We start from the raw sequence: 136,534 nt of genomic DNA, 5'->3' as shown, positions 1-136,534 counted from the left end.
TAACTGTAGTCAGTGATAATATCCTTTTTAACTCAAGAGGTCACAGCCCAGTCTAGTATGTGGAGCTTGGTGACACTTGAAGGCAACAATTGAACGACCAAATACACATGTATACACATAAAGGATATTTACAGTTCTCACCATAGCTAGGAGCTGTGGAAATCTCTAGTCTGCAGCAGCATGTGGGGGCCTTGTCTACAAATGCTTAGGCACTCAGGGCTTGGGAGAAAATTGAAGATCAGGCTTTAATTCGTTTTGATGCAATGGAGTTCTATTGCTGTGAATGGTTGGGGCTTTATGTCATTGGCTAGCATGTTCATTTCCAGGTAAGGGCCAAGCCCAGAGAGAGAAGCTGAGGAAGTCTCTCAGGGGAGGGAATCTGAGTTGATGCCCATAAGCCTGAGGTCCAAGTCTTGGGGGCCCTTATTTTTGTGTTCCCCTCTGAATCCAAGTCTGGTCTGATGTGTAGAGGAATTTCCCAGAGGGATGTTTGGCCATGAGATATATGAGATGCCCCATTTTCTGACAAGCGTAATCCCAATAGCAACATATGCAATTTGCGCAATTCACAAACAACACAAAAGAATTTACAGGAAGAAAAAAAAGGATTCTCCACTCCGACACTCTGACCACTGGTTCTTCCCAAGAGAAGCCACTGTTATTGACTTGTCTGTCCTTCCAGCTCTTATGTATACACGATCTTTTTAAAAGCACAGCGGTAGCTCTCACTATACATGCTGCCCTGTCCTTGGGTTGTTTCCTAAGTACTGCCCAAGACAATTATCCTTGGCAGATGTATTGACTAAGAAAGGGATGTTCAGACCCGGGAGACTCAGCCTGGATGAAACTGAAGCTAACCTTGTGCCACCTGGCACACAGAAGGGCTGCTGTAGCCTGGATTCTAGATCCTGACCTACAGCTAATGGGTTGGCAACTTTGAAAACAACCAGCTAACTTGGCTGTGCCATCATTCCCAGCACCCTCTTCCTCCCTGGGGAGCAGTGCCATTCGGGGGAAATAATCAAGGCACTGACCATGACTTTGGGCCTTCCACTATTTTCTGGAGTCAGGGGAAATTGGAAGTGCCTCTTGAAAATTTTAACTGTTCCGTCTAGTAGCTATAAAAGCTGTGCTCGGGTCATTAGCCCACCCTGGGTGTCCACCTCCAATCCCATTTCCTCAGCCCTCTTTGGAGCTCAATGGGGTGGCCGAGTCTGGCCCCGACCCAGGCGTGGGCAGAGGCTGGAGGGCACAAGGGGGGCCTAGGCCTGTGCCCCCAGACCTTGGACCCCACAGTGTCCGCCAGGAGATGTCGGAGGAAACGCCTTTACCACCTGGGCGACCTTGACTGCAGCCGATTAAAGTTTAATCCGAGGTGTGTGCTCAGCCTTGCCATGTTATTTAAACACATCAAAGGTCATAAAAAGATTCCAGTGGCGTGAGCCACTCCGACGCGGGACCGCAGGGAGCCAGCATTTGATTCTGGTGGATTTCCAGAGCCAGGATTTGGAGTGCAGGGAGAGGCGGGGAGCGAAAGAAAGAAAAGGGTTCACTTTCACAACGGAACGCCAGACTTCAAAAAGTGGCGGGGGAAACCGAGTCTCGGGCACCAGGAGCAGAGACAGCGCCCTTCAATTCCGATTAACTGGGAAGACATCTAGTGGGAAGAGGTCGCAACTGCAACGGAATCCTGCGAGCATCTTCTGCCACAGCCCATCGCGACTGCAACAACGGTTGTAGTGGGTCGGGGTGGGAGGCCAGAAAGAGAAGCCCCTCTCTCCCTGGCCGCCCCTTCGACAGTCCAAGACTGCAGAGCCGGGGCCGGGCTCCTACTCAGGGCCGAAGTGCCATTTCCACCTTGAAAGGAAAGGTCCTTGTCTCCAGGTTGGGGTCCCCGCAGTGGGCTGAATGTGCGCGGCCCAGGATCCCCGGGTTCCCGTCCAATCCCTCCTGGAGCTTCTGATCTCGAAGTGGGCGGAGCCTCGGAGCGCCCATACGTGGGTTCTCCTGAAAGGTCCCGAGTGGCTCTGGCGACCAATAGATCGCTGCAGAAGCGAGTTGAGGCCAGAGGCCCGAATGTAAATCTCGCGAGCTGCAGACCAGCGCCAGGCGCTTTCGTGGAGCGCAGGAGCCTGGCTGCCCAGGAGGCCCAGGCCGTATTTTTGCCCCATCTGCGTCGTGGAGCCTTCGGGCTAGACCTGATCCCTGCGGTCTCCTCACACCCAGCCTGTAATTTCCGTGGAGAACTGGGCTCTCTCACGACCCTGCGAAAATGAGCCCCACATATGGACAGCTGTCTCTTCTCTTAGCTGTCCCAGCCCCGCCAACGCGGAACGATGAGGACCGTGTGTGGGCCTCTTCTGTGTGCCTCAGAGATGCTGATGGCAGCTTCCCTCTTGGCTGGCTTCACTTGCTTCAAGTGAGGGGAGGCCTGACTGACCACCTTGGCTGGGTCTAAGTTCGCCCCTCCCTCTCAGTCTATGTGCTGTGGCATTATATCATCCTAGAACTGTCAGAAGAGTAGCATTAGGATGTCTCTTTTCCAAATTATGCAGAACGGCAAGGGACAGTGTCCCATATTTCAAGGTATGAATCCCAGGACATGGTGGAGCCCCTGCGGGGGGGGGGTGCTGCCGCTTCATGGACAGAGTTTCCAGGCCCACTGCAGGAGGACTCCCTCCCCTGGTGTGCTCAAATCACAAGGACTAGCACTGGCCAAGGCTGTGGAAAGTGTCTTCCTCCCTCCCCATTTTGCCCATCAAGATGCCTACCCATACTCCTCCAGTGCTTGGACTCTCCCTGATTCTCAAATGAAGCTCAGGGGATCCTGTTCTTTGGCTTTGTTACATCCACCCCCCCCACCCAGAAAAGGAAAATCACTGAAAATAACTGGAAATGGTGGATTAGACCATTCTAGGCAAATGTCTTGAAGTCCTTCACTGAGACATGAGCCAGCCCTTGTCACACACCCAAGTGCATCCCCAAAGAGGTACAAGGTCTATGGCTTCTTCTGCCCCACTCCCAATAACACTTAGTGGCCTTATCCCTTCAGGTAGGAAGGCTCCCTTAAGTTTTGTTTAAGCAGGTACAGACTGTTGAAGCAGCTGCGGGTGAGGTGTGGGGGAAAGACTGCAGCTGGGTTAACCAGACTTAACTTCAGAGAATGAAAAACTGAGACCTGGATCCTGTCACAAATGAACCTGGGATCCAAGGGCCTGTTTAGTCCAGGTCCCATACCAGATCAGATGGGCCGGTGTGTGTGCTTGGCACAGCGCTGAGCGCTCACTCCTCCACACACACATTCTCTCTCTCTCTCTCTCTCTCTCTCTCTCTCTCACACACACACACACACACACACACACACACACACACACACACACGGACCAGTAAAGCCCCCGCAGCCCAGCAGGCTAGACCCACACTGTACCCTTGGCTGGATCCCGAAACCCTAGCCAACACGACTCTGTTCTGCTCCCAACACAGGCCTCAGGGACTTCTATTTCTTAGGGTGACAAACGAGTCTGCTTGCTCTTGGTGACATCAAATTACTTTGCACCAACGGAGGGTCCCATGACCTGACATAACCTCACATTAGATCCTAGAAATGTAAAGAAATATGGCCTTTTTAAGAGTGGCTGAGAGCGCATAATTGCTAGCAGGCTTGAGAGGTTGTCCCGAGCTGGGCTCCTGACTCATGCCTCCGAAGCTGATACCAGTAGGAATTCACGTGTTTGGGCTCTCTATGGGCAGAAGTTCCAGCCTACATTTAACTCTGGACAACAATCCAGGTCTGCAAAGGCCAGGTTATTTTTGTGCCGTTACAGAAATCACAGGGAGGCTTGCAGCCGAACCTGTGAACGAGACTCACCAGCTTGGGAGGGGGAGTTGGGCAGACAGGCTTCAGCAAAGAACAGACTTCGGCAGAGAATGGGCTTCTGCTGAGCTTTAAAAACAGGCCTTCTTTGGGCTAATGTGGCTTAAATTTTTGTTGGGAATTATAGTTTTGTTACTTCATATTCTTCTCCCTCCCATGTCTGCCTTCTTCTTTGTCTCCCAGCTTGTCTGTGGCTTCTCTCTTCCCTTCTCCCACTTCCTCCGAATCTTCTTGTTTCGGCAGTCCTCACACTGACCCTGAACGGACCCCTCAACCCTGTGATGAACTCATTCTAGGATCAGGAGACTTGGGACCCCTGAACCAGCCATTCTGCCTGAGGCCTGAGTAGGGGTCGATTTTGCTTATACCCTACAGACAGCGGGCAGGGACTCCCGGCCGACATTTCCTGGACTTCCACAGCAGTTGCAGTTGGTAGAGATTGATATAAAATATATATGCATAAATTTCTTCCTATTTACACAACTTATGACTTTGGTCAGGTAGCTTTTCTCTAACGTCATGAGTGGCTATATGCCTAGTGTAAAAGCATCCCAGGTATTCAACAATTATTCTCCAAAAATTAATTAAGGAACCATAAACAACCCAAATGCAAAATAACTCAACATTCCGCCATAGAAAAGAGGACCAGTATCCATTCAGACAAGAGGGGTTAGAATTTATTAGGCAGCTGGGTGGTGTAGGATTTGTCAAATTCAATTTTTTGCTGTTTTTGCCTTTTTACTTTGTTATGTTGCCAAAGCTTTCAGTTAAATCACTTTCAGAGTTTGCTGGGGAGGATCATGCTCATTGTCATTTAGACCACTGAATTAAAACAAAAGAAACCACAATGCCTTTATTAATTCTCTTTCAAAATGTCCTATTGCTGGAGGGATGTTTTTTTAATACACAGAATTGCATTTTTTTCCCTTGAAAATTGGTTGTTGTGATGAAATATCAATCCAGTACAAACTTCCCTAGCTTAGTCACTAGGAATCTATTTTGGGTTACTATAGGGGAGGTGTTGTGTTGAAATGGTCATTTGCCCACTAATAAGTGAATATATGTCAAGTGAATATGTGTCAGTTAGGACATACTAAGGACTGAGGCACAGTTTTCATGTCCCCCCAAAATTCTGAACACCACCACAAATCTTAGATTAAAGGGTTACTCACTCATAGAAAAGGGTAACATAAATCTCATACACATGTATTTTTTATAAAGAGGAGACAGAAAATTTTAGGCAAGATGGAACCACAACCACTCTCCAAATCCTTTTTCGGTCCAGATTCCTCCTGGGTGAACCTTCAAGTTTTTTCTAGATTGTAATTGCAATAACAGGAGTTTAAGTCATTTTGCTTAATCTTGAAATATATCCTCAAGATCCTATGTTAGGAGTAGAAGGGTGAGATGTCATATTTACTTTAAAATGCTCAAAAAAAGAGAAGTAGATAATAAAACGTGACAGATGAAATTATAATAGGGTTTGAAGCTAGGAGTTGGGTTTATAGGGGTTTGTTATGCTTGTGTGTGTGTGGAAAATTTTATGATAAAAAGATTTTTTTAAAAAAATTGTGTTAGGCAAAGGTAGAAAAATTATCCCTGCGAAAGGGCTAAAAAAAAAAAAAAAAGTGATCCATTGGTTAGCACCTGTAGTTGCCCATTCAATCTTCGGTTTCCAAGAACAGAAAACGACCTTGCTCCCTTTTCATTTCTCTGCAACCAGCGGGCCATCCCTGGTGGTTTCTTTCCGGCAAGATTTCTCTCCCAACCCATAAACTCAGTATGCAAACCCGAGGTTGGGGGCTGATTAATGGAGCTTCCGCACTCAGCTCCCCTCACCAGAGTGTAAATACCCATAAAAACTAATATCACATTTTTTTATTGAGCTGCTTCGTTTCTCTGAGCGTTGAGCCGAGCGAGGCTGGAGCTGCCGGACAAAGGAACGGTGGCTGCTCCAAGAGCAGCGCTGGGCGCTCCAGACCGGCTCAGCGAGAGTGCCCAGAACCAGCCAGAGGTCCTGGAGAGGACATCTGAAGTAGGTAAATGCCAATCCAGGCCTCACCTTCTACTGAGGACAGGTGTATTTGCAAAGTCACAAGAGAAGGAATGATGAGTGGTTGGGGAAAATCGGAATGAGTAGTGAAATGCTGCAGCGAAGTATGTCACCAGGCTGGTCCGACAGAGTGAAGTTTTTTTTCCTTTGGGTTTGGTATGATACCTATATTTCACCCACATGATATTGAATGTGCACATTCACTATGTGTGTGTATGTGCACGCTTCATGTGTGAATCTGTGTGTATATCAAGGTGCACACATCGTTGTGATTACAGCATATAACGTGCCTGTAAAAGTCTGATCACACCTCAGTGTGTGCTTCAAGGGGTCTCGAGTTCCCCTTCCTCGCAGCTGCGCTGGTGAGTTTCCTTCCCTCAGTTGTTTTGTACCTTAAGAAGTTGCTTTGTGCAGCCCGGAACTGGGGCGTGGGGGTTCTTAGGGTGCAGGAGAGAGACGGACTCCGCGGGCCCAGGCCGCCAGGCTGCCTGCACTGGTTTTTCCGCGAGAAGCCGGAGCCCGGCGGGCTCAGGCTTACGTGCAAACCCCCCACTTCCTTCGAACGTTCGAATGTCTTCAGTGTATTTGTTGACTTAAAGAATTCGCAGCCCAGCTCTGGTTTCCTGTTTTGTTGCGGGAGTGAGCATCAAGCTAGGGTGGGGGTGGGGGCCGGCGGGTAGTTCTTTCGGGCAGTTGCGAGGACAGACAGCGTCGAGTACTGAGACCTCGTCCTTTTCACGTAGCAGTCGCACGGAATTCTCGGGATCATCCCGCGCTCCCCCAGCGCCCTGGCCGTGTGACGGGCAGCTCACTCCCTGGCTGGCGTGGGCCCCCGCGGTCCCCAGGACGGTGCCCCCGCCGCCGGCCACGTACTGCGAGAAGGCGGTTCCTCCTTCCGGCCGAGCCCTTCCCCGAGTTCTCTCTGCTTCTAACTCACGCTCAGGTCCTTTCCGCGAAGGCTGTTTCCAGGTCGAGTGAAGAGCTGAGCGGTGGCACTTATAGGTGCAGGGAGCTCTCCCACCACCGCCATCGCCACCGCCACCGCCACCGCCGGCTTCGGAAACACTCGAGTCTACCAGAGCCGGGTCTTGGAGGCCAGAGCGCGACCCTCGCTCCAAGTTTGCGCCAACCCTAGAGAGTCCCGGCGCCGCTGGCCCGCGCCGTGCAGGGGGATGCCCCTCACGGGAGCCTGAGACCTGGGTCTGGTTCTAAAACGGGAGGAGGCATTTATCTCCTTTCTCCCGGGCTCTCTGGGGGAAACAGAGCAGGGCTGCACTGGAACTGGGGTCCTCTCTGGGTTTCTGAGGTCCTGCACTAGTGGCTTTTTTGGTACCGGAAGAACCCCGGCAGGCAGCAAAAGAGCTGTTCTTCCAAAATCTTGCTGTCCTCAAAATCCACCTCATGAGGGGATCTTAAAGGCAAAGGTGAGAGTCTGTGTGCGTCTTTTCGGACCTTGCACTTCCACTTTCACCATGTTAGCATTTGGTCACCACGGTGCCAAGTGACTTCGTGCAGCGTTCAAAACTATTCCCACAGCCTTGAGCCTTTCACTGCCTCATTATTGCTTCACATTCACAAAAAAAATCTAGAATGAAAGATTGACTCAGGATGCACCATTTCCCTGCCCACTGGCCAGCTTTGGCCCAGGTTTTGGGACCTACCCTTTCTCAGGAAGAAAAAGAGTATAGCTTCCACCCCAGTGGGGACAGTCAAAAAGCCTAACATGAACAGACCAGTCCCCCACTCGTTCCTTTCCCAAAAGGTCTGCTCAAGTGTAGAATCAGAGGCTCTACCCTGTTTGACTATTTCTTCTTTTCTCTTTCTCCCTCCTCAGCCTTTCAGCCTGTTTCCTCCACTGGCTCTTTCTTCCTATACCATTATCTCTGCACCCCCAGCCCGCCTGGGGTGGGAGGGAGAGGGTTAAGATATTCTGCAAATGTAGCTTGTAAAGCTGCTTGGATACATTAGAAACACATGAATATCCTGAAATATAAAGTTGTCTTTAGAACCAACCAAGGAATGTTTATCTTAATGCTGGACGGATGCAAAGAAATAGTGCCAGGGAACAGTGCTGACAGCCTCCATCCAGTTAAAGTGAGAGCAGGTAAATTTCATTTGCTAATGAAAATCAAACTCAATTAAAACCTGGTTTCCCTTTGTCCTTTTCTCTTCCAACCCTGGGAGCCCAGGGCCCCATGAGCCAGGCTGGCATTGAGTCCCCCACCCAGAAAAACCCAGCCAAGAGCTCTTTCTTCAGTGGAAGGCTTCAGGGCAGCCAAGCTCTGCAGGATGCCCTGGTCCACCCCAGGAGGTAAGAAGCTTTGTTAGCCAGGGCGTTTTGGAGCACAAAAAGGCTCTGGCAACTCCTTGAACAAAGGCTGTGCTGCAGCCGCCGCCCTGCAGTCCTGCCAGTGCTGCCCTCTCAGGGGTCCTCCGGGGAAATGTGGGCACACCCGACAGAGCCAGGAAAGTGACTGCAGCCTCTTCCACCTCCAAACTCTCTGCTTGGCTCTCTTGCTCAAGGGGCCACTGCTACTCGCAGATCCCAGTGGATCCCCTGACTTCCCCAACCTAACCCACAACGAGTCTGAGGATAAATTGTCAAGTTGATGGTGTCTCCCTGCAATCCTATAGGAATTCTGAGTCTGGAGGACAAAAAATTAGAGGGACAGACAGCTATGAAGGTCAGGCCCCACTAGCTTGCCAGGCAAGCAAATCTTGACCTTGCCATTGGGAAAAGAAGTAAAATGCTGGGATCTGTGCTTGCTTCTGAGAGCACACTCCAGTCTTCATTGCCCTCCGACCTTTCTTTTTCCACAGCAAGCCAGTTTGATGGCTGCCTGGCAGGGAAAGTAACCGTACTGGGAACTATTAATAAATGTCTTATCTCCCTCAGCAGAATATGGGGAGGAGGATTATTTTTGCTTCAAGGTGAGCAGAAATTCTCGGAAATCAGACCCAATATTATTCACGGAGCTCATTCTGCTTCTATAAACCATACCCACTGATGGGCGGCTACAACTCAGTATCTAATAGGATGTGCAGACATTTAAAAACAGTGGAGGCATGGGACGACGCCACTGACATGCCTGGTAGGAAAATCACATCATATACGTTGAGATCCAAGACAAGAAAGGAACAAACAGGGTGCCTTCCTCTAAGTGACCATGACTTGAAAGTTTTAAAAAATGGATAGGGATACATGGAGAACTAAGAAAATATCCAGATAATCTGATCACTCAAGGTGCAACATATATCTCAATAATTCAAGCCCCAAGCCCTTCCTTGGCGGGGGCACCATGTTTTGGGAGCCAATCTTAATTCAAGATGCAATCCAAAGCTCTTCACTCACCCCCACACCCCGCATTGTCCCTCACAGACAAACCTGCTTGTGGCTCCTCAGCGGACAAGATGAAATCTCATCTCACCATTTTTGGTGAGGAGGGACCCAGTCGACTTTGGCAGTGGAGCTGAGGCCCTTCCTCTGCGCGCAGGGTTCGGGGCTCCAGTGAAGTGGGAGGGGGAAGGAAGAATGTGGAGCTGGCCTTGGCCGCTGTGTGCACCCGCAGCTGCGCCATGGCTAGAGATGAGCTGGCACAAGCGCCGGCTAGTGGGGGCTCCCCAAACTGTGTTTTCGTTTTTTCCGGGTCTGGCTGGAAAACAGAAGAGGCTCAAAGCCCCAGCCAAAAGCAGGGCGGAAACAGAGAAGAAGAGTCGGTAAACATCGCCCCCAAAACTCCACGAAAGCAGCAAAAAATGCTGGGGTAGCCAAACAGACCCAGAAACGAGAATTCCAAAGGAAAAGGGAATTAAGAGTGCGGAGAGGTTGGCCGTGGGCCTTTGCAGCCGCCTGGGTCTCCAGGCTTGCATGGCAATTCTCACACTGGCTAGACTGCAACTTTCAACTTGACCTTGGCCTCTAGCCATGTCTGACCCGTATGTAAAACTGCCTTCAAGTCCCCAGGAACTGGGGCCTCGAACCCTAGGCTGTCTCTTTGTCACTGTGAGTTTTACAATGCCACTTGGGGGGAAGAAGGGGGAGCAAAAGGGCCAGAAAGTAACACAAAAATCAAGTCCCTACAGAGCCCAGTGCCTTAGTCTGCAAAATGGCCAGAGAGAAGGTAAACCGGGGGCAAATCAATATTTACCCAAAATAAAGTGCTAAAAAGTCAAGAAGGAAAGGGCACATTGGGTGGGTTGGGGGGCTGGGAGGTCATAGAAGGTTTTATTGGGCGACACTTACATTGGTCAGGGCAAACCTGGGATCAGGGCAGATAAAAGCCTGAGCCCAGCCACACTGGTCTGGACCCTGCAGGAGGCCCAAGGGCCTTAGAGAGTATATGGGAGGGAGGCGTGATATGCTCAGTGCCTTGAGCTTACTGAGTCTGCAAGCTGGGACCAGAGGGCAGGTCCAAGCCTGGCTGCTCACCAGTCCGCCTGGGGTAGAAGGGAATCCAGCACTTCCCAGCTCTGATGTTTCCGTAATGCACCCACTTTCACTTTGAACGCTTGTTCCCCTTCTGGGCATCGGACCAGCTCACAATAGCAAAATCAGAAGAGGGAGTGTGTCGCCCCAAAGCAGGAAGACCCCCAGAATCCCTCACCAAAACATGGCCACTGCAAGAGGGGGTCACTGCTTGGCTCTTCCAGCACCAACACTCCACCATGCTCCCAAAAAAGGATCGCATTTCCTAGGCACAGAGGAGAGGCTTCTTGGGCAAAGGAGGACTGGCCACCCTCTGCAAGCTGGAGATCTTACTTGGGGGAAAAGCAGGAAGTAGCCCCAAAGAGTCCCTTTCTCTTGTCCCAAAACGGAGTAAAACAGTGGGTTCCCAGGTGCGTTGAGAGTCAGATCCCGTCCATGCTCTATGAAGCCGAGGGTACTAGGCCCCAGAAGAGGGGCTCCAGTCCTAGCCAGCAGCCCAGCTGGAGCCTGCTCCTCTCAAGCCCCTTCCAGGATGAGCCAGCCAGACTGTCGATGTGGGAGCATGAGTGAATGGTGCGCAAAGATCGCTGTCTCCATCTCAAAGTCTCTGGAGGAGGAAGAGTTGTTACCGGGTCAGAGCGAGGAACAGGCTTGTATACATAAGTTTGTGACTGTGAGTGAGTGCACCAGTGTACACTCAGTGTGTGTGATTATGGGATGTGATAAGTCGTTCTGAGTCTATGGGCCTAAATACAAGTATATGAAATTGCCCACTAACACTGCTGGACAGGGAAGGGAAGGAGACTCGTAAATACAGTCCAGGCTTTCCATTGGAATGTCCTGGGTCCCATGAGCCAGGCGTATCCGCAGAAAGCCACAACCAGCAAACGCCCTGCCACTGTTCGCCTGGAAAGAGAGCCAAATCGCGATGCTGTTGAATCCGAAAGCGCCAATGTCCGTCCTAGGGTCTGGCTGCAGAAAGACGCGTGGATTCCTGGAAAGAAAACAGCCCCAGAGGCCCCAATGAACACTCGTCCTGAGCTAGGCTGGTCCCGTCCTCGCCACTTTCCCATCTCTGGCGGCCAGCAGATTTCCCTGACCTGTCCCCGCCGCCTCAGGTCGCAACCCAACCGCGCACCCATCTCCCCTCCCCGCCTCGTTGCGCTGGTCTGGGCTCCGCCGGAATAAGGTAAAGAAAGGGGGGGCTGAGCGGGGGCCCGCCCTTCCCTCCGTGCCCCACCCGCACGATGCTCTGCCCCCACCCTCCCCCGTCCCCCTCCTCTCCCCTGGGTGAATAGTGCGCGGCCGCGCTGCTGGCGCTAGCGGTGGGGACAGCGCGGGCCGCGGCGGGGACCGCGGGTGCACAGCGCAGAGCCAGGGTTGGAACCGCCCGCTTTGCATACGCCATGGGCGGAGCAGGGGGGGCGGGCCAATGGGCGGCCGCCTGGCGCGACCCCGCGGGGCGCGATCCGCCCCCCTCGCTCGGGCCCCGGCCCCGCGCCGCGCGCTCTTCACTTCTTGGGGGCTTTTTAAAACAGCGCCACTGGGGTCTTCTCCATGCGGCTCGGGCTATGACAGCCTCCGTGCTCCTCCACCCCCGCTGGATCGAGCCCACCGTCATGTTTCTCTACGACAACGGCGGCGGCCTGGTGGCCGACGAGCTCAACAAGAACATGGAAGGGGCGGCGGCGGCGGCGGCAGCGGCGGCAGCGGCGGCAGCGGCCGGGGCTGGGGGCGGGGGCTTCCCCCACCCGGCGGCCGCGGCGGCAGGGGGCAACTTTTCGGTGGCGGCGGCGGCCGCTGCGGCGGCGGCAGCCGCGGCCAACCAGTGCCGCAACCTGATGGCGCACCCGGCGCCCCTGGCGCCCGGCGCCGCGGCCGCCTACAGCAGCGCGCCGGGGGAGGCGCCCCCGTCGGCCGCCGCCGCTGCTGCCGCCGCCGCCGCCGCCGCCGCCGCCGCCGCTGCCGCGTCGTCCTCGGGAGGGCCCGGCCCGGCTGGCCCGGCGGGCGCTGAGGCCGCCAAGCAATGCAGCCCGTGCTCGGCAGCGGCGCAGAGCTCGTCGGGGCCCGCAGCGCTCCCCTATGGCTATTTTGGCAGCGGCTACTACCCGTGCGCTCGCATGGGCCCGCACCCCAACGCCATCAAGTCGTGCGCGCAGCCCGCCTCGGCCGCCGCCGCCGCCTTCGCAGACAAGTACATGGATACCGCCGGGCCAGCGGCCGAGGAGTTCAGCTCCCGCGCTAAGGAGTTCGCCTTCTACCAGGGCTACGCAACCGGGCCTTACCACCACCATCAGCCCGTGCCTGGCTACCTGGATATGCCGGTGGTGCCGGGCCTCGGGGGCCCCGGCGAGTCGCGCCACGAGCCCCTGGGTCTTCCCATGGAAAGCTACCAGCCCTGGGCGCTGCCCAATGGCTGGAACGGCCAAATGTACTGCCCCAAAGAGCAGGCGCAGCCTCCCCACCTCTGGAAGTCCACTTTGCCCGGTAAATGGCGCCTTCTTCCCAGCCCTGGTCTTCCGGCTCTGCTCCAGCTTCTCCTCCGCTCGCACCCGGGATCACCCGGGTGCCCCTCTGCTCTCTTCCTGGTCTTCCTTAGCGGCGCTGCACCGCTGGGAGCCCGATCTCGGCTGGCCTGAGTTGAGCTGGCCCCTGGCCCTCCCTGGGTGAAGGGTGGCTGGGAGGGAGCTTGTGGGGACCCCCAACTAGCTTCCTTTTCCCTCTGCGCCCCGCCCTCCCTAGCTCTTGACACCGACTTGAAGATGAGAAATTGACCTGAAAACGGCTCCCCAAATTGGCCCACCCTATTCATTCTCTCAAAAATGGCTTCAGTGTTGAGGCCTCGAGTGTTGGGGCTGGGGCACACGGAAAGGAGCCAGATATGGAAGTGGTATACCTTGAGCCAGGCGCTAAGGTGTGGGCAGCTTGTCGCACGAAGCCAGCGCGCTGTTCGTGCTGAATGGCCCGGTTAGGGTAGTCACTGGAACCCTGGGCGATTTCATTTCAGTGCAGAACTAACCACCTTTCCCCTGACCCTCCAGACTTTGGCAGAAGGCCGGATTGTACAGTGCGTGGCAAAGAGCAGCCGGGCCCTGCAAGGCGGGTGGCTCAGATTGAGCTGTCGCCTATGTCCTGGCCGGGGTTGGATCCCTGAGTAACTTGCCTTCTCCCCTATCTTCCAGACGTGGTCTCCCATCCTTCAGACGCCAGCTCCTATAGGAGGGGGAGAAAGAAGCGCGTGCCTTACACCAAGGTGCAATTAAAAGAACTGGAACGGGAATACGCCACGAACAAATTCATTACCAAGGACAAACGGAGGAGGATATCAGCCACCACGAACCTCTCCGAGCGGCAGGTCACAATCTGGTTCCAAAACAGGAGGGTTAAAGAGAAAAAAGTCATCAACAAACTGAAGACCACTAGTTAATGGATTAAAAAATGGAGCAAGAAGGCAACTTGAAGAAATGCTTCAGAACTCGTTGCTTTGCTCAGATTATGAAAATAATGTTAAATAATAATCGAAGAATGGGAAAGATAAAGAGAGATACTGACATTTTGCTCTCCTAGGGGAGAACTCTTTCTCTTTAGTGGAATCTACAACTGTTTTAAAACTTTGTGAAACGATAAAGACTGCCAACTCTCCCGCCAACCCCACCAGCCCGTTAAGTGACAAATTCTAGTCAAACGTCAACCCCCAAATACGCAATTTCAGATAAGTTACGCAGTTACTGAAATCTTGTAAGTATTTATGTGACTGTTATATTTTAGGACACTGTGTTAGGTGGTAATAACCTAAAAGTTGGTTACAAAAGCAAGAGGCGGTTGTAAACATCTGCTTGTCCTTAGGTTGCCATTCCCTTTGCATGTTAAGTGCCTGCTCAGGTAAATCTTAGTGAAATTTCTACTATTGTTGTATGTCCTGCAAAATGTTCTATGTATAGATTTAGAAGGGAAAAGAGAAGGTACTGCAATAATGATTTTGGACTATTTGCTATGAAGGAAGAAAGGGAGAGAAAGCTCTTCCGAGGATCATTTGTCTTGGTAGTAAAAACAAACATCTGAACCTTTGAGGCTACAAGGGAAACGGGGGTTGTTAATGTCCTTCTGAGAATAATTTTTAATTGCTTATAACAAGCATATTTTGTGGCATTTGGACTATATTTACTGCCCCTTATCAGTTATTTTCCAAAGGATTTGGTATCTTTTTTATAAATGTTTAAATCATCACATGATCCACAGGATTCACATTATGTCAGATCTCCCAGGGGGTCCCACCTCAACGTGGACTTTGGTTTAAACACAATTTTTTTTTCATTTAAATTGGCATTTCCCAACACTTGCTAACCAATTTTACTGGAGAAATCATTTTCCTTTCTTATTTTTTATAAAACTCCATGAACATCTATTCCGTCAAAACATTTAGTTATCGACATTCTTTATTTTGATCTATTAAGGCATTAGTATTTTTCCTTGTTTATTGTGTTATCAGACTGCATTAGAAAGATTAGGGATTCACTTCTCAGCACATTTTTAATCAAGCAGTTATTTCAACCAGCACATTCGTTTTGTTCCTATTCACTATAAAATGATATCTTGTAAATAAAGACATTCAGCACACTGTGAAAATGTATTTGTGCACCTACTTTTAAAATATTTCTACTAAAAATGAAAAAAACTTAAACCTGTAGATAGTGATATTGGTATTAATTCTGTTAATAAAATAGTCACAGCTATTAAAATCTGAAGGAAATACTTATTACTTTCCTATGCTAAACATGCACTGCACAGAAAGAAAAGGAGCAGGTTTGTCTTATATAAACCAAGGACCATTCTTTTCTATTACAGCTTTTTTTTTTTTTGGGTACAAAAATTTTAATTAAAGGGAGAAATCCCTCATAACTGAAATCCTTTAAATGATAAGGGCTTCAAGGAGATTAAAGTGTCAGACATTCTGAAAGGGAGAAAAAAGAAAGGAGGAAGAGATAGTATAAATTCCCAGGCTCCCTGTGGAAAATGAAAACCAGTTGTTTTGTATCAGCAATGCCTAGGCTGCCGTATTTTAAAATCTGCTGTTGGGTCTGCATGGGTCTGAGAGGGCAGATTTTGATATTTGTTGAAATGACAGGACTACGAAAGGCCTTAAACCTTGACCTTGACGAAAAAAGACAATTTGTGACCTTGACTTTTGACAGCTCATGAATTGGCCTGGGCTGGATTAGTAGATCAAGGGCGCCACCTCGCGTTGACAAGCCTCGTTGTAATTCTTCAACTTCATGGGAATCAAGAGCTCTTACCTCCTTGACTCATTTTACAGATTTAATACTAATTTCTTTGGCTACAGATAGAGCAAATTTGAATATATGTAAATTATATATGTGCCTGTATATATGTGAATATATATCATATTTGTATACATGTATACATTTGCATATTAGTGCTTGTGTGTGCTTGTATATATATTTGTAGAATCTGTACAGATATACCATTAATGGCTGATGACCCAAGATATTGTAATTTAAGGTGATTTCTAGAGTTGAGGTACAAAATGTACTTTACATGATGAAGCTTTGCTCCTTTCCTTTAGTGGCCAAGTTTGATTTGTGTTCACAGTGGCTTACTCTGCATCAGATTTCTACAGATCTGCTTTAAAACTGTACATTTTTGTTACAGTCTACAGTCTTCTTAAATAACCATTCTTTCCTAGCCTTCACCCTCCAAGGTGGTCTAACACCCTAATTAGAGCTATCGGGGAGTCTTTACAGCAAATAAAAAGTTTCAGAACCTTGCTAACTCTAGAGTTCTAGAGTTACATTTCAGAAATTCAAAGAAACTCACCTCTTTAGAGGTCAGTAAGGAGAACTTAAATATCTGCTATCTACAAAATGACCATAATATAGATGCAGAGGAGAGTTATCCTGGAGAGCTCAGAGCTGAGGGCTACTCCAGGGTGGTGTGCAATCTTATGTTGATGATTGTGAATCTGCCATTTGATTTGTGGGAGAAATAAATGTTTAATATTAACAGCCACCATAAAACTATAATAATATTATATCTACTGTTGACCCCTAATAACATATTGGTGCTGTATACAGACTCATAAAGAGTACATATGTTTATATATTTAATATACACATAGGGTAATGTGTTTTTGTCAAATCCCTTGCTATACACAGATGTATTAAAATGTTGGCAGAACCAGTATCCTTCGGATGCAGAATTTTGAGGTGCAGGCTACCTTTATGTTGGAGGAAAGTAATAGTGAATGGAAGAACCAGATCCATCATTTTATGGAAAACAATATTGGTTGGTTACAAATCTGGCTGACGGAACCTCATCTGAAGACTTAGAGCTTCTTTATAGATGGAGAATTATGGAAAGAATCTCTAAAGCTGTCTCAAAAACAGGCTGGTCTTGAAACACATATGTTGAATGGTCTTGTGAAATGCAATCACATTTTGTTGCCCTGAGGATTTTTCGATCCACTTGTGGAAACAAATGAAAAATGCTGCTTCAGACCCACCTCCCCACATCTTGTTCCACGGCTCTCCATTTCTAAATAAGCTGCCATCAAGCCAAAGTAACAACTTTCTCCCAAAATGTTTAAAGTGGTGGAAAACCCCCTCAAAGCTGGATCAAACTGTGTGTTTAAGAACAGCTCCAAAGGGGACTCTTCTGTTGACGGGGGATATTTTTCTTTAGATGTAAGAAATATTCTGAGCCTCAGGCCTAGGAAGGAGGCCAACAGCAGCTCTGCCGGAATACCACCCCTTTTGCAAGCCATCACCACTGCAGGAACCCTGGGTAAAGTAGTAACCTTCTTTCTTTCTCTCTCCGGTTTTTGAAACTGTAATGACAAGATATTTCAGGATTGCTTTTTTTTTTCTTCCTCCAGTTCTAAAATAGTTGTTGATAGTGTCAATCTTGGCTAAACTCTTTCTTATTTAAAATGTCCCTGAATCTACCAGATAACTTGAGGTGGGCATGGATTATGATGGCTCCCTAATGCCCAGATAGCAATCAGTCTAAAACCTTTCGAAAAGAGATATCCAGGACACCAGCCACCTCTTGAAAAATAGGAATATTTTTCAATCAGACATTGTATCCATGGATAGTGTTGTTGAAAACCTGAGTCAAGTATTTCTCTTTCCACAAAGGAAACTTGCTGAATAAAAAATTGTAAATATGGGACTTCAAAAAACAAACAAACAAACAAACAAAAACCCCCTACTTCTCCCATCTGCTGTTGGTACTGTCAAATTTATTAAGTTATTTTAAGTGGATGATTGTAAAACGTCACTGTACATTTCGCTACCATTTATGCCTGATATAGAGCTGATACCACCCATTTAAATTCTTCTATTTTTATTTTATTTTTTTACAGAAAAAGAAAGGAAAAAAAATTTAAAGAAAAGGGGGAAATATTCACTTGAAAAATCCAGACTAATTGCAATGTTTTCTTAAAAATTCACCACAAGGCAGCTGAGGGTATTTGTGTGCGGGCAGTTAACGGCACAGATTTTGGTGTATAATATATAAATGTGAAGATTGCACTTTGCTGCTTGTATTTAGAGGGTTTAATGAAGATGCGCGGCCGTGTTTCCCTTCTGGAAATTTCCGAGTTTAGGAGCGGAGACCGAGGTTGCCCGGGACTGCTAATCCCCAGACCCGGTGGGTTGAGAGGCGCCCTTCTGGATTTGCGGACCTCTACTGAGATGACGCTAGGAGCTTGCTGATTTATGCGCATTCCTTTAAACTTGATTGAATGGGTGTCAGCAGACCAGACCTGGAGAATCAGAGAAACGTGCAGCGAGTTGCTCGCATCCCATTTTTCATAAGCAAAGATGTAGCATTATCCGAAAGGCCCGGGGAAATTTATGTCTAGATTTTAGGACAGGCACCCTAATAATGCTAATTAAGTTTTCATCTGCTCCGCCGCCGGGTAAATAACAACCGGCTTCATTCTTTATGAAAATACCCACTCAACCCTGCGCATCTACCTAGCTCCGATGAATGCCTGAGAGGCGCTTGTTATTTTTTTAAATTTTATTTTAAAGGGAAGCAAAAAAGACAGTGGCGCAGAAAATTTCCTTCATGAAAGCAGCCAAGGCCTTGCCACAGTTGATTTCATTTCTGCCCGGCTTTGGCGCCGCTGATGAGCTGGATCTCCCCTGCAGAAATAATCACGACGGCGTCTCAAGAGATTTTCAAACCTTTTCGAGCGCTTCCGAGGCAGCGCGGGGCCTCCTCCAGGTGCGGGGCTGTGGATGAGTGGGAGAAGCGCGGCTGTGGACTCAGGGAGCCGGCTGATGTCGCGGCCCTCGGGGACAGAGGCGCGGCCCCAAATCCTGCACGCTTCTACAGGAACCCCCCTACTCAAAATGGAGGCTCAAACCCTTACAGAGCCGGCCTGGCTCCAGTGGTTCGTGGGCCGGTGGGGGGCCTGTGGCAGGACCGTAGGCGGAGGTTAAAGCAGCAGAACCCCGAGGGCCAGGCCGGGGACCTTGCGGGCGAGTTTCCCCGCAGCAGGCCAACGTCACCACAGGCCGAGCGGGCCTTCGCGGGGCTCTCTATTTGATGAGAAGAAGCCGATTCAAGCAAATGTTTTGTGCGGGTGCCCCCTTCTCCGCCCCGCCCCTCCCTCCCCAAGAGAATAATCGGGTATTTAATCTCTCCCGGTCTTAATTCTTGGCAGCGTGGAAGGTGGTTTGCAACGGGAAATAAAACTTGACAGGAGCATTTTCTCTAAAAGGGGTTTTGAGACGGGCTGAAAAGAAATCGTGTTTTTCTCTACCAAATACTTCCGCTTTCTGAGCTCGGAGCTGCGGGCTGGGATGAGATCGCGACGCAAGCTGGGCACACAGGGCCACGTTGTGGATCCGAGAAGCCAGATCCGGGCGCTCCGGCCAGCAGCGTCCTCTGCCCGGGCGGGGAGGCAGCCTTGGCCTCGCTGCGCCCCGCGCCTGTGCGACACTCGGCTCGGCCCGGCCGTAGGCCCAGCGCCGCCCGCAGCCCGCGGCCAGGACCCCGCGCGCGGGGACTTGGCACCGGCAGGTGCCAAGAGTAGTACCCAGAGTAGTACCCAGGCGCTGGCTGAGGGCAGCTGGGGTCAGGCGAGAGAAGGGCTCTGGAGAGGGCCTTAGACTGCTTGGCTTTAGCTCTGAGCCTTCTGACCTGCGGGGAATGGGGACAGGAGCTCGCAAAAAAAGGTGGTGAGAGCAGTGCTGGGGGCTTTGTTTCCCGCCGCGGGTCTGCGGACACTGCACAAAATGGAGGGGGGAATGGGGGTGAGCGGCGCAGCATGCGTGGGTTGTCCCGGCTGCTATTGGGTGGAAGAGGCTGGAGAGAGCAGCGTCCCCCTCCCTGCGGCTCAGAGAGCGCCCTCCTCTTGCGCAGTAAAGGTCAAGTCCTCCGCTCCACAGCAGCCTCCATGGTCAGGGCCGGTCGCGGCACAGCCGCGGCCGCAGGAAGGCGCAGGAGGCACAGTTGGCTGGGTCGTCACTCCTGCCGCAATCCGGTTCTGGTAGCCCGGGCTCCTGCACTGGAGGCAGGGCTTCTTTCTTGTTTTCCAACTCTCCCACCCCCAGCCTTGTTGGAAAGGAATCCCCGAAGCCAGGGGTGACCCAGGCTATGTCCCGGTCCCAGAAGAGCGGGGTCCGCCCCAGCCCAGGAGACTTCGGAGCCCGCGGAGGCCTAGCCGGGGCGAGAGGGAGCGCCTGCAAGCCCAGGGGAGAGGACGTGGCTGGATCGGAGTTCTCGGTCCTGGTAGGAACAAGAGGCCGGGCAGGGTTGGCCTGGCTGGGAATAGGATAGAGGAGCCAAGACGCTACTGGGGAGCCTCTCCTGAGGTACCCGAGTCCCAGCCCTCCTTCAGTGCATGGCAGGCCTTTGATGCTCTTCTCTAGCCTAAAATTAGGCACTGAGAAGTGAGGTGCATTCTGCCAAAACCCCTGGGCCCCAAGAATTCTCACTGTGCTCCACGGGGAGGGAGCCCCCTATCCTCCGTCCACAGCCTGCCTTGACAAGTAGGTCCGAGCATCAGGCCCCGCCGTAAACAGATAGCTTAAGCCTGATCTGCCACTGAGCCTCTCTCTCCAGGTGAACCAAGAAGGACCTGCAAATGACTTATTTTCATGGAAGGCAGAAAATCTGGGTTTTATGCCTAGAGCTGCATGGGTGGGCTGGACGATGGGGGCAGATATCTAGATGGATTGTCTGTAAATGGCTACCATTGCAGAACTGCCTGGCAAGGCAAGTAGGAGAGGCTCCTTGGGGAGGGCTGGATGGGGTGGGAGCTTTTCTCAAGTCTTGAATGTGACCCACCAGTGGCCCTGAGTGGAAATGGAGCTGCCTGCCCTAGGAAGGAGTTGGAGTTTGAGGTATGAGGGCAGGACTCCTCTGAGCCACAGCTGTGGGGACTGAGACCCAAGGACCAGAGCCAATCTTCTGGTTGAGCCACGCTCTTTTGTGCTCTTTATTTCAGGCACGCTATGCTGGGGAAACCCATTTGGGCCAAAGCTGCAGGGGGAATGGAAGGTGGATACTGAGAACCAGGGCTTCACCCTTCAAAGATCCCCCCAAGCCATTTGTTCGCATTCTGTAGGAAAAAATAAAATCTGCAGTGAGTCCGCATCAATAAAAGTAAAAATAGTTCTCCTCAAAGCAAGGAAACATCTTTTCTCCCATGTTTGGAATCCACTACTAATGGGCACTTGAGACCCTCAGCTGAGTCCTATGTCCCCCCCCCATCCCTGGGGAAAAGATATGGACTTCTTCAGATGTTTAGGGGCATTATAGGATGATTGAACCTGCTAGTCAGACCAAGTACTAACCATGAGGTCAAGTTCAAGGTATTACCTGTTCCTGTGCATTAAGGAAGTGTAGGGGAGCTTAGGGGTGGGAGGGTGCCTTGACAAAGGGACAAATTAACTCTTGTGTCCACCTGGTAGCAATATAGGTGATCTCTTGATATTTTATGGAAGACTCAGTGCTGCCTCTAGGTAGCACCTGCAAATGTGATGGATTGGGCATGATCTGCCGGTAAACTATTCCCTGAGAACAAATACTGGGATATCTCCTGGGCCGTCTGAGACAATCCACCTCCCCAGCTCACCATGGAGGACAGATGTACCCCCCAGGAAACCTCCTATTTAGGAGGGGTGAGTCCCCAAATGCAGGCCTGGCCTCCAACACCAGGAAGGACTGTGGGTGTTTTCACCCAGGGCCTCCCAGCCAACTCTTGCACCTGTGTGCAATATGGTCACCAGGGTTGAAATAGTCTTGTATGTAGCATTCTAGAAACAGTATGACAGTTGTGGACAGAGGAAAATAAGGGTTCAGGCAAGCAAGAAGAGGCAAAATATTGATGGTGCCCTAAGCAATGCACTGAGAAACTCTTGATGTCTGGGAATGAGATTCGGTCTGTAGGTGGGCCCAAATCCTCTCAGACCAGCTACCATCAGGATTTCCCAGCCTAGAAAAGCAGGAGCTGGGTCCCCAGAAGAGGAGTAAGTGTTGGGAAGGGAGGGAGAAAGGGAGGGAGAGAAGCCGGACATGGTGGGGCCTTGAGATGGAGTATTCCAAAGGAGGTGGGAGACCCAGTTCAGGCTCTGGTGGAGGCCCAAATTGGGGGAAGAGTCAAAAACCTAACATTCTTCCTCTGTGCCTGAGTATTGGGTGCCCTCCAGTGGCACCTCTGTTCTTGCTCAGCCTAAGGAGGCATCAGATGAGACAGGAGGCCACAGAAGGTGACACTAGCTGGAAGGAGGCAGGGCAGGAGACAGGGGAGCAGGAGGCTGCAGGGGCACAGGACTGGCTTGGAAAGGAACTGTGGCAGGTGGGAGCAGCTTGGCATTGGCATTCACACTATGGACCACCGCTGAGCATTCAAAGGACTGCAAGTGCAAACACTAGGGACTTCGAATTCCCAGATTTGAGGGAAAAGGAGCTGCTGCCTCCCAAGCCAGTCCCAAGGAGAAAAGAGGGAAGCCTAGCAGCTTCTCCAGTTGGGGCTTGGACACCTGGAGTCTGGAGATGCTCCCTGCCACCCAGCTCTATACTTCCTTGGAGCGATAGGGTGTTAGGCTGCCTATCAAGTGACTATCCTTGCAGCTCATGCCCTTTGAATGACTGCTGGAAACTCCCCGGGTGCAACAACCGCGGTGACCAGGCCCCACATCACCCGAGGTGCACTGACCGGGCTCAGGCCACCCTGCCAGGGCACCGCCCGCCGGCGCCCTCCCGCTGCTGCCCCCGACCCCTCCTCCGGCTGCAAGAAGAAGCGGACGCGGCAAAGGCGCCTGGACACACTTTATTCCAATATTCCGCCTAGTAAAGCGGATGGAGCGCAAGACTCACGGATCATCGTCCCCGCCTGGGCGTACTCAACCGGCCGAGGGGGGTCCAGGAGGTGCTGCACAACCCTCCCCCCAACCTTTAGGGCCAAGTCAGACGAAGCCTCGGAAAGGCTTGGTCTGTTTTGCTAACCAAATCTCCTTGTTAGCCGTTTCCGCCTGACAAGGCTGGCGCGGGCGCCGGCCCTCTCCTCTCCGGGTGGCCACCTCCAAACGCTGCGCGGGGAGCGACGGGGCCGGCCCTGCGGAGGGCTGCCTGGACCTTGAAGTTAGGAAAAACAAGAAGAGATTGAACCGGCTCCCTCCCTTCTCTCCCTTCTCCACAGACACACACGCACCGTCAGGCCGCCGCCACTTCCTGCCTTTGTTTTTCTTCCTCCAAACATTTTTGGCCTCTTGTATTAGCCGCCGTGGGGCTCCGGGTTGACGATAAAAGGAAATACACGCTGAAGACAGTTTTCTGGAGATGGCCCCCGCTCTGTGGAGCTCCTGAGAAAGAACAGCTCATGGGAAACCAGTGGCCAGGGCCAATGTCACAGCCTTGCCTGCTGCGGCCTCTTCAAGAAATGGAACTCGGACTTGGCCTTCCGGGGCGGCCTTAACCCCGGCCGCGTCTTTCCCAGAGCACGGTGGGCTCAGCGTGGCTGTTGGACCTCCTGCAAAGCGGAACAGTCGATTATAGGCTCAGAGCAAAGTCAAACCAAGGACCCGAAGCTCTGCCTCACCTTCTTCCCCAAGGTTTGGTCTGATCCTCAGAGCTGAGCCCATCCCTTACCCCGGCCGCCTGCCTGGAGAAATATTTACACCGCCAGTATATTCCGCACAAGAGAGGCAGGAGCGGGCAAAGCTGGGAACATTGCGCAGCCTTGGGCATCTGAGCACCCCCGGCTGTTCCTGCTGGGGAACTAAAAGCTTTCAGCCGCTCCACGCTTTTCCCCTTCTACTGATATCAAAAGGCTTTTTCCTCATCCATCTTCACGTCAGCGCCCCCACACGCCCCTTTCCAGGCTGCAAGTCCTTCCAGGCACCCCGCTTCCCTGCAGCCTGCGGAGTCGCCCTGCCAGCCGTTCCCGGAGCGCCTTTCTCCGCTCCCTCCTTTCCTCGGGAATTCGCCTTTGTCTCCCACAGACACCCAAGGGATCCAGACCTGCCGGCACCCTCTCGATTTGACCTGGAGGAGGACATGGAAGGCAATGGTTATGCAGAACAACGCACACACTCATACCGACCTTTCTGCGGGGACCCGTTCTCCCTGGCACCAGGGGAAACCGATCTAATTAAGAGACGGGCTGCGTGTAGCCGGGGGAGGCGGCCTGGCGTCCCCCGCTGGCGGGCCACCACGGCCCAGTCTGCTCAGCCACAAGCTGAAGTTGATTGCCAAAACTGCTATAAAACCGCAGGTCTGTCTAGAACTGTTTTCGGTTTTCCTAGACGCCCCCGGGTTCAATTATGGTCTTAAAAGCCCTAATACAAGTGCAAGAATTTGTTTGCCTTCACCCAGGGGCGGGGCAAGCCCTGCAATGGTGGCGCCTTTGTTATGGCAAAGTCACTGAAACCCCTCATGCATTCCTTTTGTTCAAGGGTAGGGGTGGCGAGGACTGGGTGGGCTGCTGGGAGACAGTTTGGGATAGCCAAAACCAAGCCAGGGAATGGCTCAGATACTGCTGTTTGAAACCTCTCCTCCCTTTTATATTCTGTCTCCAAGAAAGAGATGCTGTGGAGAAACAAATATTTTGCCTTGTTGGTCACTGCTGGAAACAGAAGCTTTTTCACTGCAGGGCAATCCTGTAATTGTGCTTCCTAGTTTTAGGAGGTCTCATGCTACCCTTCCCCAACAACCTTCCTTCCCACTAGACCTTCTCACTTGGCACCACTGCTGCCCTCTGCATGAGCCACAGTGGACAAATATGTCAAAGCTGAAGATGCACGAATAATTTCAAGTTCAGCTCTCAGGGATTCAAGGGGCATGAAAGTTCTTGCAGCAAATCTTGAATAAAGAGTTCATTAAACCAGTGTGTCCAAGTAGCTTGATTTGTGATAAGCAGTCCTTGTAAAGGGGGGTGGGGTGGGGAGCCACATAAACATTAATGCTAATAAATTAGTTTACTCCACTACAGAGTAATTACTTGATATTATTGATATTTACAGCAGGTATTCAAATGCAATGGTAGGCCATTATTTGCAGAAAATACATAATGAGAATATTTCTTTTCCAGTGCAATACATGATTAGATTTGCTATTGAGTCAGTTACAGTCAGCTCAGCAATAAATAAATAAATCGATGTTGACACTTAAATACCAAAGATCTTAGAGTTTATACTCTAAATCTCCCCAAGATATGTAAATACCTTCAGCTGTTCCCTGGATGGGGAAAGGGAAAAGGTTATCTTTTTTCATTTTTCAACTTTCCTTCAGCAACATCCCAGCTCCTTCCAAGAAGACAGTTGTGGGGAGGCCGCAGGTCTGAGTCCCCTCTCAGCTCCTGGCCCTCTCTGGCTGCTGTGTGTTCTCTCCCTTCTTTCACTTCCTTCCAAACATTGCTCCTTTAATCCTACAGGATGGTGAGCATATTTTGCCTTAATTTCGTTCTTTCCTCTTCCCAAGAAAGCTAGACTCATACTATCCGCTGTGGCTTCTGTCTATCCTTAGCGCAAACCTAGCCTTTTCAAGGCATTCTTGGGTCCCAAGGTGCGGGGAGTTCGGGAAGCACCTCTCTTTTCTTTGGCATTGTATTCCTTCTGTGGAGTGAGTAGTAGGAAAGGCACAGAGCTTTTTGAGTTTCTGCCCTGCATATCTCTCGCTTTCACTCTCTCCTATTGCAAGGAAGGAGAGGAGGCGGGATACTCCTTTCTCAGCCCGCTCCTTGACCCTCACCCCTCTTTGCCTCCCCCATTCTCCCCACAGCCCTGGACTTCCACAAGCACCCTGGTGGCCCCCCACAAAGGTGCAGCATACCCAGGGGAAGGCTCCTCGGATGTCAGCGCCTCTAAAGCAGCCCAAGTCTTGCCCTAGTTGCATGGTTTCCTGAGTCCTCAGCTCCAGAAGACCAGGCAGGCGGGCGGACCGGTGAGCAGCGGCGCAGCCCCCGTGCCTCTGTCTCTGTCCAGTCACTCCGAACCCCGGCAGGCAGCGAGGAGGAAGGGGTTTATCCAAGGGCTGGGGGGTGGGGTGAGGAGGCAGGCAGGGAAGACGAAGGGAGAAGTGGATCCCGGGTAAGACGAAGGCCCTTCCGGGCCCTGCGGATCATTGACAAACCGCGGGGAGAAGCCGCCCTGGCTGTTGGCGGTTTAGGGACGGAAGGCACTAAAGCGCTTCGGAAGTGACCATGAATGCGAGCGTGTAATCAAGTCACCGTGCAAATCGGACAAGCCATGAGGCCGGCACATCCACGGCTGCGAACCCTGGCCCCGAAGGGGGTCCGGCCATGGTCGGAGGTGGAGGTGTGACCCAGAGCGAGCCTGTGGGAGGGGGGGCTGAGAAAAAATGGGTGCAAACGTGAGCCTCCTGGAGAGCCAACTCCGCGATCACAGGACACACAGCGCCGGGCTCCCACCTGGCCATCCCCAGCCTAGGGCATCCCTCACCCACCCGGGGAGTAGGGGCAGAGGGGGGGGGGAGTTGAGCTCTCACAGCCCTCACTTAAGGACCAGGACTGTGCAATTGAGCACAAGTGTGCGGCATGGGGGCGCACCCCAGCCTCCGCGGCGCGCCGGGAGGCCCCCCAGCCAACATGAGTTACACCGGCGATTACGTGCTTTCGGTGAGAACACCGAGTGACGATCTGTTGCTTCCCCTGAGGTGGCTACAAAGAAAGGAAGCCGGGGAGGGAGGGGAGGGGAAAAAAAGGAAAGGGGGAAAAAAAGGCCCGGACTAGCTCCCAGCTTGTCAATTTCAACATCGGGTCACATGACCAGCACCTCCCTGCTAAGGATGGGGATAGATTTCCACGTCAGCTTACGTCTCCAAATTTCTACTTCACGGATCCGCTTCAAAGAGGCAGCTGCAGTGGAGAATCATGTTAAGCTCGGCTACTGCGGAGAGCCCAAGGTAGCCCAATGATGGATTTTGATGAGCGTGGTCCCTGCTCCTCTAACATGTATTTGCCAAGTTGTACTTACTACGTCTCGGGTCCAGATTTCTCCAGCCTCCCTTCTTTTCTGCCCCAGACCCCGTCTTCGCGCCCAATGACATACTCCTACTCCTCCAACCTGCCCCAGGTCCAACCCGTGCGCGAAGTGACCTTCAGAGAGTACGCCATTGAGCCCGCCACTAAATGGCACCCCCGCGGCAATCTGGCCCACTGCTACTCCGCGGAGGAGCTCGTGCACAGAGACTGCCTGCAGGCGCCCAGCGCAGCCGGCGTGCCTGGCGACGTGCTGGCCAAGAGCTCGGCCAACGTCTACCACCACCCCACCCCCGCCGTCTCGTCCAATTTCTATAGCACGGTGGGCAGGAACGGCGTCCTGCCACAGGCTTTCGACCAGTTTTTCGAGACGGCTTACGGCACCCCGGAAAACCTCGCCTCCTCCGACTACCCCGGGGACAAGAGCGCCGAGAAGGGGCCCCCGGCGGCCACGGCGACCTCCGCGGCGGCGGCGGCGGCTGCGGCGGCCACGGGCGCGCCGGCAACTTCAAGTTCGGATAGCGGCGGCGGCGGCTGCCGGGAGGCGGCGGCGGCGGCGGAGGAGAAAGAGCGGCGGCGGCGCCCGGAGAGCAGCAGCAGCCCCGAGTCGTCTTCCGGCCACACTGAGGACAAGGCCGGCGGCTCCAGTACGTATAAAGGCAGCGCCGTGCGCTTTATGAAAGGGGAGTTGGAAATCTAGCGCAGCACCGCTGTTAAATTTTTATATGCTGTTTTATAAGCATATAAGGTTTATGAAGGGCCTTTAGGTTTCCCCCAACAAAACTTTGTTATAAAAGGCGGGATCACGTGGCGAGTGCTGAAATTGGCCGTGAAATACCCACCGGCCAAGGCATGCCTGCAAAAAAAACAACTCCCCTTTTCCCTTTTTTCCCTTCTCAGCTCCCAAGCCCGGCAGCTCGACCCCGCTCGGGGCCAGCTCCGGGCTGGGGAGCTGGAGGTGGGCGCCTGTAAATTCCCCCTGCAAGGGCTCCGGGAGCCTTTGATAGCGAGGTAATCCGGAGATTTTTATAAAAGCCATGTGTTGCGCCGGGACTCCAGTCCCGGCTGGGATTCAAAGGCGTCGCTGTTTAACGATGGCGCTAGGAGAGCGTTTAACAGATAAAGTAGCCCGCTTAGCTCTAGCAATATATTAAAAGAAACAAATTAACCCAAAGTTGGCCTTTTTGTCCAAAGGAAGCCATTTTCCTCTGGCGTGGTGGCAATTACGTGCTGCCTTCTGTCCCACGGCATGTTTTTCACAATTGTTATTCAATCTGTCAAAAGTGAGCTTTTTTTTTGTCTTGTGTAGTATTTTTTTTTTAAAGGGGGCAAGTAGAGCCTGCCCGCAGCTTTGGGAAGCCCCTCTTCCCTCTACCCTTCCTAAATTAGAACCCTTGCCCTGCCGAGGGAACAGGGTGGCTGCGTAGCGGTGGTGCCCAGCGAAGACCCAGGGTAGGGGATTTCCGCTCCTCCACCTCGGGGGAGCCAGGAGGCGGCCGGGGAGGTAGGAGCTGGTGGCCTGGACTTAGGCTGACAAAGACCCAGCAGCCACCCCAGATGTTAACGACGGCCGAGTCACGGCCGCAACCGGGAAAGACTGGGGCTGGGGCCGCTTTTACTGCCTCGGAACGGGCAGCCCAGGTGCTGGAAGGTGAAATGTCCGCAGGAGGCTGTTTGTTTAGTCTGGCGGGGCGGGAGGCAGCCGGTAACCGCCATTCGGCTGCTTTCAAAGAGGCTTACGCGGCGCAAACTCGCCTGTTGCTGTGAGAAGCCCTCCTTTCTGCTCTAGGGGCAGCGAGAGCAGTTTCCCCGGGGGCCTATCTAGGGAGCTGGCTTTTATCTGGGGCTGAACCTCCCACTGCAGCCGTCCCCAGCCCACAGTGGGAGCCTGAGGGTAGAGGCCTGGGGAGACTTTGAGAGCCCTTGGGCTGCACCTCCCTGTGGCCAGCCCCTCTCAACTAGGGGCTTTGAGGTGGATTGCAGCCCCCATGCCTGGCTCACCCCCTCCTTTGTACCTCCACAGGTGGCCAACGCACCCGCAAAAAGCGCTGCCCCTATACCAAGTACCAGATCCGAGAGCTGGAGCGGGAGTTCTTCTTCAGTGTCTATATCAACAAAGAGAAGCGCCTGCAACTGTCCCGCATGCTCAACCTCACCGACCGTCAAGTCAAAATCTGGTTTCAGAACAGAAGAATGAAGGAAAAAAAAATTAACAGAGACCGTTTACAGTACTATTCAGCTAATCCACTCCTCTAAGGCTCCAGCCGGTTGGAATTGGGTGGGGGGCTTCATACACCAGATAATATGCAGATTTTGCCCTTGACAAGGTCAAGCCACATGGTGACTTTTGAAAAAAGGTGTGCAAGAGAGGGGAGGCTACACGGAGATAGCCCCTCAGGAGGCGGCCTGGAACTCTCTTGGTTAAGATCTCAGTGGTTGTTTCCTAATATAATTGGATTCTGAGAGTTGTGCATCAACTAGAATGAAAGGTTTGGGACCCCTGGTGGTTCACTCTTGGAGCCTGCAGAGCTTCACGCTGGGTGTGGTCTCCACCCTGAACTGGGCCCCCTGCCAGGCCCCCTGGAGGCCAGCCCCCCCCCCAAAGGGAGCCTGCCCACACCCAGGACCCCTGAGTCAAGAAGCTGTGCATTCTCCAAGCCCAGTTCAGCTTGGGGACAGGGGCAGGAGGAAGGGGGAGGATTCCTAGATGCCCAGAATGAGGCTGCTTTCCAAAGCCAATGTGAAAGGCGGCTGGACTAAGAGGTGGCTATGAGGTGGGAGAGGGCTGCAAATCCTTCTGGGAAAAGAAATCTGTTCCAGGTGGCCGTTAGTGTCCTTCCACTCCTCCTAGCCACCCACCACACAATCCCAGGCCTCAGTTCCTAGTTGCTGACTCCTGCAGCCCACCTGGCTTTTCTTTCTACCAAATGGTAGGGGAGTCTGTCTTCATCCCAGCCTGCCACTCAGGCCCAAAGCCTGGTCAAAGAGTGGACTGTTCCTTAGGGTGGAAGACATCGAAAAGCCAAGAGGCTGCGCCCAGGCCGCTGGGCCCTGGGATCTCTGCAGGAAATGCCTGTGGAGTGCGGCATTTTGGCAAAATCTCCACCACACTTAATGAAGCTTGTATTTGCTCGGTGTCTGGCATTGGAACAGCGGGCCTGGCCAGCGGATCCCCAGCTATGGCTATGAGGGGCTTGAGTTCCTCAAAACACCCGGTTCCAGTGCCATACTCTGCCCCCATTTGCTCCAGAACTGAACTTGGAAGCTTCCGGCGACCTTCCAAGAGCCTGAGAGTGATGTGGAATTATTTTAAAAGAGAAATATTATATTATATATATATTTCCCTGAAGGAACCAAAGCGAATTTTAAAAGATGCAATGTAGAGGGGAAAAAAGATGATGAAAATATTTAAAGGCTCTATCTGTTTACAGTGTTCCATGGTTAAACTCGCTCACTGCTAAGAATATTTGAATGTATGCTTCATACAGGGATGGTGTTCAAAAGACTTGTAAATAAAGTAACCATAACCAACTTTGTTTGATTACCTTTTTTTTTTTTTTTTGCCATTAGTTGATTTCCTCTGGAGTGCTGGAGGGGGTGGGAAGGGTATTGGGAATGATCTTGTTAATCTCTGGCAACATTTGGAAACTGTTAGGGAAATGCTTGGAGGCAGTTTGGCCTGCCAGAGCCTGGGGACCTCATCTGTGAAACCTAGGCACCCTTCCATTGAATCTCCTTTGCCTCCCTGTGTTAAGAAATGTCTGGTGACTCCGTATGGAATGGCAGTCAGTGGTAGTCTGTCCTCGGTCCTTACCTACAGTGTATGTCGAAGCATGTGTACAGGCAACAGGGCATAAGGAAAATAAAGGCAGTGGAAACTTGAATATCAGGTCCTGGTGTGACCTTTCTCTCCCTGCTAGCCTTTTACTGTCAAATGTCTGCCCCCAACACTCCCTTACTAGTAAAGAGGCAAGTTATCAAGCAGGTCCCTGAGGGGTGAGACAATGACTAAGTCAGGAATTAACTACACTATAAACCAGGCTTAGGAAGTCAAGGTGGCTGGTCATGTCCTTGTGGGAAGTGGGGACCTAAGGATGGGGCACCTCAGGACCTAGACTTCATCCCCTCACACTGACCTGAGCCCTGGAGATGGTCCTGGGACCTGAGGTGGCCAGTGGGTCTGACCCCAAGCTAGCCCTGCTGGTGTCAGGACGGGGAACCCTCAGGGAAAACCACTCTGGGGCACCCTGTGGATCCCTTCAGCAAGAGGGACACTGGTCTGGGTACCAAGGCGGAACAGACTCTCGGGATCCTCTCAGGGTGCTTTCTCCACAGCTCCCAGCTGAGGCCGCCTTTTCCCTTTGGGAAAAAAGGATGCCGGTTTCCTCTTTGTTTGCTGCCTTTGAACTTCTGCCTTAAATTTGGACATCACCCATAACCTTGAGGGGAAGGGCTGAAAGGACAGAGCCTTTTGTTGCCCACCCCATCCTCTCTGCAGCCACCCAGGCAGGGCCAGAGCAGCAGAGAGGCTTGCATTTGGAGAGAGGCCCCAGGCCCCAGACCCTACTCTGTTTGTTTGTGTGTTTGTCTAACTGGCGCGACTGGGGAAATCGAGCTGAAAGAGGAGTGGGACAGACCTGAGATGAATGTCTAGGTTGATAGACAGACACACAGAGACGAACAAGGGCCTTCCTAGGGGGAAGGGAGGGGGCGGGCTGGGAAGCCCGGGTTTAGGGAAAGACTTCCTTTGGGATGGTTAAAGATTAACCAAAGTCTCTCAAGTTGCTAGAGAGAGTCTAGCCAGGAGGACTGCTCGCGGGCGGGCGGCGGGCGGGCGCGGGTTTGATTTCTGAGCCCTATAAAAGCCCATCCTCCGATGGCTGTGACAATGTAGTCGTAAACCCGTCCGAGGCCGGCCAATTTGCATATTTGGAATGCGCCGCTATAAACCCGGCTGGGGTTTTGCAGCGATTTCTTAGATGTAAAAATGAGATCTCAATAGCAGCCGGCTGGGCACATCCTCTTCTGCTCTGGTTCTCTCTCTGCCCGGAGCCTGTTTCCCTTTCTCGGCTCCGGGCTGGAGCTCGGACTGGGCCTAGGCGCTTAGCCGCCACGAGGTGGCGCACTTCCGATCAATGTCAAAGCCGCCGGGGAGCCGGGAACCCCAGCGTGATTCTTGGCCTTTGTTCGCTTCTGATACGAAGAGCAGCACGGTACATTATTTCACTTGTCCCGCTCTTCTTCGTATCAAAAAAGGGGGCTCACCCTCAAGAAGTGGTTGGTGTTGTAATTTAAAGCACCGCGCATTCGCTAGGCCTCGCGGGCGTCGTGGCGTGGAGAAGCCGGCTGGCCCCTTGGCAGTGATTTCGGAAATGTGTCAAGGTAAGAGGCCAAAGTTTAGCCATTTCGGTGTGGCTGGGGCGGGATTGGGGAGGTGGCTGATGCCTGAACAGGACTTGGGAACATGGCTGGGTTTGTGGGGTGACACGGTGGGCGTTTGGCCACCCCTTCTCCCCTTGCTCTCTAAGGTTGGAAAGCAAGGGGAGGCCTACGTGGAAAAGTTGGGGATTTCGGCTCCCTGTGTCAGCATTTAACCCAAGGCGATTTTTTGATTTTGTAGAAATATTCAGAATAGAATGAGCTGGGGATGGGAGGCAACCGGGCGAAAGCTCTGCTGGAATAGGAGGGTGGTGGAAGGAGGGCAAAAGAAAAAGAAAGAAAAAGGGGGGGGGGGAAGGAGGTGGTGGGGCTGGGAAAAACGGAAAGTTTCTACTTTAAACAATGGGGTGGTCAAAGTCTGTGGGCTGCTGGGGCAGGCTTATTCCCGGGGGCAGACATTCTGGAGGTTGCTGGTTCCCTACTAGGTAGGTTTCCAGGCCGGCCCAGCAGCCTGGGGAGAAACCTTTGTTCCGAAAAAGGCCAACTCAGAGAACACCGCATTTGATTTTTGAGGATGCCGGAGAAGAAGTCTCTGTATTGCATATTTAGAACTTGCTGCTTATAAACTGGGCTGGGATTTTGCAGCAGTTTCTCTTAGATGTGCAAATGAGATATTTTGGATATTTTGCAAATATGCACAAATGTGTGGGTAAATATCTACACATTTTTTTTAAAAGCTGGAACCGAGGATAAACTCTGATCAAGCACCTCCATCAGTGTTGTCATAAAACAAGTTTTAAATGATCATAATACAGTTAATATTTTGGAGGCCAGGTTCAAATGCCCTCTTTCTCCCCTGTCTAAATTTTTATTTCAACATTTTTCATTAGTTTCTTGAAATAGTTTTCCTTTCCCAAATACATGGTGCATGAGTGAGTACGGGGAATCCCAGAGAAAGCAGGTACTGCCTGTGTGTGTGTAAATTTTGCCTATCAAAGTTACAAGTCTTTGTTGAGCATGGGCCCCCAAACTATGCCAGAACAAGGCAACCACAGGAAGGAATGAGCGCCCACACGGGGAGCTGCTCTCTGCCGTCCGAGCCCTCTGCACAATCATCCCAGAGCCACCTTCAGTTTCAAGGCCAGAGGTAGTTTCTTACTGACAAAACTAAGAACATTGCAATTCAAGGGGTGTGTGAAAAGGCTCCAACACTCCCTGAATGGAGGAAAGGGTCAGCTCAGTGGTTAGATTTAGAAAAATTTTAAAAGTGTGCTGTTCAGGGATAGATTGCACCTGATCGATTCAAAGCAGACACATCAAATATTGGTGGAAATGCTGACATTCTTAAAGATGAATGGCAAAAGAACATCGTTGCTTATGGGAAAAATCTCTATGCAAAAATTCATGAATCAGAGAAGCTCTGAATTTTTGTTAAAGCCGGATTGGAAAAAGTGGAAGCAGCATTTATTTTTCCTCTGGGCTGTAGCCCAACTCCCCAGTCCACTGGATACTTCGGAGCCCTGAAAGCACTGAGGGTGACCTCCAGACACAAATTGTTTACTGACTACCTCAATCTTAGGATCTCTTAGTTTCTTTTTTTTAAAGAACTTGATTTTTTGTGTAACAAGTTTATTTCTCCTCACTTGAAGGGCCTACTCAGGAGGAGGAATCCACTGTCTAGTAAACTGCAGCGTAATCCTTAACAAAGGGCCCCTCCATGGGCCTGGCCTTTACTTTGGCTTAGTGGGGCAAGCAGTTATCACCCAGGTAGAAACGGGCAACATTTATTTACTCCCTTAAACCATAGACTCTGGCAGCAGCTGTGTACACTGTACAAGGCCCGGTTGAGGCAAGCAGGCACGGAGGGCTTTAGGTCAAAGGCATCCTGAGGGAGAGGAGAAAATTCAGCAGCCGGGAGGAATGGTGAAAGGGAAAGAAGGCAAGAGAGCAAGAGCGAGAGCGGAGTGGCCAGAAGCCGACCCACGCTGCAACTCAATCACTTTTTCTAATCTCTCCTCCGAGGTGGGGAACCTCGGGAAAGCCGAGACAATCAATAAATGGAATATTTTATTGAGGAAGCTAATACCTTAGTGTTACCGTCTAGGGAGTATGGGAACATTGGAGTTGTTTGGGGATGCTTGGGGATCCAAGACCAACTGAGGCACTGCGACGCATTTAACTTGAGCTTCTGCTGCGTTGATATCCTGCCGTTTGAGCCGGCGGCAGCGGGCCAGTCCGCGGCCGGAGCGCACCACAGTCTCTCTCTGCAGCCCTTTTCTGCAAGCCGGTGGGAGTTGGATGGTGATCCCGGGCCAGAGAGGGGCTCCCATATGGGCTTATACACTTTCTTTTTTTTAAGCAAGAAAGCTCAAATCCAACATCCTGTTTGGTTTATTACAAGAGGGAAAAAGTCACGCTACAGAAACACATCTGGCTCTCCACAAAGGTCACTGAAGACCCAAGTGCCAGTGCCTCAGTCTGCAAGGCTCATAGCAGGCTGTTCAGCTCCTCCACTCCTCAGCCTTTTGTAGCAGATGCAGTACCAAGCTGACTTTTGTAACCTTGCACGCTCCTGGATCCTATCCAGCCTAGAAGCCCATTTGGCTGCCCTACAGGGCCCTGACCGGACAGGCCCGAGCTGCCTGCAACAGGGCACCAGGCTTGCCTTACTAGCCAAATTGGCAGGGTCCCTGAGTCCCAGGAGAGTCCTGGAAGACTCTAGAGGACCCAAGGAAAAGCCTTTGAGGGGTCTGTGAACTCCTTGAAAATGATGGGTCCAATTGTGGGAATGCACAGTTATGCATTTTTCACAGAATGAGTCAGAACTTGCCTTACATTATCCAAAAAGGGTCCTGACTCCCTAAAAGGTCAAGAAACACAGGTCGAGATCGTTGTCTTTAACTTTATTTCTATAGCCCCCACCATCTCAAATACATTCTCCAGTGGCTACTGGCCCATCCCAGAAAAGTCTGGGAAGTTGCTTTCTGCAGTTAGCTTGGAGAGGCAGGGCTCTAGGCCCAAGTCCTAGCCCACTGACCTGCTGGAGCTTGTTCTCCTCAAGGAATCGTTGATGCTCTTGGCACCTACTTCCCATGTGACAGAGCTTTCCTGAGAGGCATGAACAGTGCTGAAGAGCAAAGCCTCCTTCCTAAGCAGTCCCCAGCTTTGTGGCATCAGCAGTCCCGGCCAGTTCCACTTGTGTGGTAAACTGGGTAAGGATCAGGCAGAACCCGGAAGCTAAAGATAGGGCCATAGGCTGCAGTGCTCTGAAGCTTTTCTGTATTCAGATTCATTGGCCTCATGGACTCAGCTGGGGGAAAATTTGCCTTGGCCTTGGGCACCAGAGCAACTCAAAGAGAAGAGAGTTAATGATTTCTCTGCACATACCCCTGTCTTGAATCTGTTACACCCTGCTGCAGCTTTGAGACCCCGTCAAGCTGGAGAAACCCGGCTAGCTCTCTCATGCTCTTTCCCCTTCTCTCTCCCCCTCTTGTCTCTCCCCTGAACTTCTCTCCTTCTATCCCTCTCCCTCTTTCTCTATCTTCCTCCCCTGCACAGTGATGCTTAGTCGGAACAGCCAGTAACCACAGGGTGCCGAGGTAGAAGTGGCTGGAGCGCCAGAGTTAGCGGTGTCTCAGCTTCCTGGGCGCGGCGCTAAGAGCAGCCATATCCCGCAGCTCCTTGAATGTTAGAAGCCAGAGACAGGGCTCTACCTAGCCGGTTCTCCGTGTGCTCTCAGCCTCCTCTCAGGCTTATCTTCTCCAGCTAGGTTCATACTGGGAGGAATGAGGCCAAATGTATGGCATATCACCTGGGATGCAAGTCTTTCCCCGCCACAGGCAAAGGCCTGAGTGTCTACTTCCTGGGATCCCAGCGTTCAGCCACTCCAGCTACAACTGGAGCTGGCAGGGCAGGCAGGCCTGGGGCATCCTGGAGACCTGTAGTCTGCAGGCCAGGGGCAAGGCAGCAACCTCCCAGTCTCCACTGGATCTGGCCAGAAAATGTTGAATTTCCTGAGACTTGTATGAGGCCCATACTTGGGGGCTAGCACCCCAGGCTAGCCATTTCCAGTTGGTTAAGAGAGCGACCCTGAAGAAGGCCCAGTGTCCGCTGAGCGAAGGGCCTGGCCTCTGAACACTCTTATAACAGGGCCATGAGCCCAGTCTGGCCTGTCAGGGAACAGATTTTCTCACCCAGGGCCTCGTTAAAATGTGCACACTGTTGGAGCAAGGACTGCCCCAGCTGTGGGTATGGAAGGGAGGGGGAAGAGGGGAGGGAACAGAGAGGCAGGAATATAGTGACACTGGTTCTTGCTATAACCTCCAGGAGCTTATGAATGCCAAGGCTAACAGAGCAGGAGAATAATATGGCAGAGGTCTCTGCTGAGCATACCCCTGCAAGTTTCCCCCTCCAGGTCATCTCCCCCTCAGGCAGGCCAAGGACCCCAGAGCCAATGTCTCACTCCCCGAAATGACATGTGAGCTTGGAGTCCCTTCAGGGTGATTGAGTGGGGTGCCTGTACCTGGCTCTGACCTTGGGAGTGGGAGTGGGGCAGTCTTTCTGCCAAGGCTGCCAGTCGCTTCCCCCTCTCACTCATGCCAAGCTACGAAGGTCCACTGACAGGAGTTATAGAGAAGGCAAGCCAGGTGAGCACACCAGAGAAGATCCTAACTGGATCCACCGACTGTGGGAGGAAAGCGTTGGGAACTTAGGGGCCAGGGAATAGCCATTGCATTTTGGGGGAAAAAATCTGTAGGATGACGGAAGTAGAGGCAACAGTCAGCTTCCAGTTCACTCTGGGTCCCAGACACTCTGAGCGTCCTAGCGGCGTTACGCCCAGGTCCGCCACTTTTGGGAGCCGACTCAGAGAAGGAGCCAGTTTCAGGTCCAGAGCTGAATGGGAAGAGCCTGAGTCCCAGACACGGCCCGCTTAAGTGGTCAGAAAGCGCGGGGGACTAGTGGCCGCTTCTGCAACAGGGATAGTGAGCACCCAAGGAGGGCCGGGCGCGCACCATAAACACCCCACTTGTTAACTACACGGGGCCCAAGGGCGCTTCAAACAGACCCTCGTACGGGGCTCACGTCCGGGTAGGGGCGGGGCGAACCCAGTGGCCAGGCCCCCCACCAGCCACGTTGGGCAGCCCCCACAGCTCCTGGCCTTCGGCGGAGGTGTCAGGTGTGCGTCTCCTGGCCCATCAATACAGATTACATATTTATATCAATCGCGGGCTCCGAGGGCGCCCTCGGAGAGCGGCCCCGCGCCTACGAAACCAAACTGGGAGTGGTCGCGCGGAAACTCTGGCTCAGGATTGGCTGCGGGCGTCCGCCGCGGTGCGGGGGGATTGCTAATCGTATTCAGCATGTTTTGCACAAGAAATGTCAGCCAGAAAGGGCTATCTGCTCCCTTCGCCAAATTATCCCACAACAATGTCATGCTCGGAGAGCCCTGCCGCGAACTCTTTTTTGGTCGACTCGCTCATCAGCTCCGGCAGAGGCGAGGCGGGCGGCGGTGGTGGTGGCGCTGGGGGCGGCGGCGGCGGCGGTTACTACGCCCACGGCGGGGTCTACCTGCCGCCCGCTGCTGACCTGCCCTATGGGCTGCAGAGCTGCGGGCTCTTCCCCGCGCTGGGCGGCAAGCGCAATGAGGCGGCGTCGCCGGGAGGTGGTGGCGGTAGCGGGACCCTAGGTCCCGGGGCGCACGGCTATGGGCCCGCGCCCATAGACCTGTGGCTAGACGCGCCCCGGTCGTGTCGGATGGAGCAGCCTGAGGGGCCTCCGCCTCAACCCCAGCCGCCACCCCCGCCACAACCACCCCAGCCCCCGCCGCAGGCCACCTCGTGCTCTTTCGCTCAGAACATCAAAGAAGAGAGCTCTTACTGCCTCTACGACTCCGCGGACAAATGCCCCAAAGGCTCGGCCGCCGCTGCCGAATTGGCTCCCTTCCCTCGGGGCCCGCCACCCGACGGCTGCGCCCTGGGCGCCTCCAGCGGGGTGCCAGTGCCCGGCTACTTCCGCCTCTCGCAGGCCTACGGCACGGCCAAGGGCTACGGCGGCGGCAGTGGCGGCGGCGGCACGCAGCAGCTCGGCGCCAGCCCGTTCCCGGCGCAGCCCCCGGGGCGCAGCTTCGACCCTCCGCCTGCGCTCGCCTCCGGCCCGGCGGATGCGGCCCGGAAGGAGCGAGCCCTCGATTCGCCGCCGCCTCCCACGCTGGCTTGCGGCGGCGGCGGCGGGGGCTCGCAAGGCGACGAGGAGGCGCACGCGTCGTCCTCGGCCGCGGAGGAGCTCTCCCCGGCCCCTTCCGAGAGCAGCAAAGCCTCGCCGGAGAAGGACTCCCTGGGTAAGCAGGGCCCGCCGAAGGGCTTCAGTCAGGCGGGCAGACAGACAAGCAGACCCAGGGAAAGGAAGGCGCAGAGAACCAGGAGCCCGCGCAGCAGCCGGCCCGCCTTGGCCCAAGCTGCAGGCAGGCTGACCTTGTGAACTTGCTTTTTAATATTGGGCGTGGGGACGCAGTAAAATTCACGTCCGGCTTAGCGCCCCACACCGAGATGTCCTCGGCGCTGGCCTCGGCTCCCCCAGACTCAGGGCAAGGACACCAGCGAGAAGGCCCCCTCCTGTGCATGCTCTTTCCTGTGGCCCGGAGCACCCCAAGCCCTGGTCCCGGCCCAGCTGCGCAGCGCGGCCCACGCGGGGGGAGGAGGAGGGAGGGAAAGTAGCTCGCCCGCAGATAGCGCGGATGTTTGTAAGGCATCCAAAATAAGCAGCCGCCAGCGCCAATAAATAAGCCCATTAACCGGCGAAGTTCGAGTTTACGATCCCCCATGCTTTTTTCAAAGTTGCTGGAGGGGCGGGAATCCTTATTGCGGGGAGAAGAAAAGACAAATCCGGCCTAGACGCCGGGACTCTGAGCTGAGAGCCAGAAAGGGGCCATTTCGCTTCCCCTGGAACTCGGAATCGCCCAGCTGCAACCCCTGGCTTCTAGAGAGACGTGCCGGAGGGCCCTTGACCCCCGCATTGGTTTTTCGTTCCTTCTCGGTTAGCTCAACTATGCCCTTCTCCCTCCCCTCATCCGGCTTTGGACAATCCGGAGCCTGGGGTGAGACCGACAAGCTGTCGGCCCACCTTCCAAGTAAGCACCCCGAGCTCCCAGCCTGGGGGCTGCAGGAAATGCTTGTCTGCAATACGGTGGCCAGAAGCACAGAAAGGCTTTAAGGTCAAGATGTACAGCCTGGCCTCCCAGGCCCTTCGTTCTAGGAGCACCTACAGCTTTGTGCTAAAACAGGTGTTTGGAAAAAAGTGTAGGAAAATTTAAATTGGGAGGTTGGTGTGGATTGGAGGCCCACTCAATTTTGTCATGACTTTTGGAGGAACTGCTTGTTCTCCATAAGCCAAAGGGGGACATAACACTCTTCTCGTGACTTAGGACCTCTCTCTTATGGAAGAAACGTTGGGAATTCACCCCCAGCGTGCAGCCCGAGTGGCCTTAACCTTCCCTTCTTCATTCTCTTGTATGCCAGGCAATTCCAAAGGCGAAAACGCAGCCAACTGGCTTACAGCAAAGAGCGGTAGGAAGAAGCGCTGCCCCTACACGAAGCACCAAACACTGGAGCTGGAGAAGGAGTTTCTGTTCAACATGTACCTTACTCGAGAGCGGCGCCTAGAGATCAGCCGCAGCGTCCACCTCACGGACAGACAAGTGAAAATCTGGTTTCAGAACCGCAGGATGAAACTGAAGAAAATGAACCGAGAAAACCGGATCCGGGAGCTCACAGCCAACTTTAATTTTTCCTGATGAAGCTCCAGGCGACGCCTTTTATTTTTATTTTTATTTTTTTTTATTTTTGCTTCCAGAGCGCTGGTTCCCTCCCTCTGTCTTCAGCCTCTGCCCAGGAACTCGCACCTGTGCCGGAGCCCTATTCCTCCCTCCCACACTCGCCATCTCCTGGGCCATTACATCTGTGCAGGGCTGGTTTGTTCTGACTTTTTGTTTCTTTGTTTGCTTGGTGCTGGTTTATTTGTTGTTTTCTGGGGGAAAAAGCCATATCATGGTAAAATTCTATAGAGATAGATATTGTCCTAAGTGTCAAGTCGTAACTGGGCTGAGTTTGCTGTTTTGGGATCCCACTGCTTGAAATGGCCCCAGTTCTCCGCCGAGCTGGTTTCCTGCCCATCCAGGGGTAAACCTAGCCGGAAAGCCGAGGTTCCATTGTCGGCGCTGAGGTGTCTGGCCTGAGGTCAATGGTGCAAGGAGCCGCCACTGGGCACGCCAGCCTGGAGTGCTGGGCTGTGTTTAATCAGGGGATACAGGCCCCTGGGTGTCTTTTTTTCTCTCTTCCTTTCTTCCTTGGCCAAGAGAAGGGCTTACAGGCATGGGCATGCTGGTTGGCAAAAGGGCTTGACTTTGTCTGACTGAAAAAGCGAGAAAGAGTCAGTAAGGTTAAATTTTCCTTCCTCTGTAAGATATCTCAACTTTAAAAGAAAAAAAGAATGACCAAGAGAAGGAAAGTTCTCTTTTAGTTTGTGTAAGGTCTTGCATTGCCTGACTAAAATGTTTCATTTATCCCTGAATTTCCATATCCTTCTGGCTGTAGATAAATAATGTAGTTTTGTTTATACATGTGGAATTAGTGGATTTTTTGTCATTAAAATCGTTACCAGTGGTAACATGCGACAAGCACACCACAATTCTCCCTATCTTGTGGAGTTGGTTTTTCTTAATCACCTTTAATTTTTTTTTCTTTCTGAAATTCACAGAAGCCTATGAGGGCTGGGGCAAGCGGAATAAACTAGAGAAGGGAGACATTGTTTGGATTTCCTTTATACTGTGAAGTTACATGCATAAAAGGGTCAAACCTGTAGGTGCAGAAAAAGAAAAAACTATAAATACAAATCTGTATAAATGTCTATTATTATGAAGAATTGCCAATCTTGTTTTAAGCAAATGCATTCTATCATTATTATAAATGTTAGTTCTAGCTCTATTTACTTCTAATCTTAAATCAGAATAAATTAATATTGTATTGCTGCTGTGCGTGGAAAAAAGACGATGTTTATGTTCTTATAGAATAAAAGCTGTGGAATGAAGCTTTTTAATTTTACCTCTTTTTTGACTTCTTATCTTCACCTTCCACTTTATCCCGTCCACCACTTTTACAACAGGAGGACTAACCCGAGCCCCCTGCAATTACTTTAGGCATCTATTTAAATATTACCTAGACGGTCGTAATTTGTCTGGGCCCTATAGCCCTGGTGCCGTAAGGTTTGTCGGCTTTTGTTCAGTTTTATGACTTGCTAGTATATCTGGATTGTGACTGTCTTGGACCAGTGGTTTCAGTTGAGAGGAGAGCTGCATAGACAGAGGAAGCCAAACAGGATTTCTTTCGGGAGCCCCAGGGAGGCTTGCAGAGGCCGGTTATTTTGCGGGTGCCGGGTCTAAGATGACCCCCAGCTTAAATCCGGGGAGCAAGCCGTGCCCACAGGGCATCACTAGCGCCGGCGGCAGCGGTTAGGTGGACCCGAGCCCGGCCGCCTGGGGCTGCCCCCTCCCCCAGCACGGCCTCCCCCACCTGGCAGCCCTCCGCAGGGCCACGCGTTTCCTGCTCGCCAGATTGGGGGGGGCGACGTTAGGGGGAGGGGGCGCGGGAGCGCGCGCCCCGGCGGGCAGGCGGCTAGGAGGGAGAGGGGGTTGAGCGAGCGGCGGGGAGCGAGCGGCAGGAGGCCGAGGCCAGACAGGGAGCCAGGCTGGGTACAGTCCCTGGCGCTTTCGAGTCTTCCACGGCTGCCGCCGCTTGGCGCCGGCTCGCTGAGCTGCAAGATTTGGGAAATCAGCACGCACACTGCTCCTCCGCTCTCTTCTCGCCTACTCCCCTCCTTTCTTCCTCTCTCTCTCCCTCCCTTTTTCTCCCTCCCAGCCTTACCTTACTGGGGTCGGTGGCTTCACCTTCCGTGATGCATTTGCGGCAGCCTGGGGTATCAGTTGCAGCGGCGGGCGCAGGTTGCCGAGGGGCTGGGCCGGGAGCGATCGCAGGGTTCTCTCCTTGGCGGCGGCGGCAGTGGCGGAAGCGGCGGCGGCGGCGGCGGCGGCGGGCGAGGCAGCGCCGCGCCGGCAGCACCAGAACTGGTCGGTGATTTAGGTAGTTTCCTGTTGTTGGGATCCACCTTTCTCTCGACAGCACGACACTGCCTTCATTACTTCAGTTGAAATCGTCTCCAGGTACCTGTGCGCGCGGGGGCCCGGCCGGGCGGGGCATCAAGGCCCTGGTCGTGCCAGGCCTGCGGTGGCAACATCAGCTTTCCCTGCGCAGAAGTCTCGAGTCTTCCTCCTTAGCGCTCTGTCAGCCAGCCGGCTTTCCCCTTCCCCCCACATACCTCCACCTGGCCCAGAGCAGGTACAGTCAGGTTAGCAGCTCCTTCTAGAACGCCCGGGGGGCGTGGTAGGAATTCTGGGCCTTGGGCCATTCAAGGTCAGGGGCACCCACGCTTCCATCCTGAGCCTCCCCCACTCTAGTCCTGCACCTGGCCAGGGACCCCGCCATTCTCTTGCAAGGCTGGAAAACACACACACACACCCCTCCTAAATCCAGGGTGTGAGCCCTGGAAAGATCCCTTTACCGGTGAAGACTCAAATCAATGTAGAAGGAACAGGGCAGACAGGGGCTGGGACCTGGCCTTGTCCCTTACCCTTCTCTCTGTAAGCATGGCCTCTGCTCCTTAGGAGTCGCCTCTGTCTCTCTTTTGTTCCTTCTTTTTTCCACTCTGCTTCCTTCCTCTTTTGTCCCTTCTTTTTTCTTCTTTGCTCCTTCCTTCTTTCTTTTCTTCTCTTCATTTTTCTTTCATCTTTCGTCTTTCTGTGTCTCTATCTTGCCTTCTCTTCTTTCCAAATCATGCTTCAGGAGGGGCTGACTTAAAGAGAGGCTGGGGGGGGGGGGTCTCATTTTTCTCTACGCGCTCAAGGACAGATTGAGGATCCTGCAGAGGAAGGGCCCGCGTGGGGCGATTGTGCGGCGCCGTGGGTTTTGGCCTGGGGTGCCGCTGCTCAGACAAGGCCTCGGTTACGATCACGACCGGTTGGCGGCGGCCTTGCGTTCCTTCTCTGCCTGTCGCTAACGGCTGACTGGGAGACTAGATTAGGGGGCATTCGGGGCGTCATTATGTGCCCACAACGAGGGTAGGGAAGCCTTCGCCAGTCTCACTGGGGACCTGAGCTAAGGCCAAACCAGGCTCCGTGGAGTCTGGCAACTTAGGGAGCTGCGCTAGGAAGCTCCTTGTCGGCTTTTCCAGGCCTGTGGGTGCTAGCTCAGGCTTTGACTGCGATAAGGGAGCCCCGCTAGGATAAAGCTTGACTGCTTGCTTGCCGGAGGCTTCTACCAGGTACAGGATATGTTAGATAAGGCACCCTTGTGCAGCTGGGTGCTGGAGAAAGGGACCCTTCCAAGAGCCAGTATGTTTTAGATAGATGAAAGGAATCCCAAATTCCAGAACCACTGGGATACAGACTTGAATCCTTGTTCCAAGTTGTAGTCTACCAGTGGAAGCCAGTGTGACCGTTCTCAGTACCGGGAACTGAAAACAAACCATCCCTCCCTAATCTCCAACACACACACCTCTTTAGAATCATGCCCACAGAGCTGTGCTTCCCTTCCCAGCCTGGGCTGGAAGCTCAGGAACTGTTTTCATTGCTCAGCCCACAGATTTGCTATCTGAAAGGGCGGCACACCCGGTTCTCTTCAACTCCTCCCTGCCATTTTCCAGACCAGGGTACTGGATTTATTTCAGCCATCTAGGTTTTATAAGAACTCTCAGTCGAGAAGGGGTGGTTTGTAATTACATTCATTTATTATTTCTTTATGCACATGAAATCCCTTTCACTTCCAAAATAAAAGCAGACCCCAAAGTCCAATATTCTGGCCCCAAACCTCAGGGCTGAAGGGGGACAATATTTGGTTTTGATTTTTTCCCCCTCTTCTAGGCATCAGTAATGACTGCTTAACACGCTATGCCTTCTAATTATTTAGTAATGGTCCTATTTGGGGACTAAGGCTATTTAAAGGAACAGCCTTTTATTTTAAAGAAATTACTAATAATAATCTGTGTCTTCTCTGGGTACAAAAAGCGGAAAAAGCAGTCGGCATACCCAGCCCGTTTGCAGACAATTACAATTAGGAGCGAAGGTTTCCTCTAGGATTAATTTTTTAAATGAAAATCTCTGAGGTCTTGTGCACTGCGGAATATTTAGGACACCTTGGACTGCTGTGGGGGTGGGTATGACTCAGAGGAATTTACAGGGCAAACAAAATATTAGGGGGGAGGGGGCTGAGGCGGACAGGATGGCCACGTCGGAGTTCATTGTGTTGGCCACTTCCCTCTTCCAGGCGCCCGGGCGAAGGAAGGGGCACCGCGCTTCGCACGCAGTCTCGCTTCGGGAAAGCCTGGTATTTGGGGGGTCCCCGCCCTGGTGTGTATCAGGGTGTATAGGGAAGATTACTGGAACTCCTGGTGAGAATGAACGCAAAAGAGAGAGAGATGGAAGCGTCCGAGGCCTCCAGCTTCGCCGCCAGGGAAGTGGGCTAATGAAAAACACACTCTTACAGGCAACAGTATTCACACGTGAATTTGATTACCCCGTTTCTAGGAGTCGCTGCTTTCTGTTAGGAATTGGGGTGGGTTTTTTCCTTCTAATTAACAGTGGCTTCGGCCTTTTAATTTACGCCCCCACCCCCAGCAAAAGGGATGAGAAATAAACTTCCCCAATTTGGCCAGGCCAAGGAAAGGGATTCAAGTCAATGTCTCATGCTCCTCCCCATTTTAATTTCTAGCCCTGGACTTTGAGCTGCAAACGCCTCATTTTGGGCCTTGTGCCTTTCTGCTAAGTGGTCCGGGCCCGTGGGTAACCAAGGGTGGGCCTGGAACAGGAGTAATGGCTGGAAAGGGAGGAAGGAAAGAACCCTGAAAGGCTCACGGAGCCCCAGAACAGGCCACGCTGGTGTGGGCCATTGGAGCCGCGTGGTCTCTTAGGCGGGGTTGCCTTTTCCCAAGTTGAACTCGCCTTCCATTGACGCCACTTGGAGTTTTTTTCCTCTGCTTCGGTTTGGGGAGTGCGACGAAGCTTGCAAAGCTCAGCGTTAGGGCCTTCAAAGATGGAACCACAGAGCTGGTCGCCAGCCGCCTGAGCCCAGGGATTGTGACGAGGAGCTGGGCCCGTGTGTGCGCGGGATCGAGGCCAGGGGCTGAGTATGCAGCACAACCAGGCCCTCAAACCTTTGCCTTGGGGAGGCTGGCCGCTCCCTCGCTGGAGGAGCAACGGCGAATTTGGGGGCCGCCCGGGCTCCCTGTGCTCCATGCAGGCAGGCTTGGGGGCCCACAACAGGCAGCAACCTCTCTGCTGCCGGTCCTTGCCCCGCGCGCTCTGGCAGGGGCCGTGGCGACTCTGGGACAGATACTGTGTTGAATTTGACTTTTCGCGGCCGGCGTGGGGTAAACTCGCCTCTCCCGGGGACCGCAGGGATTATTTACAGGGACCTCGCCAACCAAACACAACAGTCTAGTTTAACCTTTCCAAGTCCTCATAAATTTTTACAGCTGGGAGCCACGGCAAGGCAAACGAATCTGTTGGTTGTTCCCGACTTCGACTTCCCACCAGCCTGTGTGGCTTCTGAAACAATAACTCCTTATGAAATATCATAAATATAGATTTAAATACAGTAGAGCGAGAATGCGATTTGGCTGCTTTTTTATGGCTTCAATTATTGTCTAATTTTATGTGAGGGGCTCTGCCGGCCGCACTCGCACGCCGGGCCCGCGCCTTCCTGATGGCGTGATTAATTGTGATATAAAATAGTCCGCTTAAGAAGGGGGGGGAGAGAGTACAGAGGCAAGGCCAGATTTGATCTTTTAATCTTCGTTGGCCACAATTAAAACAAACCCGATCGTGGAGCGGCGCGATCCCTTTGCTTAAAAACATATGGCTTTTGCTATAAAAATTATGACTGCAAAACACCGGGCCATTAATAGCGTGCGGAGTGATTTACGCGTTATTGTTCTGCCGGGCGGGCACGTGACGCGCGCGGCCAATGGGGGCGCGGGCGCCGGCAACTTATTAGGTGACTGTACTTCCCCCCCCCTTGGTGCCACCAAGTTGTTACATGAAATCTGCAGTTTCATAATTTCCGTGGGTCGGGCCGGGCTGGCCAGGCGCTGGGCACAGCAATGGCCACCACTGGGGCCCTAGGCAACTACTACGTGGACTCGTTCCTGCTGGGCGCCGATGCCTCGGACGAGCTGAGCGCTGGCCGCTACGCGCCCGGGGCCCTGGGCCAGCCCCCTAGGCAGGCGGCGGCGCTGGCCGAGCACCCCGACTTCAGCCCCTGCAGCTTCCAGTCCAAGGCGGCGGTGTTCGGCGCCTCGTGGAACCCGGTGCACGCGGCGGGGGCCAACGCTGTGCCCGCTGCGGTGTATCACCACCATCACCACCACCCCTACGTGCACCCCCAGGCGCCCGTGGCGGCGGCAGCGCCAGACGGCAGGTACATGCGCTCCTGGCTGGAGCCCACGCCCGGTGCGCTCTCCTTCGCGGGCTTGCCCTCCAGCCGGCCTTATGGCATTAAACCTGAACCGCTGTCGGCCAGAAGGGGTGACTGTCCCACGCTTGACACTCACACTTTGTCCCTGACTGACTATGCTTGTGGTTCTCCTCCAGTTGATAGAGAAAAACAACCCAGCGAAGGCGCCTTCTCTGAAAACAATGCTGAGAATGACAGCGGCGGAGACAAGCCCCCCATCGATCCCAGTAAGTGTCTCCTCCATTCAAACTCGCCGCCGCCTCCATGCCGGCCACCCGGATCTGCTGGCCCGCCAGCTTTCTCTCGAGCCTGCCTTCGCCTCGCTGGGAGCCTCCTCAATAGGGGCTGAGAGCCAGAAGCTGGTGTTTGGGACGCCTCGGATGGGGCCCCAAGTTCGGAAAGCAGTGATGAGCGGGCCCGCAGGGCTGGGGGGAGAGAGAAGGAAGCTGCCGCAGCGAGAGGGGCGGGGCGGGCACTTCGGGCCCAGGCAAGACCCGCCACCCCTCTCCTTGGCTGCACCGGCCCGGGACAGAGATAGTTTGGGCTGTTCTTCGAAAGCAGCGCAGCGGAGAGAGTCTTTTGTGCTACTAGCTTGTCCTCGAGCATCGGCGGCAAGGCAGCCGGGCAGCTTGACCCCGGACTCTGGGGGAGACGGCCGATTCCCTCTACTTCTTGCCTTCAGCGGGTGGCGGCGTAAATCCTGCCCAATATGAGGCTGCGGGCGACGGGGCCACGAGGGCCCCCAAGCCAGATTATTCAAATAAACTGGAGACGTGATCAACAGCTTTGGGGTGCCCTGCCGGCCTGCCCAGCTCCTATGGCCTTCCAGAAAGGTCAAATAAGAAGTGGGGAGAGTAGAAGGAAAGGTGGGGAAGGGAAAACACAGAGTCAGTGAGAGAGAGAAAAGTATTAATCTTGCTACACCAACACAGGGCGGCATGGTTTTCCTCTGCGTGGCAAGGAGATGTTTCCAAACTTCACTCTACACAATGTGCAGAGAGTGGGACGAAGGAGAGAAGGGGACAGGAGGACAGAGTAGAAGAAAGGAGGGCTGCAGAGGGGAGGAGGGAGTTTTACTGCGTGCAATTGTAAGTGACCGTCCGTGCGTCTGTCTGCCAGGGTTCCATTGTGTCTGAGGCTAGGCAGCCTTCCCTAACCAATTCAGCGGTGTCCTGCACTTCGGGCGGCCCAGAGACCCCAGGAGGCTTCCTCGCCCACAGCTGGAGCGTGTGGGGGGGGTGCTTCTCCTCCTTCTAAACCCAGTGTCTCTCTCCCCTCCACCCCCACAGATAACCCGGCGGCCAACTGGCTTCACGCACGCTCCACGCGGAAGAAGCGCTGCCCCTATACAAAACACCAGACGCTGGAACTGGAAAAAGAGTTTCTGTTCAACATGTACCTCACCAGGGACCGCAGGTACGAAGTGGCCCGGCTGCTCAACCTCACGGAGAGGCAGGTCAAGATCTGGTTCCAGAACCGCAGGATGAAAATGAAGAAAATCAACAAGGACCGAGCAAAAGACGAGTGATGCCATTCGGGTTTATTTAGAAAACAGAGCGAGGTAGAGAGAGAAAGAACTGTGCGTCCCCTTCTCCCTTCTCTCACCCCCACCCTAGCCTCCACCATCCGGGCACAAAGCGGCTCTAAACCCCAGGCCACATCTCTCCCCAGGCAAACCCTGCTCAGGCTGGCTGGCAGGCCTGCCGCTTTGATGGAGGAGGTATTGTAAGCTTTCCATTTTCTAAAAGACAAAAAATTTAAAAGGGGGGGGGCATTAGCGGTGATAGCTGTGTGTGCTAGCTTGTATATATATTTTTTAAAAATCTACCTGTTCCTGACTTAAAACAAAAGGAAAAAAAACTACCTTTTTATAATGCACAATGTTGACGGCAGGCTGTATAGTTTTTAGTCTGTGTAGTTAATTTAATTTGCTCTTTGTGTGGCAGATTGCTCTGCCAAGATACTTGAATACTGTGTTTTATTGTGGTAATTATGTTTTGTGACTCAAACTTCTGTGTACTGGGTGACGCACCCGTTGTGATTGTGGAAGCTAGAATTCAATTTGAACTCAGGTTGTTTATGAGGGGGAAAAACAGTTGCATAGAGTATAGCTCTGTAGTGGAATACGTCTTCTGTATAACTAGGCTGTTAAGCTATGATTGTAAACTAGCTGTAAGGATTTCCCAGTGAAATAAAATTTTTAAAAAAGTGTTCTCGGGGATGCATAGATTCATGGTTTTCTTCACTTTTGAAATGTGGGCATTTTAGTCTCTACATGATCTAAAGTCCTGTCTTGTCCATTGTATATATAATCTATATGTTAAAGAAAAAATACATAATCAGACAAGTTTGAATATTGTTTTTGCACCAAACAGTGAGGAAATTCGGAGCTATACGTATGTGCAGAAGGTTACTACCTATGGTTTATGCTTAATTTTAATCGGGGGAAAAAATGAATGCTATTGTAACGGAATTAATTTTATTGCTAATAAATTATACACTATGAAACCGCCATTGGGCTACCGTAGCTTTGTATCCTTGGTGAATCTGGGGTTTCCATTGGGCTGAACATAACACTGTATATTTTGCAATAATTACCTGAAGGCCTACTGACCAAATTGTTATGTTGAGTTGATATTTAACTTTTTGCCAAATAAAAATATATGGATTCTTTTTTTCTTTTCCTTCCTTCCTTCCTTCCTTCCTTCCTTCCTTCCTTCCTTCCTTCCTTCCTTCCTTCCTTCCTTCATTTCTTTCTTTCTTTCTTTCTTTTCTCTCTCTCTCTCTCTCTCTCTCTCTTTCTTTCTTTTTTCGGGTCTGATTTTTACACCTTTTCCAGGGCACAGGAGTTGAGTCTCTGGGTGGGGATGCTGGGTGGGTAGGGTGAAAGAGCCCCACTTTTGCCTCTGGCTGGCTTTTAGGAGCCAGGATCTAACACAGTCCGTCCAGCGGTCCTAAGCCTCCCTAGCAGGCCAGCTGCCTGGCGGCGAGCAGCGGAGGCAGGCTGGGAAACACGGGTGGTGAGGCCTGGCTCCCCGCCTTGCCACTATTTGCCGGTCGGCGGGGAAGCCCCAGAGAAGTTGGGCTAGGGTACCGGGTGTCACTAGCCAGTAGCGGGGTGGAAAGGCCACTCTTTCATCTTGGTGCCCCCAAGAAATTTCCCAAACCCACAGAGGTGCCTGAGGCCTTCTCTGGCAGGGTGGGGGAAAGGGGGGCGGCGGGACACAGAGCTGAGCGCCCGCCTCCTAAGGAGGCTCTGAGCAGGGAAGCAGGAGCCCGACTGGCCCAACAGTGGCCGCCGGCGCAAACATTTGGGGGCTTGCAGAGGACCGAAGACCTGCACTCCTGCGTCCTGCCCGCCTGGCCCGGGACAATCTGGATCCTGCACCATAAGCCCCTCCCGAGCACAAGTCCTGGCAGAGGCAGGGCGGAGGCGACTGACGAGCCCTGAAGCGCCATAAAAGAAAATGAGGGCTGTTACTGTTTATGGGGTGTAAAGGGCTGCGGGGAACGGCCACACTTCGGGCTGAGCACCTTCCAGATGTGGCCGGAGGATTCTCGGCCTTGCTACCCTCCTTTTCTTCTCTCACCTTCCTCCCCCCCCCCATCGACTTCTGCAAAGTTGGCTGTGTTCTAACGCGTAAAAGGGGAGCTGGGGCGCGGGTGGATATAAAGTTCCGTCACCCCCACCCCTGCCCCCGCCTCACCCCACCCCCACACCGCCGCTAGGTTGGGATGCCCTCTGTTGTGGCAGACAGAAGGAACTTCAAAGAATGGGCAGTAAGGGTGTGCCATAAAGGCCGGGTCTGCGAACTGTCTGGAATTCGGCCCTTAATGAGTTTACAACTGTCCAGCCCCAATTAGGATATTCCACCCAAAGCCCTTTCATTTGTTCATTTGCTCTGTCCGCCGCCGATAAAGTGGCTGCGGAAACAGCTCTTTTATGGGTATTGCCCACTCCGCAGCATAGATTCCGGGCTCCACGCGGACTCCCCAGGGACTAGGCCCTCGCCCCTCCTTTGAGAATGGGGCGCTGTGCCGGCGGCGGCCGCTGCCAAAATTCAGGACAGAGGACAGCCGAGGCTGCTGTGCCGCGGAGTGGCCAGCAGATGGCAATGTGGCTCCATGCAAGAGGCGTCGGCTCCGCCATCTCCCGCTGCCACGACCATGGGAAATTCCTAAGATGTCGACGACGCGAGCCTTTCTGGAATAGGAGCCCCAGATTTTAGTGAACAGCAATCCTATATTTTCGGTTCTGCTCACGCTGGGTTGGAAGCCTCGCTGAGAAACAAGCAAGGCACGGGGGCTTGCCAGACCCTCCACCGCTCTCGCCTCTCCCGCCCCATCCCCAAGGCACCAGCGCTGCGGGGCTGCAGTTCCATGCGCCGGTGCGGCTCCAGGGTCGCCGTCCTCAGCCTGGGACAGGCCTCAGGGCAGCAAGGATCGCGGGAACCCCAGATGACCGGTGATGGACGCGGGCACGAACACCTACAGCCCTCGGACCTGATGATCATTCACAGGGTGTGCAAAGGGCGTACAGAGGGTGCACACCGTGGCCACGGGTCCCGCTGCGGCCCCGGAGGCCCCCGAAACCTGCGACTGGTTCAGGGCCTGGCGAGCCAGCACCCAAGAGAGAGCCAGGACCCCGTGACTCGACTGGCTTGAATATTAGACAAAATTAGGCGGGTAAAAATTGGGCGTAAAGGCATTCTTGGCCACTGTCTAGTGGAGGTCTGCTGGCCAAGTTGGCTGGGATGGGGAGTCTGGGGAACAGATCAGGAACTGCTTTGGTTGTTACCCCCAAAAGTGCTTAAATATAATTAGCACACCCTAGCTCCAGAGTTGGCTCTTATGGCATTAAGGCCGCCTTTACTTTCTCTGGCCGCTACAGCTATTTTGTCTGCTGTAGAGGTATCGAGGCTACTCTTGCGTCCCCCGCTCAGAAGGGCAGGCGGGAGGGACCCCCAATTCAGGCCCAGGCTATCCCCGACCCTAGGCGGGGAACAAACTCCGGAGCTTCTGCAGAGGTAGTCCCAAACCCGGGTGCGAGGATCAGCCAAGGGTGCAGAATGGTTTCAGAGGGAAAATGCAAAAGCAAACAGAATCCTTCCAAACACCCCGGAGCCCTGTGAACACACCGCACAGTTCATTTATATGGGTCTTAATAGTCTCTGCCAACCCCACAAAATGTTTACGACCCGCATCTCGGCGCTGTGCACGCTGTAAAACTGGGGACTGGATTTTGGCTGACATCTCTCCCTGGTGGGGGTGTGTGTGTGCGCGTGTGTTTCTCTCTCATACATATGTTAGTATTTTAGGCACACGCTTTCATTATATTTCTGTATTTAATACAATATTTCAGAGCATCTGATTGTAACAAAGGGTTTTATAGGTTCCCGGAAAGTCACCCATGACCGTGTATCCAAGCGGAAGATAGAAAGCTCAATTACATAACTACAAATAAACGGTTAAGTTGCAGATCGGTGGACGCTGAGAGAAAGCTCGATTTATATAACTACAAATAAATGAAGTCGCAGATTGGTGGCGACCGAGTCTCTCCACCGATCACGGAGGCCCCAGGTAGGTGCAGTCCGCCCAGGGTCTCAGAGGCCTCATAGACTGCCCGGTCTGGCCTCCCTTGCCCTTGGCAGGCTGGTGGCTGGGAGGCTGCTTTTCCTCTCGGCAGCCTGGAAGCGGCTTCCCGGCAGCGGCCCTTCACCCAGGCAAGATCCCACGCTGGCCCGAGCTCATTTGCACGCGGGCATGGGTTTGTCCCTGCGGCCAGGCCAGGGAATGCTCACTGAGTGGAGAACCGACGCGTACTCCGCGCGAGGGCCGCGGGTTGAAACAGAGGGAAGCAAATCGCCAGCCGGCAGACTCTCTGGCAGGCGCTGTACGTCACCTGGAGTTGGGTTTACATTCTTAATTGGATTTAAATATTGAGCACTATTTGGTAATCAGAGAAGCACTCTCTGCCTGTAGGTAGGAAGCTAGCTCCGGAGGGCATTGGAAAATATCTATATAAATAAACATAGCTTCGCTGATTAGAAACCTGCCTACGTGCGCCTGCTCCAGACCAAGCCTCAATGAGTTTTTCTGTGAATAATGTCACATATCCTAGTGCATTTGTGACTTTTCAGTCAAATAAATAGGAAACCATTGGCATGAGAACACGCAATTAAAGAAGCCTTATTGAAAGCCTGATTTTTGTCAGTCCTTTTCGTTTTAAAGTCGGACCACAGAAGGCAGGAGGCAAGAGACAAGCCCAGAAACGAAAGGGAGGTGTTGGTGCCTGCGGGACTCGGCCCAGTTGACTGACTTGGGTCCAGAAGGGCCGAGGCCTTGCGGGCAGTATCCAGGTCCTCCTTGGCCGGAGCAGAGGGACAGTGCGTCTGGCCAGAACCGCTTGGACACGCGCCGGGTAAAACTTGGGCAGGGAAGAGCCAGCGGCAAGGGCACCCAGCCCTCCCTGGCGGAGAAGTGAGTTCCTTCCGCGCTCCCCGAAATCGCTCACCCACTTGGGCTGTTGGGTTGCCTGGCTCAGGGCAGGTTCTACATTAAACGCCATCGCTGTCGGCCACTCTAGCCGCCTGAGTCTAGACAGACGGCGGCGGCGGCAGCGGCGGGGCCATAGTCTTTTCTCTTTGCGTCTTGCTCTGTGTCACCCGAGGAACAATTTATTAGTCTAAAGCGGTCTAATTCCGCCTCTTTGATCTAGCCTTCTAGTTTGCTTCGTCTTCCTTCAACTTTCTTAGGTTTTAATTTTCTGACAGAAGGCGATGCTATTTGGATTATTTGTGGGTTTTTTTTTCTTCCCATCTTACCTCTCCATTCCCCATCCAAGACACAGTATTATCCTGCTCCCTCATAAAGGGCATCCCCGGATATTGTCCCCCCACCAAGGTCCCTATATGGAGGGGGGAGACTGTCCAGCACCCACCTGCCCCAGCAGCCCCTGCCTCCCCATGCAAGCCCTGGCGGTTCACTGTGCCAGAGCTGGGGCTCCATAGCATCCCAATTTCAACCCTTCCTCTACCTTTTGTGTTCTTAGGACCCCCTGAGAAGGTGCGGTAAGTGGGGGTAGCCTGAACCCTCTGAAAGTGATGGGAAGTGCTTTGTACACAAGGAACCAAACTCTATAATGTAGAGGAGAATTTCCGGGGCAATTCCATTGTGAGGTCGGGTTTATGGTGTGCAATCTAGCTGGGCAGTAAAAGGTGGCTGGGCTTCCAGTGAGGCCTGGGCAGTTTATGAGGCGATTAGGGGAAGCATTCTCCCCACCATCCTCCACAGCGCAGTGGGCGGCAGAGGCTTCAGCAGGTCCAACATTGTGGAGGGGTCCCAGGCCTAGGAAGGTAGGAGTTGTAGGCCTGGATGGGAGGGAGTGAGACTACTGTGCACTCAGCTCTCTCTGAGCCCATACTTGGATAGGTGAAGGCTCCAGAGCCGGGCGGCCTTTGGGGAGGAGTCCACCTATTTGTTTTTGTGTCTACAAAAGAAATGAGGGTCTACAGTGGGCACCAGGGCGCCCCTCTCGTCTTGAAACTGTCTCCAAAGCACGTATTTTCCTAGGCACCCAGCCCCATGAGGTGGAGGCCTAGGGGTAGCTGGGGTGAAGGGTACCAAAAACCTCATGGTGTTGGGAGTGCCTGGAAAGCTGCAGCCAGAGGTTCCTCCAAGTTGGGGGAAAGAGACCTGGCTCCCAGTGAGCTAGGGGAAACCAGGGTTGTGGGGAGGACAAAGGAGTCTTCAGCCATTTATCCAGCTGCCAGAGGCCAGCCAGGTGCCCAGGAGCCAACGCACACAGCCTTCAGCTCCGCAGTGTCCAGGAGGAGGGAGGGAAACCCCACGTTAATAAATCTGTTGGCAAATGAGGCTCATTAACAGATAAATATTTCACTGCTTCCTTTAGGGCGAATAAACAGTGTGCCACCGATTAAGGAAAGGAAGCTGGGAGACGTTGACTTTATTTAAACCACATGGTTCCAGTTTGCGGTGGCATTCTCGCTGCAGCTGCAAGCGACGCTGCGCCTGCCCCGTCTGGATCAGAGTCTAAGTCCGGCCTGTCGCCCACTGGACCTGGGTGAGGGGGGCCGTAGGCGAAGAGTCCATTTGCCCATAGCTGAGATCTGCCCACAAGGCCATCGTGGGGTATGCGGGTGTGCAGGGTGCAGAGATCCTTCCAGGGGCTGGGCAAGAGGACAGGAGAGGGATAGGGATAGTCTACAAGCTTGGTCCGGGGTTCACTTAACAGGCATAAGGCGGCCGCTCCAAGCCGGCTACGCTCCGCGGCCACAGGCCCCAGCGCCCGGGTTCACGGCCGGCTGGTCGCTCCTGTGAAGCCTCCGGTCCTTTTCCGCAGGGCGCCCCAGCCCCGCCGGGGGCGGGCAGATTCATCGGCCGCATATTTGAGCCTCTTCCCCTTCCATTCTAGGCGGCCGCGGGCCCCGCGGAGCGAGACCACCTGTGATGGCTGCTGAGATTGGCGGAGGCGGTCATGTGGGCGGTCACGTGCTGCGGCGAGCTCCGTCCAAAAGAAAATGGGGTTTGGTGTAAATCTGGGGGTGTAATGTTATCATATATCACGCTACCTCGTAAAACCGACACTGAAAGCTGCCGGACAACAAATCACAGGTCAAAATTATGAGTTCTTCGTATTATGTGAACGCGCTTTTTAGCAAATATACGGCGGGGGCTTCTCTGTTCCAAAATGCCGAGCCGACTTCTTGCTCCTTTGCGCCCAACTCGCAGAGAAGCGGCTACGGGGCGGGCGCCGGCGCCTTCGCCTCGACCGTACCGGGCTTGTACAATGTCAACAGCCCCCTTTATCAGAGCCCCTTTGCGTCTGGCTATGGCCTGGGCGCCGACGCCTACAGCAACCTGCCCTGCGCCTCCTACGACCAAAACATCCCTGGGCTTTGCAGTGACCTCGCCAAAGGCGCCTGCGACAAGGCGGACGAGGGCACGCTACACGGCCCGGCCGAGGCCAATTTCCGCATCTACCCCTGGATGCGGTCTTCAGGTAGGCGCTTCCGCTAGGCGGGCCGGGCGGGCTTGCGGGCCGGGAGCGGGGAGCGGCAGCGCTTGGGGGCGCGGAGCGCCGGGCCAGGGAAAGCGGAGCCGGGCGGCTGGGAGCCGGCAGTCCCTGTGACTCCCGGCGGTGCAGCCTTTCTGGTTTTAATTAGAGCTGAGGCGCCATTGCGTGGAGCTCAGAGCATTGTATGTAAATGAGGCTCATAAAACTTTTTATGGCCCAATTAATGGGTTCGATCCTCGTAAATTTATTTAACTTCATTTGCCTTAGAATTTTAACATTAAGTTTGCTCTCTCTCTCTCTCTCTCTCCCCATTTCCCTGTCTCCCTCCTCTGTCTCCCTCCCTCCTCTCCCTCCCTCCCTTTCTGCTCTCTCTTCTCTTTTTTCTTTTTGCCCAGTTTTTCTTTCTCAAAATCTGGGGGAACCAAGCCCTCCAGGGCCCCTCAGCTGCCCCTGTGCCAGGGGTCATTTCAAGACGGGGACTGGGAGGGAACAGGGACAGAGGGTCTGAGTGCCCTAGGAAGGTACTGGGAACCGAGGCGCAGGCTGCTGGGAAGGGTCGCCCACTTGCTTAGCAAGGCGGGGAAACAGCGGGGCTCGCCTTTGAATGGTAAAGTGTAGCATCTCCCACTTGCCCACACTCTATATTTACAATTTCCCTTTGTCAGGGGGAAGCAGGACATTGTGGCAGCTTAGCCGGCTGGAAAGGGCGATTGTAAAGTTGGGATTCTGCGCCTTTGCTCATTACGGAGCTGTTTGTGCGTCTGGCACCATGGTTGGGGTCTTCCGCTAACACACCTCCTCCTCCCCCAGCTCAGATCCAGGGCGCCGGGCAGAGGACGAGTGCCTGGGACTAGGTCGGGAGGAAGGTTCGCGCTCTGGAACAGCAGCCTTGGCTAATGCCCTGTCCTGTCTGCTTGTCTCTCCGTGTGTCCATGTGCTCGCATGTCTCTTCTCAGGACCTGACAGGAAGCGGGGCCGCCAGACCTACACGCGCTACCAGACGCTGGAGCTGGAGAAGGAGTTCCACTTCAACCGCTACCTGACGCGGCGCCGCCGCATCGAGATCGCCCACGCGCTCTGCCTCACCGAGCGCCAGATCAAGATCTGGTTCCAGAACCGCCGCATGAAGTGGAAGAAAGAGCATAAGGAAGAGGGTTCAGCAGCCCCCGAGGGTGCCGTGCCCTCTACCGCTGCCGCTGCTGCCGACAAGGCTGACGATGAGGACAACGACGAAGAGGAGGACGACGAGGAGGAAGAATGAGGGGCCTAGCCCAGGGCCCTCACTGCACCGGACAGTCAGAAAAGTCGTCTTTAAGAGACTTAATGGTTTTATTTGCAAACATGGGAAAAATAAAAAGAAAATGTGAAAAAAAAAAAACACCCCAGTTATCAACCTGCACTCCACCCAATTCCAGTTCCCAATTTTTCTGGGCTGAGCGGCCACTGAGACTGAGTCGCCCTGGGGATCCCCTCTGCTTCCCAGGACCCCAACAGACATCCCCAACCCTAGGCTAGCCAGCCCCTCGCTGGCATGGCCAAAATACTACCTAGCACAGGCCTCGGCGAGAGGCACCCCAAACTACCTATGGGCTAAGCCCCCGAGGGCCTCCACTCCCAGGAAGCCTGGACATGTCCCAACACTGGCAGACACCCAGCACCACCCTGAATACCCTGAAGAACATGACTCTCAGTACTACCTACTCCCCCCAAACTACCTATTTTGTGCTGGCTGGCTTGCCTACTACCTAGTACCAGCCCCTCCCAGGCCAGGCTCCTGCTGCTTACAGCAGACAGCCTTTGGGGTCCTTGAGGCTGCTCTGAGAATGCGCTTGGGTCCAGGGACCAGGGCATTGGCTTCTATTTAAATTGAAAAATAATATATTTATTCCAAAGCATTCTTAGTGCTGCAACCTAGAATCCCTCCTTCTCTGGCTTGGCACCTGAAGTTCAGGCCCATCATCCTCCACTTCTGGAGGGGAGCAGTCCTGAGCTGGCTGCAGACCTCTGGGTTAGCTTCTGCTTAATAGGATTGTGGAGATGCTCCCAGCTTCACTGTCGTCTACTCTGCCCCCAGTGTCCTACTGTTCAGCTATATCAAATGTGTACACCTTGACGTTTCCTATAATAGCAAATACTGTATATTTGAACAAGATTTTTTTTTTGTCATTTCTATAGTCTTGGAGTTCATTTGTAAGGCAATGTCTTGACTCAGAAGGATGTGTTAATGGGGTGATTTTGTAGCATGGTGTGTTGTCTTGAGCTAACTCTGTAGTGGGTGGGAAGGTCTAATGCCCTCCTCAATGCCCTTCATCTCCTGTGTTGTCTTGTATATCCCTCAGCTCCAGCCTGGGGATCAGGGAAGATATGCTTCCCCGCCCAGCTAACCATGTTTTATGTAACAGAAAAATAAAGATGCTTGGTGACAAAGAAAAGCATGAACTGCTTTATCTGGAGGGGCCTGGGACAGAGGAGGTGAGCACGGCTAGAGGGTAAGCCCTGGCTGTGTCTATATGCACAAAGGGGCAGTCAGGAAGCAAAAGTGGAGTGACTATCCTTGGGTCCAAATGTTGGGTACCCATACACTGGCGTATATGTGCCATGTCTTTTTATGTCTTATGTGTGGATTCGTATGGGTGTGTGCATATTTTTTGTATGTACATATTTCTGCATGTGGGTTTTTATGTAATTCTATAATTGTGCATGTTTCTGCGTCCATAATTGGGTACATGTGTTCCTACATGTCCATAATTGTGTATGAGTTTTTCTCTGTGTAGATACTTTCGTCTGGTGTTTGTGTGTGCACAAGCATTTTCTAGATCCCTTGAAAATGGAATCTTCAGTGGAAACATTATATTCTACGAACCTCCCTAAAAACTTCCATAAATGCCATGAGAAAATTCCAAATCCACCCTTTCCTCTAGGCTGTGGAGCTGGGCTTGCTACTGATTCTGGATTCTGCATACGCCCTGAACCCGGCTCCAGGCTAGGGAATGGGATTCAGGGCCTCTGCCGCAGCCCCCCAACCCCGCCTTCAGGCGAGTAGAGGGAGATCCAGGGCCCAGCACTGCGGCAGAGGGGTGCCGGGAGGGGCAGGGCGGCAGACCCCGGGTGGGTTGCACAGCCTCGGCAGGGGTATCTGGGTGCGGGAAGGGGCGAGGGGCTAGAGGCAGTGGGGAGCGGCGCAGAGCATCCTGAGCTCCGCCGGCAAGACCTCTACTCCAGTTTCCTGCCTGGGTTGGGCCCACTTCTTATGGCTCTTTTAGTAAAAATCAGGCCAAAATGGTCTGTAAAACCTGCGGCCCCAAGTCGGGGCGGCCTCCGTGGTAAGATGGCGCCGGTGTAAGAGCTGCCTCCTCTCAGTGATGGGGAAAGGGTCATAAATCCGTTGTTGTTTATGAAAATTTACAACTTTGCAATACAACTTTATGAGTTGTTCGGCCCTTCCATTGGCCGCTGTCGGTCATGTGGATGGGAACCGTGAACATGAACTTTTTTATAATTTCCCTTGCGAGAATAGAGCCGCATTCTTTTGCTCCGCTCCGTCCTGCCTGCTTCGGAGCTCTGCCTTCCAGCCCGGCTCAGCTGCGCTTTGTCCGGCGATGGCGAGCGAGGGGAAGCCCCGGCCAGGCCAGGCCTGGCGGCTCGCGCTGGAGGTGGGGCGCGCCCAGTTCCCGGCGCCCCGGCGGCAGCTTTGCAACTGGCAACCTGGCTAATTTCCTGCGTCCTCTGGCACCAGGAAGGAGGACAATTCGTCTCCAGGCTGCCCAAGCGACAGCTGTCAGAGGAGCAGGAGCTTCTGGGAGCCGCCATCTGAAGGTGAGACATGTGGGGAAGAGACAAGAGCAAAGGTGGTGAGGTGACAGCCGGCGGCGGTAGCGGTGGGAGAGGGTACCCACGGTAGCTTTGAATAGGGGCATACTCATCCTCATCCATACTCGCTCCTTCACACTCGCCCCCATCACACGCTATAGCCCAAGTACAGGTCACACCCACCACACACACACATACACACACACACACACACACACACACACACACACACACACACCACTCCCTCTCTCTCCCTTTCCTGGCGGACCATAGCAGTAAGCGCCAGCCTTCCCTCCGTGGCACAGCGCGCTGGCACCGGGGCAGCACCACTTGGGTCTTCTTTCCCTCTTCCCAGCGACCCTGGGAAGCCCAAAAGGAAGTGACCCCGCACTGTGGCTTCCCCACCAGTCTCTTGGACTTGGATTTTCATTTTTTCATTCATGGTCCAATTAGTTTGAATTCCCCAACAGGAGACAAATCCTGACCTTGGAAGGTGGGAAGAGGCGAGGGTAAAGTGCATCAATCCACAGGCATTTTATTAGCATCAGCACAATACCTCTATGCAGTGGGAATTGGTTTACTGGGGGGGGGGGCGGGGGCAGACAAAAACTTACTAATTCAGCCAGAGGTTTCTGCTGATTGCCGGCTTCCCTTCGCAGAGTTTTCTGATGAGAGAGGTGTCTGAAGCGCTGGGAGAGGGACTAGGTGCGTGGGTGGAATTCTGCATTGGAGGAGAGGATGGGGTTAATTGGCTGGGTGTTACTTGGCGGGAAGTTTCCGTGCAGTGGACGTTGTGGTGCTAGCGCGAGTGGCAGGGGCCCGCAGCTAAGCTTAAAGAAAGGACTCACACCGAGTCTGGGCGATAGGGGGACCCCCCCCAAAACACCTCGGAATATCAGGCCGGCGGACCGTATTCTCCACCTCCCGCGAGCGGGAAGAGGACTGTGGAGCTACCTGGGAGAAGGCGTGGAGGGTGCCGCTGGTGGTGGCTTTGCGTAGCGCGGTGGCACGAACTGTGTAGCTCGGCCTAGGTGCGCATCAGGCCAGATTTGCCCTGGAAACTCTTAGGACAGCGACAAGAAAGGATCCCCAGGTTCTGGGGTCGAGTTCTGTTTGTGTTTTGTTTTGTTTTGTTTTGTTTTGTTTCGATTGTTTCCCATCTTGAGATAATATGTTGGTATGCGTTAGATATTTAAGAAGGGATTGTGGATGTTTTGGGACTTTCATCCGCGCCCTGCGTGCGCTCCGGGCGGATAAAGCAGCACATTTGCATCCTAGGGCCGCTGGCTTGCCGACTGCGGCTGCAGCGAGCAGATTATTTATTGCGACCGTGCTGGGCGCTCGCTGCTGCCACGCTGTGGCCATTGCGGGGACCGGCGCCAGCCGCAGCTCGCCTCTTGCAGTCTGGCGAGACTGCTGTACCGGCCCCTCAGAGATTTCCCAGCAGGCAGGGGAGAGGGGGACAAAAGGGGACCCGGGGGGCGGTCTCCTAGGGCCCATTTGGCCGGGAATCTCCCCGTCTCGGCCACTCCTGACAGGAGCTGGAAGCCGGAATAGACACGGGTCCTCCCCCTACCCCCACCCCAGCACCATGGAGACTGGTTGCACAGGCCGCCTGGCACGTCATGGCTGCTTCTGTCCAAACTGCGCGTCCCAAGGCTCTTTGGGGGCACACGCTAATTCAGGGAACGATCTGGCTTTGGGATTCTGAAATCGGAGAGACCACTGGTAGTCCCGAGGCCTGCAGGCCTGGCTGGCCCTAAGGAGTACTGGCTATGGCAAGGAAGGCGTGCTTTGGCTCCAGTAGAGGGCCTGTGACGGGCAGAGGCCGCACCTGTGTGCTTCGGGCTCTGGCCTGGACTAGCGATCTGGCCGGACCGCGGTGGCCTTTGAGGTCCCACACCCACATACCTACAAGCCTTTTTCTAGGCTGGCGGAAGTCGAGGAGCTCAATGGGCAGTCCAGGGCAAGGGCAGACTGTGGGGCCCTGCTCGCCATTCAGCCTCCCTTGGAGAGAAGCTGAAAGGTAAGTTGGCTTTCTGTGTGGCTTTGACAGAGGAGAGCCCTGGGGTGGCCAGTCTCACCATCCCAGAGAAGCTCTCTGGAGGGTCTGGGGCTCCTACTCTTGCCTGAATGTGTCTCTCCCCTGCCCTCCATATACATAGCTGGTTGGAGAAATAAATTGGTAGGCTGCCAATATGATATGCACCAGCTTGGCTAACATGTAAAGATTTCAGTTCAACGTAATTTTTTTCCATCTTAGTGCCTACAGAAGCTAGAAGTAAAATGTTTTCTGGCTTTTAAGCTGAGAAATCAAATTCTCTCATTGGCTGGGACAATTATTTGATTGAAAATCCAGGTCAAAGCATAACAAATAATAATAGTAAAGTGACACCAACCCCAACGCTGTGTGGGACATGGAAGAATGAAAGAAAAATATAAATGTAAACATTTATCAACACCTCCAAACCAGTTATTTTCATTTTAATTAATAACTAGTTGAAAATCAGCCCCCAAAATAACTCAGACATGATATTCTTCAGTTTTTAAAAATTCCCTTTTTATTTTGTGACTCTTGAGTTTTCATTTTCACCTCTTGAAACCTTTCCCTGAAGAAATGTAAGGGAAATGTCAAATTCTATCCTCTCCTTCCAGGCCCTTCTTTATAAGCAAAGGAAAAACTTTCCTGGCTGGATTGACTGGGGATCAGGCACAAAGCTTCCAGGTGCAGCCCCCATCTGCAGGCAAGCAGCCACCTTCCAGGGTGCCCTCTTTGGTGGAAGTCAACCTTAGGCTAGTCCTTTCCCAATTTTTTCCCTTTGGGAGAAAGGAGGTCAGGAAAAAATAATCGAAAAGCGAGGAAGAGATTAGTCCTTACCAGATTCCTAAGGGATCTCTGTCAATTGCCACCTCCCCCCTAAAGTCCTGAACAGCCTGTGTTGGCCAGGGTTTTACAGATCTTATAAACAGTCTCCAGAAATCCAACTAAATCACGTAAATAGTCTTTCTTCAATCTCCACAGAATTGAGGATTTTAAAGCTAATTCAAGGGATTTTACAAGCCCAACAAACACAGTCGTAAAAATGCCATTGGGCCGATATCACATTTTACAAAACGAGATTGATCCGTGTGCTGTAAAAGTCAGCTATCTGGAAGGCACACCTCTCAGACAAGAGAGAGCAGCCCAGGACAGGCTTTTCATGTCCTATCTGGGGATGGCCAGGCCTGGCCGGTGGTAAAATAATTCAGGATTTCTGGAGCCAGTGAGACAACTGCTCCCGGTTCTGGAGCAACTGCGGATGGTAGCCCTCGGAGCAATCCCAGGAAGGGCAGGAAAAGGGCCGCGCCCCAGGACAGTGCTGGCTGTCGGGCGCCCCAGAAACCAAGCCCATCAATTATCCCCCTGGCCTTGGGCCCCGCCGTGCTGCCCTCTGTGCTGTGCTCGGCCAGGGGCCCTGTTTCTCCTGCACCTCTGGAATGAGGGCAGAGAGATTCCAAGGCTGGATTTTTATCTGTATCAGCTCTGAGCCGTTTGAGCTGAGGATGGCGAGTCCCAGGGTGCTCGGTAAGGGGAGTAGGTCCCAAAGCTGGCTTCGGAGCCCAGTCTCACAGCTGCTCTTGTCAGTCCTTTCTCCTTGAAATTAGTGGTTTCTGGCCTCTTGATTCCGAGTTCAAGGGCAGGATGAGGGTGCCCAGCTGGAGAGGGTGCTTTGAGGATGGGCAGGCACAGGTCATTGCAGGAGTGCCCATGGGGACTCAAACAAAACGTTGTATGTGGGAGAAGGATACTGGCGGGATAAGCCTATGTTTGGCTTAGTCCTGGTGAGCTTGAGGTGAGCTTCAGCTCTTGACTGCAATGCCCAAGCCCCTGGCGAAAGTGGGGAATGAGAGAATAAGGGGGTTCACTGACTCCTAAGGAGCAGGATGAAGGGCAAGGAGTGAAGGCTTGGTTTCTTGGAGCCCCTTCACCAGCTCAGGACACCGCACCCACGAGTAGGGGAGCACAAGGGGAGAGGCAACTCAGGACTATGCCTGGAGTGCAGGCCGGCAGGGAGTAAAGCCACCCTTGTCACCTACCCTCCTGGCACGGGACTGTCAGGTTTCCTGTTTGGAGGAAAAAAATAGCAAAATTCAACAAGGCAAAAAGGGGTAGAGCAAAGAGCGGGCCTGGCAGGGTCTTGGTGGCGTCCCGGGCACTAATGCCTCTACCTCGGCTTGATCTGTGCGCCCCTGCACGGGCCATGCCCGCCGCTGGCGTTCGGGAGGAGAGCCGGGCCGGCTGGCTGTGCGCGCCCATTAATCTGCCGGGCGGGCGGCGGGCGGCGGGCTGGGGGCTGTTTGTAACTTTGCTGCCTCGGTCGCCGCGGTCCCCGGGGAGCGGGCTCCGGCGCTCGCTCCCATTGGCCGCCGCCGCGTCAGCTGGTGCGATTTGCTGCTGTCGCTTTTGGCGTTCGGCCATCCAGAAACAAACCAGTTCGATGACTACTAATAGTTATAGCCAGATGTACTAATACACAACAAATCACAGTCCTGCAGAGGGGCGCGCAAATGAGTTCCTATTTTGTGAATCCCACTTTCCCCGGGAGCCTGCCCAGCGGCCAGGACTCCTTCTTGGGCCAGCTGCCCCTCTACCAGGCCGGCTATGACGCGCTAAGGCCCTTCCCGGCCTCGTATGGGGCGTCGAGCCTCCCGGACAAGACGTACACCTCACCTTGTTTCTACCAACAGTCCAACTCGGTTCTGGCCTGCAACCGGGCGTCCTACGAATACGGGACCTCATGTTTCTATTCTGATAAGGACCTCAGTGGCGCCTCGCCCTCGGGCACTGGCAAGCAGAGGGGCCCCGGGGACTACCTGCACTTTTCTCCCGAGCAGCAGTACAAACCCGACAGCAGCAGCGTGCAGGGCAAAGCCCTCCATGACGAAGGCGCCGACCGGAAGTACACAAGCCCCGTTTACCCTTGGATGCAGCGGATGAACTCCTGCGCGGGTAAGGCATCTCCCTGCACTCCTCCCCCACCAAGACAGTGAAGGGAGAGGGAAGGAAGGAAGGAGGAAACAGAGGAAATAAGAGAAAGTAGAAAGAGGAATAGAGAGAAAGGAGGAAATAATAAGCAAAGTTTCCTTGGTTTTTAAAAAGATTAAAAAACAAACAAACAACCCGTTCCCAATGGGGCAGTCAGGCCAGGCCAGAGGAGAGACAGGGCACTCATGTCTATGTAAGGTCACACCTTAGGGGAGGGTAGGGGAATCACTGCCTCGAAATGTGAGATCCATAACAGGGGCAACCTGAAGAGAGAGGGAGGCTGGCTGGGAGGGAGAGCCTGCCCATGCTGCACCCTGGTAACACCCTGCTCAGATTCCAAAGCCAGAGGGCCTTCTGCACACATCATTGATAACTCCCCTTTACCTCTCAGCCCTCTCTCCTTTCTGCAACCATACAGAAAGAGATCCCCCATTTGGCCTGTTCCAGTGTCTCCCCAAAGCCTCAGAGGGCCACATTCCCAGTCTCAGTATTTTTTCTCTTTCCTCCCTCCCCTCCTCCTACTTCCCCTCAATTGCTCATTCTTAGCCAACTTCTGTCTTCTTCTGAGCCCTTTCCTGAGCCTTACACACTGTCTGGGGGTGGGGAGAGGACATCACCCATGGGCCCCTTTGACACCAGATGGGACAGCCCAAAACAGTCCTGTATTGCCAGAAAGCCCAGACTGCCCATAGCTCCATCTCTTTCCCCAGGTTTCCAAAGACTCCACAGGGAATCCCCCTTTTCCTTGGAACAGGACAGAGCCTAATGCATATCTTAAAACTGATAGTGTTTTGAATTAAATCCACTTTTCATGTGTGTGTGTGGGGTTGCTGCATTTCTCAGAAGGGTCACAAAATTTGGGGGAATATGTAAAGATTAGAATGGGCTGACCATTTTTAACTTTCCAAAAAAATATCTTGAGTTCTGACATGGCTGGCCATAGTAGCATCCTCTCAGAGATCAGTGTGTGAATTCAGAGTGTCTACACTACTTACAGGGTTCCACACCACCCACCCCCAGACACTCATACTAAGCCCCCATAAAAGGAGCACTTTGCTGTCCCAAATTAAGAATGCCCTTTCTATTATTTCCCCTGTAATAGTTTTCTTATGAGGCAGATTTTTCAAAAACAGTAACTTCCCACCCCAAGTCGTTTTAGGTGGAAAACCTCTCTCTTGGTATGAAATAATCTTCTCTCAGCCAGTCCGCTTTTGGCCCCAGACGTAGTGTGAGAGGCTGCAGTGAAGGTCCCTGGCGGGAGGCACGGGGCTGATTGGGTCGGTGGTCCACACGCGGGCTTACCGGCGCCCGGCCATTTCTGCCTGCAGGTGCTGTGTACGGGAGCCATGGGCGCCGAGGCCGCCAGACCTACACGCGCTACCAGACGCTGGAGCTGGAGAAGGAGTTCCACTTCAACCGCTACCTGACGCGGCGCCGCCGCATCGAGATCGCCAACGCGCTCTGCCTCACCGAGCGCCAGATCAAGATCTGGTTCCAGAACCGCCGCATGAAGTGGAAAAAGGAAAATAAACTCATCAACTCCACGCAGCCCAGCGGGGAGGACTCTGAGGCAAAGGCGGGCGAGTAGACTCCTGGGCAGGGACCAGGCCAGCGCAGCAACCTTCTTAGGCTTTGCCTGTAGCGCTCGTCTGCTCCCCAACTTTTCTCCCCGCCTGCCCCCATCGGGGGCTTCCGCAGCTTCAGGAGAGCCCGGCGCGCCTGAGCATTTATTTCTTACAAACAAAAAACAAAACAAAAACCACACACACAGCCAATACCAGCAGTGGAGCGGGGCCCACTGTACACGCACAGTCCCGCTGCACAAGGCTGCCCAAACCGGCCCGGGGTTCCGGGATGCGCCCCAAATTCGCCCTGGGCTCCTGTGTTAGTGCTTCAGCACTCCCCGAGCTCGGGACGCAGGGTAGCTGGGGACGCGGGATTGCTGGGCCGAGCCCCGTTTCCTGTCTGGACGTCTCCGCCTCACTCCCTCGCCAGTAAGTCCTGAAGGGCATCACCAAATCCTCTCTGGCCACTGGAAAGAGGGGGTCTAAGGGCTGAGGCTCCAGCCTTGTCGCGGCCTCCAGGACGCCCCCAAACACGAAAAAGCTCATGAAACAAAGGGGGCCCCGACAGAGCCAAGTCTCTCGCCCAGAGCTCAACAGTCGGTGGAAGAGACGCAGCCTCAGCCGAGTGGAGCTAACTTGGGCGCGGGTGGAACATTACAGCCAACGGGAGCGACTGGGCTCCCTCAGGCTCCGGGCTCCCGATTCCAGTTCCCTGCCTCCGACTGCGCCCGCGTCACCACCATAGCAGCTTTCAGGACCCAACAAGGGGGTCCACCGCCATGGGAGCGGCAAGAATCCTGGCTTCCAAACGTGCCAGGAGCGCCTGCGACGCTGGGCCTCCAGCGGGGAGACTCCCCTTGCCTCTCAGATATATTTGTGATTTACTTTCGTCTTTCGGAGCCCAGGAAAATAACTACAGAGATGCTAGGCACTGCCACGAAATGCTTCCATTAGCGCCCTCATTTTACTCCTGGAGGTCTAAGCAAGCCCCCAATAACTTGGCCCACGGATCCCCAGACCCCAAGCAACCTCTGTGGCCGCGGGGAGTCTGGGCCCACTCGTTGGGTTCAACGAGAACCCTCCGACTTGGGGCCTGGCTGGCTCGAGGAACGGGACCCTGTGGTGAAGATTTTCCAGGCTGGATACGTAAGCAAATCAAATAGCAAACTAATGACACGAAAACCATATTTACATGAAAGAAAAATCGACTACGGTTATAAAAGTGTATGGAATTTGACCTTGCCTCGGAGAAACACTACACAAAAGCTATCTTTAATAGACGCCTGTCATTTAAGAGCGGCAGGGACACTGTCCCTCATGCGCGCTCGCAAAAACAGAGCTGTAATTGTAGCTGCTGCTGCGGGCAGGATTTATTTCTCCAATTGGCTAAATGGCTTCCCCCCCGCCTTTCCCGAAGGTGAGATCTGTATTTTCAAAATTCAGAACTGCCGTAAGGAAGAGCAGAACCGACCCCAGCCTCGACACAAAAATAAGATGGGCTGCAAAGCAGAGGGGAGAGGCGGGAATAAAGTTGTTGTAAATAAAATGCAAGTCACCACCTCCCCCTCAATCCTCTGCATCCTCGCCCGGCGCGCGATCGGCAGCTGACGGCCTAACAATTGGTACATCCTAATGGAACTGCGAGGGAAATGCAATAATTTTGCCATAATGGGCTGTAACCTCAATTCGACCCCGGCCCTTGAAGCCCTGGGTCGGAAGCGGGGCGATGAGCCATTCTTCCAGCGGGTGGCGCTCGAGTCCGACTGAACGGCGGCGGCGGGCGGCGGGCACGCGCCCGGGGCGCGCGCGCCACCCTTCTCGCCTCCACCCAACTCCCCCATTAGTGCACGAGTTTACCTCTAGAGGTCATCAGGCAGGATTTACGACTGGACAACAAAAGCACGTGATTCGAAGTCGTACCCCATATTTGGGTGCCTACGTAGGAGGGAACCAAGTACATGTCCCAGTCATTTCCATAATTCATCATAAATTGTGCAAGGGTGCTATAGACGCACAAACGACCGCGAGCCACAAATCAAGCACACATATCAAAAAACAAATGAGCTCTTATTTTGTAAACTCATTTTGCGGTCGCTATCCAAATGGCCCGGACTACCAGTTGCATAATTATGGAGATCATAGTTCCGTGAGCGAGCAATTCAGGGACTCGGCGAGCATGCACTCCGGCAGGTACGGCTACGGCTACAATGGCATGGATCTCAGCGTCGGCCGCTCGGGCTCCGGCCACTTTGGCTCCGGAGAGCGCGCCCGCAGCTACGCGGCCGGCGCCACCACGGCACCCGCCGAGCCCAGGTACAGCCAGCCGGCCACGTCCACGCACTCGCCTCCGCCCGACCCGCTGCCCTGCTCCGCCGTGGCCCCCTCGCCCGGCAGCGACAGCCACCACGGCGGGAAAAACTCCCTGGGCAACTCCAGCGGCGCCTCGGCCAACGCCGGCAGCACCCACATCAGCAGCAGAGAGGGGGTTGGCACGGCGTCCGGAGCAGAGGAGGACGCCCCTGCCAGCAGCGAGCAGGCGAGTGCGCAGAGCGAGCCGAGCCCGGCGCCGCCCGCCCAACCCCAGATCTACCCCTGGATGCGCAAGCTGCACATAAGTCATGGTAAAGCCAGCCTTTTTCTAAATCCACGCGGCCCCGGAAACGCGGCTCTCGGTCCCCTCTCTCTCCCTCGCCGCCCTCTCTCCCTGTCTTTCTCCTGGTCTCGCTTCTCTTAGCCCTACGGAGCTTCTCCCTGCTGTTCTTCCCCTGCCTTCCTCCATCCTCCTTCCCTTCTTTGCTGCACCCTGCACCCACAAATAGTGGGAGAAATGGTCCCTGGCTGGGCAAGTCTAGACGTTGAAACGGGGAGGAAGGAAAAAACCCATCTGGAACCCCAGCGCCTTGAAACGCGCTCCGGGGTCAGGCCAGCCGAGCAGGGCGCAGAGAGGTAGAGGATGGCAGTAGGAGCCGTGAATCGGGCTTGTCAGGGCAGATAATTTATGAGGAGGGCTACGCTGGGGAAACAGCGTTACTAATTAGAGCCCCCGAAAAGAGGCTTGGGGGGAATAATCGAGGCGAGAGCCGGCGGGATTCTGAAGTTTGGGGGCAGTAGGGAACGAGAAGGAAAGGGAAGAAAAAGAAAGCAGGCATCCCAAGCGTGCAGACTTGAACAGGAGGCGGCTTGCAGGGCTGGAACTTTAAGGGAGGGTGACCTGGAGGCCACTTGGGCGCTCAGAAAAGGGCCGTGCTTCAATGGGCTTCTGAGCTGTGGGCAGCCTGGGAGGGCTGTGTCCCCAACTCGGGACGCCCGGAGCAGGGCCAGAGGGCAGGAGAGGGGCCAAGGAAAGCCGGGCGGTCCTCCGGGACGTGGCTCCAGCCTCAGCTGGGCCGATTGTTCCCAGAGTCCAAATCGTATTGTTTTCTCTCTAGAAAGGAAGAGGGAAGGAAATTCGGGAGGGGTGGGCAGGCAAGGAAGGAGGACTTGTTGAGCCTTTCGCCCCGTTCCCTGCTCAGGACCCTGGCTTGTCCAGCTGGTGGACTTTGGAAGCCAGGGGCTGAGGAGTTGGTGGCTAAACGGCTGACTTTTCTGTTGCAGACAACATAGGCGGCCCGGAAGGCAAAAGGGCCCGGACGGCCTACACCCGCTACCAGACCCTGGAGCTGGAGAAGGAGTTCCACTTCAACCGCTACCTGACCCGCCGAAGAAGGATTGAAATAGCACATGCTCTTTGCCTCTCCGAGAGACAAATTAAAATCTGGTTCCAAAACCGGAGAATGAAGTGGAAAAAAGATAATAAGCTGAAAAGCATGAGCATGGCGGCGGCGGGAGGGGCCTTCCGCCCCTGAGTATTTGAGCGTATAAAGTACTGAGCAGTATTAGCGGATCCCGCGTAGTGTCAGTACTAAGGTGACTTTCTGAAACTCCCTTGTGTTCCTTCTGTGAAGAAGCCCTGTTCTCTTTGCCCTAATTCATCTTTTAATCATGAGCCTGTTTATTGCCATTATAGCGTCTGTATAAGTAGATCTGCTTTCTGTTCATCTCTTTGTCCTGAATGGCTTTGTCTTGAAAAAAAAATAGATGTTTTAACTTATTTATATGAAGCAAGCTGTGTTACTTGAAGTAACTGTAACAAAAAAGAGAAAAAAACACACAAAAAGTATCCCTTCAATCTCGTTTAGTGCCAATGTTGTGTGTTGCACTCAAGTTGTTTAACTGTGCATGTGCGTGGAAGTGTTCCTGTCTCAATAGCTCCAAGCTGTTAAAAATATTTTTATTCAAACTACCTATATTCCTTGTGTAATTAATGCTGTTGTAGAGGTGACTTGATGAGACACAACTTAACTTGTTCGACGTGTAGTGACTAGTGACTCTGTGACAAAAACTGTGACTCCAAGCGGTGTGTCCCTGCGTGCCTTTGTAGGACCCTTTGCACGAACTCTGGAAGTGGCTCTTATAAGCTCAGCTTCAGTGATGTATGTTTTTGTGAACAAAGTTACAAATATTGTCCAAGTCTGGCTGTTTAAGCAAACTGTGATCAGCCTTTTTTTTTTTCTTTTTTGGTATTTGTTTTTAAGGAAAAAATACTGACTGGAAACAAAAAATAAACTTTCTATTGTAAGTTCTCTTGTTCTGGTTTGTGTCAAATAGCGAGCGGCTCTGTCTGCTTTTCCGTCTGTCTGTCCAGTCCTGGAAGCCAGTGAGTCTGAGGCTACCTGAACAGAAGGCCTGTGCGTGGAGACCTCAGACCAACACCCTCACGCATCGCCTCCCTAACTCTGACCCATCACAAAGTTCAGGGCAGAAGGTGGAAAAAGCTAAGGGCAGTTCCAAAGCCTGAGTCCACTCTGCCCATCTCTGAGGAAACCAAGTTAATTCGCTGGGCACAAAAAAGTAAGGAAGAGAGAGAAAGAAGGAGAAAAAGCCCAGGGCTTTGTGAGCACCCTTGGGGCCACACAGATCCTGCCTTTTTCCTGAGGCTGCCCTAGGCCTCCACTTGCTGAAGAGGCTGTTATGCCGAGTTGTGGACCCCAAACCGCCTGCCCCTAACCCACCCCAGCACCCCTTCCCCACTCCTCACCCTGAATCCAGTTGGCTTCTTTTGCTACAATTAATTTGCTACAAATGGAAGGTACTTACCCCATCCTAGCTCGATTGGGGAACTCCTCAGAGCAGCTAAAGCGCAACTAGAGATTTGCACATTTACCGACTGCTTACACTGATGCCGTCTTTCCTTTTAAAAGTTATAAAACAGTAAACTTTATAAGCCCCAGTTCCGGCTATATGACATTTGGGTGCCAAATGAATAGGGTTTTGTCTATGAATTAGATCGTAAAATCATCCATAGCACAGACAGATCGGCTCACTGGCTATAAAACGTCACGTGGGGCCATTAAAGTAAGTTTTATGGTTTTGGGGAGTTGACATCCAACATTATATACCACATAACATATAATCTCACTGACGCTGGACTCCATTTGACTCTTTTGCAGGCTACGTGTGCCGCCTGGTCATTCAAACTGTCAATTTTAGGTCCAGAAGTGTCCAAACCACAAGTTCTCAAAACTCTCTGAGAAATGGCTCCCTCCGAGTTAAGGTAAGCTCGCCTCCTGAGCGCTTTCAAGTTTATTTGTACTCTGAAAACTTTCTCTCTCTCTCTCTCTGAACTCTGAGGCTGCCTCTGAATGCAAAAAGGGAGCAAACTTTTCCTCTGCCCAAATTAGCAGCGCCAGGAGCCAGCTCTGCGGAGGCCGCAGAGTGAACAGCGCCTGTGGCCGCGCCGCATCCCCAGGCCTAACTTTAATTGCTGCACAACCGCGGATGTTAATGACTTCCGCTGTTCCAGCCGGCGTGCAAAAAGATGATTTTTGTGTGCGAATGGGCCTGTGTGTAGAGACTTGGCAGGGCCGACCCCCTCCCCCGCACAATCCGGGGGCCTGCTCTTCGGGGGTCGCGGAGCCCTGGGGTGGGGGCTGGGAGACAGTGGGGCGCCGGCCGCGGGCGCGGAGGGTTGCGCTGCGCTGGGGAGTTTGAAAGAAAGGCCCGTGCAGGGCCCAGGCGGACACTGGCGGGATTCCTTACGGGGCTGTGGCAATATGTCTTCGCGGGCCGGGGTCATTTGGCAGGACTGAATTGAGGCGGCGGCCTTCGGGCCGAGTTTCAGGCTGACTAGCGGGAGCAGGAGGGTGGCAGAGGACGGCGAGGCGCGGGGCTGCACCTCCAGGCTGGGCGCCTGGGTTGCGAGGTCGATCCCAGGCTGCCAGAGCCCACTGAACGCTGGGGACCATGGGTCCCCACCTCCGGGGACGCTCAGCACCCCCTCCCTCGCACCCGGGACCAGGCCCTGAACCTTGCTTGCCTGCACGTTGTTTTTATTTCGGTGGGACTGTTCTCACCCGCCTGTGAGTCTGAAGCAATAAACTTTATGGCCGGATTTAACTTTAGTCTTTGAATCCCCAGGCTAATTGAAAGGGATTAAAGCGCTTTCTTTTCTTCCGCCTTGCCTTTCTTCTCCCTCTCTTCTTTCCTTTTCCTCTCCTTTTTTATAGAATTAAAACATCTATGCACAGGACCCTCAAAAGACAACTTAGGCGTCCCCCTAGATAACACTAACGATTGGAGAAATTTACTCTCCCTCAACATACAGACGAATTTTCTCTTCCACACTGTGCTCTAAAGTTTTAGGGGAAATTGAGGTGTCTTCAATGCCCAACTTAAAAGTCCCCAGAGCCATTAGGCTGTTTTTCCTGACACATCATAAAGGGTAATTTAGAGAAGAAATTGGTCGTTTGTCAGTAGGATATTTCCGCCTTTCTTTTGTTAGCTGCTCTTTCTGTTTGATCCCAGGAAATTTACATAATCTATGATTTCCAAAACAGTCTCCAAAATTGCACCAATGGGTGAAGTAAGGTGAAATAAATTTTTCCTGGGTACAATTCCACATTGACTCTAGTCACCCTTTCTGGCCCCAACGCCCCATATTTTTCAATGGCAAAACAAGCAGAGTGACTGGGGACTCTGGCCTGTCCTGGGGTCTTTTTCTGCATGGGTACCCATAAGGGACCTAGTAGATTTACCCACTCCCATTTTAGGAATTAAGCCAAATTCTCCAACTGCGTTCAGAAATGAAACAGAAAAACGGGATCTGCTTTTCTCCTTTGGAGCTGGGCAGTTTTCATCAAGTGCTAATTACTAAAGATATTTACTAAGTGCTTAAAGTGAAAAATTTTGAAGTATCGATTTGAAATTTCAGTAAACTTTATTGTGCAGAGACCACCTACACTCAACATAAGTCCAACAGATGTGCCCAAAGTCAAAGGTCCAAAAAGCAGAACCTGGAAAGTTTTTTTGAAAAATCAAAAGCCTCCCACAAGTCCTCCTTTTCATGAATAGTGGCAAGGTGAAGAATCCCTGCAATCATTTTGTGTAATCTATTAAAATGAACATTGGTATTTTAGCATTCAGGAAGATATGTCCACATCTTAGTGGGAACCAGAATACAAACTCCAGATGAGTGTAGGTTCACTTGTATAATTTCATGTTACTGTGAAAATTCTGGAGTCTTTGTTTTGCTACTCTGACTTTTGGGTTCTTTATTGGAAAATATTGGGCTATAGTTCCATTTTAGTTACTCATTTGATCATCTTGCTTGAGTGATTTCTTGGTGACTGAAATTAGAAGCAGGAAAAAAGAGTGATATGGATGCTGGTGGGTTCATTTGAGCAACTTGCATAGAGAAAGCATCCACAGCACTTCCATGGCCACATCCCACCCTGGGGTGTTGGGATGGGTAGAAAGGCAGTTGTAGATACATCCAACACCACACAACATTGAGAATCTTTCCAAGAAATGAAAACAAAAGTACAGGCTGTAAATATTATCAGCTTACTTATTTCTGTTTTAATCTTCACAAAATTGAAGTAGAATTTAAGAGAGCAGGCCAACCCACATGGAGTTAAATGAATTTTTAAAAATGCATCATCCAGTCAGATCTATGAGTGTTATTGGAGGAATTTTTTCTATCTTCTTGTTTTCACTGGAAGTGTAATAAAGAGGACAATTGGTTATCTGCTCATTTTGTAGATAAGTTATTTCTTTTTGTGCATTCTTTTGGGTTATTTTTGCAGAGGAACTTATTTAGGAAAAAGATCTCTGTCACAGAGGGCTTTATGAAGACATCCAGCCTCAGCCGGTGGCAGAAGTGTGTATGTGTGTGCTTCTACTCATCTTGTAAAAGGAGAAGGCAGCGGAAATGTGTGGGGGGCTTGTTTGTTTCCACAAGCTGAAGAGACAATATTTCCTGAACTATAAATATAATAGGAAGCTTCTGGTCACACTTACTTAGGGGTTTGTTAGGGTTTCCATGGTCTAATTTCACAACATTATGCTAAGATTCCTTTCTCCTGCTCTTCCCCTTGCTTCATTGTTGGTGGCTCTGGGAGAACAAGACAATTTCCTACCAAAAGCAGAGTCCTGTTCATTTGTTGAGTTTCTAAGAATATTATATCCAAATAATTAGTAAGGGAAAAGCAAACCACATCTTAAAAGATGTGCTATTAAAGAGGCAACCAACCCTTTTAGCTTAAAAGATGCCCTTCTTAGCCTCTCCTCTGCCTTGGCTGGGGGTCTGTCCATGGCTTGCCTACTATGGAGAGTGCAGAGCATTGTGGGCTCTATCCCTTTGGCTTCTAAGCAGGAATTTCCTTCCAGGCAATGACAAAACCTATAAACTGGGCTCCCAGGCAGGGCTGAGGGGGTCAGCCTAGCTCCCACCCACATAGGGGAGGGGATCCACAATCCTAGCCATCCTAAGCCCCACAAATAGAAGGTTTGCCCAGGTTTGTTTTGTTTTGGTGTTTTTCACAAAGAAATTTGTTCTTCTCCCACCAGGTCCCCTCCCCACAAAACAGTCTTTTCAATAATAATATTTGTTATGAAGGTTATTAGGTAATTATTGTGATTTTGTGAAGCAGCCCTTGCTGGAGGTGAAGTCTGTCATCGCCTAACAAATGACGCCCGCGCAGTTCACTGCCGGGTTAAGTAAATGCAGAGAAGATAAATCTGCACACCCTAGGAATCGCCAGCAGAGCACGCTTTAGTACAAGTTCACAGTCAACTCACCCGCCTGGGCCAGCTCTCTCTACAATTAGGGCTGCGTATTTATTTTTAAATAAAGGGAAAAAGTGTCTCCACCTCCCATTGCCTGCTTTCACCCATCTTCTCTTTTCTTTCGCTTTTTGCAAGGTTCTGCTGCTCTACTCCAAATTTTCCTTGTAAAATGGAATCATGAGTGATTTCAAGCTAATCTCATTCCTATCTAAGTGCTGACAAAAGGAGATAGGAGGCTGATTTGACAGGAAATACAGTCACAAATACAAAAATATCCAGTTCACCCTCTAATTCCAAATGGCACTGGTAGGAACAGGGTGTCCTGAGGTCCTAGAGGGCCCCTTCCCCCTGAAAGAAGAGGCTCAGCTTTGTATATCTTTGAGGTTAGTGCGTTACAACTGCAGGTCAAAAAGTTGAGGGTCAAAAGTTTACATTGTGCAGCACTCTTAGTCATCTGTCCAGACAGAGTTTGATGTCAATGTTGCGATCTTGACTATCAGCACAAAAGATAAAATGGCTCGGAGTGACGCGTGTATCACGGTATGGACTCCAGGTGAACTCTAGTGGTTGAATGACCTCAATTACGAAGGAAAGGATAGAAAATTCCTCTTTTTAAGAGTAATACATGCTGTATTTCATCTTGAATTATCGCTCCCATTCTGAAGGAATAGCAGCAGGTAAATAGGCATAGATTACTGAAACACCAACACCTTAGATGTTGGAGAACCAGGAGTCAGTCTGTGGGTTTGTCACAAAATGAAAATGCTCAGAATTCATCAATGTGTCTTTAGGAAATAATGTAGCAAGTTTCCAGTGTTCCATGGTATCTTCAAAGACAAGAGAATGGTGCAAGAAACCTTTATTTGAAAAAGGAGATTTCAATTGGCCAGGGTTTTTTTTCTTATATTTTTAGTATATATAATGACTCTTAAAAGTGTGTAAGAACAGGAGCAAAAACAGGCACAGCTTGCAAAATGTAATCTTTGCAATTTTCAAACATAGAAAATGGTTTTTCTGAAACTGCAACCCACTGGATGCAAAGGGTTCTCAGAGCGGGGAAGGGGAAGGAAAGAAGTGGAAACCCTCCTAAAAGGGACAGGATTTCCCCCTACACACACACTGCCACCACCAGTGATAAAATGCTTATTGGTGCCATGAAAATGTTCCTGTTTGAAAATTTTTGTTATGTTTACTATTAAACCATAACTGAATGTCAGAGAAATGCTATAATCTATAAGAGAATAACTAAACTGTAGAGAACGCAGAAAGGTGAAATCCACAAATGCCAAGCCACTTTGTAAGACCACCATGACAGACTTCTGTTCTCCAGAAAATACTTTTTAAAAATACATGTGGAATTAAAAGGAAAAAAGAGCTAAGGAGGGGGGAAGGCAAGTGAAGGAGGAAGGAGGAAGGGTGGGAGAGTAGAAAAGAAAGGGAATAGTGTGTTAAGGAAGCAGACTGGAACCATGCCTCATATGTGCATTGCAACTGAAGAGCTAAACAATATCTTATTTTTCATGTGTCTAGATTAGTTTTAATACAATCTATTTTCCTGGGGACATATTTTTCCTTCTCTATGTATTGACATTTGAGTGATCACTGAAAGGAAACAGAAAAGAGAAAGATAAAATATTTTCCCTAGGTTTTGCCTTTTAACTTCGGAGATAATTCAACTACTCAGAATATACACTCTTGCAGGAATGTTTAAGATCATCCCAGTGTATTCTGGTTGATTGGATTTAATGATGTCAGGTATGTTCAGTGGTAAAGTAAATATTTCCCAAACACCACCTTCATGGAAATAATCAGGGTGCTTCTACTGTGCAATGTGTAAGGTTTTCACTCTGGCCAAGAGCTTGGAGCCAAATGGGGGTTTGCCAGATGAAATAGAAGAAAGGAAACAACTGTGGTGATTGCTGTTACAGCAGTGAACACTTCAGCACATCTGGGCTAGTGAAATGAAGAAAACTGAAATCTCCTCTATTACTCACCAACACAATTGTGTCTCTTTGAGAAAAAAATTTTATTGTATTTTTTTGGTTAAAAACATATGCCACACCTTAGAAACATGTCAGCTTCAATAATCATAGACGCCACTTAGTCTTTAAAGTAAAAGAAAAGTACGTGCACAAGTTATTGTTTTTAGAGTGCTTACTTCTTTATTCAAAGGATTTCGATGTTTAGGCCTCTCAAACAATTCCAGTAAAAATTCATGTATAATCTCAATAAGAATTTCAGTCTTTATGCCTGGGTTGTGTTCATTATTTTAAACTACTACAAGGAAATTAGCCCCTAAACAATTAATTGGTCAAATGGCTGGTGAAATGTTGTTCCTCTAAAATCATGTGCCTAGTGTAGGTAAGGAGAAGCCCTCAAATGCCAGCATCAGGCATTTTGAAATTCTGCCATTCCCCTGTTTGGCTCCAGCGACATGCATCAGATAGAGAACAGTCTGGGGGACTCTCGCTCTAAAGAACAAAGGACAAATACAGTCAATACATTCCATAACGTTTACATTTCCTTTGCCTTTTCCCTTTGGTTTTTCCCAAGAACGAGTGACCTGGGCAAAGCACTCTGCTCTCTAAAAGACACTGTATAGACCTTTCAGAAGCGCAAAGTCCAAGGCCGAGGTGAACTTCAGGTCAGCGCGTCTAACAAATATGAAAATGTCGGCTGGTGAAGGGCGCGCCTTGTGATTTAACAAAGACTGTCAATGTGTAAGATTAATAAGAAACAAAATGCACACGGTGTCACTGTTCGGTCACTTTGAAACTTGGGACAGGGTTGCATTCAAGAGGGAAGGCAGTTACAAATATATTCAAAATGATTCAAATCAGATTCAAACCAAGCTGCAAACACTGCCTCCCTCTTGTCCTCCCTATCCCTCGGACTCCCTTCAGTCTCTTTCTCCATCTGGGATTCGAGGACATGATGAAAAGTTATTTCACTTAATGGGATTTTAAGAAAGCTTTTGTTGGGAATATATGCTATCCCTGCACGTGGAAACAAGCAAATGTGCTTACTAGTTTCCAAGGAAAGGATACCGTTTTCACCCTGCTTGAGACTGGAACCAGTTGGTGTGCGAAGATTAGCATGTTCCCTCTCTGCTCGATTTCAGGGTATCCCATCTTTTCTCGGTGAGATGTTGCTGGTAAACTTCAGTTTGTTTATTAATTGAGTTCCTTCCTGGCTTTATTTTGATGTCTTGGATCTTATGTAAAGACAATGGTGTTTTTCAAAAGATTATTTGATTCAATGGAATGATGGTATGGTTTGCAAAGAGAGATTGTGGCAGGTTCAGAAAAGGTACTGAGATTGTTTATTACAGCCATAAATCTTGCAGTAAAATGTCAAAATGTCCATGTGTGAGATAACACTTGGTGGTCCTGGCTCCGTTTGTGTTTATGATACGAACCGCAAAGACAAGTTACAGGCCTTGGGGGATTCTGTGTAAGCCCATCTTCCTAGTAGTAATAGAACCACACGAAACACAGGCACAGTTAACTCGTTTAGGTTAACCATATACAAAACAGTGCCCGTCTCGTTCACACTTAAAAATAGAAACTCAGTAGAAGGTTCTGAGGCTAAACAACATGAATTTTGTGTTTTAGTGTCTATAAATAATATTAAACAGACATAGTTAAGACCCCAGTATTCAAGGCTGATGACATGAGGAAGAGGGCAAGATTTCCTTGTCATGCTTTTCCTCCCCCTGAAGTTTAGAGAGCCCAGATTTGTAATACATATTATATATATATTATTTTTATTATATAGTGTGTGTATTTTTTTGGTTAGGGAGAGATATTGATTTAGGCAGCTATATCACAAACTAGATTTTCCCCCGAGTCCAGAGAGAGGATATCTAAAGATTACACTCAGCATTCATATCTGTCTGTGGCTCAGATTTCATTAAAAACAAGAAATTTTCAGGGTGCCTTATGTCAAAGAACAGTACTCTTCACACACACATACACGCAATGTGGAAAATCTCTTTGTACCACTTCAGGGTGATTCCAGTTAGAAGGCTAATATGATCCCTTTTTAAACCTCTTTTCCTAAATTAGTTTAAAGATTAGTCCCATATAATAGGCTTTATGTGGCTAAGCATTAAATGACTATCCATCAAATGGATATATTCCAGCATTTAGTAACTCATATGAGTAACCGATATAAATGAAGATAGAATTGACATTCCTTTTGAAGTGTCTCCAGTCTTAGGCTATAACTTTCCTTGTCTGAGTTCCAGATTCAGTTGTGAGAAGGCTGTTTATACTGCTGTTTGAAAAATCAACTAAGGTGCACCAGCTGAAAAATCCTTGCTTTGCATGCCAATATGAAAGTATTTTTAGAATGGTGACTATGCTAGTTTGCACTGTTTTAATCTAGGCTGCAGAGTAGAGAATCTAGGTGTGTCTGTTACTCAGAAAGGGAAAGTACACAGTACAAATAAGGCATCAGTATTTACTACAAAGATCAACATTAGGTAGAATTGATAAGTAATTTATTTGTTAATAATGGCATAATTAGCTTACCCATCAAATTTCAATTACCAAATGGCAGGCAACAGTCCCCTCTCCCTCCTTTCCGGAGCTACTGATATCGTTAATATGCTAATTTTCAGCAATTCAGAAATTATAGACTGCCCTGTAAATATAACTCTAGCCTCATACAGCCTGAGAAAGCAGCATCCAAAAGAGAAAACATAAAATTCTTAGCTGGAAAAACCCTTCAGCGATCAGACCCCAGCAGGCAAGGTATTTATTCTATCCTTAGCTTGTTTTTGTTTGGGGATTGTTCTGAAATAGGAAGTTACTGGTTTCAAAGCTCGGATTTCTGGAGGCGTCGCTTTTATCCATTCCCATCGTTAAGGCACCTCCTCTCCCACAATCACACCCAGTAAACGCGGGCATACTTAGCTCACATCGTCATCTCCATCAAATTAGATGCTATTAGGAAGGGTCCAAATTTTCTTAGGGGAAAAAACCAAAAGATAAAGGTTAAAAAGAAGGGGGGAGAAAAGGGTCCATACGGTCATATTAGAAATCCTTGGGTCGATTTCTCTCGGCTTCCCACCCACCCATCCTTTGCGGCTCCCGCCAAGCACTGGCTCTCCAGCAGATGCAGCAGTAGTAGCAGGGTGTGGGGAAGGGATTCAGCTAAGAAAAGGGTCTACTGGCCATTCCAGGGCCTGGATAAAAAACAGGATGCCCCTTCGTCCCAACGCTCTTCCCTCCCCTACACCCCAGCCGGCCTCGAACCCTGGGGAAAACGGGAAGCCTGGCTGGGCTGGGCCCTAAGTCAACTCTGAGTCGCGGTCGCCTGGCTGCCCGGAGGAGTAGGCCAGGAGTAGGGCATGCACAGGGCCTGAGAGGACCTACAGCTTGGCAGGGCCCGAATTTCCAGCGGGAAGCAAAGTTGGGGGGGCTGGGGCCCAAAGCGCTCGCTGCCCCCCCCCTTCAGCCCCGGGGCCGGACAGCGGCATCCATCACGCACCCGCGCGTTTCCTGATCCGGGTCCGCGCGCGCGGTGCGCCCATTGGTGAGGGCGTTGCACGTGGGGCACGGGGCGGGGCGCGCGCGGGGCTGAGGCGGAACGCGCGCGCACATGGGCGGGGGAGGAGCGGCGCGAACTTTGGTAGCGGCGTCGGCGGGAGGGGGAGGGGTGGGCACTTGACAGCGGGGGGAAGGGAAGGGCGCAGAGGAAAGGGGGATGGGAAGCGAGGCAAGAGGGGGAGGGGCCTCAGCGAGCCCAGAAAAAACGACAACGCGAGAAAAATTAGTATTTTTGCACTTCACAAATTAATGACCATGAGCTCGTTTTTGATAAACTCCAACTACATCGAGCCCAAGTTCCCTCCCTTCGAGGAGTACGCGCAGCACAGCGGCCCGGGCGGCGGAGACGGTGGCCCGGGCGGGGGCCCAGGCTACCAGCAGCCCCCGGCGCCGGCGACCCAGCACCTGCCGCCGCAACAGCCCCAGCTCCCTCACGCGGGCGGCAGCCGCGAGCCCCCAGCCTCCTACTACGCGCCGCGGGCCGCCCGCGAGCCCGCCTACCCCGCAGCCGCGCTCTACCCCGCGCACGGTGCTGCCGACACCGCCTACCCCTATGGCTACCGTGGCGGCGCCAGCCCTGGGCGGCCGCCGCAGCCTGAGCAGCCCCCAGCGCACGCCAAGGGCCCTGCGCACGGCCTGCATGCGAATCATGTCCTACAGCCCGGGCGGCAGCCCCGGCCGCCGCCTCCCCCGCCGCATCCCGCGGCGGCCCCCGCGCCCCCGCGGCGCTGCGAGGCTACTCCCGCCACCCCAGGCGTCCCGGCAGGGGGCAGCGCCCCCGCGTGCCCTCTGCTCTTGGCCGACAAGAGCCCGCCGGGCCTGAAGGGCAAGGAGCCTGTGGTGTACCCCTGGATGAAGAAGATCCATGTCAGCGCCGGTACGTGGCGCCGCTGGGGAAGCGCGGAAGGGCGGACTGGGGCCAGGTCTGGGTTCCAGGGTCGGGGCGGGGGGTCAGGGGAAGGGGGCTTCGGGAGGTGAGCCCCCATCTGGCCTGGGCGGCAGTGGGATGTGGGTATGTGAGCGCCAGCCAGCCGCCTGATCCCAACGTGAGAACCCTTTTGTACCCAGGGTCCCTTTATCGGGAGATTTACGAGACGCCAAACTGTTAGGGCAGTAATTATAGCCCCCATAAATTTAATTGCCCTGGCAGAGGCTTCAGGCCATGTGTCTTTGAAGCTTTTCTTCAGCCCCAATGCCCAGCACCGTTCTTTATGGCTCTCGGGTGTTTCCCGTTGTCAATAGCCTGTGAAACATTTTCTTTGCTGTTTTATGTATCTTGCGTGAACTTGGTGTCAGGTTATTATATAATGATTATGTCCAATTGCTCTTCCCCACCCCACCTTCTCTCTCCTCCTCCTTTCCCTCTCTTCCACTCCCTCCTCCTTGGCCTTCTCCTTCGGGGTTCTGGGCATTCAGTCAACCCCAGTTATAACGGAGGGGAGCCTAAGCGTTCTCGAACCGCCTACACCCGGCAGCAGGTCTTGGAGCTGGAGAAGGAGTTCCACTTTAACCGCTACCTGACCCGGCGGCGCCGCATCGAGATCGCCCACACGCTCTGCTTGTCCGAGCGCCAGGTCAAGATCTGGTTTCAGAACCGGAGGATGAAGTGGAAGAAAGATCACAAACTGCCCAACACCAAGATGAGATCCTCCAACTCGGCCTCTGCCGGCCCACCAGGGAAAGCACAAACTCAGAGCCCGCATCCCCATTCTCACCCCCACCCGGGCACCTCCACACCCATTCCCTCCTCCATATAATCTTCTAGAAATCTAGACCGGTGTGTCTCCCTTACCTGCTTTTCTCCTCTCTTTTCCTGCCCCTTTTCTCATCCATCTCTCCCCATCTGGACCATAATAGACACCAAAACAAAACCCAGCTTAGTGAAAAGGATAACCAAAAAGAAGAAATTATCTGCGTAAGAGTTTGTGCTGATTGCCACCCAAGAGAGGACAATTGTCCAGGATGCTGGCTGGTAGAACAACCTGCAGGCTCGAATAAGGCTGTCAGGTTTGGATACCTAAGAAGGACCATTTGCTATGGAATACTTTTGAGATGGCTAAAGTCAGCTGGACAGCCCATGCTGACTGGGGGACATGTACTTGTATATTTGTTGCAAGCAGAAGAAAACACACCCTTTCCTCACCTTTCTTACCTCCTTCTCCCCTCTTAAGGCAGCTCATACAAGCTTGTATTGAACTGAATAAATGAGTAGACATTGTGGGCCTCACAAGATTATTTAATTCTCAAAATGTGTAGACCTTGATGGTAGGTGTGACATGTTAGTTTCCCTTCCTTGCATTTATTTAAGATATTGTTATAGAGATATTGTTGTCCAATTCTGGGGCACAATCTTGGGGGAGAAGGGAGTTCATTGAGATCTATATGGAACTGTACAAATTGTGATATGGCTATATAGAAAGCCATATGCTAAGAATAAACTCCATTTAAAAAAACATTAAAAATCTAAGACAGATTTGTGTGTTTTATAAGCTTTTCATTAAGAAAACAAAAGTCCTCTGGATTGAGATGCTTGACCTTGAAATGTAAAAACCTTGTAGATGGCTTGGATTGTGTTCGCTAGGATTCTGACTGCTCACATGATGTGTGTGTGTGTGTGTGTGTGTGTGTGTGTGTGTGTGTTGTTCAACTTGAGCTGAACTCTTGTCAGGCTTGACCCACTGTGGAAAAGTTCCAAAAAGCAGGGAGGCTCTTGAGCTCTGAGAGGGCTCCTCTTCTTCCCAAACTTGGCTAGGCTTTCAGGCTTCAAGTCTCTGTAAGGCATAGAAACATGTCCTTCCCTGCAATGAAAGCTGAAACCATGCAGTGCTGCAGGCCCAGGAGTTTCTGCAGCTGTTCTACACACTGAACTCTGAGCACACTTGGAAAGAAGTGGTCCCTTTGGTATTTATTGCACCTTCACACTTAATCTGCCTGTTTCCCTGGAGATAAAAAAATAGTTTGTACAAAGGGTTGAGATTGTTTTTTATTTCTTAGCTGTTCTTGAGGTCCTCTTCAGTAACTACAGCTTGAGAATTTTTGTTTGTTTGGTTTTTTCTCTTTTTTGAAGGAATAGCTTTCAAAATAAAGTGAATTTTCCCAGTATACTCTCCAAAGTTTCTTCTGAGGAAAGAAAAAGCATAATGATACCCCAAAATTCACCCCAAGCAAAGTAGACCTGGGAGAGTTCACTGCTGGAAGAAAGCCAATCTGTGAACTGGGGTCACTTTCCTCAAATTGTCTGTGATCTTTCTGCTCAATCCCAGATATCTAGATCCAAAAGGTTGAAAATCAAAACCCATTTCTCAATCTCCTTATCCCTAGTATTTGTTTACTGATTTAGACTTGGTGCTCACTGCAGGGAATACCCTGCAACAAGATACAGAAAACCAATGCACACTAGCTCCATAATATTAGAACTGTCACCTGGCCTTTAAAAGTGTAGTTTTCAGGTCATGTAGTAATTTTAGCAAAGACAAAAGGGGATACTCAATTACCTCTGCAATATCAGAGGAATTTTAAACACATTTTTTCATCAGTGGAAAAAAACGCTTTAGCCGGTGTCAGTGCGGGTACTTCTTTCACCCTGCTGCTCTGTGTGTGATAGGGACAAGGGTGATCAGTTCTGTACCTACAGACAAACTAGAGTTGAGAAAAATGATGGACACTAGTCTCTAAGGGGCCAAGAAAATTCAGGGGCAAACAAATACACACACGCTTTCCTAAGTCAGGGCAAACCTGGCATAAAGCACATTTTATAAGGTGTGAACGGGTGCCAAGGATTTCTGGAGGCAGTGCAACTGCTGCTGAAACTTATTAACTCTCCCCCCACTACACGCACTTGTAAAACGAAATTAAATCACGCTGAAAATAGCAATTTTCCCAGGAATCATTAATCACCTCATACAATAAATACTTCTTTGTAATTCAACAGCAATTCTGAAAGGCATTCTCTGGGAAAAGTCTGTGGAGGAGAGAGGGATCTTCTTGCAAATAATGTGGTTTCGGGCAAAGACGCAGCATCTTGGCTGTCTGCTAAAAAAAAATGCCTAGACTCTTGGAAATTGAGTGTCAAGCTGCAAAATCTCAAATGGCATATTGTCATCATTTAAGGTAAATTCTTATATTTCTTCTTTGTGGGGAAGGGGATGGGGACATTCATTAGCTTCACGCTGCTGGAGGCAGCTTATATGGGGATGAAGGGAGTGACTTTCTTTCACTTGCTTTTATGGTCTATCCAGAAAAGGAAGAGAGAGGATGGATATAGTTTTTCTGATATTCCATGACAAAATGGCATTTTTGTCCAAATTATATTGGTTATTAAGGTATTGGCTAGTTTTACAAAACCAAAATTATTGAAAGTGATCCAAATGATCATGTCATTTCTTCATGGTGTTTTGCCTGTTTCAGATTTGGCCTTTAAGGGAGCTTGTTTTAACAGATTAGAAAATCCCACTTTGTGCTTCAAAATCGTGCATTGTCTGCCCTTTGCTAGGGCAACCATAAGAGTTCACCAAGAGGACAAATTTTCTATCTCATTAATTGTTTTTTTTTTTTTTTAAGCAAACCCTACTGGCCCGTCAAACCCTTGACCTTTAAAGACAGTATTTTGTGTGAGTTCTATAATTCTCCTACCAAAATGATGCTTACGAATTTTCTCCTCTCTTTCCTCCCCTCCTCCCTCCAGTACACACTCATCTGCTTTAGTCACAGAGCCAAGCTGTGCATGACTTGGGAGATAAAAGTTTTGTCAACATCTGAAATCAACCTAAATCGGATAGGAGACACTTTAATGGTCACAGTTTGAATTAAGCACTTAACATTCTCCCCCTTGAAGAAAAATGGCACTTTGCAGGCTTTCTTCCCTAGTTTTGCTGAAATCTACGACATACCCGGTGTTTTATTACAGCAGGCATTCAACTGTGACAGGCATAGTAGAGTACTTAATACCCAGGATGGAGCTCATGGGAAGATTACCTAGATATATGGGGTGGGGGGCCTTTGCACAGCTTTTCCGACTTTATACCCAGCTGTCCCAGTGTGCCCCACTCCCTTACATCTCAGCCTCCTCCCCATGGGGTTCCTATCACCATCTCACCATCTCTCCTCTGTCCCCTTGTTCCCCGAAGCTTCCAAACTCTGCTGCTCTTCTCACTGTTGCCTTCCTTCTAGCAGTTCCAACACAGAAGTGGATCAGGGACTCTTTAGAATGGAAAAAAAGAAGAACGCCAAAGAATCAATGCAGCAACAGAAACCTGGGGCTTCCCATGGAATGAGTGGCTTCTGTGCAGGCAATATGCTTGCTGTCCTTGGCACTCCCTGGGTCTCCACATCCCTAGATGCAGTCCTATACTATAGGAGAACACAGGCTCATCTTTCTCAGTTGTGGCTTCTGTTGCTCCTCCTCTGTATTACACACTGGCCCAAGAATAACCTTGCTTTGTGTCTCAAAAAGTATGGGCTGGAAAAAATAGAAGAAGGAAGAGAATATACATCTCTTGATGGCATCAGGGAGGCTGCTGTGGCTCTTAAAACCTTCTAGTCTTAAACTTCTGGCTTGGAACTCTGGCATCTCTTCTTCTGAAGGCTCCAAACTCATGGAGCACCCTCCTGTCCCCAACCCTTTCAGGCCAGCCTCACTGTCTTTGGGATTGATTCCTGGGGCTGAAAAAAAATCCCATATTGAAAGAGTGTCCAAGGTGAAAGACCAGGAGGCCATTTGGGTTCAACCTTCACAGTTTACAGATAAAAAAACTGAGGCAGCTGAATAATTCCCACCCCCATGTTCATTATATTAATAAGTATGTAGGTTGAATGGAACCTTTGGTCTCACCCCATGGGGTGAGTGCATGGACATCTTTCCTCTTTGGAAGCTATTCTGCTGGGAATGGATGCATGTATCTAGACTTACACTTCACGTGAATGGTCACAGGTGTGTTCAGCCAGGAAAGAAGGGAAGGGTGGGTTCTTGCCTGATGAGCCATCAAGCTACCTGGGGAGATTTTGTAACCAAACCACCCTAGTGATGGCAGACAGGAGGGCTGACCACTAGGCTCAGGAAGGGATGGATGTCAGGGTGCCTGGGAGAGCAGTGGGCTCCCCACTGTCCACAACGCTCATAATCACAGAATGATTAATGCTGCTATGCTCGCCCCGGTATTTTGATGGTGGTCACTTGCCCCAAATCAGAGCAAGGGTGAATGTGTTCCTGAGGCCTGGGGAACAAAAAAGCCAACCAAGGACCCTGGTTGCAGCTGATAAAGGTGTAGTGGCTGTTGGAGGGAGATATTGAAATTGTAATCTTTGAGGTCACGTGACTCATTAAATAATTAATGCAGACCGTCAGGAATGGATCGGAGTCGTCAGGGCCTCACTAGGAATGAATCTCTCAGAAGTGAGACTCCAACTTCCTATTTGGTTTTTTAAAACACACACTCTCAGATTTATCTCCAAAGGCTTTTAACTTCTTGAGGAAGGCAAGAGAGAGCTCTTCAGCGGGCAGGACCGAGCCAGCAGGCCCTCACTGGGGCTTGGGGCTTTTTCCGCAGGGTTTCTGCGAGTCCGGGAGCGCGCCGTGTCGGGGAAACGTGAGTTCGGGCTTGGGTTTTCTGCGGTCACATCTTGGCTTTGGTGATGAAGTGGGACGGATGCGCAGACAGTTGGTAATGTTCTGATTCACGCTGGGGAAGGCTGCACAGATACCACAGGACGGGTGCGCGGCTTTGTTCAATTTTCCCGGCGTTCATAAATCACTCGCGCCGGGCGAGCGAGGGAGCAAGCGAGCGCCAAAAACGCGGAGAGAGAGGCCACAGCGGCGGCGGCGGCCATTGCAGAGCGAAAGACCTGGGCAACATCTCCCTGTGACTCATTAGTCCGAACGATTTATGGGGAACAGCAACCACGAATATTAGACTTGGGGAGAAGGAAATAGAAAAAATTATAACAACCATAATAATTACAGTACTCCTAAGCGTCGCGCGGGGTGGTGGCATAGTGGATTTTTCTGGGGCGAAGTTGAGTGGCAAAGTGCAGGATGGCTGAACCCACCTTGCTTGGGGTCACGCCAAGACTTCCAAGGCCAGGGGGCGCTCCCTTTGGGGATACAGACGGCAGATTTGGGCAAGAGAAAGGGATGCAGGAATTCTGAGTCCCATTTTGAAGGCATGTGGGGGCTGCAGGTCAGCAGTGACAGAGGGCAGTTGCTGGTTTGCGGCCACTTGTTCACCGTGCTAAGGGACTCCTCAGCTATTTGATAGCCCCTCTTGGTGCCATCAACAGGATTGCATGGACCCAGAGCAGACAGCAAAGGACTGGTTTAGGGCAGGCTGGAGTTTGGGGAGGCTACCTGGGTCTGGGTGAAGGAGCAGTGGGAGCAAGACTAGGTCTGTGCAAGCAAAGGGCCCTTCAGAGTCCCTGTGGAGGGGACAAGTTCTCCAAGGCAGGACCCTGCTCAAGGCACGATTCTTTGCCTCTTCCCCAGTGTCTCCCACCCCAGAAAAGTTGGCTGACAGCCTGATGACCATTTGATGATTAGAGGGCAAGAGAGGGTTGCAAATATTGTGAGGGATGAGATTGCAGCAGAATTAGGGCACGGAACCTACTTTTGCCTGCTGCATAGGCAGGGCAGGATCAGACCCCCTGATCTGGTATTGTCCAGTGCCTGCATTCTTCCAGTTTCCAGCAGCCTTAGTTGGCCTGCTCTGAGAGACTGAGGCTGTGGTCGTCCTGCCAGCCCACTAGGACCAAGAAGTGAGCGCTCATGACTTGAATGAACCAGAAGACAAAACCTCTCAAGACAGCCTCCTGCCCATGGACTGAGCCCGGGTCTGATTTTGCGCCAACAGAAATGAGCACTATTAGTGAGGTTTCAGGAGACTCTGTGATTGAATGCTCCCAGACAAGGCTTCCCTTTGTTAGGAAAAGAAAATAAAGCCAGCATTCACATCCTCCAAGTTGGGGTGCGTGAGGAGCTCTCCGAGAGGAGCCCACACCATCAGCGAAGCCTCTTCCACCTTCCCATCTTCCTTCGTCTGGTCCATTTTCTTTCCCCTTTCCCTTCCTCCTCCCCAAGAAAGAAAAAGGAGAGAATGTGGGTTCAGAGATGGAGTATGCATTTATTTTTCAAAAATAAATCACTATCTTCGGGCCATTTGTAGAATGGAACATTTCAAGCAATGAGTGCGCCGCATGGACGAGTGCCCTGGCGACTCCTCCGTGTCCGCGTCACCCCCGGGGCCACCTTGGCGCCCGCGCGGGCCGCGCTTCCCACTCCGGTCCTCCGACTCCCTTCCCTCACAGCCACCGTTCACCCTCTGCTGTTTATTTGTCTGCAGAGCGTCTGGACACCAGAAAAGGCGATTCCCTGAGCGCCTGGAGTTGGAGACAATTCCTGGTTCAGATTTAAACATCTTTGGAGGTAAGCGCTGTGCCAGAACTCTTCGCTGTGCGGGACTTTGCAACAGGGCGCTGGGAGGAGTTTCCCCTTCAGGGCTCCTGGCAACTGCAGCCGGTTGAAGGAGGTTCTGGTCAATATTTAACTTCGGTGGAGTTTGGAGTTGGAGTCCCTTCAGCAGCATGCCTGGAGAATGCGGGGCTTCGGGCAGACAAAGAAAGAGTCTACCTCAGCCTGGGCCTTAGGCCGAAGCAGCGGTTGCAGAAGCCAAAGATGGGGTGGGGGCAGTCAGAGGAGGTGTGTTTGTTTCTTCCTGCAAGCCCCAAACAAACCACTACACGGAACAGCAGGGCAAAAGCAAGTAGAGGCCACGGGCGCAGCAGCCGCTGCGTGGGCCGCTCTCCTTGTCGACTGCGGAGGCTGTGAGTTAGGAAATTGTTGCCAGTACCAGCTCTCTTTTGAGGAAAAGTTGTGTAACCACCTTGCAGTTTCTCCGATCCTTTTGCCTTTCCTGGGCATGAGAGAATTTGCTGTATTTCGAGCCTTTAGGCCTTCGCAGGCAGCGGGTCTTTTTCCTTCATCAGGGCTGATCCGCACTTCTTCCTACGGGAAAAGCACCATATTCTATGTCTCGGCGTTTTCTTTTCCTATTTGGAACATGGGAAAACTCTTTAAAATTCTTTTCAAGTTCTGGCTTAATTTGTTCTCTTAGTTTGGGATGCAGCGAGGTAATTACTGTGGTTTATTACCTTGTAAAAGATCCATAAATTACGTGCCTGTTTGGGGGAGGGGCTGCTGAAATAGCATTCAGAAGCTGGTATTAACGAATGAGTTTGCTTTGTTTTTTCAGGAATTACTACTTTTTAAAAACTTTAGAGATTTTGTTTTCTATTTCTTAGACCTCAGTCTTCCCTAAAATTGCTCCTAAATAGATACCAGGTTGTTAATTAATTGCAACATGCTAGTCAGTGGTGTTCTAAAACTGATATGGTATTCTGGATGCAATTATTATTTTATCCAATAGGAAGTAAACAGTAATAGTAAAGCTGGGTTGCTTTATCAGCTACTGTATATGTGTTTATATCAAATATAGATGGAACATTTCAGGAATTTGCAACTCAGTGTGTATATATGATTTTCATCTCTTCAAACAACAGAACAATTGCATGTATAAATAGTTGCAGGAGTTTGGGGCCATCTGTATAATAGGATAGATATATATATTTACATGTGTCCAGAGAACTTGGAGCCCATTTGTACACAGTTGCACCCACAGGAAATATCTCATGTTAAATAATAATCTATCATCTACACGTGTGTGTGCACACACACACAGGGGGCTAAGAGAGCCTTACCTGATGCTGAGTAGAAAACCCACTAGACTTAGCTAAAGGGCCAAAAATGTTAAGTGTATTTTTGATAGAGAAATCAGATTGCAGTGTTTGAGTACAGATACATCTAATCTGCCAACAGCTTTGCAAATATTGACTAACGGTCTGTATCCTTGGTTGCCTGCTCCTTCCAAGCCAACTTTCCCTCTATTTTGGCTCTGGTGGCCTGGACCACATTGTGGGTCCCAGCCCTGGCTAGGTCGGAGGCCAGAGGAGTGAGTAAAGGGAGACTGGCAGCTGGATTTTTAAACAGCCCATAGCTTTGCTCCAGGAAAATGGATTTTAGAGTGGTGAAGGAGAACTCTCAGCTGCTGATTCCCTAGATGTGTTGCCCAGGCCAAAATCTCTCTTAGGGAAGCTGTTTTTTTTAACCTCAGAAGTTAAATTTCCTTTGACTTCTCAGGTTTTTCCCTTCTCATCCTACCAAATCACCCCATCCCACCCCAAGTCGTTAATGTTAATTGTTAAACAGCAGTTGGAACATTAACTGGGATGTTAGCAGTGGTATGGAGGTTCCAACCTGGAGGTGAGATGCCTCTGGGCCTTGCTGGCATTAAGGCATTTTTCTGAAGCAGTACCAAGGACTTCTCCCATTGATTTATGACCTCATGAGTTTCTATTTGCTCAAGACTGTTCTGAGAGTTCTGAAGGGGGCCCCTTCTTATCTTTGAGTTGATACATCTCCAGAAATTTGGGGAGGAGAGTTGCCAGTAACTGGGCAATACTTCTAGGTTCTTTTTTATAGTATCTGGAGGGCACAATATGAATGATTAGGGAGGGCATAAAGAGAGAGAGGTCAGTAAGAATTAGAGGACTGAGATCATGGGGGACAGGAGAATGCTTTTTGAAAACCAGCCTTTGATCCCTTTCTCCCATCTCCCAAACCTGAGAAAGGCAGGTTTTTCACTTCGGGTTCTTATTTTCCAGCTTGTGACTGAGATGGGAGCTAGGTAAGTTCCTTCTCCCAGCTATAACACAAACAGAACCTTATTGGAATACTGCTACCAGTTTAGGTGTGGTCTTGCTTCCATGGGATTAGGTCTCCTCTTTTATTGCCCTTCTGATTTGGATTCCCCAAGACCAGGCCTCCTTACATTCTCATCAGACCCCTTCTGCTTCCCTGCAAGGGAATAGAGTAGGGAAAGAATTATACACAGCCTCCTGCAGCTGCTTCAAGTGAGTCCTCACACTTAGCCAGCTGAAGACCTACTCTCAAGGAACAAAAGAATATGGTATGAGGATCTTACCAGCCTCAAAGCACTCTCCAAGTTCAGAAACTAAGACCAGAAGAGAGGAACATTTTAGACAGCTGGTGAAAAAGTGCAGTGTTGAAATCAGTGGGCAGTGTCACCAAGCAGAAGGCAGCAGTAGGGGTAGAACAAGGGTGGGTGCAGCTTATTTTAGTCAGATTCCTTCCAGGCAGAGTTGGTTCTCTGCTGGCTCTCTGCTTAAGACTGTTCTGAGAGTTCTGAAGGGAGCCCCTTCTCATCTTTCAGTTGATGTTTCTGCAGAGACTTGGCAGGGGCTGGGGGGGAGAGTTTGCTGATGGACTTAGAATTGTCTTAGGGGAGGGTGGATAGATAGACCTGCCTGTAAGGAGAGTCCCAGGTTCTCTTGTAGGTTAACTTAAGGGACTCCAGTGAAGGTTGTTCCATTTTTTTCTCTAGCAGAGACAATTAGATCATTTCCTCTGACATTTTTCATCTTTAGAAAACTATAATTTCATGTATCACTTAGCTATGCACTGAGGAAATGTGTAAGTACAGCTTTGGCCAGGGCACTAGGTCCTTCCAGACTTTGTAAAACCCTTACTTAACCATTCTATGGCCAAGCACATCTTTTCTAGCAGGCTCCCATTGAACAAAACCAGCTGGACTTAGAGGAGATGTCTTAACCTTTTGTCAGGTAACTATGGGTCTTTTTGGTTTCTCCAGTGGCTGTGGTGTATGGTGTGGGTGTTAGCAAACTCCATACAATGGCAGGCCTGAGGAAGTCACTGACCAGGGCAGTCAGTTCTGGGCCTGGTCCTTGCCTTTTGATATGCTGGCCTGTGGGCCATAGGAGACTGGGGTGCTTGGGTATGCTGGATTCAGCTTGTTTGTGGGCAGGAGGCCATAAGGAAAGTTAAGTGGATTCTAAGAATATAGATAGCATTGCTGTTCCCTTGTGTTTGGAGTATGTGTAAAGAAATATAAGTGGAGATAAACGGTCTTATATGGCTTGCATGCAGGGGTGGCCCCCAGCATCCTACTGCTTAGGCAAAATTCTTACAGACTGCTGGTCAAGGATCCTCCCCTCCCCTCCCCCAAAGCTAAATGTTCTGCTTGGAAACCTAGTTCCTTCAGTGATTCCCTATTTCAAATAAAAGGATTTAAGTTGACGTATGACCACGTGAACACATAATACGGTGCATTATTGTGGCATTTGGAGCGGAGACCCAGGCAGGCTTCTCCTGTGATTACGTTTTCTAGATTCTCTACAGAGCCAGAGCTTTCCCCCTCCACCCCCACGCACCCACCTCCTCCTTCTCCTTCTCCGGAGAGTGCTCTCTGAGCGGGTTGCAGTTTTCAGCACTCATGGAGCGGTTCTGGGCGAGCTAGAGCTAACCGATGGGACTCAAGGCCACACCAGGAGGATGGAATTTATTTTAAGGTATTTCCGCTGATTGTTCATATCTAGAGTGAGTTACGGCTGTGAGAGACAAAGGTCAGGGGAGGAGACCCTGGCTCATGGACAGGACCCTCAGACTCTCTCTTCCTTTGTTTCTCTTTCAGAATCGAAACCATTTGAAAGATTTCCAATAGTGCCTCAGACTCTTAGTTTAATTCCCTGGAAAGTGTTGGGGGAATAAAGGAAGGGACACTTGGAGGCTACTAGGTGGGCCCCGATGGCCTCCGGTGCAAGGGTGGCTTTGTCCACTGCAGTGGGGCAGGGCTGGAGTCTCAGGAGCTGAGCCTCAGGCAGAGAGAGGGTCCTGAAGCCTGGGGGCTGCACTGAAGCTCCCAAGGCGAGATCGCCTGAAGGGGATGGGCGCTGGGTTGGTGGTGTTATTTTACCGGGGATGGAGAATTAGAGCTGACCTGGGCAGTCTGAGCAGCTGGAAGAGGGAAATCAATGAGGGAAATGTATAGATGTGCTGCCATTTTATTGATGATGCTTCCAGACACTTTGTTCAGTGCTGGGTTGCAGAGCATGCTTTCCTATAAACCGAACCCAAGGAGCCAGACCCAGGGATCCAGACTTGACTGAAGGGCTGGTGCTGGACCAGAGTGCCCAGCCATTATTTCCCAAGCACCCTCTGCCTCAGGAGGGATAGAGAAAGACTGTTTAGATCTAGGAGAGCCTTGGAGTGGGGGTGAGCATGCTGTATGCCCAAGCTCACTTATTCTAACATTCAGAAGATGGAGAAAGGAGGGGGCCAAGCCGAGGTTGCATTTGGGTTTCACTAGTGTGCTTAGTCTGGACACTCCCTGTATGTCCACAGCAGGCTTGGAGAGTTTGAGAACCAGCCGGTGCACCCTGGGTGGGAGAGAAGTCCGGACCGGACACAGAGTCCTCAGGAAACAGAGATAGACATCTCTCCAGCTTTACAGTCCCAGAAACCATGCTGTATCCAGGATGGAGGCAGATGAAAGTTAAACTGTATGCTTCCAAATTACTGGGAAAGCCCAAGCTAATTGGGCTTTGGGGACCCCACACTCCAGGGAAGGGTAAAAAACTCCCTGGAAAGGGGAAGGAAACTCCATTTTTTGCTGCTCCTTGGAGCAGGAAAAGGGATGCCTGCAAGGAGTCAGAAATCGGATTTGCCCATTTGACTTTTTTTAAAACTCTTACTTCTTTCTGTACTTCAAAATAAAATAAAATAAAATAAAATCAGGCTTCCCTTACTTGAGTGGGATTTACTTTCCCAGAAGGAAAGGGCCCGTCTGCCCTCCCCCATGCTGGCCTCGGCAGTAACCATGTTTAACTGAGGCCCTTTCAAGTGCTCTAAAACACCCTTTGGAAATAAAATGTAAGCTTTAATTGCTGTTCAATTACTTGTCAGCATTTCATATGATTTATGACCCAGTTCTGGCGCATTTTTGACCCAGTTAAAGACTCATAAATAATATAGTTTCGCTAGAAAGAATGAGAGAGGGAATAGAGGTTTGTTAGAGGCATCTTTTTATTGTCGCTTCATTGCCAACAAGCTGAATAAATATCTAGCGATGAACTCTCAAGCTGGTTCTGTATAAAATCATGAACAGTGAGAAGGAGCAAGAAACCAATAGCCACATTTATAGAGCTTGGACTGGTTTTTCCTCCAAGGAAAGAGGTAAAGCCACTCCATTACAGCTAATCTATTAGTCATCAAAAAAGGCTGGTTCCCTTCTACTCTCAAAATGCCAGCCTCATCCTCACAGGCAAGTATAATTCCTCAATAAATTTTCCTCCCCATTTTGGGATTTTGATGCCTCTTCCTGCCCACAATTATTCCTCACCTTCCTCCCTGGCTGCACAGCCTTGGAGCTGGAGGCCCCCTCAGACGTGTTCAGGGGGACACCCCCTTGAATGGTGGAAAGGCGCCACAGGCACCTTTGCTGCTCCAAGTATTCTTCTAGTGTTGAAAAAATGTTTTCTTCTAGTCCCCTTGGATGAGAGATCGGGAACCAAGGATTTGGGGGAATTGGGGGAGCCGAAGGGTCCTCTCAGTACTGCAAAGCTCGGTCGTTTTGGCGGAGCCGGGTGAACTGCGGAGGGATTTGCCTAGAAAGGGCGCAGCAGCAGCAGCGGGTAATTTCTGGAGGTGGAAATTAACAAGCGGTATTTTCTCTTAAGAAAAAAAAAAACAGTAACAAACCTAAAACAAAAACCTTCCACCAGGATAAATTATTGTTTTAAAATCATCTCGCCTGCGCTTGCTGCAAAGCGAGTCCTTTGGATTTCAGCAGAGAGGCATGACGCCAGGCACCGGCAATCTGAGAGCCAGGACTCCAGATCCTAGTCTTGAGGTTGGAGCCCCTTTCTGTCTGCTAAGGCCCTCAGCCCAGAAGCCACCTTGTCGAGGGTTGATAGAGGCCCTGGCCCGAGCTGAGCTCCCGCCCCAGATCTGCCTTGGTTCCAGGTCCAGTCCTCGCGCTTTGCCCGGCGTGTGGTCTTGGTGCCAGTGGAAAGGTATGCATTCGGGGCGCCCCGGCCCCCTTGGGCCAGACCGTCCCCTCCCTGGCAGGTTCTCACGGAGAGCTGGCCTCTCCAGCAGCTGGCTTAGCTGAGAAGGCGGCGAGAGTAGCGTCAGCAGTTTGGAGGAGAAAGTGCGGGTTGATTATTGACCCGCGCCTTCTTTCTTTAAATGCCACAACCGACCGGGTAAGTTTGAAGAGAAAATGCCGCGGAGCGCAGATTTTTGCGGCCGGCTCTCACCTCCTACGCGGCCCTGGCTCCCCCTTTCAAGTTGCTCCGCCGCAATATGCCATAAGGAGCAAGTGTTTGCTGTTTTGTGCTCTGTTTACAGCTTTGGGGCGCCGAGTCATAAATCTTGCCCAGCCATAAATGACAAAAACCATTGGTATGCATGAGGCCACCCTGGCTCGGAGTGCTTTTTGATTTCTCCCTTTTCCCCTGGCTTTGTTTTTGCTCTAAGGTGACACTTTGGCTCCCTGACAGTTTAAACATACTACTTATATTTTTAACACCTTCCTTTGAGAAGGTCCCGCCATTGACGCCTAGGAATTGCACGAAATCTCCATTTCTCTCTTTTTGCCACACTCATACCCTTGCAGAGTTTGCTTCTGAACCTGGGCGGCTGAGGGAGGCTTTGGGAGGGAAACCATCCTCTTTTAAAGTTGTAGCACTATTACCAGGCAAATTCGGGCGTTTCCTTTGCTCAGCTCAGTGTTCCTCCATCCCACTAATTAAGAAAAAAATATATATGTATGTATTTCATGGATGTCGATTTCTCTTGGGGTGAGAGCTTTATCTGTTTTCCCTGTGGCTGGGCTGCGTGACTGTACTGTGTGTGAAATGGGCACAGGATCGCTGGAGAGCCGAGTTTCTAGACACCCTTGTGTGTACCTGATCCCGGACCGTTCTATTTCACTGCTGGGACAAATGTACATCTCCCGCAGGACTCTTCCCTCCTGGCTGCCAGGATTTCAGCAGTTTCTGCCGAAAAATGTAACCAAAGACAGCCCAGTTGGCTCTTGGGGAGGTCTCTGGAGAAAAGCCTTATCCAAGTCTCCCCAAAGATTGGCTTTCGAGTGCCGGGATTGAGGTTGGCAGGTGAGGTAAACTGCCCAAAGTCTGGGGTACTCAACTTCTTCTGTTTCTCTTTCCCCTCGCCCCACAATTGGAAGTGTCCAGGGCAGATACGTGGTTTCTCAAAAGGATTCCTAAGAAATAGAGGCCCGGCAAGAGATCCCCTTTGTGAGAGCCTTTTGTCCTCATTAGCATAATTTTCCTGGACTTTAGTGACGCCTAGGAGCGAAGAGAGGGAGGACATCGGGGGTGGGGGGAGGCTACCCTCCTCCCGCCGCCGAGGAGCTCCCCCCACCTCGGGTCCCTCCCCTCGTTTCAGTCCCATCCCCCACGCCGGCCCGCGCTTCCCCAGCAGCCTTGGTCTCCCCTCCCTGCCCCAGCACCCCCCCACTCACCCTCCCCCAGAGCTGCTCTGCGTGTAATATTCATAAGAAACATACCCAAGTCGGTGCCACTAGCCCAGGCAGAGCCCGGTGCCGTGCTAGCGCTTATCTCCGGGCCGCGGCTGCTGCCCTCGGGAAGGGCAGGGGGCGGGGGTGTGGGGGAGGGGAGGGTGGGTGGGGTGGGTGGGAGGGGGGGTCCAAGCCACCCCAGTCCGCCCTGGGCGAGCTGTGCCGGAGCAGCGAGGCGGCCACGCTCTGCGCGGCGGTGTCCGGGCCTCGGGGTCTCCTGCCTGACTGGCGTCTCGGCTGATGCTGAGGGTCGGTGCCCATCCCGCGCCGAGGGGACCCGGCCGGGCCGCGGAGCCGGGCCGGGGGCCGGAGCCCGTGCCCGAGCCTGCGCTCGCGCCGCTCGTCAGAAGTTAAGGTAAGCAGGGCCACAACCGGCCGCTCTCAGCGCTGAATGGCGGAGTTTACGTCTCGGTGATTTATGGCTGCAGACTTAAATCTCGGTTCAAGAAGAGTTCACAAGCCGGAGCTTCCTTCTCGGCAGTGACTGATACCCTTACACTTAGAGTTCAGGCCGCTTTCCCATCCCCGCCCCCACCTCTTCCATCTCCTCTAGCCCAGCTTCAACTTTTCTTGGTTGGGGGGCAGGGGAAGGGGACGCGGGGACTCTTACCCCAAGTTCCCGGTCAAATTTGGGGTGAGGGCAGGCGGAGGAAGAGGAGGGAATGGAAAAAGTGCTGGAGATCTGAAAGAAGGAGGTTGAATTTGGGCATATCTTCCAGAGAGACAATGGGGGCTTGCTTCCTGCACTCAATTTAGCTTCCTCAACTCTCTTTCAGCTCTTGCACCTGGGGGTTATTGTCCAGAAACAGATCTTTGTGGAGGAATCTCCCCGTATCCTCTGCCCTTGCTTGGGGGTACAAAGTTTCCTGGCTGGCAAATCGCCAACTTCTTTACTAGGTTGCAAACTTTGGGGGCTAGGTTGGAGGGGGGGCGTGAGTTCCAAGGTGGTGGTCTGCCAACCTCAAACAATAGGAAAGGCTTTGGTGGGCTCTCAGAGTTGAATTCGTATTTTAAGTTTATGGGACTGTTGTATACTCTTTCATTTTCAAAGATATTTTTATTATTTTATAAGACAACGCACAGCTTGATGAAAAGGCTTAAGCAAGCAGCTGGCTGGTGTAGACTGTGATAATGGATTAGCAAGTCACTAGAAATATTGCATGTTCAAAATCAACTTAATTTTGTTTTATCTAATATCTTGCTGTTCAGGTGTCTAGAGTAATTTTCTTAACCTGACGTTTTATTTTACACAAACCTGGTATCTGAAAAATTTATAATGGCAGACATTAACACTGCCAAATGTAATAGGAACTATTTTCAGTGAAAGAAAAGGAAACTGAGACATGAAATTGCTAGTCAGTTTTAAATGTTATTTTATACTTTATTTGCTTTCTATCATGGTATCTGTAGCTTCTTATCTATTTCCAAAAGAGAAACAATACTCCAGGGCTCATAATAATGCACAAAAACTCAAGATAAGGGATGCTGTGATTTTTAATTGAGGGTCTCAAAAATTAATTGTCTGTTTTCCAGATGTTAGTCAGATTGTTGGTTTAATAATGAAATCTAAAGGAAACCATTATTAAAGATGAAATTATTTGTAATCATCCACTGGTAGATACAATACATTATCTTTTTTTTTAGTTAACAAAGTATCTGATATTCCTTGAAAACTTGAATAACTCTGGCACTCAGTGCACATAGTTGGGACATGAAATGTAAACCATTTTCTTCATGAATCTGTTATTATAATTATCTTCAGTGGCCAGAGGAACTAACATAAGAGAGAGAGAGAATATATGAAACTTACAGGGAACTTTTCTGTGCTGAGAACCAGAGGTTGACCATGCAAAGGTTGAAAACAAAAAGAAAACATAAAATTCACTTCTGCAAACTGATTTCTAAATAAAAGAGAGCTGAGATGGTTTTCAATTGCTTTTTAGATTTTCAGTGTTATCCTTTATTTGGTGTTTCTGAAGCAGGTAAATAGGCCAAGTAACAAATAATCAACAACAACAACAGCACACAAAGATCAGGGAACTCCAGCAGGATTTTATGGCTTATGCTTCCATCCCTCGTCCCTAGTCCGGAGCCAAATGACCCCCATACATCAAATTACATAGCAGTTTCTAAGACAGAACCTATTATCGTTAAGTTGGAAGGAGAGTTCAAGCCGTGGTCATGGAGATGAACGCTGGTTTTTCAGGTTCCTGGTGGGTTGTTTTTTTCTCTAATCCATCATGTTTTAACAGGTAGAATTTGATAGTTGCCCTGAATAACAGCACCTCAGAAGGTCCAAGGCAAGAGGGTCTGAGAACCTTGTGTAACTAGGGGAAAAGGGGGGGCTTGCTGGAAAGTGCGTGAGAAATAGGAAAGGAGTAAAGGAGTAAAGAACTGTCCAGAATTTGAGTTGTGACTTGCTGGATGGGGTGTTGTTGGTCCCTCCCTCTACACACACACACACACACACACACACACAAATGTGTTCCACCCAGAGTTTTTTTCTCCCCACCTCCTTGGCCACAAGGGGCTCATTTGGAGGAGATGGGTCATATTCCTGAACAAGGGTGGATTAAGTGCCTAACAACCTCAGCTTCTGAAATCCAGCATGGTCAGATAGGGCAATTGTCTGAATTTTTTTGTGCAAACTTCGCTCTTGGGGGCAGGAAAGTCCAAGAAGGGGCTAGGTGGGAAGTCACCCCGTTCTTCTGGGAAATAGGAGTCTTAAAGTGGAGACAAAACTGACGACCCAAGCACCCCTTTGCCTCCTTGCCCCTTACCAAGATCCTCAGAAGGAGGCTCTCCGGAGGAGGCCAAAGAGCGGAGAGGAAGGGACACCCCAACTTTCTTCTTCCCTGGAAAAGAAAGATCCCAACCTTGTTGCTTTCTGGCCTGTCAGGCCTTTCTCCTTTTGGACTCCTGGCTCCCAAGACTCAGCTTCCAGCCCTCGCTCATTCTCCTTCTCTCTCCCCGGAAAATCCCCCCAACTCCAGACGCAAGTTAAGCAAATATTTGTAGCTGCCAGTAAATTCCAGCGGCTTTTTATAGCGCAGCTCCCTGCGCCCGGGGCCAAGTCGTGCTGCTAAATATTGCTGACCACTTTTTCTTTTATGGCTTTCATGTCACTTAGCTATTGAGAGTAAGATGGATTTGCGCGGAGCCCTCACGGCGCTACGCTTCTCACTCCCCCCAGGTCTGCGCGGGGCGGCCATTGGCGGCGGAGCGTCACGTGACCGCGGGGGCGTGCCAATGTGCGCCCTCACGGGTGTCAAGCCCCTGTCAGAGTGTGCGATCAAGATCGTGAAACAACGCGATGCAAAAAGCGACCTACTACGACAGCTCGGCGATCTACGGTGGCTACCCCTACCAGGCAGCCAACGGGTTCCCTTATAATGCCAGTCAGCAGCCGTACCCGGCGTCCGCCGCTCTCGGCGCCGACGGCGAGTACCACCGACCCGCCTGCTCACTCCAGTCGTCCGCCAGCGCTGGGGGCCACCCTAAGGCGCACGAGCTGAGTGAAGCGTGCCTGCGCACCCTTAGCGGCCCGCCTAGCCAGCCCCCAGGCCTGGGCGAGACGCCCCTGCCCCCGCCGCCGCCCCAGGCCGCGCCCCCTGCACCACAGCCGCCGCAGCCCCCGCCGCAGCCCCCGGCACCCACCCCTGCCGCGCCCCCTCCCCCCTCTTCTGTCTCCCCACCTCAGAATGCCAGCAGCAACCCCGCCCCCGCCAGCGCGGCCAAGAGCCCCCTGCTCAACTCGCCCACCGTGGCCAAACAAATCTTCCCCTGGATGAAAGAGTCTCGGCAAAACACAAAGCAGAAAACCAGCAGCTCCAGCTCAGGTAAAGGAGTGCCTTCTGGAGGAGGGTTCTCTGGCCTGGTTCCCAGCCCCCAAGCTGCTTTGCTGCCACATCCAGCACAGTCTGGGAGCGCTGGAACATTTCCAGGAAGTCACTGCTTCTTACCGCCCCTCCCTCAAGAAAAAAGGTTTCCAAAGTCTTTGCAACTTACAGAGGTGGTAGACTTTTGTGGACTGGGAAACCCCAGAGACCTAATGGGAGTCTCTCTGGACCTTTGCAAGGGCAAGTGGGACTTAATGCAGTTGGAACCCCTTCTTGTTCCACTCTTGGAATTAGGACTCTAGACAGAATCAACCTGAGCTCCACTGTCTTTCTTTTTAGCACAGCTCCTCTATTCTAATGAAATAGTGACATCTTCCCCATACTGAAATGTGGCAGAATAAAAGTAGGTCTAATCACCCTTCAAAACAAAGTCAACGGTTTACCTATAATCAGAGCCAATTTTTTGCTCCAGCAGATGGAGTGGCTGCCTTACCTCTGGGAAGACCCTGCTCAGACTTAGTACAATGAAAACAGCCAGAGATCTCCTGGGAGAGGGGATGAGGACTTGTCATCCTAATGGGAACCACATGGGCCTCCTGGAACAGGACTCTAATGGAGGAAAGGCCCCAGGCTTTGGGCTTCCTAGCATTCTGGTTACCTTTGCCCCCGCATTCTCCAGTTGCCAGTGCTCTGCTCTGGGCCTGAGCATCTTGGACCTCCAAAGCCAGGATTTGGGAGGCCAGGGCAGCCAGGAGGGCACAAGATTAGTGGGCAGAAGCTGGGAGCTTAGGAAGGCTGCTTGATGACATAAAGAACCCTAATGACTAAGATCCAGTGTGAGGGGCCTAGGTCTCCCACCAGAAACGAATACCTTCGGTGGGATCTCTTTCTTGGGCCAAAGAAGGCCTTTCAGTTTGGGATTTCTACTCTACCCATCTCCTGTGGGTAGATAGAAATAAGTTGAAGCTACTGCCTAATCATTCAGTTAGACAGTGAGGGAGGGAAAAAGGGTTTTGAGTGTGGACCCAAAGTGTCCCACATTTTAGTTATTGTGAAGGGAATAAAGATGGTGAGACCTGCCCACTGGGAGCTTGTTGTCTGCTAGACCCACAAGATCAGTATATGAGTCAGAAAGTTAATAGCTCCACAAAGGAAATACAGACCAGAAGAGTTCTGCTTTTCTGTGCTATCCCCGTGGAGAAGCCTATGATTTGGTCCTTGGCGGAATGAGGGACTAGTTACCTGAGCTGTTTCCCCCACCAGGAGAGAGGATAGCACCTAGTTCCTACTTCTCTCTGGGCGAGGACAGAAGGAGGGCTGGCTCTTTGGGGCCTGGAAGAAGTAGGGGCCAGTTTGGGTCAGGGGCTGGGCGGGGCCGCGGGCAGTCCTTGACGCCGCTCTTCCTCTCACCTATGTCCTCGCAGGCGAGAGCTGCGCTGGCGACAAGAGCCCGCCTGGGCAGGCTTCATCCAAGCGTGCGCGCACGGCCTACACGAGCGCGCAGCTGGTGGAGCTGGAGAAGGAGTTCCACTTCAACCGCTATCTGTGCCGGCCGCGCCGGGTGGAGATGGCCAACCTGCTGAACCTCACCGAGCGCCAGATCAAGATCTGGTTCCAGAATCGCCGCATGAAGTACAAAAAGGATCAGAAGGGCAAGGGCATGCTAACGTCGTCAGGGGGCCAGTCCCCAAGTCGCAGTCCCGTGCCCCCCGGCGCAGGCGGCTATCTGAACTCTATGCATTCGCTGGTCAACAGCGTCCCATATGAGCCCCAGTCGCCCCCGCCCTTCTCCAAGCCCCCCCAGGGCGCCTACGGGCTGCCCCCTGCCTCCTACCCGGCGCCCCTGCCCAGCTGCGCGCCCCCGCCACCGCCACAGAAGCGCTACAACACAGCGGCGGGGGCCGGTGCAGGGGGCACCCCTGACTATGATCCACACGCTCATGGCCTGCAGGGCAACAGCAGCTATGGGACCCCACACTTACAGGGAAGCCCCGTCTTCGTGGGGGGCAGCTATGTGGAACCCATGAGCAACTCTGGGCCTGCCCTCTTTGGCCTAACTCACCTCCCCCACGCTGCCTCCGGCGCCATGGACTACGCGAGCGCTGGGCCGCTGGGAAGCGGCCACCACCATGGGCCAGGGCCAGGGGAGCCGCACCCCACCTACACGGACCTTACCGCCCACCATCCTTCTCAGGGAAGAATTCAGGAAGCGCCCAAGCTCACCCACCTGTGATGGTGGGCTCGGGGCTATGCGCCAGGAGAGTCTCCCCCCCCCACCCCTTCTTCTTTGGTTGCTTTTTTTTTTTTTTTAAGGTTCTTCCTGCCCTTCCGTTTTCTCTCTCCTCTCTCTGCTCCCCCCCACTCACTCCCTTTCCCGTCGCTGCGCCCCCCCCACTTTGGTAACGCGTTTTTATAGTTTATGTGACGTAGCAATCTTGGTTGCTGGAATGGCTGTCAGTATCAGTAGCGATATTTATCTCTTCCCGCCCCTAGCTTGGCCGCTGGCCCTGCACCCTTTACCTTCTCCACTCTTTGATCAGAAACAGGGTATATGAACAAATTTTCTAGTCGAATTTTCAATGTGAATTTGTTCGTACATTATGGCTCCCGAGGGGAAGCGATTACTTTTTTTTTTAATTTTTAGTTTTTTTAAATTGCACTTCTTGTAAAGAGCGAGAAAAAAAATCAAAGGCGCTTTGAAACAGGGGCTCCCTGTGCAAGGATGATTAAGTGTACGTCTTTCCGTGTGTGTATGCTGGTGAACAGTCAGATTTATTTATATTTTTTGCAAGCATTGAATAATCTAAGTTTTAAATATTATTTATCCCCATCCGTTTGTATTTATATTAAAGAAATTCTGTACCCTGATTGTTCAGAAGGGTTCTTGGGCCTTTTGTTCAATGGTGTGTTGGCGTACATAGAAAATTTTTTTATTTGAAAGGGAAATATAATTCCTGTATAAAAACGGTAATGATGCAATAAAACCAGAGAGGATCCAGCTTTTGAAAACAGTGGTTTAGGTTTGTAACATCCGGCAAAAATGAAAAAACAGTCTGTAAGCGCGAAAAATGCTAGATTTGTTTTGAGAGTTCTACAATCCTTGCTGCTCACATTCTGAGAAACAAAACAAAAAATAAAGTTTTTATTCTGAATAATATCTGTGTTTAGAAGGGGATCTTTGGCCCAAGTCGAGGGTCTGCGTGGAATTTAGGCAGAGGCGAGCTGGCGGAGCAGGCTGTGCGCGGCAGCCCACCAGCTCCGGGTCCGGCGTTGGGGCCTGGCAAGGCGGCTCGCCTGGAAGCTCGAATTCTCCGGACGGCGGCTGGGGTCCCGGCGGCAGCTCTGGTAACGTCTTGCCGCGGGCCCGCTGGGCTGCCTGGTTCCCAGCTGCTGCGGAGGCAGGCCGAGGGCTCAGGGGCTGCCCAGCGCTGTAGGCCGAAGAAACAAAGGCAGCCAGGCCCGAGGCGCAGCGGGGAGCTCACAGGTGCTGGGCAGCCCGGCGGGGAAAAAACGCAGGCGGTCTTCTCTTCCACGTTCTTCCTCCGGTCGAAGTGGACCAGCCAACGCCTTAACCCGGACAGGGCTACATCCGCGGGGAGGATGCTGAGTGCTTTCCAGTAGCAAACGGACTTCTGGTCTCCTCAGGGGAGGCTTCGCAGTCCAGTATCGCGCCAGGAGGAAAGAATGGCTCCTAAGGTCCGTACGCGGAGAGAAGCAGTTTGAACCGGACTGAGGGTCACTCAGGTCTCTAGCAAAAGGAGGACTGTGAACCCTTCCCTGTGCTGCCTGAATCCCAGCATCAGCTTCCTCCTGAATTTAGTATTTGGCATTCTCTGGATTTACTTCCTCTCCTTCTGCCCTCCCTGCTTTCTTTTTATGACCCCAGGGGGAGGGGGAGAGAGCAAGGAGATTGGTATTTTTCTAATAAAAATGCAGTTTTATAAGTACTTCTTTCATTTGATGCTACAGGAGCTAAATATTACATTATCACCCCTGGATTTAAGATAGGGCTGCCTACTGACCGGCTGGTAGAGGCAAAGGCAGGCACAGTAAAGGAAAATATTTTCATTTTAAGATGGAAGAATTGCTCGGAGAAAGAATCAAACTCAGAAAATGCAAACCTCAAACCTGTATCACCATCATCACCCGAATCAGAGATGGAAGTGAGGAACTGCCTTCATCTGGGGATCGGGAGCATCTGACGTGAGAAATAAACCTCATTCTCCCTGGATTGTATCTTTCGGAGGCAGAAGTGAAAAATGTCGCCATTTTGTTTGCAATTCAAAATATCCATCATCACGGCCTCTATCTTCCCCCTGAGAAGCTCCCTCAGATGATCCCTAGAAGCAGGAATTGAAGCCATATCTGGGTACCTACTGGGTTCTCACGAACTGCTTTTAGGGAACCTCCTCACGTTTTAAGAAAAAGGATGCAAAGCCAGGCGCTCTGGAGAGCTGAGTGTTTCTCTCACACCCAGAAGTGCTTTCCTCACATTTGTATATAATATTCTTTCTTTGTAAAGATTTTGGACTATGGAAAATGTGGATTTGTTCCCCCTACCCCAACCTCCCTTCTGAAATATGGCGCGCACCTCATAAATGCAGAGGCTGGACAACCAGTCTTTGTGAGGACTGGAGCTTCCGCCTTTTGGTTGTTCATGCTGAGCAGATACAGGAGTCTTCTTTTAAGTAATCATTTTAAAGAAGAGTATAACATTACCTGGGAAAATAAGGAACAGTGGGGTGGGGTGGTAGGGAGGAGGAGAGAGAGAAAAAAAGAGAGAGAGATCCACCTAAGGATGAAAATCTTTCAGGAATACCACTATTGAAACCCATTTCTGAAATCTACTCTTTAGCTCAGGGAAGAATGGTTTGGAGGCTTCCTCCTTCCCTCAGGGCAGAGATTTTTAAATGAGATTCTAATATGATTTCCCAGATCTTGCCAGCCAAGACATTCATTTTGGCTTTCAAAGAAAAAATATCGATCTCACCCCCAGCTTCCTAGATATTAAAAAGAAATCCTTATTAAAATACCTCCTGAGTTAAAGTAATAGATTTGGGGAAGATTTTAGTGTTGAGTGGTCAAAGCAAAGCGTTTTCTTCCAGATGGCATTTGAATTAAGGCGGCTGAGGCGGGCAGAAAGCTCTCACCCACGCAGCCCCTGACAAAGCCTCAGAGATATGGGGGCAGCGCTGTTCGCTCTCTGCAACACCCTCCCTTTAGCCCCTCAATATTTTCTGGTAAAAACAATGCCAAAAGCTGCCACCCCAGAGTCCACACAGCACCTTTCCTAAAAGCAGCCCTATAACCCTTTCCACTGACAAAAAATATTTTTTAAAAGCCTAGTTTTCCTTGTTTACTTGCGTTTCCTGCTCTCTTCTTTGCTCGGCCACATTTGATCTTGGAAAGAGCTCGAAGCTGAAATGTGTTCTTAAGGGCCAGAAGCTGTCAAGGCTTTTGGTGAGCAAGATTGATCGCACCCAGACTTCCTTCAGAGCTTTGTTTGGAATAAAAGCAAGAAAACTGAAAAACCTCACATTTTCCAAAATAGCATCCCTATCTGTAAGGCAATGTTCTGGGCTAGTTATCAATGTAGGCCACTTTATATCTAATTTCCAACCCCAAACCCTCTTTGATGCCGGCCTCAGAGATGGAGTCAGCCTTTCTTGTTTTCTACATAGATTTTTCTCCCCTGCCAACCTCTCTCTCTCTGGCCATCAGAATGATTTATTTTCCTGCCACTGATGCCTGCCGGCCTGGAGGAGTCTGATCACTTGGTCCATTTCAAAGGAAGCAAAAGCGAATCACCATCCTCAGGGTTTGGGGGGCAAAAGAGGTACCTTATGATCTATCTTTCTCAGCCTCCTCCCCTCTTTCTGGCTTGGTGGATTTTTAAAAAGTTATTGCTTGGTACCTAAAAGTGTTATCTTTTGAACCCTCCAGCACCATCCAAGATGCACTCAGTCTCAAGTCTCCGAATTGGAAAAAAGAGAGAATGAAGGAGAATGAGAACCTTTATAATTCCTCCTTGTGTCGCCTCCTCTCCCCTGCAGTGCTATTTCCCGCAACAAAATCTGGGTGCAAACATTCCTGCTGCTCAAGGATCGGGAAGGTGTGGGAGGCAATTCGGGCTGCCAGGGAGCACTTGCTGCTTGCTGTATCTGAACCAACCAGCCCCCAACCAGAGCGACAAGGACAAGGAGAAGAAGGGTAGAGGAGGGAGAGAGAGAGAGAGAGAGAGAGAGAGAGAGAGAGAGAGAGAGAGAGAGAGAGAGACACGGAAGCGTCTTCTTCCCTGCTGGTAACTTCCAACAGACTTCCTGGAACACGGATATACTCACCGCACCCGAGCCCAACGGGTATGAAACCCAGAATGCCAGGAGCCGCACTCGCCCGCTCGGGGCGGCATTTCTTTGGCTGGCCGCCGCCCTGGCTACGGGGATTTGGACACATGGACCTGGGGTTGCTGTCTCTCTTGGCTCATGCATCTATCTTTCTCGAGCCACTCCTGAGAAGTTGATGGCGCAGGAAGGTCGGGAAGCTTCCAGAGCCTCCACCCGTTTTCCGCTTCCCGCCGGAGGCAGATGCAAAGCTGCCCGGGAATAGACCGCTAACAATGGGCCGGGGGCGCAGACTCCAGGCTGGACATTAGGAGGGGGGTGAGGGGCTGTGGGGAGAAGGAGAGGCGGACAGAAGGGAGAGAGGGAGGGGGAAAGGGGAGAAGAGGAAAAAGAAAGACAGAAAAGGAAAACAGAGAGAGAGAGAGAGAGAGAGAGAGATCAGTTCTGAGATCCAGGAAGTTTTTTAGAAAAAGTGAAGGAGAAAAAGGGAAAGAAAAGGGAAATGCCCCCCAAATCTTTCTTCTCTTCTCTCTCCATCTCTCCATCTCTCCCTCCTCTCATCTCCTCTCTCCCTCTGCTCCTTCCTCCTGCCTTAACAGAACTTATGTGGCTGGGATGCGGGGCCCTCGGGTGTCAAAACTTTGAAGATTAATGGATTACTTTGTTAATGACTGCAGGCGTCAGACTGAGGTGCTTAAATGATTTGTGAGGTGCGAGGCGTCTTCCCGACAGTCCCAAACAATGCGCGGAGTGTGCGGGGGAGGCAGAGGGCAGCCGCCGGACTGGCAGCAGGGCTCACGCTCGCACACACTCACATACACTCCCAACACACCAGATCCTTGCTGATCAGGAGGTGGGCAGGCACCCTCGCCCCCACACACTCCAGGGCATCCCCACCCACACCCACTATATGTATTTTTGCCATGAAAAAAAAGTGTAAATAAAGCCTCGCTGGCCCCCAATGAGGCGTTCCTTCCCGACTTTTTTGGATCAATCAAACAGACAGTGGCTTCTTTTGATTAAAGCCCAAATTGTCATTGGGCAGAAGCAATCATGTGACAGCCAATTCGGTCCAATTTCAACCTTGTCTCCATGAATTCAATAGTTTAATAGTAGCGCGGTCCCCATACGGCTGTAATCAGTGAATTAGAAAAAAAACACCCCAGCAGCGATCTTCTATGATAGATTTTTTTTTCCACCGCACTCGCCTTTTTCCTGGGTCTTGCCCCCCCAAAGCCCCTCCAAAAGAGGGAACTTTTTCTCCGAGGGGGCTCCAAGGAGAAGGCCATGAATTACGAATTTGAGCGAGAGATTGGTTTTATCAATAGCCAGCCGTCGCTCGCTGAGTGCCTGACATCTTTTCCCCCTGTCGCTGATACATTTCAAAGTTCATCAATCAAGACCTCGACGCTTTCACACTCGACACTGATTCCTCCTCCTTTTGAGCAGACCATTCCCAGCCTGAACCCGGGCAGTCACCCTCGCCACGGCGCTGGCGGCCGCCCCAAGCCAAGCCCCGCGGGCAGCCGCGGCAGCCCGGTGCCCGCCGGCGCCCTGCAGCCACCGGAGTACCCCTGGATGAAGGAGAAGAAGGCGGCCAAGAAAACCGCGCTGCCGCCGGCTGCTGCCACCGCAGCCACCGCCACCACTGGCCCTGCTTGCCTCAGCCACAAAGGTCAGTCCAAAGACTTGGCCCCAGGTCCCCAGGACCCTGTTCCCTCTCTGGGCTGCCCTGAGAGCGGTGGTTGGGGGAGGGGAGCGTGGGTTGGGAGAGAAGGGGGAGAGGGAGAGATGCTTGGTTGCCTTTTCCCTGCCCCTGTGGGCTCAGGAGTGGGTTTGATGGAGAGGAAAGGGGATCCTGTGCTCCACAATGAGATATATATTTTTAAGAAGGGGGGGGGGTGAAACTTTCCCTAACTTGTGTAATGTGGGATGATTTATTTGAGTTGGAACTGACCTCCTCTTGTCTAGTTGTCCTAGAGTTTGGCTTTTTGACAGTAATGAAGAGTGATAGATCGCTCTTGCTCAGCTAAGCAGCTGATGCATTAATTATAAATTGTGTTGTGGCTAATATAAAGTTTGCTCCCGGATGAAGAGGTTGGGGGGAGCTAAAGGCATGAATCTGATAGAGGTGGAGGAGATGGGGTCTCCCCAGGCTGGGCTCCCAGGGAAGGCAGCACAATAGCTCTACTGCATCCAGGGGCGGCCATTTTGTTGCAGTTGATCTTTTCTGCTATATTTATTCTCCAGTGGAATAACCCCGCTCGGACCCCACCACCTCCAACTGTGCGTGTGTCTCTTGTTGGTTTCCCTTTCCGCAGAATCCCTGGAAATCGCCGATGGCAGCGGCGGGGGATCGCGGCGCCTGAGAACTGCTTACACCAACACGCAGCTTTTAGAGCTGGAAAAAGAATTTCATTTCAACAAGTACCTTTGCAGACCTCGAAGGGTGGAGATTGCAGCGCTGCTGGATTTGACTGAGAGACAAGTGAAAGTGTGGTTTCAGAACCGGAGGATGAAGCACAAGAGGCAGACCCAGTGCAAGGAGAACCAAAACAGCGAAGGGAAATTTAAAAGCCTCGAGGACTCCGAGAAAGTAGAGGAGGACGAGGAAGAGAAGTCACTCTTTGAGCAAGCCCTTAGCGTCTCCGGGGCCCTTCTGGAGAGGGAAGGTTACACTTTTCAGCAAAATGCCCTCTCTCAGCAGCAGGCTCCCAACGGACACAATGGCGACTCCCAAAGTTTCCCAGTTTCGCCTTTAACCAGCAATGAGAAAAATCTGAAACATTTTCAGCACCAGTCACCCACTGTTCCTAACTGCTTGTCAACAATGGGCCAGAACTGTGGAGCTGGCCTAAACAATGACAGTCCCGAGGCCCTCGAGGTCCCCTCTTTGCAGGACTTTAACGTTTTCTCCACAGATTCCTGCCTGCAGCTTTCAGATGCAGTCTCGCCCAGTTTGCCCGGTTCCCTCGACAGTCCCGTAGATATTTCAGCTGACAGCTTTGACTTTTTTACAGACACACTCACCACAATCGACTTGCAGCATCTGAATTACTAAAAACATTAAAGCAAAACAAAGCATCACAAAACAAAAACCCCCTTGACCAGGTGGTTTTGCCTTCTTTTATTCCGAGAGTTGATTTTTACTTTATTTTCTTCCTGACCTACCCCCTCTCTCCTTAAAACGTTGAGGATTTTGTTTAGTGATTCCCCTGACCGGGTTTCAGAGCCATCTCTTACAGATTATTTGGGAGTTTCAGTTTTTTAAACTTAATCCAAGAACCCTCTATGTGATTTCCTGAGAGCAATATATGAGGCCTGCAAGAAAGTGATCATATAATTGTATCTTCACTTTCTTTTTATTTTTGTATTACACTAGGATGCATTGTCATGCGTATTTTTGGTAGAATAAATTCTCCTTTGCTATAAGTAGCTTTCTTATTTTTCTCTCCCTCTTTCTCAAGGCTCTTAACGGTTTCTTTTTTTTCTTTTAGTCTAACTTGGTAAATAAAATTCTGGTCAAATTTATCTTCTTTTTCAATTTTAGTATATTTATTAAGGCGGCATGTTCAAAGTCTTCAATAGACAGAAAAAAAAAAGCCAGAAAATGGCTAGGGCTTCTGACAAGTGTTTTTGTTTTGTTTTGTTTTTTTTTTTTGAAAGGAATGGATTTGGTTTTCAGTGTACAGGTTCAAGCCATAGATGAAAACTGGTAATAGAAACAAGATTGGGCAGCCTAAGATTTGGGTCAAGCCCAAGCTCTTGAAAGTAGAGAAATAAAGTGCCTACAGAAACCCCCATCTTCAGGAATGAGAAACATGGAGTTTCTTTAACAAGCTACCAGTGTCCAGATCAATAACTAAGTTATCAACAACTCATTTATTTATACACTTTTATACACATTTGTTTCAAACATCTACATTTCAACCCCCTTCCCCACAAATCCCTGCACATTCTCAGTGTGGATGATTAATCTCCCAGCTGTTGATGGGTTCAGGCAAAACAGACCTAAAAGATAGAGAAAAACAAAAATAATAAAAAAAACAATGGTTACTAGGCTGGAAAATGCACTTCAGGAAAGGTTCTTTCCAATCCTCTGGTTCAGTCATTCTAGGATTCTTTTTTCAGGGTCAGAAAAATCAATATTTCATTCTTAAATCTGTTTACATTGCTAATAATGGATCATTAAAGCTTTGTCAGGTTAGCAAGTTGAAATTTTAAATGGAGTGTTTCTGCACCCCATGTTATAAATTAACCCAGTTTCTAGAGAGAGAAAGAGTAAAAGCACTTTAAATGAAATATCAATAAAATGTGATCTAGGGTGTGTTACTGGGTTGTTCTGTTTTTTCCCCCTTTCTTATGTCTCCCCATATTTATTTTTTCCTCTCTGAGCTCTGTTCTGATCGCTACTTACCGTGAGAAAACGAAGCATGTAAGCAACATGTGTGTGGGGCGGGTTGATTTAAGAAGCCAGCTCTTAACAGCAAAGGCTTGGAAGTTACAATGAAATTGTAATCTTTCTTGTTTGTTCCCTATCTTCCCTCACTCCTTCACCAGCTAAATCCCAGCAGCGGCTGAAGGGTGTGGGGACCGCTGTTGGTTTCCGGCCACAGGCTCAGCGCCGAGGAGGGCGTCTGGGCCCGGCCAGGGCTGCGCCGCTCCTGGATGCGATTCGTCCTACGCTCATAAATCAAACGCTTTCTATGAATGAGAATGTCATCAAAGAGATCAATTGCAGGAACACATGCACAAATAAAAATCCTCTTACGTATTTGCCGGGGATCCCCGTCCGAAAGCATTAAGTTAGAAGGCGTTTAGTCATAATTCATTTTTATTGCTCTTTTAAAACAACAGCTTGGCTGAGCCGCGAATGCCATGAACAGCTCCGGGCCTCGGTGGCGTTTTGTTTCCTCCTCGTTCCTTTTCTTTCTAGTAGAAGAGCCCTCAAAGAGGCGCTTTGAGCCAAGCAAGCCGCTTGCAGATGATCATTTTAATCGTGACCAAGCTCGCCTTTCACCCCCTCTGGCCAGAGTGTTTAAAGAGACTAGCTCGAGTCCTGGAGCCCAGGCCTACTTGCCCAGAGGACCAAGGGTCTCCTACATCGCGGAACGGCCCCCAGGATTTCTTGGGGGGAGCGTGGGGTGGAGAAGGAACCAAGCTACGGAAGCCTAAGGGCTAGAGGCCAGGGGAGGCTGCCTTTGTGAGCGGCTCCCGGAGAGCTGCGCTCTGGGCGGCCAGCCCAGGCGGAGCCGGCTCGGCTGCGAGCGCCTGGCCTGCAGCAGCCGGGAGCAGTGCGCGGAGGCGGGACAGTCGCTATCTTGTATGTTTGCGGTCCTGTGTGTGAGTGCAAGCTTATGATGCAAAGAAAAACACCCCACCCCGGCTGCCCCCGAAAAGAGGCTAGGAGAGAGAAAGAGAGGTGGAGGGAGAGGAGCTGGGAGGCCGGGAACTAGCAGCGGAGAGATAGCTGCTACGGCCTGGGGCGGCTTTGTGGCAGGCGTCGGGCAGCCGAGGGGGTAGCGCAAACTCTGGCAGAGGAGGCCAACAAAGGTACAGGAATGAAGCAAAGGGGCGGGGGGGCGGAGGGTGGAAAATGTACCCAGTGGCTTCGGCCTGGAGAGAGGATCGCTTGCACTGCCAGCACAGTCCCTCTCACATCCTGCCTCCTCCCCCACAGGAGCCCCTTCTCTCCCCGACGCTGGCGGCCTGGCGCTCCCAAGGAAGCCGCCTCCAGGAGGGCTGCCTTGCCTTTTCCCTTTTCCAGGGTGAGGATTCCCAGGAGCTGAATTTGGGGGAGGAGGGACCTTTCCTGCCCGTGCTCCTTCGTAATGATGCTTTGGGATGAGTCAAAGGTCACAGAGAAATACCATTCCAAAAGGAAATGTTTGGGGAAAATGTTTGATTGCCACTGAGGGAGTCCAAAGTCAAAGGTCTGCATAGGTTTTCCCTCTTGAGGGGACAGGTTTGAGGGGAACTTTTGCATGTAGACAATAGAACACAGACGCCTGAAGCCATACGACTAACATTTGAAATGTGCCTGCCTCCAGTAAAACTTCCTTTTTCTAACAGGGGAGGGAAGGCTGGAGAGGAGTGGGAACCCTAAACCCACATACAATCCTCACTATAAACTTCATCTATGTGATTCCAGTGTTGTACACATGGTTGGAGTAAAATTTATATAGCATTGGCTGCAAAGTTTCTTGGATGATCTCTGGATTTCTCCTACCTAGGACTGCATCAATTCTTGGTATCTGTTCGGCCTTTTCTCTCTACAAGCCCAGGGTTGACATGAAACCTAACAGTAAACGGCAATTAACGACCCCATCAGCATCAGGTAGAAAGAGGGTGATGGAGAACAGGACCCCTGGCCTGGGGTGACGCTCAGACTTGCACATGTTTCTCTGGGGACTTAAAGGTTCACACAAGCAACTAACTACACAGCCAGTTGCAAAGAGGAGGAGGTATCGTTGGGGAAGAGGAAAGTGTCCTGTCCACCATTAGCCATCTGTCCACTTCCTCCCCACCTGCCAGTCCCCACCCCCCACTCCAGACATGCAGTAGGATTGGGGGTGGTGGCAGGAGGAGGCTCTCCCATTCCTAATATCTCCCTCCAGAAAAAGAGAAACGTGAGCGGGTAATTCAGTGCACTTTGTTGGAGCTGTGGTCCGGCCCTTTGAGGCCCATGCGGGAGCGCGCAGGCTCCAGGGGTTTGGGGAGCCGGCAGATGGCCTGCAGCTCACAGTTCGGCCCCCACGCTGGCCACGTCTGCTAGCGTCATCTCTCTCCCCCGCCTCCTACCCCTCAAAATCCAGCGGCAGAGTAGCTGTAGATCCCCGAGGACCCCCGGTGCAAAGCTGAGCGGGGGGAGGGAGTGGAGTGGGGGGAAGGGGCGGAGAGCTAGAGGAGAGGGAGGGCGGAGAAGAGCCCAGCCACCACCGGCGTTTTCCGGCGAGCTCTGTTTCTGGGCCCTTCCGCCACCGGGGGTCGAATTACAGAAGCTCCTCATTGCCATGCTAATAGTGAGCAGGGATTGTGGGGAGAGGGCTTAAGAGACCCACCATGGAAGAGGGAAGTTTCATTTCTTGCCCTCTTCTCCTCCACGCCCACCCGGGTTCCTCCCAACCAGCCCTTTGCGCACTTCCTTCTCCATTCCTAGCTTGCAGAGCCGGTGGCCCAGCCTCGCCCTCCGCCATCGTTCTCTGTGCTCCTCAGAGCCTTACGGCCTCACAGCATGGCCTCACAACAGTGGAAGCGCCCTGGGAACCTGGGGCGCAGCGTCGGCCGGATTCCCACCCTTCCTGATCGGCGCGCCCCAGCCTCGGCCGGTGTCCTTGGACACCCAGCGAGCTCTGGCCCGTTGATTCCCGCCCCGAGAAAGCCAGGAGCCCTCTTCCCTTCTCACCTCTTGCCAGTTCATCTTTCTGTGCATGGTGGGGAGAGGGTCAGGGGCGGGAGATGCCTCTCAGCCCCCACCTCCCGGAGCTGGGGGGAGGGTGGAGCGGAGTCGGGCGCGCGCAGAAGGCGGCTTCTGCTCTCCTTCGCCCCAGCACTCCGAATCTGCCGTTGCAGCCGCAGCAGCTGCTGCCGCCGCCGCAGCTGCCTGGGGGGGCGACTGCGCGTCACCTAGACTGAGGAGCGCCGGGGATTTAAATGCCACTGAAACGGTGATCCATCACCGCCGAAGCCGGCAAACTTTCGCAAGAGGCTCAGCCATTGGCTGGCAAAGTCACGTGCCCCTCCCCTAGCGCCCTCCGCCCTCTCGCCCCCCCTCTTGCGCACTGTACATTCATATCATTTTTCTTCTCCGGCCCCATGGAGGAAGTGAGAAAGTTGGCACGGTCACCCAGGGCTTCGCAGGACCCGGTCACTCAGTGACAGATGGACAATGCAAGAATGAGCTCCTTCCTGGAATTCCCCATCCTCAGCAGTGGCGACTCCGGGACCTGCTCCGCGAGAGCCTATCCGTCCGACCATGGGATTACAACTTTCCAGTCGTGCGCGGTCAGTGCCAACAGCTGCGGCGGCGACGACCGCTTCCTAGTGGGCAGGGGGATGCAGATCAACTCGCCCCACCACCACCACCACCACCACCCTCACCATACCCAGCCGGCCACCTACCAGACTTCCGGGAACCTGGGGGTGTCCTACTCCCACTCGAGTTGTGGCCCAAGCTATGGCGCGCAGAACTTTGGTGCGCCTTATAGCTCCTATGCGTTAAATCAGGAAACAGACGTAAGTGGTGGGTACCCCCCATGCGCTCCTGCTGTTTACACTGGAAACCTCTCATCTCCCATGGTCCAGCATCACCACCACCACCAGGGTTATGCTGGGGGCGCGGTGGGCTCGCCCCAGTACATTCACCACTCATATGGACAAGAGCATCAGAGCCTGGCCCTGGCCACGTATAATAACTCCTTGTCCCCTCTCCATGCCAGCCACCAAGAAGCCTGTCGCTCCCCTGCGTCCGAGACATCTTCTTCAGCGCAGACCTTTGACTGGATGAAAGTCAAAAGAAACCCTCCCAAAACAGGTCAGTCCTGCCGGCCGGTGGATGCTCCTTGATGAATCTGGAAGGAGCTGGTATACTTAGCTTTTAAGGAAAATTAATAATGATTTTTTAAAAAAGGTTCTTGCTTCCGACTAGTGTTGTAGGTCGTGGGGAGAGTGCCAAGGTGTCCTGGGGCAAAGGAGCCTTAGGGGCTGGTGTGTTTTCAAAGGATTTTAGATGTCCGGGAAGTAGGAAGTGGTTGTAGGGGTGATGGTGGTGGTGGTGGTAGTGTTCTGTTAATATCTCCAGGCTCCATTAATCACTGGTCTGGTCACGCTAATGGTTGACTTCAGGTTAACACTTTACACCTCATCACTCACCCTCCCCAACCCGGTTTGTGTTGAGATGTTCTTGATCTCTCCTTTACCTAAATGTTGTTCTGAAGCGTGTAGGGGATCTCATATCAATTTTTAATTTTTTTACCTTTTCATCTCATCGCTTCCTACCCTGCACTAGGGAAAGTTGGAGACTACGGTTACGTGGGTCAACCCAACGCTGTGCGCACCAACTTCACTACCAAGCAGCTCACGGAGCTGGAGAAGGAGTTCCACTTTAACAAGTACCTGACGCGCGCTCGCAGGGTGGAGATCGCTGCATCCTTGCAGCTCAACGAGACCCAGGTGAAGATCTGGTTCCAGAACCGCCGAATGAAGCAGAAGAAACGCGAGAAGGAGGGGCTTTTGCCCATCTCTCCCGCCACCCCGCCGGGAAGCGACGATAAGGCCGAAGAATCCTCAGAGAAGTCCAGCTCATCGCCCTGCGTTCCTTCCCCGGGGTCTTCTACCTCAGACACTCTAACTACCTCCCACTGAGGCCGCCCCAGCCCCGGAATTCCCAGTCCAGGCTTCTTGGGCTCGGACTTCTTACCCAAAGCACATTCTTAGCGTATCTTTCCTTCATTTAGTCTCTTTCTTCCTTTCTGATCCTATCTGCGGAGCTCCTGGTCAGGATAATGTGTTTCCAGAGTATTCTGGACCAGAGACTTGGTGAGGGGTTGGCTTCTTAATCCAGATTGGGTGCCAGCATCAATTTTCTGGGGGGCCTTAACATCCCTCCCACTTTTAGGAAATTTTCACAGAACCTACTGTTCCTTTCAGATGTCCTTTGGAAAATAGTTCCCTTTGCCAGCAGAAACATGCCAGAGGGAAGCCTCTCATCTTTTATCTAACTGTATATTTACAGTTCACCCCTACCTTGCCCTTAAAAGTAGCATTTAGAGAAAAGAGAAAGTCCAGGAGCTCATGAAGAAGAGATGTACTATGTGTTTACCCAATTAATTCATCCCTTAATTTAATGCAATTTCATGTGTATGAGTTTGCTGGTTGTAAATACTTTGTCCTGAGAGATTTATCTTTATACAGATTTTCTAGAAATGTTTAGATTAGGTAACTGAAACAGGGTTGGCAAACTCTCAAAACTGGTACAATTTTATACGTGATTATAGGTGAAAGAATAAATTCCCTCATTTAAACCCAATCAGATGCCTCAGAGGGTAGCCTCAATACGTTCTTTCAGTTACTTAAGACCTGCAAAGCACAAGGTTCAGAAACCTGGTTTCCTGTGCTTAGTCTCTCCCCATCCTTACCCCTTTCTTCTGAGGCCACCTTCCATTTAAAATTTGTGCTGGATTATTCTAAATGTAAAGGTATTATTTAAACCAACTTTTTCCTTCAACAATTATCTTAGCTGGATATGATGTATTTTCAGCTCATTTGTTAATGTGATGGCACAATGAATGTATATTTTGTGTGATTCGTGAATAGTCTTTTGCATGTCGCACAATGTTTTAATGTCCCTGAAGTACTACACTGAGTTCTATCAGTTGTCCTTTGTGAGCCTATGATATTCCCCATTTCCTGTACAATCATGAGCAGCTCTGAGATCCTGGAGTAATGTGATCCAGAGCAGAGTTTACGGGTCTTAGGATGTCTGTAATAAATATATTCAAGTTTCAAGTGTGCTTAAGCATCCGTGTATTTGGCTGGTCTATAATTTGTTAATTCCTGCAAAGTTGGCTCATTCCATGTGGGGAAAAGGAGAAGGGCACTGTGTATTTTCAAAGAGGTGGGCCTTTTCTTGAATAAAAGTGAATGTTTTCTATTATCATGTAGCTGAAGTTTCCCCCACGAATGTAATTTTACCTAACCAATGTCTATTTAATACGTTGATTCTACTTAAAATAACAGCTCCTCTATTATAATCAAAGTTCATAATGAGGGGGAAAAAGGCTGGTGAAGAAATTTATGAAGCAGATCTATTTTTGAAACAAACATGGATACTTCCTGGGTCAAGTACTAACCTTTTCACCTTCAACTAAATGTTGACATATACATAAACAGAAGCCCCTTCAAAAGCCAAAATTGTCTTCAGTCAGTCTTTCTTCACATCAGTGAACCAGGAGCTCAGAGATTCACATTTAATTAGCTCCAGTATAAAGCTGTTGCGAAGGCCCCCACTCTACCCCTCTTCCTTCTTTTTGGATTGTCAGTAAACACTGTCTAGTAAAACAGTGTTTCAATATAGTCCACCCTTTGAATTGAATGTGGTCTGTTTTTAGTAGACCTTTTCATCCTTCCCCCTATTCTTCCTGTCATCATCCATCCTTTCCTGCCGCTCCACACCTCCTCATCCCCATCTCTGGGTTGCACATCTCATTCCCCTCAGACTTAGCTTTGATTTCATAGCCATCATGGTTGTAATGGGGCCACAGTTCTAATTCCATGCCACACAACCCAGAAAAAAAGTTTTTTATTTTCTTCTCTGTGCTCAACAGATTCCAGGTAAACTTGTGAAAGCCACCCTGAAATCTTTCAATATCCGCGTCATTTCTGTCCAAGCCATGTGTCTGCTCTCAAACAGAGGAAACCAGCAAGTGATAGAGTTCAAAGTGGCTCTCCTCCCAGACCTCTTTACTACACTTTTCCTTTACTTTCACACATTTTTGGAGGCTTTTATTTAGCTTCAAAAGTAAGAGCAGAAAATTTACAGCATCACAGACAAATACAGACCTATGACTTCCTTCCTCCCCAAAGGGTATTTTACAAAGGGTGGGCTGGGGGAGAAAACCCTACAGAAACTTTGAATTTTCAGGCCTTCTAGAGCACCCGTGAGAATTTCTGCACTTCCCTGTCAAAGGGAAAAGCCTGAACTTTGCAGGAGCAGTTGCTGCGGCCATATCAAGGACACAGGGTGTCCTCCCCTCAGCTGCTGGGTTCTGAGGATGCCTCTAAAAGACTCAAGTGGATGAAGGAGAACTTCAAAGACAGCCAACCCTTTCTTTCATTTCCTGCCTGGCCTTATACTGTATCTTTTGTTTATTAGTGTAAGGCCACACAGCAAAACAGATGGCTGGTTTCCAAATTCTTTAATGTGTTAAAGTGTCATTTGCATGCCACTACCTTGCTTTCAATATCTAAAAGCAGGACCCAACCTGCAGGAATCACAAAGATTCCAGTCTTCAAGGTGCTGGCTTTAATGTAGCTCAGAGAGGAGAACGATAAATTATGGCTAAACATCCCTAGCCTTCTCTAGGTCGTGGAATAAATCAGTTAACAAGCAATGCATTTAGGAAACATTAATATACCTTTCAACAAGGAAAACATTTATATCTTTTTAGCTGTCCCAATCGATTAAATCAAAGGCGCTTAACACATCCTATTTCAAGGTCTCTCTTTTCTGTTTTGGTCTCTGAAGAGCACAAGTTATCTACTTGAGAAATGACAGTGATCATAACTGAAACAACATAAAGAGGGAAAACAGAAAATAACATTTCGTTGATAAATTAAAAAGAAAATAAGGGTCTCAATTAGGAACCTGGTATAATTGCAATATAAAATTCCAGTTTTCAAATACTTTTTCCTCACTTCCTCTACATTCATTCAAAGTACTCCCAAAATACAGGGTGTTCCCAAACCAGGCTGAGTTGAGGTCTTGCTGTGGCTCTGGTCTGCTCAGGGTTTCACCTTTGAAAGTTTACTTTTGGAGCCTATTCAGATGCAGTGGTGTTTTCCTCTGGGGCAATCAGATTCAAACCGATCAATATTTACTCAGTCTGAAAGGGTTGTTGAAAAGGCTGCTAACAACAAACTGCTTAGCTGCTCACCCCTGTTTAATCTCAGGTTCACCGAAAGTTCAAGAAGAGATGAATGCAGTGATGGGTCACTTTAGAATGAGTCCCAGCGGTTTATCTGAGCTCTGCTAAAGGCAACAATTACAGTTCCATCCCTCTTTGGGAAAGGGGCAACTTTCCTATTATTCTTTTGCTAAACAATGTTTACTAGAAACTTAAAACACTTTCCTCTCCCCTCCTGGTTCTTCTTTTTTGAAGCTTCCAGCTGCCCTTCTCCTGTCCCCTCCTCCAGTGTTCTACCAATCCACTAGGTTTGACTTTAAATAAATTATACCGAATATTTAAAAAATGTTAAATTAATCTGACAGAAAAGATCTGATTTATTTTAGATGCCACGAGCTATGAAATGAAGCTCTTTGGGCCATTAGAGTTTATCTTTGCGAAAGTACAGGGCAAGATTGAATTGAAATCCATTTGCGTTTGAGTTATATCGACAATCAGAGCCCCAATATCCATCAGAGATGGCTGTTCAGACAGGAGTGGTTGGGAGAAGAAAGGGAATTGGCTTGTACAGAAGCAAATACCGCAGGCAGAAAGTCAACTTTAAAATTTTACATCCTCCTAGTGCATGAACTACCAAGAGACGAAAAAGGAAGACCCAAGGAAGCCAGTGGGGAATCGTGGGTAGAAAATGCTGGATACTGAAGCTAATTGCTACAGCTCTTCAGAGGTCAAAGTTCATGTAATCACCGCATAAATGCATACTAAATAGGGATTTATTAAGCTTTCCTGATGGCTCAGCATGTCTGTGAAAATGGTCACTGCTGTTTGTGATTTTTCCTTGAGAATAATCGTTCTTGAAGTAGAATCTCTAGACATTTGAGTCTTTAATTTACTATTTTGAGAGACAGGCAAGACTTCTGCTTTAAAATTTTGAAATTTGTTCATGGACAGCATCCTTTCTTTATATTGGATGGGACTGTAAAATACTTCTCTCACTCTTAGAAGTGCTATGGCTTTTTCCATACAAACAAGAACACAAGTCAGCATGCCCCTATCAGATAAGCTGCTCACTGGATGGCTAACTTTGGTGACCCTCTGCCATAGATAAGTGTACTTTGTGCCTTCATTTCTGAGAGCACCCAAAAGTTCTGCCTGAGGACTCCTTGTGCCTAAATGACCAGAATTCAAAGGGACCCATCTACCCAACTTCTCATTTTATGCATCAGGAAACAGGTAGCTTAGAATCTGAGTCCAGTACACTTTTGATTCTAAAATCCTGATTTGATTTCCCTCTCCCCATTTATTCTATGTGATTTCTTTCAGACTAGATATTATTTACTTTTTTCCACTTCTGTTTTACTGGCCATTCAGTCAAGTCCTTGACTTTGAGGCCATTAGGACTACTGAATCCTAATGGCCTTGAATCTATGAAGCAACATCCAAGTTGAATGCTTCTGCCATCTTATTTGAATAATAAAATGTTGAGCTATTTGCCTTTAAAGACATGTGTTCTTTTTCTTTCTTCTTTGACACATGTTCTTAAAATATAAAAAGAGATCGAGAGAGCAGGTAAAATTCAACACATGCATATATATTTGTTTTGGTTTTAAACTTAGGCTAGGGAAGAGTAAATGAAAGACGAGTTGCCTGCACCCAAGTTTGACCTCCATTAAATTGTCAAGAAGTATCATCTAGAAAGAGTTTGGAGATACAAGGAACATTCCAGGAGGGGTCCTAACCCTGAATCTTTTTTTTTTTTTTAATTTTTTTCTGTCTGGTTTGTAGCACAGCATAGTTTCCTGAATTGTTCTGGCACATATTTCTTAGTTTTCTCCACTACTCACACATGTTCCTAACACACACACACACACACACATACACCCCAAACCCAAACCATTAACATAAAGTTTCCTTGCAACACAACTTTCCACATTTTCCTTCATCTCATCCCCATGGGGTCCTACTGATCTCAGTGGAACCTGTTGCCCAAAGGGACATCAATGGCTGTCAGTGTTTGAAGACCTGAACTGGAATCCTCAGCGTTTCAGTACCTTATTTTGGTGACCTTTGATTGTAGAACTACAAACCAAATATCAATCACCCTTCTGCAGGTGTAGCCTATGAACAAATGCTTTTGCTCTTTTTTTTTTTTGCAACTCCAAACCCTAATTATGTTCTGCAAAATATCCTTAAAAGATTGTATTTTGAGTTTACTGGGGGGGGGGGGGGGAAGCCAATGTTTCTTTTTAAACATGTCCAGACACAGCTAAAACGTGTCTCCATTTTTAAACGGCCCATTACATTCTACTCTTATTAAGAACATGTTTGTAAATCGTCTAGTCACAAGACTAATCTATAGAAATCAGATTGTTCTGTCTTTTCATTTAGTCTTGTGTGGTTACTTCGTTGAGAAAAAAGACTCAACTGCTTGCAACAGGAAATACAAGAAAAATTATTGAGCAACTTTTTTCTTTTCAAACTGGGGGGACACTTTTTAGCCGCGTTGGACATTTTTACAATGTAAATTCTGACCAGCTTCGTTTTAAAAAGAAAAATTTCCAAAGAACTATAACGAGAATCCAGAAAGCAACGATTTTAAATGGTAGCTTCCCCTTCTCCCACCCCCCGAAATATCAGCAATACAGTTCTGGTAAAGTTATGAACGGGAATTTTCCCATTCTGAGGAACAAATGGGGTCCTTCCTTCAGGACGTGCAGGGGCAGCTGTCAGAGCCTCGGAAAGAGAGCGGCTCGGCGACCAAGTCGCCACGGCACCGGCGGCCGCGCGAACTCTGGCTGTGCCGGTGCCGCGTCGGGCGGGGGATCGGTGCCCGCCTCGGGGCCAGGGGGCCGGGGCAGCTGCCCGAGGGCGATGCCACAGGGCCTTCGCGGCCCGCGGGGCTGCCAGAGAGTCCCAGCGCGGAGGTCTGGACGGCTTGCCTTACTTGGCTCCTCCTCCTCCTGCTCTGAAATCGCCACGAACCACCACCTCTCCCTTCCTCGTCTCTCCTGGGACCCCCGCAGAGCACGAAGGGAGCAGCATCCGGGCTCTTCCGGGCGTGCAGGCGTCGCGGCTCGGGCGACCCGGGCCGGCGCGGGGCGTGAAGGGAGCAGCATCCGGGCCCTTCCCCTGGGTCCCAGCATCCCGGCTCCTGGCCCAGCCCGCGCCCTTGGGTGGCCTGAGAGTGAATGGAAAGTGAATACGGGCGCGTCACCTGAGACTGCAAAGAGCCCCGCTTTGTCCCAAGAGACGACGCCTCGCCTTTCCTTATTCTTTTCCTGCCAACATCGCTCTGCTTCCAGGTGCTCCAGAGGAGTGGCCTGAAATGCTACCTGACTACTCCTGGTGACTGGTGAAGGCCTCGGGCTTCCATCCCGCGACCCCAGGATGAAAAAGGACCAAACATTTCTTCCTCAGGGGAAGAAACACAGGTCGGGGTTTTAGCCCCCTTTTGGGTCTTTGTAAGATTGGAGAGGAGGAGAGAGATTTAACTCTCTGCCTGCCCCCTCCCTCAGTTATCTTCAGAACGTACTTCATTTAGGAACACATTCATTCCCCTTCTAGTCCAATTTCATTGTTTTAAATATTAGGGGTGATGGGTGGAAGTTTCCAAACATTGGATGTTCAGGGAAGCATCCTTGTCCTGCTTCTCAGGTGTCTCCTTCTCATTCAGTTGCTGAGTCAAACTCTGCCTTAAAGCATTTCCTCAAGTTTCACTTCTAGGAAGTTGCCTGTTCTACTTCCGCCCTTTCAGCTGAGCCCCTCCTAACAATTGCGCCTTTTACAAAGGCAACTTCACTGTACAGCACCTAACTGGAATGTGAACTAGGCTATCCATGTGTTAGTCGTGACTGTCCACGTGGATGGATCTTAAGCTACTTGAGGGTGGGGTCTTTCACTTACAATAACATGAAGAAATGGTCCCCATAGTGGAAAGAGCCCTGGACTAGAATTCAGGACATCTATGTTTTGCCTTTTCTCATTCACAGTGTGAAATTGGGTAGGGTACTTAAACAATCTATGCTTTCGTGTTCTTAAATTATAAAATCAGGAAACTGTTCTTGTTGATTTTTAAGTTGTCCTCTTAAATGTATATGGTTTTTCAAGATTCTGGAAATCTGATTCAGGATTACTCTGAGACAAGTCATATGCCAAATCCATGTATTAACTCATAAATCCTTGCTTAGCCCCAAGAAGAGAAGGTATTTTTATTATTTTGATTTTAGAGATAAGGAAAAGGAAGCATCCAAGATGTTGAGTAACTTGTCTACTGAATCCAGAACCCAAACTCTTTTCCACTTTGCTGTAATGTTTCTCCGCAGGACCAACAAAAGGACTGGGCATAAATCATTTACAAAGAGTTATCAGGCTATCATTTTGTGATTCAGATGCTGCTATAGTGGGTAGTTGCTCACTGGTAAAAAATTAGAGGGCTGGAGAAACGGAATGTTTAATATCAGACATATATGCAAACTATGGCTACACATTCTTGTGAAAATAAGCAAATAACAAATACTTGAATGAAAATGAACCTAAAGGCCAGGCATGGTGACTCATGCCTGTAATCCTAGCACTCTGGGAAGCAGAGGCAGGAGGATCGCTTGAGCCCAGGAGTTTGAGGTTGGTGTGAGCTAGGCTGACACCACGGCACTCTAGCCCAGGCAACAGAGCAAGACTCTATCTCAAAAAGAAAAAAAAAAGAAAGAAAGAAAAAAAGAAAACAAACCTAAAGAGAGGTCAGATTTAACAATAGAGGACTAATTTAGCAATAGAAAGCTTTTTTTCATATCTGACTAATTGCAAGAATTATTTAAAGGTAAAGAAAGACATTCTATAGGTTATGTCTGTGGACAAAAAGTAAAAATAGCTGATATAAAGTACAGATGTTTTATCTCTATGAATCTATGAAAGTTGGCATCAGTGTGGTTGGAAGCATGATTTTCTACCTATCAGTTTTCATTTGGATATTTCATATACTGCAAATCCAGTCATAATTTATATTTAAAGAAAAAAAGAAAAGAATAATTCATCTTCACCCCAAAGGACTAATCCTCATAGTTTACAACTTCACACCTCTTAACTAACTATAACCAGAAATATTAGGTTCAACAAGAATTTGAAGGAATATATTATGAGGCCTAAAGAGAACAAGTCATTAGAAGCCAGTTATTCTCAGCACTCAATTGAGGCCAGGCATAGTATATCACACCTGTAATCCCAGCACTTTGGGAGGCTGAGGCAAGAGGATAGCTTGAGGCCCAGAGTCAAGACCAGCCTGAGCAACATAGTGAGACCCTGTCTCGACAAAAAAATTTTAAAAATTATGCAGGTTCAGTGGCTCATGCCTGTAATCCCAGCTATTCCAGAGGTTGAGGAAAGAGGATCCCTTGAGCCCAGGAGTTCCCACCTAGGTTACAGAGCAAAACTCTGTCTCTATTAAAAAAAAAAAAAAGAATAAGCAGGTTTGAATAACTAGATGTTTGGCTAGAGGGTTTTTCCCTTCCTACTTACCTTCATGAACCCTACAGAAAGGGGTAACAGCTTACATCCCTCTTGCCCTATGGGTAAAGAGAAACTGACTGATCCATTTTATTTCTTCCATTTCAGAAATTCTTTACATGGTTTGCCAGATGAGGCCCAGAAAAAAATCAAGAGAGCCAAGCTTCTTAATTACCCTGTCCAAGCCACTCAGATGGCATGTTAGCTCTCGAGTCGACTGTTGAGGGAAGTTGAGGGTATTCTGGCTTCATTGATGTGTTCCCTATGGATGATAAGGATTTAACTTGCAGTTCATTATCTTACACAAAAAATACTCCTTCTATGAGAGAGATCCAGACTTGAGCAAATTTTAACAACTTATTTTCTTATGTTAACATTTATTGAACACTTTTTTGGCACTAGATGATGAACTAAGAGCATTCTCTCATTTATGCCTCACAGCAACCTTATAATATGGGTTTTCTTTTTCCCATTTACAGATGGAGAAACTGAAACTGGAGGGAAGTACTATCAATTCCTCACCATTACACAGTGAGTGATTGGCAAAGTTGGAATTTGCAGTCCATGCATTAATTATTACATGTCAAAGTCTCATATCTTATGAATGCTAGAGTTATAAGATATTAGGACTAATCTTAAATTTAATTGCAGATTTAAAATATATTTACATTTTAGAAGCCTAGTGTTAGGTTGTTATAAATCTATACTGATTGAGCATCCCTAAATCCAAAAAGCTTCAAAATCTGAAATTTTTTGAGTGCTGACATGACACCACAAGTGGAAAATTCCACACATGAGTACTTAACACAAACTATGCTTCATGCACAAAATTATTTAAAATATTGCACAAAATTACCTTCAGGCTATCTGTATAAGCTGTATATGAAACATAAATGAATTTCATGTTTAGACTTGGGTCCCCTTCCAAGATATTTCATTATGTATATGCAAATATTCCAAAATCTGAAAAAAATCTGAAAAAAGGTCCCAGGCATTTCAGATAAGGTATATTCAACCTGTATATGCAATACAAATGATCTTAGTATTGTAAAATAAAAATGTATATAACTATATGCATTCATAGAAAAAAGTTTATTTTTCTCTGTGCAGTTGCTGACAAAGTTGAAGAATAACAGTGACTTGCTTGCAATACTGACAGCCCAGTGGAGAAATAACATGTTTCTATAATATACTATAAACATGAAATTATTATAGAAAATAAGGAAAAATACCCAGTTGCCATCACATTCTCCAAAATATAGCTATTTTGTATAGTCCAGTCTTTGTCCCTAAGTGTACTTTTATTTAGAGGCAATTATTATGTGCCCACAATTATGAATTCTATTTTTTTTCACTTAATGATATAAACATTTCTGTGTTTGTGGCATAATTATATTTAGTGATTGGTTAAAACGGTGGATGTACCACTACTTATTTTACCAAGTATTTTTCTGTCTTTTCTTTTTTCTCTTTTAAGTGAGATTGGCTCCCATCTGAACCTTTTATGTTAAGGGAATTTGTCATTGTGAGTCTTAGAAGGCCATATCCTTGCTTTTGCAGTAGACTCATATATTTCTAGAACAGCCATAGTAAAGGTGCTAGAGACGGTATCCAATAGTGACCAGGTCTAGTGGTTTGACTGTTACATAAAGGTTTAAGGCAGGGACAGTTTCTCCTAACCAGACTGTCTCTGTGGTGACATTTAGTTCTGGCTCTGGCTGCCAAGCTTTCTATTTTTCAAGCTTGATTTTCAGTCTGTCTAGCAATTTTCCAACCTATCCATACGCGCCTGTTGCAGTTAAAACAGTTAGTTCCATTGGTTACAACTAAGAAACCTGATACTTGTACCATGTAATATACCAAATAATGGTACTATGAGATATTTTAGGGCTTGGGGACTGTGGTCTGGCATTGTGGGAGGGAAGTTAGGCTATACGATTTGGAAAGTATTGATAGAAGATGGGCCAGATGACAGCTTCTCCAAATTCCATTTTCTCTTCTTCCCCAGCTTTGGGCTATTTTAATTGCCTTGTTAAACCTAAAAACAAATGCATAAAAAGAGTCAATGATGGCCCTTTTCATTTTCTACCAAGAAAACACAAATTTATCTAACTGAGTTGGAGAACAGAGTTTATTTCGTATTTTATTTTACAGTCGTCCTGTCTTAGCTTGAGTATTCTTCTGGGACTGAGCCTATATGTACAGGTATAGCTGACACTTGTTGATTGCTTACCTTGTGCTAGGCAGGTACTGTGCTAAGCACCTTATGTGAGTTGATGCATTCAAATCCTCTCCACAACTCTGTGAAGTATAGATACTGTTGTAATCTTCATTTTACCAAAGAAGAAGTTAAGGGTGAGAAGTTACCCAGCTACAAAATAGCAAAGTCCACTTTTAAACTCAGCAGTCTGGCTCTGGTGTACTCATTCTTAATAACACTGCATACTCTTTCCCTTAACTGGCTTAACTGACAAGATATTTTTTCTTTTTTTTACCTTTTCTATTTCTTGTCTTCTCTCTCTAAATTTTTCTTTCTTACTTGAGAATGACATGAAGGCACTTGTTAAGTCCCTGATTGAGCATCTATAATTGTGTGAAGTGAGTGATTTGGTACCTGTCAGCTGCAGGTGCCTTTGACAAGCACCTATAGATTTGTTCTTCTGGCTCTAGGAATTCCTCCTGGCTTCACCTCTTCCTGACCTCTACTAACTCCATCCCTCCCCCCACTTGGAACTTCTGCTCTCATCTCCTTATTCTGGTTTCTAACTTGCTGCCTCATATTTGAATTCTGTCTCATTACTTTGCTCCTTTATTAATTAAAACACTTAAGGAATGTTGTAAAATTTTATAGATAGAAGATATTAATACTATCCCTTTCAAAGAGTTTACAAATCATTGTATAACAAATAACTTAGTACCTATTTATGTTGTATTACATTACTTAGTGATATTTTTATTAGAATTTAGTTAGACATTTAAACTTTTAGGGTTTTATTATAAAAGTTCTATAGAATAATTGGAGGTGACATTATTTTCTCCCCAAAATGTGTAACTTGAGAATAAGCCTTCAGCTCTGGTTGGGGCAGTGTAATCAGCATGTGATTTGGTTCAACTGCTAAGGTTTTATGATGACATTTCCCCAAGATGACAGTGTCTGGGAAATGTTAATGTAAATCTCTGTCCCCAGTTTGTGGAAGTCAAGGGAATGGGTAGGAAGGGAGTAAAAATTATAGAAACTTGGGGCTTTTCAAGTTTTTGTGAATCAGAAAGGCTGAGAAGAAAGGATAAGATTGGTGGAAATGACCCTGGGGAGATTGTGTGCTTAGGAAAAAGAGTATCTGCTTTTGGGAAAATTCTGTAGGTCTGTGTAGTCTAAGGATGCTACCAAGTCAGGCAGAGGTTTCAAGGTGATCAATTTTTCTAGATCCAGTGCTGGGATATGTGAGAGACTAGAAGACATTCTGGTTAAAAAAAAAAATAGAGTTAGAAACAATTATAAAAGCAAAGATAATTTGCCCATATTTTTGTTTACTGTGTTTATGCAATTATATAGATAAGTGTACAGATCTATTGTTAGGAAGAGCATTTCCTCTTAATACCACACTGCTCATATTGTTCACCTGCCTTCTTAAGTTCAGTCCAAAGAACCAAGCTCTTTCTTGTCCTAGAGGCTTTGCAACCTGGAATGGACTCCTCCTCCCCATTGCTTCATATAACCTGGAGGCCTTAGCTAAATGATGCTTCTTCGGAGAGGCCTTTGTGGACTATTCTATTCAAAATGGATTCCTCTCTGTTATATTCTACCTCAGCACTCTCTTTGTTTCCTTTACCTACATAGTTATCAAGGTTTGAGAAGGTAGTTTTACATTTTTTGTTAGTCTCTCCTTCTAGACTATAGACAACCTATATCCAGGAGCTTTTTTGTCTATTCACCACTTTATGTTTATCCGACAGACAATTCCTGTCATATAGCAAATGCTCAAAAGACACTGAATGAATGTTTATATTAGCTAGGGTCCAGTTAAGCTGCTGTAACAAAGAAACTTAAAAATAACATGGTGTAAATATGGCTGCAGTTTAATTCTCTTGAATGTAAAATTTTAGAGGAACGTGAAAGTCCAGACTGGTGGGGTGTCTTAAGCACCATAAGGTCATTCAGAATCTGGGTTTATTCCATTGTGCTGCTCTGATGTTCATTAGGTCTTGTCTGTATGGTTGAAGATGTGTCACCTCCATATCCCCATTCCAGTTCTTAGGGAGATGGGTAGCGAAAAAGTGGAGAGCAAGCAATTTCCTATAAAGTAAGTGACTTGTAAGTTCCTCATATCACTCCCACTCACATTCCATTCCTTTTTTTCTCCCCCATGTTTCTAAAACTTTATTTCTGATCCAAAACATATAGTGTAGATGAAACATTAGTCAAGATAAACAGCTAGGTCAACAAACATTTATTAATATGCTTACCACTGGGTGGGTGCTGTTGGAAATAAAATATATATAAAGACAGGGCCCCTGCCCATCAGGAATTTACAATATCATTGGAAAATCCACAGACACTTTATCCTAGTAAATGTAGTCACATGGCCACATCTAGCTGCAAAGGATACTAGGAAACACTGTCTGGATTGGTGGCCATGAGCCTAGCTAAAATGGAAGAAAGAGAGAATGGCCATTGAGGGATAGCCAACCCTCTGCCTCACTATTGCATAAATGCTCTTGAAAGAATTAACATTCAAAAAAAAAGAACAAAGAAAGAATGACCATTCTTATGCTATCAGGGTTTCAAATAATATCAGGGTTTGAGGGCTTTTTAGAACTCTAGGAAACATGGGTATGATACAAAAATATTAAACACTGACTAAAATAACGTCAAATATGCTTCATGACATAACCTATTCATCTGCACATTTTGGGTCAAAGAAGGGTTAAAGATTTAAGAAAGTTGCATAGGCCAAGAAATTGGGCAAAGTGGATTAGGTCAGCTCTGGGTTTTGTGGGAACATACATGGCTTTGTTAGAATTTGGAGACAATGGAATGGATGCTTCTGTGCCTTCAGCAAGCTTCCAGAAATAAGCCTTCAGCTGCTAGGAGACCACCTTCTAATTTTCCCTTCTCTGTTATTTGATTAGAAACCTTTGTTATCCTAAATTCGACACCAAGGAAGGCTTTGAAATTCTAAGGCCAAAAACAGGGCAAAACCAAATGGTAACTATTTTAAAGAATGAGGATAACATTTATGTTCCACTAATGTATTCTGATGCAAACATAAGTTTTTTTGTTTGTTTGTTTTGTTTTGTTTTTTTGTAAACATACTTTTTAATGAGTGTATGTTGAGCATGGAGTTGTATGAAAATGCTTACACCTGTCCTTCCCTGAAGTGGCTAAGGGAATCTTGGCAAGGCTTGTCATCAACTGGCCTCTCCATGTGACTGTAGATGAAAGGAAGGGGCCCAGCTGCTGCCACAGCTCTTTTTGTTTGTGCCTGAAGGAAACACTGGGCTTGGCATTAACCTCTCTTGCCTTAAATTCCCTTTGCCCAGGAGCGAAGATGGCTGAGTGAGGCATGCAGTTGCTGACTGGCCTCTGGGTCCCTGGGAGTGCATCTGTTGGACCCTGACGGGTTCCTTATCACAGAAAGAACATTTTCCTTGACCTTTAGGCGCTTTTATATTCATCTCAAAAACAAAATGCTGAAGTCAGGACTTGGAAAGTATCTCTAAGTTGTCTCCTAGAGCGAGTAGTCCTGCTTCTTTTATCCAGCCACTTGCTCTATTCTTGCAATGTGAATATCTCTTCTCTACACATTACCTCCATGATTTGGAATGGAAAAGGCCAGGTTTTTTTTTGTTCCATCTCTCAGATTCAACACAGAGAAGCCCCTAAGATGCAGTTATCCTGCCTACTTCTCCAGGAAGAGAGAAGCAAGGGTCTCTCTGCTGCTGGGCCTTCTGCTGCTGTTTGCTTAATTATAAAATTATTCTACAAGCCGAAAAATAAATTCCTTCTGCACAAAAACGGTAACCCATTCCCCTCCTATCTCCTCTCATATTTGGCTGAAAGTTTGGGGGACCCATTTTGACCCTTTTTTTGCCTTTTGACTTGTCAGATTCCTTCAGGCAGAGCTCACAGGTCTGTCCTTATGAAACCTGCCCACCCAGCAGGAGTGAATTCCTGCTCTGTTCTTCTTTAGCATTTTCTACTTGTCAGAGCGCTTCTCACTTTTGGGCCTTAAATATTTTAAACTGTTTGTGACTCCTCTTTGTAAACTATTCCACAATAGAGACCATATCTTATTAATCATTGACCTAACTTATACAATACATGGTACATAGTAGGCACTTGGTAAATGTTTGCTGAATGCATGAATGAGTTAGTAAATGAGCAAATGATCCTTTGGGTTCTTTCTGTAGCCTCTTAGCTATTCAAATGTGGTTCATGACTCCCCAAGGCAAGGAATACAAAGTGTGTTTCAAGTTCTTCCTTATTTCCAAAACATTTTCTCACTTGCTTATTGAATTTAAATTGAAGTTCAAAATTCTTTAATGGAGAATCAACTGGCCTTTCATAATATAATGAAGGGCAAAATGGCTTAAAATGTAAATATTGCTTGAATTAATATACTGACTAAAGCTTATTGAAACTAAAGTGTAATCAGTCAGTCAATCAAACAGTGTAAATAACTGATACTAGAGTCTTGCCCATTTTGCAGGGAGTGGAGGTCAGAGAGAAGTTGGTGTCTGGGCCTTATTAGGGGTGGGAGGGGATCGGGGTCAAAAGTTAGCTACAGAGCATAGCAAGGGAAACTAGGGACCACTGATTTAGCACTTCCTTAATGTTTCAGTTTTAAAGAGAAGTATGGCACAACTGGTTATGTTACAGTTTTGTGAGAATAATGTTGGGAACCTATGGTGTTACAGCAAGTGTTACAGCGAGTGGTTCTGAGGACAAACCGAGTGGCGCACGGAGAGTTGGAGAATAAAGGTTTATTGGAGAGTCGGTCAATCAAGGTTTATTCGCTGGCCCGCTCAGAGGGGTCTCACCACCAAATTCAGAGCCCCATCTACCCAATTTTTCCCACTTTTATTAGGTTGGGGTGGTCCAAGGGGTGGGGTCTCAGGTGGCTGATGTGCCAGGTAATAGATGGGGGTCTTCCTTTTATCATTGGCACACTAACACTGTTTTATAGAGTTGGTTAAGATCTGGAGTGTTTGTGCATGAGTGCACTTACAAAAGTTGACTTCCTTGCAGAGGAACTACATTTTCAGAGGAGTTAATGAAAGGGTCATATAATTTATATTGTACCCTAAAATATCTCTCCCAGTAATATAACCAGATCTATGAACAAATTTCATTGACCCCTGCATGTTGTTTCATAATCCTCTCCCTTAACTATTTGACTTTTTGAGTTGTTTCCCAGAAATGGTGGATTTTCTGCAAGACAAAGGAGCTGAGATTCTGAAAGTTCCTGGGTAGATTTAATGATGCCAAGATTCACTGTCCCCCACAACCTGCCCCCAGTGCATGTAGCCCTTGTTAGTTACACCATGACCTGCCCCAAGGCACGCGGCTGAGCCTTTAAAAGCTTGGATTTGAGGCAGCATTTTCTATTCTCCCAAAAAGACGTGTGTCATATTAAAAAATTCCTTTCTTCCTTGGCAGTCCTCATTGTCTCAATAATTGGATCTTTGCACAATGAGTAACTGGACCTAGGCTGAAACCCCCTTGCAGTTTTGGCAACAGTAGTATAATAGTTTTGGGTATTTTGCACAATGGACTACATGATACTGGAGATGCCCTGTGACAGGGAAGTGTAGAAGATATGTCAGGATTTGATTTTGAGTTGAAGCCCCCTAAATGGGGGCTGCCATAATCTACATTTTAAATTGCTATTATCAAAGGCTCTCTGATAACCTTGGATTATTGAGGTAGAGCTGCTTAAATACCCCAAGGCACTTTCTAAACTTCTGGTTTGTTCTCTTGACTTTGGCAGTGGAGAGCAAATATAGTCAAGTGTCACTTAATGAGAGGCTATGTTCTAAGAAAATGCATCGTTAGGCAGTTTCATTGTTGTGCAAACATTATAGAGTGTACAGTATGTGTGTACAGTAGAGTGTACATTATAGAGTGTACAGTATAGATTATACAGTATGTTTATGTGCCGAATACCATAGGCAATTGTAACACAATGGTAAGTATTTGTATATATAAACATTGAAAAGGTACAGTAAAAATACAGTATAAAAAATTAAAAATGGCTGGGCATGGTGGCTCACTCCCGTAATCTCAGCACCTTTGGGAGGGTGGGGCAGGAGGATTGCTTGAGGCCAGGAGTTTGAGACTAGCCTGGGCAACATAGTGGGGCCTCCCCCTATCTCTAAAAAATTAAAAAAAAATTAGCCGGGTGTGGTGGTGTTCTCTTGTAGTCCCAGCTAGTCAGGGGGCTGAGGTGGGAAGATTCCTTCAACCTAGCAGTTCGAGGTTATAGTGAGCTATGATCATGCCACTGCACTCCAACCTGGGTGATGGAGGGAGACTCCTCTCTCAAAATAAGAAGAAGAAAATAAAAATTAGTGTACCTGTATAAGGCACTTACTATGAATGGAGCTTGCAGGACTGGAAGTTGCTCTGAGTGAGTCAGTGAGTGGTGATTGAATGTGAAGGCCTAGGACATTATAAACTAACACTGTACACTTAGGCCACACTAAATTTATTTTTTAAAAAAAGGAATTACCTTACAAAATCATGATGGCTATTATGTCACTAGGCAATAGTATTAATAATTTTTCATCTCCTTTATAATGTTATGGGTTCACGGTCATATATGTGGTCTGTTTTTGACCAAAACGTTGGTAGTATGTGGTGCAGGACTATGTCTGCAAACAGAGACCCAGGGCCACACAACTGGTTGAAAATTTGCTGCTTATGCAGTGTCAAATGATCAGTTTAACTTTTTTTTTTTTAAATCTCCATTGAATTGGAATTGAACTATAGTTGAAGAGTTAGATGTCCTAGGTTTTCTTTTCTGCTTCCACACTGACTAGCTTTGTGACATGTTGCAGATCGTTTCTCCTCCCTGGGTCAAGGTGAGGTTATGTGAACCTCAGGGCCCATTCCAGACCTAGCACTTTCTATATTTCTTTTTTTTTTTGAGACAGAGTCTTGCTTTATTGCCCGGGCTAGAGTGAGTGCCGTGGCGTCAGCCTAGCTCACAGCAACCTCAAACTCCTGGGCTTAAACGATCCTACTGCCTCAGCCTCCTGAGTAGCTGGGACTACAGGCATGCGCCACCATGCCTGGCTAATTTTTTCTATATATATATTTTAGTTGGCCAGATAATTTCTTTCTATTTTTTAGTAGAGACAGGGTCTCGCTCTTGCTCAGGCTGGTCTCAAACTCCTGAGCTCAAGCAATCCACCCGCCTCTGCCTCCCAGAGTGCTAGGATTACAGGCATGAGCCACCGGGCCCGGCCTTCACTTTCTATATTTCTATTCAGTAGCAACAAGTAAGTATTTCACATAGCAAACCAGTAACAGAGTTTGAACTGGAATGCATGTCTTATGACCCATCCAAACTTTTTTAAATTGAACTATAACATAGTATACAGTAAATGCATAAAGTATACCAATCTTAAGTGCACAGACTATTGAATATTTAAAAAGTAGGTACTGAATTATAATTTAGCTACAGTAAGAGTCAACCTTTTAAATGTTTAGTTTGATTAGTGTTAATAACTATATACAGTCATGTAACCACAACTATAGTCAAGATATAGGCTATTTCCATCATCCCAAAAAGTTCCCTTGTGCCCCTTTGTGGTCACTTCTCTCCTACCCAAAGCTCCTGGCAGCAATTGATCTATTTTCTATCCCTATAGTTTTGCCTTTTCCAAAATCTCATGTAAATGAAATCATACTATATATAGACTTTAATGTCTTTTTCCGAAAATGCCTTTAAGATTCATCACTTACTTATATAATTGTCACATAGATCAAACTATAGAACTTTTCTAGTATCCCAAAATGTTCTTTCATGTCCTTTTCTAGTCATTTTCCACCTCTCATTACTCACCATTCTGACTTCTACCAATTGATTAGTTTTCCTATTTTTGTATTTCATATAAATGGAATCATATAGTAGGTTCTGTATGCCTTTTTTTGCTTAATGTAATGTCTATAAGATTCATTTATGTTGTAGCTACTAGTAATAGTTTGTTCTTTCAAAAAATCACTGTGTAGTATTTCACTGTATGAATATACAATGTTTCATTTATCTCTTCTACTGTGATGACATTTCAGTTGTTTCTAATTTTGGACTATTTTGAGTAGTTTTTTTTTAGACAATATCTTGCTATGTTGCCCAGGTTGGTCTTGAACTCCTGGGCTCAAGCGATCCTCCCCCCTCAGCCTCCTGAGTAGCTGGAACTATAAGCATGTGCCACCGTGCCTAGCTTTGAGTACGCAAATCTTTCGTGAACGTTGTTAATGTCTTTGGTGAGAATATGTACCCATATCTTTTGACTATATTCCTAAGAGTGGCATTGTTGGATCATGGGCTAGGCATGTGTTTAGCTTTCATATATGCTGCCAAACAGTTTTCTAAAGTGGTTGTACCAATTTATACACTCACATTAATGTATGAGGGTTCCGGTTACTCCAGATCCTTGCCAGTCTTATTAATTTTAGCCTTTTTGGAAATTGTGATGTAACCACTACTTTTAGATAAGTGAAATTGTATGTACAGCATCAACAGTGTCATTCAGAAGTGTGAAGAATCAAGGGTGATCATTCAAGTTCCTTGTGTTTCTGGGCAGAGACTTAACAAGGCAACCAACAGGGACAAACAGCGGTGGAGCCACCTTATGTTGGCAAAAGAAACCCTGAGTTCTTTTTATTTACCATTCTACCA

At 49.8% G+C, this 136,534-nt stretch overlaps 11 protein-coding genes and 5 long non-coding RNA genes across 24 annotated transcripts; 11 read left to right on the top strand and 5 right to left on the bottom strand.

Annotated features, from left to right (window-relative positions):
• Positions 1–11,901: 11,901 nt before the first annotated feature.
• On the top strand, positions 11,902–17,544 carry HOXA13 (homeobox A13). The gene is made up of 2 exons (XM_045564091.1): positions 11,902–12,840; positions 13,536–17,544. Exons 1-2 carry the CDS (start codon positions 11,925–11,927, stop codon positions 13,778–13,780), a joined length of 1,161 nt encoding a protein of 386 aa, XP_045420047.1. The 5' UTR covers positions 11,902–11,924; the 3' UTR covers positions 13,781–17,544.
• Positions 17,545–22,644: 5,100 nt separating this feature from the next.
• LOC123647341 lies at positions 22,645–25,767 on the bottom strand. 2 transcript variants are annotated; one of them, XR_006738205.1, is made up of 4 exons: positions 25,660–25,767; positions 25,053–25,255; positions 23,042–23,874; positions 22,645–22,965 (listed from the first exon to the last, which is right to left on the bottom strand). It is a non-coding gene; the product is annotated as an uncharacterized LOC123647341 (long non-coding RNA). The 2 variants fall into 2 exon arrangements; XR_006738204.1 differs by having other exon boundaries at positions 22,645–23,874.
• Positions 25,768–26,483: 716 nt separating this feature from the next.
• On the top strand, positions 26,484–30,354 carry HOXA11 (homeobox A11). The gene is made up of 2 exons (XM_045564716.1): positions 26,484–27,474; positions 28,851–30,354. The coding sequence occupies exons 1-2, from the start codon at positions 26,760–26,762 to the stop codon at positions 29,081–29,083; spliced, it is 948 nt and encodes a 315-aa protein (XP_045420672.1). The 5' UTR covers positions 26,484–26,759; the 3' UTR covers positions 29,084–30,354.
• Positions 30,355–36,726: 6,372 nt separating this feature from the next.
• Positions 36,727–41,287, top strand: HOXA10 (homeobox A10). The gene is made up of 2 exons (XM_045564950.1): positions 36,727–38,543; positions 39,721–41,287. The coding sequence occupies exons 1-2, from the start codon at positions 37,583–37,585 to the stop codon at positions 39,993–39,995; spliced, it is 1,236 nt and encodes a 411-aa protein (XP_045420906.1). The 5' UTR covers positions 36,727–37,582; the 3' UTR covers positions 39,996–41,287.
• On the bottom strand, positions 39,961–42,711 carry LOC123647482. Its single transcript, XR_006738248.1, has 2 exons — positions 42,121–42,711; positions 39,961–40,612 (listed from the first exon to the last, which is right to left on the bottom strand). It is a non-coding gene; the product is annotated as an uncharacterized LOC123647482 (long non-coding RNA).
• Positions 42,712–43,039: 328 nt separating this feature from the next.
• HOXA9 (homeobox A9) lies at positions 43,040–49,436 on the top strand. Of its 2 annotated transcripts, XM_045564953.1 has the most exons (3): positions 43,042–46,757; positions 46,899–46,988; positions 48,051–49,273. In XM_045564953.1, the coding sequence occupies exons 1-3, from the start codon at positions 46,409–46,411 to the stop codon at positions 48,287–48,289; spliced, it is 678 nt and encodes a 225-aa protein (XP_045420909.1). In that variant the 5' UTR covers positions 43,042–46,408; the 3' UTR covers positions 48,290–49,273. The 2 variants fall into 2 exon arrangements, with proteins under 2 accessions (XP_045420908.1, XP_045420909.1); XM_045564952.1 differs by having other exon boundaries at positions 43,040–46,988; positions 48,051–49,436.
• A 2,857-nt stretch (positions 49,437–52,293) lies between these two features.
• HOXA7 (homeobox A7) lies at positions 52,294–58,226 on the top strand. The gene is made up of 3 exons (XM_045564949.1): positions 52,294–52,341; positions 55,196–55,783; positions 56,755–58,226. The coding sequence occupies exons 2-3, from the start codon at positions 55,405–55,407 to the stop codon at positions 57,057–57,059; spliced, it is 684 nt and encodes a 227-aa protein (XP_045420905.1). The 5' UTR covers positions 52,294–52,341; positions 55,196–55,404; the 3' UTR covers positions 57,060–58,226.
• Positions 58,227–59,310: 1,084 nt separating this feature from the next.
• Positions 59,311–105,108, top strand: HOXA3 (homeobox A3). Of its 4 annotated transcripts, XM_045564942.1 has the most exons (6): positions 59,311–59,614; positions 71,689–71,792; positions 84,791–84,969; positions 89,190–89,272; positions 100,519–101,164; positions 102,589–105,108. In XM_045564942.1, the coding sequence occupies exons 5-6, from the start codon at positions 100,639–100,641 to the stop codon at positions 103,395–103,397; spliced, it is 1,335 nt and encodes a 444-aa protein (XP_045420898.1). In that variant the 5' UTR covers positions 59,311–59,614; positions 71,689–71,792; positions 84,791–84,969; positions 89,190–89,272; positions 100,519–100,638; the 3' UTR covers positions 103,398–105,108. The 4 variants fall into 4 exon arrangements, with proteins under 4 accessions (XP_045420898.1, XP_045420899.1, XP_045420900.1 ...); XM_045564943.1 differs by lacking the exon at positions 84,791–84,969; XM_045564944.1 differs by lacking the exons at positions 59,311–59,614; positions 71,689–71,792; positions 84,791–84,969 and adding an exon at positions 87,209–87,443.
• Positions 59,785–66,309, top strand: HOXA6 (homeobox A6). Its single transcript, XM_045564948.1, has 2 exons — positions 59,785–64,598; positions 65,963–66,309. Exons 1-2 carry the CDS (start codon positions 64,157–64,159, stop codon positions 66,220–66,222), a joined length of 702 nt encoding a protein of 233 aa, XP_045420904.1. The 5' UTR covers positions 59,785–64,156; the 3' UTR covers positions 66,223–66,309.
• Positions 66,445–70,821, top strand: HOXA5 (homeobox A5). The gene is made up of 2 exons (XM_045564946.1): positions 66,445–68,820; positions 69,794–70,821. Exons 1-2 carry the CDS (start codon positions 67,926–67,928, stop codon positions 70,042–70,044), a joined length of 1,146 nt encoding a protein of 381 aa, XP_045420902.1. The 5' UTR covers positions 66,445–67,925; the 3' UTR covers positions 70,045–70,821.
• HOXA4 (homeobox A4) lies at positions 81,054–83,077 on the top strand. The gene is made up of 2 exons (XM_045564947.1): positions 81,054–81,736; positions 82,276–83,077. Exons 1-2 carry the CDS (start codon positions 81,109–81,111, stop codon positions 82,614–82,616), a joined length of 969 nt encoding a protein of 322 aa, XP_045420903.1. The 5' UTR covers positions 81,054–81,108; the 3' UTR covers positions 82,617–83,077.
• On the bottom strand, positions 88,951–91,679 carry LOC123647479. The gene is made up of 2 exons (XR_006738247.1): positions 91,645–91,679; positions 88,951–89,851 (listed from the first exon to the last, which is right to left on the bottom strand). It is a non-coding gene; the product is annotated as an uncharacterized LOC123647479 (long non-coding RNA).
• Positions 99,788–107,212, bottom strand: LOC123647478. Of its 3 annotated transcripts, XR_006738246.1 has the most exons (4): positions 107,178–107,212; positions 105,756–105,883; positions 103,392–104,855; positions 99,788–100,180 (listed from the first exon to the last, which is right to left on the bottom strand). It is a non-coding gene; the product is annotated as an uncharacterized LOC123647478 (long non-coding RNA). The 3 variants fall into 3 exon arrangements; XR_006738245.1 differs by lacking the exon at positions 107,178–107,212 and having other exon boundaries at positions 103,392–104,912; positions 105,756–106,040; XR_006738244.1 differs by lacking the exon at positions 107,178–107,212 and having other exon boundaries at positions 105,756–106,040.
• An 835-nt stretch (positions 107,213–108,047) lies between these two features.
• HOXA2 (homeobox A2) lies at positions 108,048–110,940 on the top strand. Its single transcript, XM_045564466.1, has 2 exons — positions 108,048–109,180; positions 109,827–110,940. The coding sequence occupies exons 1-2, from the start codon at positions 108,793–108,795 to the stop codon at positions 110,564–110,566; spliced, it is 1,128 nt and encodes a 375-aa protein (XP_045420422.1). The 5' UTR covers positions 108,048–108,792; the 3' UTR covers positions 110,567–110,940.
• A 428-nt stretch (positions 110,941–111,368) lies between these two features.
• LOC123647184 lies at positions 111,369–115,206 on the bottom strand. The gene is made up of 2 exons (XR_006738154.1): positions 114,911–115,206; positions 111,369–111,516 (listed from the first exon to the last, which is right to left on the bottom strand). It is a non-coding gene; the product is annotated as an uncharacterized LOC123647184 (long non-coding RNA).
• Positions 115,207–115,301: 95 nt separating this feature from the next.
• Positions 115,302–118,000, top strand: HOXA1 (homeobox A1). Of its 2 annotated transcripts, XM_045564465.1 has the most exons (3): positions 115,345–115,740; positions 115,944–116,038; positions 116,513–116,591. In XM_045564465.1, exons 1-2 carry the CDS (start codon positions 115,387–115,389, stop codon positions 116,001–116,003), a joined length of 414 nt encoding a protein of 137 aa, XP_045420421.1. In that variant the 5' UTR covers positions 115,345–115,386; the 3' UTR covers positions 116,004–116,038; positions 116,513–116,591. The 2 variants fall into 2 exon arrangements, with proteins under 2 accessions (XP_045420419.1, XP_045420421.1); XM_045564463.1 differs by having other exon boundaries at positions 115,302–116,038; positions 116,513–118,000.
• The last annotated feature ends 18,534 nt before the right edge of the window (positions 118,001–136,534 follow it).

Source organism: Lemur catta, chromosome 11, assembly GCF_020740605.2.
Source record: "Lemur catta isolate mLemCat1 chromosome 11, mLemCat1.pri, whole genome shotgun sequence".
In the NCBI taxonomy this organism is placed as follows: Eukaryota; Metazoa; Chordata; class Mammalia; order Primates; family Lemuridae; genus Lemur; species Lemur catta.
The sequence above is the reverse complement of the archived record's forward strand: the minus strand, read 5'-3'. Positions and strand labels throughout refer to the sequence as shown.

Excerpts from the sequence above, each read along its gene's own strand:
- HOXA13 (XM_045564091.1), top strand. The coding sequence starts at position 11,925 with ATGACAGCCTCCGTGCTCCTCCACCCCCGCTGGATCGAGCCCACCGTC. Across the intron at positions 12,841-13,535 it reads CTGGAAGTCCACTTTGCCCG|ACGTGGTCTCCCATCCTTCA; the intron begins GTAAATGGCGCC and ends CCTATCTTCCAG.
- HOXA11 (XM_045564716.1), top strand. The coding sequence starts at position 26,760 with ATGATGGATTTTGATGAGCGTGGTCCCTGCTCCTCTAACATGTATTTG. Across the intron at positions 27,475-28,850 it reads GGACAAGGCCGGCGGCTCCA|GTGGCCAACGCACCCGCAAA; the intron begins GTACGTATAAAG and ends GTACCTCCACAG.
- HOXA10 (XM_045564950.1), top strand. The coding sequence starts at position 37,583 with ATGTCAGCCAGAAAGGGCTATCTGCTCCCTTCGCCAAATTATCCCACA. Across the intron at positions 38,544-39,720 it reads GCCGGAGAAGGACTCCCTGG|GCAATTCCAAAGGCGAAAAC; the intron begins GTAAGCAGGGCC and ends CTTGTATGCCAG.
- HOXA9 (XM_045564952.1), top strand. The coding sequence starts at position 46,409 with ATGGCCACCACTGGGGCCCTAGGCAACTACTACGTGGACTCGTTCCTG. Across the intron at positions 46,989-48,050 it reads CAAGCCCCCCATCGATCCCA|ATAACCCGGCGGCCAACTGG; the intron begins GTAAGTGTCTCC and ends CCACCCCCACAG.
- HOXA7 (XM_045564949.1), top strand. The coding sequence starts at position 55,405 with ATGAGTTCTTCGTATTATGTGAACGCGCTTTTTAGCAAATATACGGCG. Across the intron at positions 55,784-56,754 it reads CCCCTGGATGCGGTCTTCAG|GACCTGACAGGAAGCGGGGC; the intron begins GTAGGCGCTTCC and ends GTCTCTTCTCAG.
- HOXA6 (XM_045564948.1), top strand. The coding sequence starts at position 64,157 with ATGAGTTCCTATTTTGTGAATCCCACTTTCCCCGGGAGCCTGCCCAGC. Across the intron at positions 64,599-65,962 it reads GCGGATGAACTCCTGCGCGG|GTGCTGTGTACGGGAGCCAT; the intron begins GTAAGGCATCTC and ends TTCTGCCTGCAG.
- HOXA5 (XM_045564946.1), top strand. The coding sequence starts at position 67,926 with ATGAGCCATTCTTCCAGCGGGTGGCGCTCGAGTCCGACTGAACGGCGG. Across the intron at positions 68,821-69,793 it reads CAAGCTGCACATAAGTCATG|ACAACATAGGCGGCCCGGAA; the intron begins GTAAAGCCAGCC and ends TTTCTGTTGCAG.
- HOXA4 (XM_045564947.1), top strand. The coding sequence starts at position 81,109 with ATGACCATGAGCTCGTTTTTGATAAACTCCAACTACATCGAGCCCAAG. Across the intron at positions 81,737-82,275 it reads GAAGATCCATGTCAGCGCCG|TCAACCCCAGTTATAACGGA; the intron begins GTACGTGGCGCC and ends CTGGGCATTCAG.
- HOXA3 (XM_045564943.1), top strand. The coding sequence starts at position 100,639 with ATGCAAAAAGCGACCTACTACGACAGCTCGGCGATCTACGGTGGCTAC. Across the intron at positions 101,165-102,588 it reads AACCAGCAGCTCCAGCTCAG|GCGAGAGCTGCGCTGGCGAC; the intron begins GTAAAGGAGTGC and ends ATGTCCTCGCAG.
- HOXA2 (XM_045564466.1), top strand. The coding sequence starts at position 108,793 with ATGAATTACGAATTTGAGCGAGAGATTGGTTTTATCAATAGCCAGCCG. Across the intron at positions 109,181-109,826 it reads TGCTTGCCTCAGCCACAAAG|AATCCCTGGAAATCGCCGAT; the intron begins GTCAGTCCAAAG and ends CCCTTTCCGCAG.
- HOXA1 (XM_045564463.1), top strand. The coding sequence starts at position 115,387 with ATGGACAATGCAAGAATGAGCTCCTTCCTGGAATTCCCCATCCTCAGC. Across the intron at positions 116,039-116,512 it reads AAGAAACCCTCCCAAAACAG|GGAAAGTTGGAGACTACGGT; the intron begins GTCAGTCCTGCC and ends ACCCTGCACTAG.